Source organism: Falco peregrinus, chromosome 4 (assembly GCF_023634155.1).
Source record: "Falco peregrinus isolate bFalPer1 chromosome 4, bFalPer1.pri, whole genome shotgun sequence".
Taxonomy (NCBI): Eukaryota; Metazoa; Chordata; class Aves; order Falconiformes; family Falconidae; genus Falco; species Falco peregrinus.
This window is the reverse complement of record NC_073724.1, coordinates 39,328,620-39,448,578: the sequence shown is the minus strand read 5'-3', so window position 1 is coordinate 39,448,578 and position 119,959 is coordinate 39,328,620. Positions and strand designations below refer to the sequence as shown.

Sequence of the window (119,959 nt, the reverse complement as noted above, 5' to 3'; positions counted from 1 at the left end):
CCCCGACTGCACCACAAAGCTGAGGCAAGAGTGAGGGGCTCCCTCTGAGGGCTACCCCCGCAGGGGTACAGGCTCCTGGGCTTTTAATCCCCCGGGAACCCAACCCTGTTTCTGTTCCCTCAGTCTCTTCCCCCAGCATATTGGTTAGCTGTGCCACGGTCAGCTCAGCTGGCAGGGGCAGAGGAGATGCAGCACAGCTGCAGCAGTAAGGTTGTGGGGGGCAGCATGGAAGGGGAGGGAGAGCTTACATCAGAGAAGCTCAGGGTAGAGGGGCTGCCTAGGCTTTGTCAGCATGCAGTTCCTCTGTTTCTTTCTGCTCAGGTCCAGCTTGGCTACAGACCCGTTTTCTCACATCTCCCTCCCCCTTGGAGCTTGTCAGTCCTGAAAACCCACAGAGCACATTACAGACAAGCCCGCCCCCACCTATACTTCAGTACCTTCACCACCCCTCCTCCTGCTGCCCTCCTTACTATCCCATACATATCCCCTTTCTCCCTCCTTTGCCACCTTTTTTTTTTCTCAGTGCCCGTAATATATCAACTTATATGGCTATCTCCAGTGATTCTGTAAAAAAAGAGCAGTGAAAGAGCTGACTGAAGAGTCAGAAGACAGGAGAAAAGGGTTAGCCTGGGCTCTAGGAACAACAGAATATAGAATGAATACAGGACATGATCTGGAAAAGGAGACAGAGAAGAGGAGTCAAGTAAAGAGGTCAGTCAGAAAGTGAGGTGATACGTGAATATTTAGGGCTTTGCAAGACACTACAGGAGGAACAGAGATGAAAATACATGAGCTACCCATGCCATCTGTCAATGTTTGCACAGAAATCCCACCAAACCAAAAATATTGTTAAAAATCCGTTAAGAGTTGCTCATGGCACATCCCACCAACAAAAACATTAGAAAGCCATGAAGTTCCTAGCCAAGCCTTCACTCAGGTTTTGAAGCCCTTAACCACAGTTTCACCTTCGGCATGTCACCCCACCGACTTCTAGAACGCACAGGCTTCCTCCTTCCCTTCCCACTCAAAACCTTTAACCTGAAGCCCACATGCAAGACTCGCCTGTCAAGAAAACAAAATGCAGCACCATACTTCCTCAGTGCACCACCTAACTCACACACTATCACAGGGAGCAGGTCAGAACTTCTCAAAATCATGAACCCTCCTACAATCAATTCCCGTTTACAAGCAACAAAAGATTTGCATCAACCACAATCCTCTCACATAGCACCCTTCCACCAGCTGCTAAGACCACATACCCTGAACCCCAGCTGCTTCACAGGACACCGCCGATCCACACAATTGCTCCTTTTGCAAACCACGCCACACAGTTTGAGCTTAATGGTTAGGCACCTTGTGTGGGGAGAGAGGGAGGAGGTGTGTGGGTTGTGGGTGGTGGATGTGGCTGACGTAATGTGGAGAAGGTGAAATGACGCTTGCAGATTGCGAGAGCTGGCTGAGGACTTCACTGGCAACTTCATTATTTCTATGCCTCTGGTAGTGCCTGGTATAGGTGAGACACTTTTTTTTTCTCTCTTTTCAGTAAATTTTGAGAGAAGACAAGAGTGGCAGTAAGGAGTAACCACAAAACATAACAAAACAATACTTTGTTGTCATTCTTTCCAGATTGTTTTGTTGACACCTTAAGGTCACAACTGTTGACTTCACTAAGTTTTCCCCCTCCCACTTCTCTCCCCATGTTGGTGTGAATACATAAGACTGCCTTTTTGCCATTACGCTGTGCACTGGCTAGGACATGGCCCTAGTACCTCACAAAGCTCGGGGCTGCTGCAGGGTGGGGTAGGAGGAGCAGGTGGCCTGGGAGAGTGCAGCTGTTGGTTAAACAACAGAAATAAACTGTACTTAGCAAAGGTGACAAAACAAATGATTCTAAAATGGGTAAACTCATAGTGCAAAAGCAGTAGAAAATATCTTAAAGTGCACCTCTGCTGCCAGTTTCCACCGTCCTCCAACACTACTACATGTCTTAGCATTTTTATCCATTTTTGGCCAACCAGAATTAAGCTAGGATATTTTTTTGTAATAGCTGCCGATTCCAAGTGCACCTGCTTTTGCATATGGGGTGTAGCTGAATGCCCAGAAGTTAAGGCCTTCATACTCAGTGGCTATTTTTGAAAGCATCTCCCATGGGATACCTACCCAGCACACTGGACTCTGCCTTCAGAGTACTTACAACATGGGGAGGGAGCATAAGCACCATTTTTGTCCTGATGACAGTATCTGTAATGAGCATTGCTATCCCAGTAGTATCACAGTTCAAAATGTCCATGACCTCTGCTGACCAGATGCCAGTTGGTGCGATACAGGTATGACCAATACCTGTCTGACACTTGCCTGGAGGTGCCCCATCGCCTCGCCTTGCTCTGCAATGCCCAGCCTCGCTGTAACTCCACCTCTCCTCCACCTTCCCTGAACTCCCACCACCACTATCGCACTCTTTTCCTCGCAGCTGCAGGATGCTGTCCACATCTGAGTAGCAGGGAGCTGCAGGAGCTCTGCACCCTCCGAACAACTCTTCCTTCCCCCAGTGGCATGCCAAAGTGCAAGGGATCTCCAAAAGACTCGGTGTCTGTGGCTCCCAGGAAGCAAATGAGTGAAAGAAGAAGAGGAGGTTGATGGAGTAAGTAGTCCTGTACCTTGGGGAAAGGCAGGGTAGGAAGAGAAGCCAGGGTCCATCTTGCATTATACCTTGGGATTAAAGTAGCCCAGTTACAGGGTTCAGGCCCCCTGGTTAGATCACATCAGCCAGGAGAGAATGCAATGGGTAAGTACCTCTTCCACCATAGCATTCTGTCACTGAAGAGATCATGATCCTCTTTGCACTACTATAAAAGAATCAGATAAGAACATGCCACTATTTAGTAGGGTACAGTCTTAAATCATTGGCAGCAACTAGAGAGGTAAAGAGCAGAGCTCATCTAAACAGAGGGAGCAAAAGTCCCTGCTTGAAATCTGGCAGCCCTGCTCTTCGCAGGCAGGCTGGCCAGGTGCTCTCCTCAGGCAGCCAGACCAAGGCTTCCAGCCAGATGCCACCTTCAAGAGAAGCTCTTCCCAGCAAATCCCAAGGCTCTGAGAGAATCTCCTTGCTCCTCAAATACCTGGCTTTTTCTGATGTTTCCCCAAAAGATAACGGTTGTGATTATAATGGCTACCCAGTTCAGCTTAGTTCATTCCACAGAAACCATAAGGTTAAAAGAACTTCAAGGTAATCCTGGACATGAACTTAGTAGTGCACAGGTCAGTTATTACCCTGCATAAGAGCTGATTTGATAGCCCCAGGAGCCAGCATAAATCTTTCCAGTGACCACTGATTACTGCAGATTGTGGGAGACTTCGGGCCATACCTAGAAATCCCACATCTGTTACACATTACTTACAAGGTGCCAGGTATTGTCGGGGCACTGTTGGTGTTTCCGGGGCTGGGTCCCTGTGCACGGCACAGGAAGGGTCCAGCGTTTGGGGGTCAGTGTTTGACCAGGCCTCCCACCTGCGTCGGTGGCCAGCCATGACGGCGATAGAGAAGTAGACTACACGACGGCATATGAACCAGGTGCCTGGCGTGATTGCTGGTGCAGGGACCACCGACAGATGAAGTGAAATAAAGTAAAAATGAAATAAAGTAAAAATGAAAGAAGGTAAAAGAAAATAATAACATAAACCCACATAACACAAAATAAAATAATAAAATTAAATCGCTTGCGTGCTGGGTTTCCCATCCAGCTGGAAAACATTTCTCCAACAGGAGGAGCTCTTTGCTTTGGTGAGACGGTGTCAAAGGCGTGGCCACAGCCCTACTCCAAACCCCCTCCTCCCTCCCCTCCCGCCCCCGTTTTATACGACAGCGGCAGCTTAATTGATTTGATAACAAAATAAACAGCAGCCGAGGGCTGCCCGCGGGAGACAGCAGCGCAAGGTGATGGATGCCCGGTGGTGCCGCCCGTCGCCACTTTCCCCCGTCACCACCCTCCGGCCCCCGGCGGGGGGAGCGGGGTGCGAAATGCCCCCGCGCGCACCCCGGTACCCTGCTTCCCCGCGCCTGGCACACCGCGGGCGCGCAACTTGCTCCTCGCTCCGCACGGCTTCGCAGCCCTCCCGGTAACGGAGCCAGCAGCAAGGTTTTCCCTGCCCTTCCCCCTGAGGAGGAGCAGGAGGATGCCGTGCGAAGGAGATGGCAGAAAGCAAAAGCGGGATCAAGTCAAGTCCCGGGGTTCCTGAACGGAGCGAAGGGTCAGAGCCTGGGCTTCCCCCCCCCCGGCGCTACGTGCGGGTGATGTTTTAGGGTGCTTGGGTCCCCTCGCTGAGCGGAAATTTCGGGGGGGGAGGGGGGTAACGGGCAGCGCTGCCCGCACATCTTATTAGTCTGGGGGGGAGGGTGGTCCTACCTGAGTTTGCAAGGTAATTCTTGCTTTCAGGGCGGTCGCTGCCGTCGCCTTAAACGTTCTAGAGGATCCCAAACTCACCACGGGGAGAAGCTCCTGCCTGCGGGTCGCCCGCTAAGTCCCGATCCCTCTAAATAGGGGCGCCGGGGGGAAGCTCGCATCAAGCCTTTGATCTCCCACCCATGCAGTGACACCCCCACCCCCCGCAGCCACCCCAAGCGATAGCAGCTAACTTTGTAGCACAAACGAAACTGCTCCCCATCAAGGCTCTTTACTGTATTTCTGGGGACTAACGCGCCGAGTGCGCCTGGGAAGGATCCCGCTTAACGGCTGCCACGGCGGGAATCCGCCGCGGGGACTGAGCCTGCCCGCGGAGCGCATTGTGAGGGGGGAGAAGTGGTTCCCGGGCAGCCGCAGCAGCAGCAACAGGAAAAGCTGCCGGAAAAACTGTGCTAAGCGGCGCTCGGCGACACCCGTCCCCTCCCGCGGGGACCGGCCGCGACGCTGTCCTCCTACGGGCACTGCGGGCTGCGCTCGCCGTCCCGGGACGGTCCCCACACTGGCCCTCGGGAGTCCGTCCCCGCCGCGGGAGGGTCACACCGCGTATCCCCACACACACCCTCCGGCAACACCTCTGGGAGCCTGGTGACCTTGGCCAGGAGCTGGCAGGATTCCCCGCGGCTGCCCACGCGTGTCCCCACCGTCGCGGGGGGGCGGCCGAGCGCGGAGTCGGAGGCCGGAGCGGCGGGCGAGGCACTGGCTTGCTCCCGCCTGCAGGGATTAGCGCAACCACGAGCAGCAGCAGCGTGGAGTTTCCAGCGCCTTGTCCGCAGTTTCAGCTTGTTTTTCTTCCTAATTATTTTTTAAAGACTCGATGACTTCTCTGTGTGGGTTGGGGTTTTTTTGTTTGGTTGGTTGTTTTTTTTTTTTCTTTTTGGTGGTTGGTTGGGGTTTTTTTCTGTATTTTCTGCTCAGCGCTGCAATGGGGATTTTGAGCCGTAGAACCCGAAACCAGGAACCGTGGCTAATTTAGGGGTGTATTTCTTCAGTGCATTAATTTCAAGACATTAAAACTTCAAAGATGGAGTGGAGGGGCTATGAATCGGAGAGAGGTGGGAGCACGCTGCTGGGGCGCTGCATGAAGTTTAATATACCCTGAGACACACACGGCGCGGTCAGTGTGTGGGGCTGGGGGGGGGGGGGGGGGGGGCGAGAGGGGCAGGCAGAAAGGAACGGGGAGATTGCCGTATGAGATGATGAGGTTTATCATTTGAGCGCTGATGAATTCAGGGAACGTGAGAGCTGCAATTGACATTCCTAAAAACAATTAAATCGGTGGGGAGTACTGCTGGAAAATCGATACGGCCCAATGTAATACGGTTTGACTACAAACAGATTCCTCCTGTAGTAATAAACCACGAAGTGGGCGTGAAGTACCGCGGTTCTCTGGCTGAAAAGAGGTCTTTTCCCTTCGGCGCCCCAAAGCACATCCCCCCCCTCGCCCTCAGCAACGCTCCCCGGCTCCCGCGGCGCGTCCCGGTGAGCCGGGGCGGCGGGACCAAACAGTCTGGTGACATTCTCCGGCAGCAAACGCTCGTAACCTCGAGGGGAGGTCGGGGGAGGTATTTCAATAGCTGCCCGAATAAGTAGCCAGCGCCTTTGGTCCAGGACGAAAATGAACCGGGACTTAGGCTTTAAATATCCCGGCTTGATTTAAGAGCAAGATGGACTCGGCTGAGTGCGCTCGCGGGGGGGGCCCAGCGGGGGGGCCGAGGAAAGGAAGGGGAAAGGGAAACGTGAAGGGAAGGGGAAGGACGCCCGCGGCCCCCGCGCCCCGCTCGGGCTGTGCCGCAGCCGCAGCTCGCCGCTGAGCGCGGCGGGGACGTTTCCTGCGCCCGGAGGCGGCGGCCCGGTCGAGGGGGGCGTGTAGGGGAACCCCCATGGCCGCGGCCCCGCACCGCGCGGCGGTTTCCAATAGGGGGCGAGGGAAGCCCGGCTGCCGCTGGGCTCCGCGGGATCGGGGTCGGCAAGGGGGGCCCAGGGGAGCTCTCCTCCCCCCCCTCCTCCCCCCGCCCCCCCCCTCCCCCGCGCCGCCGGTGGCTCCCGCTGGGGCGAGGATCGCTCTTCCCTGGCGGCTGCCGGGGGGAAAAGGGGAAACCGGCGCCAGGCAAACCCCGGGGGCGCTTGCGGAGCTGGCTTTTATTTCGGCCTTGGCTGGTGAGCGCAGCGCTGCGCCCGGGGCCGCCGAGCCCCGCTGTGCCCGCGGCTTGGCACGGGCAGGCAGCGCTGGCTGCCAGCTCCGCGCCGCCCTCCGAGAGCTGCGATCGTGCGGTTTGCAAAGCTGCGGCTGCACGCCGGGGGCCCTCGCCTGCGGCCGGGAGCCGGGCGGCGGCCACCCCCTCGCCAGGGACGCCTGGCAGGACCCGGGGGCCGCCGCCGTGTGCCGGGCGGGGGCAGAAAGCGTCCGCTGCCCGCGGAGAACCCGCTTTGCGCTGGCTGCGAGGGAAACAGGATCCCGCTGCCGTGCGGTGCACGGGAGCCTGTTCCTGGCAGCCGCCGGCTTCCCGGTGCCTTCACGGAAGAGGATACAAGTTGAATATTGTTTGCACGGCCGGGACAAAATATCCAGGGCTGGCGGAGGGGGGGGGAGGGGGGGAGGAATTGTGTTCGTCCGCCCGTGATGAATAATCCGGGCCCGCCTCCCGGCTGCGGCGGCCAAACCGCTCTCAGATCTGCCAAGAGATCAACCGATACCTCTGCCCGCGCCTCGGGCGCTGTTGGCCTTTCCCTGGCTGGCTCTGGCAGCACGCACATCGCAGCCGCCGAGCGCACGGCGCTGCCTCGGCCGGGGCCACCCGCCCGGGGGCCGAAGCACAGCCGCAGTATTAGCCTGGAAGGGGACGGGACGAAGCGGGGGGAGACGGGGCTGGGGGGTGGGGGGAGGGGGGGTGAAATAAAGCGTGGCAGCGAAGGAGGAGCGGGGCGGAGGTGTCCCGGGGGAGGGGGGGTCCCCCCACGGGGATGCCCCGCGGCAGGTGGAGCCTCCGCCGCTGCCCGCGCCCCGCGGTGCCCCCTGCCCCGGTCTGCGCGGTTCGGGACCGGCTGACCCTTCCTCCCCCCCCCCGCCCTCCCGTCTGGTGGGAACAAACACAAGCTGTTCCGGACCGGGGCCGCGCAGCTGGCCCGGCGGTGGTGGCGGAGCGCTGCCAAAGGGGCCGAAGGGATGGTCCTCGGGTTTCCCGCAAGCGCATACACGCGGCCGAGCACGGCTCTGGGGCCGCCCGTCGCCCCGGGCGTGAGCGGCGGAGGCTCCGTGTGGGTGTGTGGGTGGCGACGTGCCCGGGGAGCAGCCGGGGACGGCGTGCGGCTCAGTGTGTGGAAGCCTGCGGCGGCGAGCGCCTGCGAGACGATGTGCGTGGGGGACCGGGAGGGTGCTGCGAGGGAGGCGGCGCGCGTGTGCCTGCGTGGGAAACCCGGAGCGTGAGCGTGTGTGGCCGTGTGACAGAGCCCGGGTGTGAGAGAGTCTGGCTGTATGCGAACTCCTCGGTGTGTGTCCCGGGTGAGAGAGGCAGCGAATGTGTGAGAGCTGGCGTGCTTCCCCGAGAGAGGCAGCGAGGGTGCGTGGGAATCAATGTTCGTGTGACACGGAACGTGTGCGTGACACGGCGCCATCGAAAAGAGGCTGTGTGTGTGCCACACGGAGCGTATGCGTGACACGGTGTGCGAGAGGCGGCGTGCCCGTGTGACTCACCGTGCGTGCGTGTAAGTGCACGCGTGGGCGAGAGCTGCGAGCGGCGCGGGGGGCGGGCGCGCCGCGGGACCGAGGACGCCGGGCAGCAGCTCTGCTCCGCTGCCGTGCCGGCGCCCTGCCCGGGCGGCCCCCGCTCCCGGGACCGCCCCCGGAGGTCCCTTCCCGCCGGCGGCCCCGTACCTTCCCCGGACAGAACCCCCGGAGCATCCGCCTCCGCGCACTGCAGCGCGGCCTCTGCCCGCCGGAGGAGGGAGCTCCCCGGGCAAGAGCTGTGGCTGAGCGGGCAGCGGGCCATGGAGGAGGGACCCCACGCCCTTCCCCTCCCGCGCAGCGCCCAGGGCCGCTCTGCCCGTCCCCACCTTGTTTATGTGAGGCAGGAACTGGGATTTTCCATCTGCCTGCGCCGCTGGTCGTGACCTCCGTGCAGGGCTCGCAGGCAGCAGCCCTCCCGAGCGGGGTCGAGCTGCGGGGGCAGGGGGAGCTGCTGCCACCCCCCCGGCAGCGGAGGCCGCTCCTCGCGCAGGCTGCGGGTGTGAAAAGGGGGCGATTGCAACGGCGGGGGGAAGGGATGGAGCTGGCGGTGGGAGGCCCTGGAGACCTGCCCTTCCCGGGGAACCCTGCCAGTGCTGTCCTGCCTCTGCACGTCCAACTACTGCGGCACAAGTTTGCTCTTTCCCTGCCCCGACCCGATCCCTCCTGCCGAGGACAGCATAGGCTCTTAAAGGGGTTTCGGTTTAAAGGGGTTTTGGGGAGGGGGGAACCCCAGTTTCCTTGCTCCTCAGAGAATAGCCAACCCCGGCTGTTGGAGCGCTGCCGAGAGAGAGGCCCTCAGCTCAGCGCGAGGGACTGCTTCTGTTCTGCCCGATCCTAGAAACACGGGTAACTCCATGGGAAAGATGCTGCACCGGCACCGGTTCCCGCTTGCAGCTGTGTGACACTCGCCCAAGGACGTTGGCGGGGGGTGGGAGGGTAGGGACGACGACACGACACACGGACACCAGTCCTGTTTGCCCTGGCAAGGATAGGGGGGCTGCCTGGGCGTGGGGTATGCGAGAGGGACACGGAATGCGGGCCGGGCCGTGGTGCAGCCGCACTCCCCGGGAGCCACGTCCTCGCCGCCACGCCGTGCGGGAGCGCCGAGGAGCCGCGCAGCCCCGGCGGCGGGGGCTCAGATGTGCCCGTCCTCGGCCGCTCCCGAACACGGGCGAGCCGGCGCTGCCCCACCGTATAAGCTCACCCTTGGGGGGCGGGGGGTCCCCTCGGGAAGCGGCCGGATCGGGCGGGGGTTGCCGGCGGGCTTCGCCTGGAGGTGGCACAGAAACGGCGCTGCGAGAGAGCAATGGCTCTCCTCCTCCTGCGCTATAAAGCAGAGGCTGGCTCCGTCTGAGCAGCCAGCAGTGATAAGAGCTGATTTACAGGTAGGGGTGAAACGTGCTCTGAAAACCTCGTGACACTTTCCTCCGGTGGATTCAAATAATATATAAAGACCGTGAGGTGGCGATCTCCCGGGTAGCTCCTAGGATGCGTGGCGTTGTTGTTAACACATGTTTCAATTTTGGATTGAGACTGTCAATTACCCGCTGAGCTGCGAGTCTTAGCCTCAGGCGGGCTGGGGAGTGGGGACGGGTGTATTTATTAACCTCTCAAGCCTGGCGGAGCTGCGCGTTCAGCCTCCCGCTCGGGCTTTCTCGCACCTTCCCCCCGTCCCAGCCGGTGCCACCCGGACTGCTGCGGCGGCTCCCGCTGCCAGTGGCACTCGTACTTTGCCTCCTCCGGCCCCTGCGGAGGGGGCTTGCAGTCCTCACGCCAGCAAAGCAGCGCGGCGAGCCCCGCAGCTGTGGGGGTCTGGCGGCTCGCCCCGGCGAGCTGTTGGCCAAACAGCCCCGGACGGAGTGGAGAAATGCACGGGCAGCGCTTCCCCGCTTCCCAAACGCACTTTCTCGGTCGGAAAAACAGGCCAGCTCTGCTTGGCATAGACGATTGGGTTTAGGTTTGGTTTGGGGTTTTTTTTCTCCCCAAGCAAAGAAACTCCCGTCTCCCCCGGAGCAGAAGCAAACAGCCCCGAAACCCGCTCCAGCGGCCGAAGCGGAAGGGCTGACAATTAACATTTCATCTGGCAGCAGAGATCTGCAGGCAGATCGCTCGGGGAGTGCATCGCCCCCCTCCCGCAGCGTGCCCTCGCCGCACCGCACGGTGCCTGCAAAGGACTCGCCGCCGCTTCCAGAGGAGGTTTCTTTCTGGAGGAGGCCGCCCGCTGCCCCCGGCCCTGCCTCGCACCGCCTCGGGGACGCGTCGCCAGAGCAGCCCGGGGAGGCCCCAGCACCGCGTTTTGCCCTATTTGCGCCTCCACCGCTTCCCCTCCAGTCACCTGAAAATAACCCACCCTGACGCGTGCATCGCGGCGCCTCCGCCGCTTGCCTTTCCTTGCCTTTTCCCCCTCCCTCGCCCCCCCCCCCAGATCCCAAACTTCGCTGGCCGGGGCCGCGCCGAGCCGAGCCCGGCGCCCCCCGCACGGCCCCGCACGCCTCTCCGTGCCGGGAGCCGTGAGTGCGCCTCTCCACACCGAGCCTCCGTGACGAGAAAGGCATCGTAGGCAGCCTATAAATAATTTCCATTATGTTCAGCTGACAGCGCGAGGCGATTAATTTTAATAGCTGTATATTTGCCTGTTTCTCCTAATGCTCTGTAATGAGATGAGAAGCCATCCAACCCCAGATGGCTCCAGCCGCCTCGTTATTTATTTATTTTGTGTGTGCGTGCGTGCGTGTGTGTGTGTGTGTGTGTGTGTGTGCAAGAGGGGAGAAGGGGAGGGGGGGCGGCGGCTTCTGTGGGGCCGACAGCTCCCCCCCCCGCCCCCTCAGCCGCCCGCGTCCCTGCCGCCCCCCAGTGCCGCCCCCGGTGCTGCCCGCGGGCCGTGGGAGCCATCATGACACTGCACATTGAGCCGCCGGGGACCGGCCACCCGTGCGCACCGCCACGGCCGCGGGGCCGGGGCAGGCAGGGCCAGGGGCCACCACCGGCTCGGTATTTCGGGGATATTTATTCTCTCCGGTCGCGCAGAGCGTGACTGCGGGAGCACCGGGGGCCGGTCGGCGCGGGAGTAAATGCAGCGGATCGATGTCGTTCGGGGTGAGGGGAGGGCGAAGGGGACCACGGATCAAAGCCCATCCTATTAACCTAAATTTCGGCTCTGCGTGGCCTGCGGTCCGGGGGCCGGCGGGAGGGGAGCGCTTTGTGGGAGCCGGGAAAGCAAAACACGCCGCCCGCCGCCGGCACCAGCCAGCGACGTGGTGGTGTGTGTGGCAGTGTGACAAAGCCTCGCCGCGCTGAGCAAGCTGTCCCTCAGCCCAGGCGGCGGGCGGGGGAAGGGGAGGATGAGGGGAGATTTCGAAATGTAGGAACGGCGGAGCGAGTCCCAGATTTGGGGACTGCAAAGGGTGGAGGTGTCATTCCCTGGTAGGATGAGGCTGCTTAGCCAGGTGGAACAGCACCGACGCGAGCACCTGTGTCTTTTTCTAAAAGGCGTGTACCGATAATTACGAGAGTTAATTGCATTGCTTTGAAGGTCATTTGAAGTTACGGAGCTGTGTTTTCTTTTCAGGCTAGCAGACAATGCCTGTGCACTGTTTTAAATGTAAATCAGAGGGTATCCGCATAAACCTGTATTGTAGGATCGAGGCGTAATGGATTCACTCCGGCTGTGCCTGAGCTCGCCACAATACAGCTGAGCAGCCGAGCTGGGAGCGCGCCGGGGTTTCTCTGCGGAAACGCAGTTGCCGAAGAACATGAAAAGCATTAAATCGTGACGGGAAGGGGGCGGCGGCGGCGGGGGGGATGCGTTTACGCTCGGGGGGGAAGCTGGGGACCGGAGGATGCGTTGCGGGCGGCGCAGCCACCCGTCGCTAGCAGCCGCGAAGTTTCTCATCCCGAGGAGGCACGGGGCTGTCGTGTCACGCACCGTGGCACCGGCGGGGACGGCCCCGGCATCGTTCCTCCCGCGGGCGGGGGGGAGACGGGGGGACGGGACAGTGTCCCTTGTGTCCCGCAGTCCCCCCACCTCGGGCACGATCGTTGCCAAAGGCTGCCTGCTCCCGGGAGGGGGGGCCGGGATAGAGGGGGCGGTACCCCGCTTGGCTCAGGGACCTTGTCCCCATCGCGCCCGCCCCCGCCCGCCGAGGGGCGAGGCCCGGCCCGGCCCGGCCCGATTCTGAGGAATGTGGCACAAGGGGCACTGGCCCGCAGCCTGTCCCCGCTGCCTCCGAGCCTTCATGAATCGCACCGCCCGGGGCCCGGGCGTCCCGCCGAGCTGACCTGCCGTACGATTAGCCCGACGCCCCGGGGCACGGCTCTTCCCGGCGGCGCTGCCAGCCAGCTCGGCCCCCGCTGCCCCCGCTCCGGCACCTGCAGGCGGCTCTGCCGGAGGCGAGGACGTGCAGCACCGAGCCCGCAGAGAGCCTTTCTTCCCTCCCCCTTCCCCTGCTAATAACAGGGCATCGCTCAGAAGACGGTCGCGCCGCACGGAACAAACGCTCATTGATTTCCACCGCCGGGCTGCGGAGGGACGCGGGGCGCCCGAGGAGGGGGGTTAGGAACCGTGCCGAGTCGCGCTCCCGGCCCCACACTGGGGGGGGGGGGGGGGAAGGGGGGGCATGAACCGGGGAGGTACCCGACGGCATCCCAGACGGGAGGGTGTGCTTCCCCGGGCGCACGGCGCACGTCCCCGGGGCCGCCCGCGGGGAGAACGCACCTCTCCCTCTCAGAGATGTGTCGGTGACTCGAGGCCGCCTCCGGGCGGGCAGCCGGTTGTAGGGGCAGCGGGGCGAGCGGCGGCCGCGGGAGAAACGGGCGGGGGGGCTCCCGCGGTCTGTCCCTTCCCGCGACGCCGGGGCCACCCTCGTGCAGATCGCGCCGTGTCACCTCCCTGATGGCAACCACCACCCGCCCCTCCAGAAAAGTCGTCAGCCCGGTACCGCCGCTTCCCCCGTTGTCCACGGCAACCGGCGTATCTGATTGAACCTCGTTGTAGGCAGTGACACCCGCGTAATGGATCATCCTGTCAGTGCTTTTTTATCACAGGCATTTATTTTGGTCACGGCTGGTGATAACTTTGCTGTTTATCCCTTGTGTCGTTACGGGCCCGGCCGCGATCTCCCTTCCGCCCCTCCTCCCCGGCGGGCGAGCCGGGGGTGGGGGCGCTCCAGGACGGCGGGGACTGCGGCTCCCCTCTCCCGCCCGGGCGCCGCTGCTAGGGGCCCCTCCGACCCCCCCCCCCCGTCCCGGGCTCCCGCGGCGGCTGGGGACGGATCGATCTGTTTGGCTTGGTGAAGCGCCCTCCCCCGCTCGCCCCGGCCTCCCCGGGGCCGGGTTATCTTGGGTCATGCGGAGCTGGCGCGGAGCGCCGGGTGCGGTAAGAGGCTCCGGTGGAGCCCTGGTGCAGGAGGGAGCCGGGGGAGGAAAGTGCCGTCCGCAGTTCTCCATCAATCCAGACACTTCAAAAGTAAATAAAGCAGGGCAGGGCAGGGCCTCCAGGGAGGGGAGAGAAGAGGCCTCTGACAGGCGATTGTCCAGGGCGGAGCCAGGGCTATTTCCAGCCCGGGAATAACAACACTTGGGCTGCGGTGACTCCGACCCGCGTGTCCAGGAAAGACCGGATCGGGGTGTTTGTTTTGCTTTTAATTATTATTTTGACGGCGGGCTGGCGCGGCTCGGGCTAACAATGATCCCAAGCCGTGCGAGAGGGGCAGCGGGGGGGGGAGGAGGGGGGAGACCAGCGAGGGGGCGGGCGCCGGCCCAGGTTTGCTGCCCCCGCTGAAGGTCGGGGCTGGAGTCGCCGGGCCGGGAGGAGCCCGCCGGGGCTGCAGGCGGCGGGCCGGGCCGGGGACGGCCCCGCGGGGAGGCAGGCGGCGCAGCGGGCAGGGAGGGCTGGTGGGGAGCCGGGCCGGAGCCCCCGGCACGCTGCCGGGCGGGGGTGGGAGGCAGCCGTGCTTATCTGGGTCACTGAGGTTAGAGGGAGCAGCTGATAGGAACAGAGGAGCTGAGCTCCCGCTGCTGCAGGGATACGGCCGCGAAACGGGCCAGGCAGGCACCGAGCTGGTGGAAGGGCAGGAGGGAGGGAGGGAGGGAGGGAAAGAGGGAGGAGGAGGCGGCGGCTCGTTCCGGCTCCCGAGCCGAGCCCAGGTGCGCTGTGGTTTCCCTGCGCTCAGCGCTGTGCTCGGCATCCCCCCTCCCCTCGCTCCCCATCCCCCGTCCCCCCCCTCGTCGCCCTCCAACGTTTAACCCTTTCCCACCTCCGCGGGGCTGGAGGCTGAGGCGTGCGCTGGCCCGGCCGCGTCCCCTGCGGTTCCCCACTCCCTCCGTGGCAGAGAGTGATCGCGGTAGGGAAAAAGGGGGGGGGGGAGGGGGGGGGGCTGGTCTTGTGGTGCCGAGTACCGCCCTCGGGCAGCTCCCGGGACCCGGCTTTGTACACACACGCGCGCACACACACCCAGCTGCGCCGAGCCGAGTCGGGCCAGCCCCCGCCTGCCGCCGCCGCTGCTGCTAGCGCGGCCGATCTCGGTTACAGCCAGCCACCCAGCGGGGTTTGCTGCTGCAGCCGCCGCCTTCCTCCCCCTCCCCGGTCCCCGCCGCCCTTTTCCTTCCTGCTCGGGCTGGGCTGCCCCGGAGCTCCCCCGGCTCGGCGGCGGCGGCCAGTCCCCGCTCCCGGGCCCCTACCGGCGGGGAGGCGGATGCGGAGCGGCCGGGAAGGCGAAGGGCTCTCCGAGCGCCCCTATCGCGCGCCCAGCCCTTTAATCAATTTCACCCTATTAATTATTAATTTTACGCCAGTCAAGCTTGCCCAGGAGGAGCGGGGGGGGAGGGGAGGCTGATGTCAGTCGGAGGCGCGGCGGGGCCGTGTGCCAGGCTCCCCGCTCAGCCCCGGCCCAGCAACTTTCGGCTCCGCTGGCTCGGGCAGCTCCGCTCTCCGAGAGCCGGGGGAGGCGGCGATTCCCATTCCGGTGGATGATGCGCCCCCCCCCCCCCCGCACACACATCCACACAGCTCTCCCTCTCTCTTTTCCGCTCCCTCCCCTTCTCTCCTCGCCCGCCCCCCGTGTAGACACATCCATACAAGGGCCCATTGCATCGTAGCGATGATGGATCGTGCCTAGCGGGGGTGATTTGGTGTTGATCGCATATTATCACGGGCAGGTTGGACTGGTTGCTGATGGACGGCTTTCTAGCAAGCCGCTCCTTCCGACGCTCGGGGAAGCAGCTCGATCGAAAAAGCAGCTTGCTTTTAACTCCTTCTCTCACCAGCACGCGTAGGGCAAGGCTTAGCATCTGTCACAACAGCTCTCCGGATAGCACTTTTCCCTCCTCCCACTCCATTTTCGCCTCGGCAGCCCCGCCGCCGCCTGGCTCTCTCCAGCACCGGGCAGGGCTGGCGGGGCTGGCGGCGAGGGCCACCCCAGCCCTTCCAAGGGCGAGCTGCCGGCCAGGTGGCGTGGTGCATCTGCGGAGGGAGATGCCCGTGGGGGTCCCACGCCCGCCCGAGGAGAGCCCCCAGCCCACCGGCCCGGCTCGCTCCCTGCCCGGGGGGGCTGCTCCCTTCTCCCTCGCCTCCTCCTCGCCTTTTTTATGTAAGTGCACGCAGATACAAAGGCGGTTTCGTAACGCCTCCCGTCTGTAAGAACCGGGGACCTTGGCTAACCTTTCGAGAAACTGATTGCAAGTGCCGGTTAACAGCCCGTGCTGACCGCTCGGGGCACCGGGGGAGGGCCATCATGGCATTGACAGGCGGTGAGGTAGCCATGGATCCACGGCGAAAGGCCTGCTCGCAGCCTGCCTCTCCAGAAACGCTTCGTGCGAGCGCTTATTCTCTGGCGAGAGAGGAGGGCGGTGGAGGGGAGGCTTAACCCTTTCGCTCCGCGCCGCCAGCCGCCTCCCAGCCGCTCTCTTCGAGTTGCGCCGGCCAGCGCGGGGCTGGGACAGCTCCCGCCGGGGCCAGGAGCCAGGGCGGATGGTGGCCCGGGACAAGCTGGCCCTTCCCCACGTGATGGTGCACGACGGAGAGCACCGATATGTATTTTTATTTTTCTTTTTGTGATTATTTTTTTACACAGGGCTCGAAAGAGATGGTGCAGGGAGCTGCCTCCTTATCTCGCTCTTCGCTGCCGGTTTAACTCCTTCCTGCATCCCCAGCACAGGTTCCTCGGGCCGGGGATTGTTTTCTGTTTGGAAACCGGAGAAGGGGGGAGGCTATCGGCAGGGAAGCAATAGCTCGCTCTCTCTGGAGAGCTGCTCTCCAACAGGCAGCGCCTTGAAATCTATTTAAAGAGAGAGGGAAAGGCGGGGGGGGGGGGGAGAACAAAGGGGGAGGGGGAGGAGGGGGCCGAACCAGAGCCAGCGAGAGAGGGAGAAAGCGATGGATCAGCCGGTTTGCAGCGTACATCAAGCTATCACATCTGTATATGCTCCGATCGATGAAAAGGATGGATAATATTTGTCAGCTGCAGACCTTTTTCTTCTCACTTCCCAGGAAAGGGGGGTGGGGGAGAGGAAGAGAGGTAATAGGGAGCTTCAAGGCCAGAGGCACTTCCTGATATAGCCAAATAGAAAAGAAAGGGTGGTGATTATTGTTATTAATTATTTTTATTATTCTACAGCAGCCAAAAGGACCATCAGGGAACGTGCGGCCCTCTCTGTGCTTGCTTCTTCACGCTCCCACTCCTTCCCCCCCTCCCCTTTTTTCTTTCTTTTTTCTTCCTTTTTTTTTGTTGAAACTCGGCCGCTTCCTTGCACGGCTCCGAAGATTTAACCCTTTGCCCGCGGAGGCTTATGGTGGGTCAGCACAAAAGCAGATCGGGAAAGCCTTGGACTGGTGAGAAGAAAAAAAAAAAAAGAAAAAAACCAACACGCGCCCAGCGAGAAGTCAGTAAAACGCACCGTAACACACACACAGCGACGTGGTTTGGCTTTAGGGAAGACATGGGGCGGGGGGGGGGGGGGGGGGGGGGCGAGAAGCGAGAGAGAGACGTAGCCTTTCTCTCCACCGCCCCCCGGCTCTGCCAGCCCCCTCGCCTGGTGCCTGCAGTTGCACTCTGAGTAAATAGTTCCCACACATGGTCCACATTTTGCACAGCAGCAGCGTGTTTCCTCTCGGGTCTCTCGTTGCTGCTCTCCGAGCAAAGAAAAAAAGAGAGGTTTAGAGGAAGTTAAAAATCAGGCGAGCTGAGAAAAGACTGTTACACACATCCTGAACGAAAGCGAAAGCCCAGCATTTCGGCCCTCTGAGCGCCAAGCTCTCACCTCCTTAGTAATGTCACTTACATACATGTTGTACATATCACAGTAATTACTTACACCCGGCGAGACGGACTCTCGGGCGCTCACAACAGCCGGGCTGGCTGCGGAGCCCCCCGGGGGAGGCCGGCCGGCTGCCCGCACCCCGCTCGCTCGCTGCCGGCGCGGTGGGCCGGGCTGCAGCCGCCCGGGGGAGTTCCCGGCGGGAGCCAGGCTCCTTTCCCGCCGTCCCCGGGGAAATCTTCATCCCCGGGGAAATCCTCGTCCCCGGAGATGGGGGTGCCTGGCAGACCAGCCGTGTTTGCAGAAACGGCGATGTCCTAACCCGCACGACGCTTGCTTTCCCAGGGTGTCCCCGGAGGGGCGGTGGGACGGGTGAGAGGGGGTGCTGGTGTGCCGGGCGGGCCCCCCGGCAGGTCGCGTCCGTCCCCTGCGCTCGGCTCACACACACGCACAGACACAGACACACACAGAGCCCGCCCCGGCTCGGCGAACCGTTGCCCGCCCGGCGCCTGGGGAGAGGGAAGCCAGGGTGCCGGAGCGGTGTGCGCCGCTGGGAAACCATTATCCGGCGCCCTCCTTTTCTTTTCCATCCAGGCCCCGGCTCCGTCCCCGCCCGCCCCTGAGCCGGGATCAGCCAGATGATCCTCTGACCGTCGGCTGAGCGGCAGCCGCTTCGTGGGTAGCATTAGGGCTCGGCCACTCCGCGCTCCCGTGACCCCGCCGCGTCTGTCTCCCTCCGTCACGGCCCCTCCGGAGCCCGGTGCCCCATCAGCTCTCGCTGTGTGATATTTAAAAGAAGGGTTGCTTTCTCCCCAATAGAAGCCCACTCGTTTCCTTGTTGCCAGGAACAAAGCGTACATTCAGAGGGGTGGCTGTTGACGGCTCCCTCTGTATAGCACTGGAAAGCGGGTGGCCTTTGGTTACTGGCAAGGAAAATTCTAATCAGGGTGCTTGTAAGCGGGGCTTTATAGAAGCTTAGTTACAAAAGGCTTACACCAGAGTAATGCAATAACTATAATAACAGCCAGGGAGCCCTAAAGAGGGTGGAATGTGCTTGTGTCTGGATGATTTTCCCCGCTAGCACAGAGAGGGACTGTTTACCACGAGTGCCATTAAGTATCGCTGGAAACTCACCAACCGCAGACTTATTTCAATATACTTTATTGTTGTATCTGCTCTAAAAGCAGCTTGCTTCGGACGACTTTTAGATCGCCCTAGAGGAGAAGGGGAGACAGGACGCCCTCGGGTGTCGGAGGAGGCTGGGCGCAACGGGGCAGTGCCAAGGGTGAGGGAGCTACGAGCCGGGGCCCGGCCGGGCCGGGCTGACCGGAGCGCGTCCCGGCGGGCAGCGCCATCGCTGAATAAAGCGGCGAGGCGAAACGGCCCCCCGCGCCCAGCGGCACAAACCCGTCTGTCTCCCGTCCTCGAGGGTGGGCAGCGACGTCGCCTCCGCCGCCCTCCTGGGCTGACGCCGCCGATAAGGGCGAGGGGGCCCCGGGGCGGACACCAGGGGAAGGGGATAGCGAGCGTCGCCCTCCCGCCGCTCCGGCCGGCGGTCCGGGGCGCCACGGGCAGGGGTGACCCCGCTGTTCCGGCTCAGCCCGGCTCCGGCTCGGCGCGGCTAATGGGATCAGCCCCTGCCCTCCGCCACCGCTGCCGCGTGTTGATTTTTCCAGCCCGCCGCCGCCGCCTCTCCGCCCAGCCCCGCTGCCCGCCGTCCTCCGGCCAGACCCAGCTACCGCTTGGCCGGCGGCGAGGGGCCGTGGCTCCGTAGGGCAGGAAATGGTTTGGCCGGGGAGCCAGAGCGGTCACCCCGCCCCACCGCGATCTCGGGGCACGGCGGCGGCCAGCGCGGGAGCGGGCTGCGGCGGGAGGCACCCCGGGAGACCGCGCCGGCCCCGGGCGCGACGCGTGAGGCGGGCACAGATCCACCGCCACCCCCATCGCCCCCTCCCCCCGCACCCCCGAGCAGACTTTGCAGCGCTTTATTTTAACGGAACAACGGAGCGCGGCGAGCAAACTGCTGCTCCGCGCAGGGCAAGAAAAATGGGTTTTTAATAGGCAAGGTCGGCGTGCTTGGCAGCCGGCCACCGCGGCCGGGGAAATAAACAAACAGAGGAGCTGCGACTTCAGGTCGGAGCAGAAGTTGCGCTCCCGGCGTGATGAGCCCGCGGCACGGTCCGCAGGGCGAGCATGCAGCCGCGCGGAGCAGCGCCGGCCCCCCCCGCCCAGTCCCCCACCTCGCCACGCTCGGCGGCTCCGGGGCCGGCGCGCCGGCTTCCCCGCGGCCCTGGTACTGGAGCGGGCCGGGGGCGAGCTGCCGGGCGCGGTGCCGCCGGGCTGGCAGCGGGCGGGGGCAGCTGGCCGCCCTTGTTTACCGCGCTCTGGCGCTGGTGCACACCTAACCGCTGCCGTGCGGCGCGGCCGGCCCCGGGGACGCAAGGAGGGAGAGATGGAGGGAGGGGGAGTGGAGCCGCCCGTTCGCGAAGCGGCAGGACGGCGTCTGCCGGAGGCTTCCCAGCAGTGCCCGCCGGGCTCCTGCTCCGCCGCCGGGTCGGCAGAGCTCGGCGGTGCCGGCACCGCTGGCCGCACCGCGGGGGCGCCGCGCTCCCGCTCTCGCCGCGCGTTCCGGGCTCGGTGCCGAGCACTCCCGGCTGCTGCGCACCAGCCTCCCTGCTGCCTCCCGCCGCCGCCTCGCTCGATCCCGGCTCTGCAGGCGGCCGCGCAGCGCGGACCCCGCACTCTCCCCAACGGCACCGGCCGCCTTGCCTCTTCCCGCCGCTCGCGGAGGGGCCGGGGGCTAGGTGAGGGGTGGGCGTCCTCGTTCCTCCGGTCGCTAGACCCCCACAAGTCTCTTTCCAAGCCTCTTCGCAGCGCTGCACAGCCCCTGCTCGGTTGGGGGCCGCCTTAACGCCCCGTGTGGGCCTGCACTGTCCGCAGGCCCCCATCTGAGTAGGGGCTGTGCAGTCTCTCTGCTCGGGGAGGGTTTGGGGGGCACCGCCACCTCTTCAGCACCCGGCGACAAACCGGGGCTGTGAAGCCACGCTGCCCCCGGGGGGTAGGGGGCGAAGGGACTGGCCCGGCGGTGCCCTCGGGAGAGGAGGGCGAAGGGAGCCGGTGCAGGAGAGCAGAGAGCGAAGTCCAAGCCTGGGGAAGTCGGACCGGAGCTCGGGGAGAGGCCGGTAACCCCCGCCCCGGCGGTCACAACCCTTTCCCGGCACGGCGGGGGCAGGGGAGCACTTTTCGGCGCTGCCCTCGGCTCCCACCGCAGCACGGCCCGGACTGGGTCCCCGGTACGCCGGGAGGAGGCTCGGGAGACGAGCCACGCACCCCAAGTTCCCACGGAGCCGCGGCCTGGTCTCCCAGCGCTGCTCCACCGTCACGGTCATCCCCCACGCACAGGCGGCAGAGGGCAGAGCCCGCCCCCCCCCCCCCCCCCCCGCTCCCCCAGCGCAGGGCTCGCAGCTGGGCGCGGAGACAACGGGGGCTGCCACCGGGACGGGCGCCGGGCAGGGCGGCGGCTGTCAGCGGCGCTCCCGCTCCTCGCCGCCCGGGCAGCTGCCAGCGCTCTGGCAGATCGCTCTGCAGACGGCTCCCCAGGCCTCCTGCAAGGGCTGAGAGGGGTCACAGGAGTAGCTGAACAGTGCGGGAGGCCGGGCCGACGGAGGGCAGCTCAGCCGAGCCGGGGAGAGCGGGGACCGGCCAGGGTGGAGGAAAGGGAGAGGTGCAAAGAGCCGGGGCGGGGTGGGGTGGGGGGAGGGGGCGACGACGACCGGCAAAACCATCAGCCTGCAAAATGCTGAGTTGGCAGCATGCCGAGAAGCTGGGGAGCCCTGCAGTCCCGAGAGCCAGGGAAGGGGCGATGAAGAAGCAGCCTGAATGGGGCAAAGACTGTCTCTTACAGACCTGGCGTAACCTATCGCTTAAAATAATCTGGTTTCACCTTCTAGTGCCGGGGTGTACCTGCAAGGTAGTCTCTGCCTTTCTGTCTCCCGTCCCATTATTCCAGTACAGTCTAATCCTTGTGTTGTGACCTACAGCAGCGCTCTGATTTATTTTTAATGCGTTCCGATTCCTGTTCCGTTGTCAAGAGATACATTGAGATTCATTTTCCATCCCCTGCTTTTCAGACCTCTGTTCTGCTGGAGGGACCCGCCAATAGAGTTTAATTCGATTTGATATGATCTAATGAACACCTTTATCTTTTGTTTTTAGCAGGAGGATAGAAAATACAACCGCATTCAGCTTTTGCTAAATCAGACACGTTTCCCACCGAAATTCTATCTGGTGACACACACTCACTGTAACATTTCATTAACAACCCCCTTGATATATTGATTTTTAATATTTGTATTAAATGTTGTGTAAAATTGAACTCAGGCGTTAGAAGAGATTGTGCAAGTCACGAGACATGACTCCTACTTAATTGTTATTTTTTTCGGTCCTGGAACAACAGTTGGAAAGAGGCCAGCAGAAGAAGAAAAAAAATTAAAAATAAATTGTCCACGGCAGGCCGGGGGTGGTGGTGGTGGTGGGTAAAGGGCAGCTCCCGGGAAAGCGCGGGGGAGATAGGGAGAAAGCGCAGCCCCTGGAGAGCGCGGGCAACAGGGCCCGGCCGCCCCCCCGCCGTGCCCCCAGCCCCCGCCTGCGCGCCCCCGCCTGCCCCGGCGCCCCGGGCCGCGGCGGCCAGCCGGTTCCCCGCTCCTTCCCGTGCTCTCCCTGCTCACTCGCTACGCGTCGCCTCCCTCCCTGCCGCTCCATATGGTTTCTCCCCTCCTCCTCCTCTTCTTCTCCCCCCTCCATGTTGTCTCCGTGACTCTCCCCGCTCCATGTTATGCCTCCGGCCCCCGGGGGACCGTTTCCTTGCCGCGGCGTGGAGGGGCCCTGCAGCGCGGCCTTGCAGCGCGGCCCGGCCGGGCCGGGATGCCTGAGGGGCTCGGCAGGGCCAGCACACAGCGCGGAGGGGCGGGGGGGGGGGGGGTACCGCAGGGGAAGGTTGGGGGTCAGGAGAGGGTCGTGGGAGGGGTGCCAGCCAAAACTCCGGGCCAGAGAGTTTCGCGGGTGTGCGGGAGAAGCGCTTAAAGAAGTTTATCTCTCTCACGCTCCCCCCCCCCTCTTGCTTGCTTTCCCTCCACCCCCCTTCTGCCACCCCCCACCCCCCGGAATACGAGGCATTCAGAGATCAACATAATTCACCTGCATCAGAAAAAACCTCGCGAGCTATAAACTAGCGGCTGATCCTCCGCTTAGACTAGTGTTTAGCCGTTCATGCATCATGAGTGTCAAATAAATGCCTGATTGAGGCCCTCAGCGGAGGAATTAGCTTTCCTTGTGCTGGAAATGCATAATAGAGAAAGTGCTGAGGCATCCTCCCCGGAGTGAGCTCGGGCTCCGCTCCCTGCGCTCCCCGTTTCGGGAGCTTTCCCTGCCGCGCCCCGGCTCCGGCCCCCCCGCCCATCGCCCGCCCTTATCAGCGAGCCCAGCTGGCCAGGGGTGAGGGGAGCTTTCCGGGGGGTCTCGGACCGAGGTGGCCGGGCTGGGGGCAGAGGGAGCAGCCGAGCATCCCCCCCGGCGCTGCGGGGGCTCGGCGGGCCGAGGCGGGGGGAGCAGCGCGGGGGGGGGGGCTCCCCTCAACGGTTTGCTTGTCGCTTGGCCGCCCTTCCGCGCCGGAGGCCTCATCCTGCCGACGGGTACGACCCAGCCCCGAAGTTTGGTGGGGAAGCGGGTGGGTGGGGGGGGAGGGGAGCCGGGCCGGTGCGGCGCTTGGCTCCGCCGCCCCGGCCGCCCTCCGCGGCTCAGCGCCGGGCTCGCTGCCCGGACGGGGCCCGAGTACCCCCGGGCGGGGGATGCCGCCGGCGCTGGGCGGGCTCCCGAGGCACACAGGGTTAACCGCTCCGCGGCCGGGAGGAGCGGTTAAAGTGCACGGGCTGCAGATGCTTTTCAGGCCTCGGTGTCTACCGTTTTAAATTAAAAAAATACACCCGGCCCGATCATGCACCAGTGACCTGCAATTTCCCCTTCTCTTCAAACTGAAATATGGCCAAACTATCTTCAAGTTAACTTAGGGGCTGGGGACCGAGGCGGGGGAGGTGGAGGGGGGGGCAAAGAGGAAATCGCTCGGGGTTGAGATCTCTGTGTCAAGTTTCATCCCCTCCTGACATTTCTGGCTCCGCGCCAAAGTCCTGAAAATGGAAAACTAGGGAAGGGCGGGGGGTGGGGGGGAAGCAGGCCAGAGCTCTCTGCAGAGCGGCAGTAGCGAGAGGCTCTGGCCAAGAGGGATGCATGAGCGAGCCCGTCTGAGCGGAGCGCGGCGGCATCTTCCGCCATCCATTCCGCCGCCCAAGCGCGTGGAAAGCTGCCGGCCGCTGCCATTGTTACCGGCGGGCGATGCGGGGACCGGAGCAGCCGCTCCGGCGAGAGATAAATAGCCCCTGACAGCGCCTCTTCGCACCCACAGCTCAGCAGATTGCACTCGGCGGACGGCCGCAGGTCTGTGTCGCTCCCTTTCGCGGGAGTCCCTTTAAATCACCGCCCCCCCCTCACCTCTCAAGGGGGGATGCTGCCCACCTTCCCCCCCTTTCCTCCCTCGCCCCGCATGCCCTCCTCTGCCCGCTCCCCCTCCCGCAGCCGGCCACGGCCCCTCTGCCACGGCTCGGCACGGCGCGGAGCCACCGGCACGGCGCGGAGCCCCGCCGGGGGGGCGGGGGGGAGAGAGAGAAAAGTCTCTGCTGAAACACTTTCGGCAGGCAGCGCCTTTGCCAGGAGGGGTCTCAGCGCCAGGTCTTTTGTCTTGGGGCCTTCCTCTGCGTCCCCCGGGGTGGCTGGCGGCTCTCCCGGGGAGAGCCTCCGGGGAAAGCGTCGGGGCGTCCCGGGCTGCCGCCGTGGGCAACAGCGCCCTGGACCCCTGCTGCCCGCGCCCCGTCGGCACTCCGTGCACGCTCGCCCGCCTCCCCGTTCCCCTCTCCCGCCGCGGGAGCCGAGGGATTCGGGTCGAGCCCTGCCCTCCGGAGCCCCGTCGTGCCCGCGCCGCCCCTTCCCACGGGGAGCGTGACGGTGGCCCGAGGGGGTGTGTGTCCCTCGCCAGCCGTGGTGCTCCCCTCCACCTGCCAGCCCAGAAAGGAGGCCCGGGGCCAACGCTGGTAGCCAAAGCGCTACTTTCTAGCTGCCCGCCCCCCCCCCCCCCCCGCGCGCCCGGCAGCACCGGGGCGAAGCGGCCGGGCATGTGCGCTCGGGAGCCTCCGGGCACTTCTCCGGGCTGCCTTCCCCCGAGACACCGGGGAGCGCCACGTACCCTGCGGGCGCTTGCGAGCGGCTCGGCGTGGGGCGAGCCCGCACTTTTTATGTTTTCCAGCGTCCCTCTTCACAACCCCCGCCCTAGCCGAGGCCGAGCCGGGGTGGGGGGTTGTGCGAGACGAGGTTATCGCCAGCCCGAGTCATTATTTCCAGGCCGGCTGCCGCGGGAGTCTCTCCCAGGTGGAGCTGGTGCGGCCGGCCGATACGCGGGGAGACAAAGGCGGGAGCCCGGGCCGTCCGGAGCCCCGCGGCGCGGACAAGTGCGGGTGCTGCCAGGTTGGGGTCGAGCCCCCCGCCGCCGGCGGGGCTTGGCCGGGGCCGCGGGGTACTGCCGCCGCCCCGGGGAGCGCGGGCTGGGGTTTCCGAACGCGTCTTTCTAGTTACATTGAATGCACTTTCAGGCGATTGTTTTCCCTTTCCACTTGTTTGTCTCCTGCTAGTCTCGTAAACTGCCTCATGATTTATTACCTAGGCTAAGTGCTTAATTTGTGAATATGAAACAGATTAAAAGGAGATCGGCGTATTTTAGCAGGCAGGCCAGAGCAAAGCCCGGCAGCTGTTTCGAGTTTGTAGGCATCTCCAACCTCGTGTTAAGCAGGCTAGCCTGCTAGTGATCAAGGGGGTATCCCCGGGCTCTCTCTGAGGCCCACCGCTGCCGGCTCCCCGTGCGCACGGCTGGCGTGGAGACCGGCTGCGGGTTGGGGGGGAGGGGGGGGGGGGCACGGGACACAACGATGCCGTCCGTCAAAGCGACACCCGCGGCTCTGGGATTCAGGACCTGCTGCGTCCCCACCAAAGGCAGGCTGGCTCTGCCGGGAGGGCCCAGCAGGCACGCAGAGGGTTAACGACGACTCTGCCCTCTCCTTCAAAGGACTCACTCGAGATAGAGTAAATACGGTCGGGGCGGGTGTGTGTGTGTGGGTGCCGCTCAGGCCACATGATGCAAAAGTAAGACAAGCACACTCCGGAGAACAAAGGCTTCCTACCCCCTTCCTCCCCCTCCCCCCAAAATCTGTCTTAATTCTGCAAGTAAACTTGAGCAGCTATAAAACAAAGGGGAACGATGGAAGTTATAGCCAAGGGATAATCAAAATAAATACCTTTGATGCAGTCCAAGCACGCACTGTGTATTTTCTGGAGCCCCCCTACCCTCAGCTAGGCGGGACATCGCAGGCTCCAGCCACGACAGGGTTGATGTGCACCGCCGGGTTTGTGGCTCGGGTCGATTTATGCCACGTCCTGCAGCCCAGGGCACACCCGCTGCCCGAGGCCAGCACCACCGGGCAGGCAGGCTGGCCGGGGCCGCGCCGTCGGGGCTGGGGCCGGGACCAGCGCTGGGAGCAGCAGCAGCGGGGCAGGGCTGCCCCGGGTGTCCCATGGGGCCAGCTGGCCGGGAGGACTGCGGGGCCGGCAGACGTCCCGGTAAGACATGCCCTGGTCCCCGAGGAGGCTGTGAAACACAGCGTGGGGTTGGGAGCGGTGTCTGGCTCCGCAATGAGCTGTGCCCCGGCCCCGCGGGAGCCCTACAGGAGCCAGCCAGGGTGGTTTGGCCCCCCGACCCGGTGGTGGCCCCAGCTCCGGGTCATGCAAGAGACACCTCCCTGCCCACCACGACCCCCTGCTCCCGACTGCCCCGCGTTTGCAGAGCAGGCCAGCTACTTTAATGCTTGTCACCAGCAGCCTGGGGCAATTCCCAGTCCCAGTACCCCACAGAGCCTGCTTCCCTAGCTCCTGCCTTGGCCCTTGGGGGAGATTGTAATGCGTGGGGGATGGCAGAGGAAGCCAAGGGGGAAAGCAGCAAGCCAGCAGCCTGTGCAGCCAAGCACACAGCGAGGCCTGCTGAGTACAAAGCATTGCTGCTAAGCCCAAAAGCCAGAGAGAGGCAAAAATCTATAACCTGCCCTGTACCTCTGAGCGCCACTTAAGAACCAGGAGCAAGAGCACTGTGTCGCTCCCGCTGGAGCACAGCGGACAGGGCTGGCTAGGAGGTAAATGACTCATGTGCCCTTGTTGTACCTCAAGCAGTTGCTCTGGCACTGCAGATGCGGCTGCTATTGGAGCTGTGGAGGAAGTGGGAGATGTGGAAAGGCTCTGGCCAGCACATGGGGCCAAGCTGTGGGGTGGCATATGTGTAGGCAGGTTGAGCCCTGGTCTGTTGTGGGGTGGGAGAGCAAAAGACCCCGTGCACACAGCATTTAGAAGGACCCCTGTGTATGCTTGTGTGAAGATGTCAGAGTAACCCTTGACTGGGGAAAGCAGAGTATAAGCTGTGGCTGGGAAGCAGTCCTGTCGGTACATGTGAGTGAGGGCTTGGGGACCACCCCCTCCCGTGGCAAGGAAGCACCTGAAGGAAGAGTGCAAGAACAAGACAACAGCGGATGTGTGTGTGTCTGCACAACTCTTTCAGGTTGGCTTGAGATGAGGTCCTTCTTCCGTATTTGGGGCAAGGTTTGTGGCTGGAACCCATTTCCCAGGGGCCTGATGGGGTTTGGGTGTAGTTGGCAGGTCCCCTGCTTTGTGACAGGAGAGATACTGTGTAGGTATTAATACGCCACTGCTGCTTGTAGCCCTGGGTCTTGTTCACTGACTGAAGGTAGGACTGAAAGTTTTGAGCAACCTGAAGAGTGGTAGGCAAAAATGGCCCTAGGGTCTCCGCATGTCTTTTTAGGTTCTGCACAGAGCTGTTCTCTGGCTAGGTACTTCCAGCATTTTAGCAGGGAGAGAAAAACCCAGGCTTGTGTCACGATGGTAGGATACAGTGCTTTTCTCTTCAAGCAGTGTACGTAACAGGAAGTCAGGGAAAAAAAGACAGTGGCAATGGAAAAGGAAAGAAAACATTTCCAACTTGTTGCCTTGGCCTTTGCAGTCATCCCTACCTTGGGGAGGGCTATGGCCACAGTGTTAAGCCTTGGTTACGCTGCTGAAGTTCACCATGCTAAAAGTCACCTGGTCCCTCAAGCGCTCTTGTAAAGCACTCCAGGTCCCCATAGAAAATGGTTTGCGTGTGCTTAAAACTATGTGAATTGGATTTGCTTCCAACAGTGCATAATGCCAGTTTCAGCCTGATCCTGTCTGGCTTTCATTGAATTAACGCCTGGATGGATCAAAGTCCCAATGTCTCAGACCAAAATGGTTCAGATAGTCCTCCTGCTGCTGTCCTTTGCTGCCCTGAAGGCATTTTGAAATCTTGGAAGTGCTGTTATGTGGTGATGGCTAGGCCTCAGAAACAAAGCAGTGGAGAACACTACTAAAGTAGAACTGGCAAACCCCAATGGCTTGGGACAGTCGGCAGGGACACCGAAAGGTATGAAAGCTGCTTCAGTTTGGAGCACAGGTGCACCCCAGGCTCCTTTCTCACCCCAGCCCTCTCCTGCCAGTACTAGCTGGCTGCAGGCACCCCATCCCTGCTAGCCTGCAGGCCTTCTTGCAGCTGGGCTTCCACCTTTGTCATTTGCCCAGTAATGGTTTGTCAGGTCGCAAAGTCTCTCTTTTTCACCACTTCCTAACATCTTATTGCCTCCAGAATGCTCCCGAGAAGGGGAAAAATTATTTCAGAAGTCCTGTCACCAGGAACTCTTCAAGACCTCTACATGACCACGTAAACCATGTCTTCATATTCTTACAACCTCTGTTTATGCTGCCTGTCTGGGCACTGTTTAGATTTGTAAGCTCTTTGGGGTATGACTCTGTCTTGCATCATCTAATTACTGTGGCTATCATCTAAACACAAAGCAGCAGGGCTAAGTTTTGGGCAAGGGTAAGGCTCAGGATGTGTAGAGATAAATAGGGTAATCGACACACGCTGAATTTCAGTGATATTTTATCTTTCCAGGTTCACAAGTATTGTGTTACCTGACAGCAGCTTTAGTGTGCTGGGCACTCTCTAGGCACAGAAGGCAGATTGTTCCTGCCTGCCCAAAAAACGAAAGCAAAACTGCGAAAGCTACAATAGCAGCTGACCAGGAGAGCAATGCTGGTGGTACAGGGAGGCAGGGGAGCTCCTGGCTTCAGCCAGGGGCTCCTTTGCCACAGCTCTCTGAGGCCACCACTCCCAAAGCTGATACCCTGCAGTTAGAAGAGAACAGTGTGTGTTTGTATGCGTGTGTTCATGTGAATGTAATTTTGTTTCTACATAATGTGGATTACCTTTCTTTTGGCAGCAAATCCGTTCAGGGGTTTAGAGAAAACGAGAAATCCTGCAGCCGTTCCCTCCCTGGGAAAGGGCATGTCTTCTGTTGCTTTCTCTGCTCCTTTTTCGGAGCAGTCCCCAAACACACTTTTTCCTAGCTCAGTGTCTGATCTCACCTTGAGAGCCTGCCCGCTTTTGGGGTGGATCGCTCTCACATGGGCAACAGCAGGAAAATGCAAGGAATAAGGCACAGCAGGTGAGGAGCTGCTTGGATGAATGGGAGGAGAAGGGAACCGAGGTGTAAGGTGTGGAAGCAGCCCACCCTAGTGCAACAGCATTGCCCTGAGTGGCACTAATAGGGGGGCTACGGCCCCAGAGCCCTTCAGGAACCCCTCCTTCCAGGGAGATTGGGTGTGCTGCAGGTGCAGGACACCAAACAGGCCCCTTTCTTCTGAACCCTGGTAGGACTGCTTGGCTTTGCAAAGTGTGAAGGCAACCTTGTCGGGAAAGAGAGCTCCATTGATTTAAATGCAAAATTACCCTCCTGCAGTTCTAATTTCCCAGGCGAGGGCCATGCAGGCTCTGAAAACATGAAAGTTGTTGATGTATTGGTTCAATTAATTTTTAAAATAAGTTTTAATGCTATTTGTTTCAAATTTGATAGGAAAGTACTGTAGATTTTTCCAAGCAAAGACGGAGGTGAGCGCAGATGGGGTGTGTGTTTCACATAGCCTTGAAAAGAGGGCTTAAAAGAGCTATTCGTTTAAGTACCAGGCCTCCACGCAGGGATGAGTGAGACCCGTGGTGAAAGAAAAAGACCTGAACATCTGTATTTGCTAAGTGGCACTGGCAGCAGTCAGCCAGCTTGCCGAGAAGAGCAGAGATGTGGGTGTGAGGCCCAGCGGAGACTGCTGGGTCCCTGGTGCTTTCTAAAAGGAAATAATAGCTTGTGGGGGAACCCTTTCTGGTGGCCTTGGCTCCCATGACCCCATTCTGATGTATGATATTTAAACAAGAAAATGTCAATATTGGTTTTCCACATACGGCCTCGTTCTGCTCTCCATGAAAACTAATGACAAACCCCTTGGAGGGTTGGAGGAGAGCAGACCCCAAAACAGTTGCTCAGACCCTAGTACTGTTGGCTGCAGCAGCCTGGAAGGAAGAAAGAGCAGGTTGTCACAAGTGGTTGGGCAATGTGTACTTGCAGGGTAAATTCAAAAGAAAAGCAATCCCATCCTGTGGTACGCAGTGCCTCAAAGCTGTAGGTCTGATGGTTTGAATTATTATTGCTTTTTAAAATTATAAATTGCATTTGGTACAGCGAGTGAGGATAATGTGCTGCTTACTAGAATTAAGTGCAACTCAAGGGTGTTTTGTTACAACAAAGGTGACCTCTCTGTGCTCGCTTTTTCATGGTCAGGGCTAACAGAGAATTTGATTTGAACCTGATGTCTATCTAGCAGTGGTTTTGGAAAGGAATTATGCCAATTGTATGAGAAGATATCCATAACTGGGCCATCAGATACATCTTCTGATACATATGTCTTCTGAGGTAGGAAAGTGTAAGTCATAGGAAGAGAGGGCAAGCGTGTCTGACTCATAGTAAAATGAGGGCACATGGAAAGTATAAACGGAGGACTGCTACTAGTAGGACATAAGGGTTGTGCCATGTGTCATGGGAAAAATAATTTTATTGTGGATAATTAAAGTTTAAAGGGGCAGTTGTGGTGCAGCTGCACGGCACAGAACATGAGGTGGGGCAGGTACACAAAAGCAACTTAACCTTTAATCTTGTGCTGCCCTTGTCCTGGTGTTGGTTCAGGTAGGCTGAGCCTCTCCTGAGTGTTGCAGTAGCAGCTTCAAGGTCCTCTAACATAACACGAACTTCATCATAGTTCACCCCAGGGTAAAAAGCATAGCTACGCAGGCTTTACGCTGTATTGGCACCATGTCCCTGGAGGCAGTAGCAGAGTAAGTAGTGTACAAGTCCCTTTAATCAGCTCTGTGCAGATGGGGAATCACTTCTATATGACAACCAGCTTTCCTGGGCAGGTCGTAGCTGCCTTCCCACTAGAAGGTGCCTGTGGTGCAGGTGCACTATGCTTACTTGGTCTCCAGCATGTACCACGACCTCTGCTAGGGCAGAGGTGTCAGTGGGAACAGCCTGGGGAATTCAGTGAGCTAGGAGATGCCACAGGCCAGTCTGATTGCCTTTGACCAGAAAAGCACTTTTGGTCTGATGCACGACTGTGACATCATGATCAATGTGATTCTCCAACTGGGACTGTGGAAAAAGAGCTATCATTTGGGAGGAAAATAAATAAACAAAAGAGTGTGGCTCAGGTATGAGTCCTGCTAGGAGCACAAGGATAGTGTATGAAGCTGAGGTCCTGCCATTTCTAAGACCGTGTCTGTACTGTATGATTTTCTGCTTTTGAGAATACAAATGATACGGAAGGAGATCTTCGGGGCTGTGTTTCACTCCTGTTATATGAAGTCCACCACAATGCAGTCCTAGTGACAGCTGAGGCTTTTGGGAGCCAGTCTGACTCAAATAATCCAGGGCATCTCAGCTACAGCTCAGGCCACCTCTGGAGTCCAGGTTTGCGGCACCTGGTGGAATGGCACTCACTGCATGCAGTGTTTCCTGATGTAATTTGAGGAGATCAGAGACTGAGAAGGTACTGGAGCAGTGGAGTTAATGCTGTGGCACATGGATCTTGGTCCTCTGAGATCCTGCTGTTCCATGATGCTGTTGCACAGCAAGGCTATCTGAGAAGCTGAGGTAGACTGAAAAATGGATGGATATCACCAGGATGGGCAGAGGAAGGGCAGCTCCTGTTTCTTTATTGGAGGACATGTTTCATCTGGTATCTGGTGGGACAGCTCTACCATGCTTAATGTCTGTCTTTTGGAGCAGATGTTCATGTGAAGGTGGATGGGAAATGGGCTCGAGTGTGAAAGCGGACTGCTGTGGTTGAAGAAGCCCTCATGGAAGTTGTCTGTGAACCATCTGGGGAGGAGTGTCTCAAAACTGAGCCCACCACAGACACTGAAAGGATTGAACTACCCCGACTCTTGCTGGAATTTACCTGGGGCTTCCACATTGCAAGAGAGGAAGAGGGAAAAGAGGGAATGGTGTAGTGGAGCTCTGTCTATGTGCTTCTCTATTAGTGCACAGCCAGGGCTACTGCCATTGTGAGAATATGCAGCAGTTTCTTCTTACAGACAAAAGGAAAAATATATGAAGCCCTACTGAAGAGTAGGGCTGATGGAGCACTGCAAAAGCCTCAGCTAGAAAAACTAAGCTAGCTCTGCAGTTTGGTCAAGTGATGCTCAGTGTTGTGAATTTGATGAACAACACTAGTCTGCATGAAGACAGGCGACTTTTTAAATGGGGTTTTAATAAAGTCAGTATTGCTAAGGCTATCTATAAAGGTAATCTGCATGGGGTTTTAAACAAGTAAACTTAATGATGCCATTAATGCTTCTGACATGAATGAGACCATTGCTGGAATACCGTGTCTGGCTCTGTTGTGGTGTTTGCATGTTAAAAGTGCATTGGCAAATTAATACTGGATCAGAAAAGAGCTACAAGAGTGATTCAAGGTCTGGGAATCGCATCTTATTGCAAAAGACTAAAAGAAATCCCATCTATTAATTTATCCAAGAGGAGGCTATGACTTGGTTTGATCATAGTCTTTAAGTGCCCTAAGTGTCTCTATGGGGAGATTTCTGATAGTAGAGATCTCTTTAATGTGGCAGACAAAGGCATAATGAGATCCTATGTTGGAAAATGAAGCTCTATGAATTCTGAGCAGAAATAGGTGCATTAAAAAAAAAAAGGGGGGGGGACATAATCGCAGGAACAACTGAGGCAAGCAGTGGGTTTTCTGTTACTTAAAAGTCTTCAGAGCAAGACTGAATACCAGGTTAAAAGCTCAGCCAGAGTTTGTGAGTCTGATACAAGAACGTGTGGCTGAAATTCACTGGCTCATGGTATGTAGCAGGTCAAACCAGCTGATCGTAACGTTCTGTTCTCGGTTTAAAAAAATCTATAAATTAGGTATTTCACATCCCCTGAGCCCCGATATTACTGGAGGTCTTGAAGGAATGCATTATAAGCTGTCATCATTTAATTGTAAGCAAGCAGGGGGATTGCCTTTTTTTTTTCCATTAATAAAACTTCTTTTTCAAGAGCTCGTTAGGCACTGGAGTTAACCAGCTGTTAAGAAACACGACAACATTTTAAAAACAGTTAAAATAATTCTCCTTCTCCTGTTTGCTCAGCTTTGTTTTGCAGTGGCACAATTTCATCAATGCTGCTTCTCTAGAAAACATTGCAAATTCCAGCAAAATAAAAAAATCCAACCTAAGCACTTGGGGTAGCTCCCTTGCTCTGTGCCCTCTTTCACATGCATCCCTTCATCTCACAGATATGTTGCAGGCTTTCTCTCTGGACCGTGCACAAGCAGAGCAGAGTCCATCCGTTTTGTAGTGCAGGCCCCTCACATAGGTGGGAATCCATTGTCTGTGACAGGAGCGCTTGGCCTACGGAGCTCTTGCCTTGTCTGAGTGAATGGTGGGGAAGGGAAAAAAAAGGTATTCCAGAAATTATGCAAGCTATTAACCTCCTTGAGGTTTCATAAAATGGCCTCCAGCAAATGGTCAGAATGTTTTTCTTACTCGGAGAGTAGCTTTCAAGACAGAGCAAACTTTCTTAGTATCTCTTCGAAGGGGGGAGGGGAGGGCGAGGGGAAGAAGATAAAAAATCCCAGCCATGGCTCTCGGGAGTCTTGAAAATCATATCCACGGTTGCGTGGACATACTAAACCTATGATACATGCAGTGCCTCGTCACTCTCGGTTTTATCAAAACTGAAACAAGAGGTAGTAAGGAGCGCAGCAAAAGATGGAGTTCACAGTCGCTCGGGGACTGCGCTCCCGTCGGCGGGAGCACCCCCCCCAGCCGCCGCCGCTGCTGCCCCCCGCAGCGTCTGATGTGCAGGCGGTGATCAGCGAGCCGGGGAAGCGGGGCTCGGCGGGGCGGCCGGGGCGCCGCGGCCTCCCGGGGCGCGGGCGGGGAGGTCGGCGGGGAGCCGAGCAGCCGGGGAGAAGGTGAACCCGGAGCCGAGCGGGGCACAAACCCATCAGTCGCACATAACTGGGGAAGACGCTTGGCCTCGCCATGACAACCGGCGGCCCGGGCTGCTCCCACGTCCCGCCGCCTCCCCCGGGAACCCCTTTCCGTCCCCTTTCCCGGTGTTTGGGGAATGCGGGGCTGCAGAGACGAGCCCGGTGCGGGTAACAAAAGGGGATGAAAGGAGCTCTGTAGTTCACTTTACACGTCCGAGAGGCATTTTCATGCTCCGTAATGAGAAAGGATCATTCCGAGGAAGTTCAGATCAAAGGGAAGAGCATCCCGGACATTTGCATAATTTCCGGATTTCGGAGCACGGGCAGCCGAGCGCCGACAGCCCAACCTGGGCACCGCACCGGGGGCTGCTCCTCGCCTCGCCCGGGGGCGCCGGGGAGGCCCGGAGAGAGGGCAGGCTGCAGACCGTGCTCCCGCAGGGAGACGGCGAGGCCTGCCCCGGGAGCGGCCATACGGAGGCCGCGGGGCCCCAAGCGGGACGCTGGGGCACGGTTCCGGTGCCCGACGTCAGGGAGCCCTCGGGGGCCCCGAAGGGCGAGAACCCCCCGGTGCGCGGCCAAGCGGTACCCGGGTCCCCGGGGGCCGCCCCCCGTTGCTGCCGTTGTGACGGTGGTGCCGCTGGGGATCGGCTCCCTGCTCCCACCCGGCGACATCTGCGCCGCGGAGCCAGCACGTCGCCTCCACGGGCGGATGGCGGATGGCTGCCGGCCCGGTGGCTCGCACCGCCACCAGCGAGCTGGGATAAAGGGATTAAACCGCACGCTCGCTCCGGCGGCCGGGGGGGCACTGGGCTGGCTCCAGCCTCCTCCCCCCCCCCCCCCCCGGCGCCTGCACCCCGGCCCCGCGGCGCTGGCCCCGTCCGGCCCTAGCAGCGGGGAGGCACCGGCGCGCCCGCGGTGGCTCATTGTTCCCATAACCAGCCGGGGCTGCCGCAGGCGGCCGCGGTGCTCGGGGCGACGGCGCTCGCTGCTGCTGCTGCTACCGGGGAGGGGATGCCCGGGGACACCCTTTTCAGCCATTTTAAAGCGGCAAAGCTGGCGTCCCGCTGCGGCTGCCCCGGCCGCCCTCCTCGAGCCGAGCCCACTCCGTGCCCGGCCGTCGCTCTTGGAGATGCGGCGCTCCACCCCACTCCGAAGCCCGCACCTCCCGCACACGCCCCTCCCCTGCGGTCCCTGGGCGACCCCCCCCCACCCGGCCGCTTAGCGGGGACACCGCGCTGCCCCCGCGCCATGTCCCGGGGATGCGGCCAGCCCCGGCTCCTGCTCCCGCTGGGGTGCAGCCAGCCCCCCTGCCCCAGTCCCGAGTCACGGTCCAGCCCGTCCCCGGCCAAGCCGCAGACCGGGATGCAGCTGGACCGTGCCCCAGCCCCGGCTTGGGATGCAGGCAGCCCTGGGCCGGGGTGCAGCCTCCTCGGGAGCCCCGCAGCTTCTCGCCGCACTGGCCGGGCCCGGGCGGGTTGGCCGGGCGCCAGGGAGGTGAGGTTAGCCTCGGAGCTGGCTGGCGGATGGCATGTTATTGTGAAAAGAGAGCGGGGAAGGCAAATAGGAGCATGGCACGGTATAGGCTCGCCACGTGACCGAAATGTGTTTATCTCGCCCCGGAGAAGCCGGGCTGCCTGCGGAGGCCAACCTTGCTCTCATGGCACAGGCGCGACTCCCGTGGCTGTGGACGGGGCTGGGCCCTGCGAGAGAGCAGAGACCACTTCTGTTTGCTTTTGCTGTCGCTTCGGCTTTTATCATTTGCCTTGTCATTCATCATCAACCTCTCTAGGTCTCCCTCCCCCTTGTCGCCCCGTCGTGTCCCCCCCCCGTCCCCCCCGCCGCCTCCCCCAGGGTCAGTCAGGAAAAGATTGGGAATCCATCTGAGGAGCGAGACAGGGAAAGAAGGGTCGGATGGAGATGCGGCTGGGGCGCGCGGGGGCTGGGCGGATAAAAGCAGCTGCGTGCAGAACAAAGGTGCTGGAGGGTGGCTTTTGGTGGTGGAGCAGAACCTCGTAAATGAGAGATTTCCGTTCACAAGACTCCGCTTGCACAGTTTCTGTCCTGCCCTTGAACTGACAAGCGAATATCTGCATCGCAACCAGAAAGTAAATCACACCGAGCCTGGCTCGGGGAGGGAGCGCACAACGCTCCAGTCGGTTGCTAAGTGCGAAAAAGTGGAAGATTTCAGCTTCCCAGCGCAGCCCCGCTTCTCCGATACAATATTTACTTTGGGAGCCCGGCGAAATACGCTCAGTATTTATTACGCAGAGTGCCGGAGCAAGCTCGCATTTGCGTGATTAGGAGCAAGCGGAGGAGCGGCCGTGGCGCGGCATATCAAAGCGAGCCCGCCTTGGCAGGGCTCCCAGGCAGGGCTTTACTGGCACCCGCGGGATTCCGCGGGGCAGGGCGAGCGCGGCCCGGGCGGCGGCGGCGGCGGCTGCCGCTCCCCGCCGCCGGGGCACGGGGGGGGCCCGCAGCCCTTCGCGGGAGGCCAAAAGCGAACGTCGTTCCTGCCGTGGGCCACGCGTTAACGAGGCGCAGCGGCTGGGCTGGGCCGGGCTCTGCCCGCGGGCTCTGCGCTCCGCGGCATCAGCTGCGGCCAGCCGGCCGGTAATCTCATTAGTGTCGTCGCGTTTGGGGAGAAAAGCGCCCGCCGTCCCCGCCCGGCCTCGGGAGAGTAGACAAAGGTCTGCGAGGCAAGGCCCCGCGGCCGTGCCACGGCGGGCCGGCCCTGTTAATGTTCAATCGGGAGCGGGGGAGCAGTGCCGATCTCCTGGCTCCGCGCTGGGGGGGGCGCCGACCCCTGCTCGCCGCTGCCGGCCAGGCTGTGCCGGGGCCGGTCCAGCGCAACGCGCCTCTCCGTCTTGCCCCATCGGGATATTTTCTGCTTGGAAGTTATGCTAAAATAACATTTGTGTGCACGTTAATGATTTATTTATGTGGCTAATAATGCTCACATTCTCGCTGATATTTGTCTAGGCGAAAGACCAGCTGCGAAATGCCCCGCAGCTGTAGCCAGTGCTAGAACAGAGTGCCTTGGAACCAGAAATCAATGCTCCTGAAATGAACAAGTGGACAACTTATTAGGCTCAGTCACTCCACACGCCGTCCCCTGATAACGAATAGATGAAGTAGGCACTGGAGAAAGGAAGCGTCTGGGAAGGCCACACATGCCCACTCCTTCGCGGAGAGGCCGGGTAATTCCGCGGGGCAAAGCTGGCCGCACGGACATCCCCGGGCAGGGCAGGGGCTGCGACACGGCACTGGCAGGCTGCTTGGGGTTAGATGGTGATAAATACGGCGAGCGCCCGGGAGAACGGCTCCAGGAGTCATTGATGAAGGTGTCCGGTTTCCTTGCTGCTCCAGAAAGCAGAACCGACAGGTTCAGCGAGATCACGTAATCGTGGCGTCTCTGCCTAGAAACAGTCGCGCTAATTTTGCATTTTTACCATCCACGGGGAGGAAAAATACCTGTCCTCCCGCAATGCAAATCCTTACACAAATAGATCTGCGGGCGCACAGGGAGCCGCTGCCAGCCTGACCTCCAAACCAGGAGTCGCTGGGCCCGGATTCAGAGCGACCGGCCAGCAGCAGCACACCCCGGCAGCACACGAGATTGTGCAAACTCCCCAGCAGCCCCTCGCAACTCGCTGCTGGCTGAGGAAGGTCCGAGCAGGAGCCTGCGGTTAATCTCCGAGGCCTTCATGCATCCCTGGCGAGCAGCGCCACAGCGCTAAGTGCAATTAACATAACAGACACTAAAATAGGAGAGAGCGGCGCTGAATTTAATTTGCAGGCTTTAAAAAAAAAAGGAAAAAAAAAACCCCACAACTTAGCACTTGGAACGATCTGGTGATGAACGTGGAGAACGAGGTGGAAGGCGGTGGAACAGCCCTCCTGCCTCGGGGAGGGGCCGCGGTCAGTCCCGGGGACCCGCTCCGGGAGCCGGGACCACCTTGGTGCGCGCAGCACCGTAAAACATTTCTAGACAGGTAAACTCCTCCGACGGGGCTGCCCCCGCCGCGCAGCCCCAGCGCAGCTCCCCCCCCGCCCAGCGGGAGCTCCCACAGCGCGGGGGCAGCCGCAGCGTGACCAGGTCGCCGGGGCGGGCAGGCACCTCCCGGAGCCTCCTTCCTGCCCCCCGACACGCACGCTCCGCGATCCGGCTGCTTCCCTGCCCCCGCTGCCTGGGGGGAGAGAGAGGAAATGGGAGGGGGGGGGAAGAAGCGGCGGGGTAACCCCCTCCCCGCGCTTCCTCACATATTCCCCCCCGCCCCCCGCAAACTGCCTCCCAGTAGGGCAGAAGTTCACAAAAGAGCGAGACAGAGAGGGGAAGATCGAGGTTTCCGAGAAAAGAGAGGCGAAAAGAGCGAGATAGAGATTAAAAAAAATTCTAAAAACGTCGCAACCGAGGGAGACCCACCGATCGGCTGGGAAGCCTGTGGTATCCGGCCGGGGGAGAGGGGGGGAAGGAAGGGAGAAAAGAGGGTTTTAAAGAAACTGGAAGGCAAAAGCTGTTGGGGAGGAAGTGTAAACCGAGAGGAAGGCTGGGGGAGGGGAGAGAGCGCCATCTTTTCATGTCACAGTCACAGAGACAGCGCTGGGCTCGGCCACAGCGTCTTGGTTTCTTTTTAACAGCGGAAAACGTGCGATTAGCAGGCAGACGGGCGGAGACTACCAACCCTGCGCGCACGCACAGCCCGCAGCTCTGTCTCCTTGCCGTGTAATCCCAGCGCTCAGCGCTGCTGCACCCCCTCATTAAAAAACCGGAGATTTCCTCCTCCTCCTCCGCTCTCCGAGGAAAACAACGCCCGCCACCGCCTGAACCCGGGCAGCGCCGCCCGCACCGCACCGCTCGCCCGGAGGCCGCCCGGGGGCCCCGCGCTCCCCACCGCCCGGCCCTGCCTGAGGGCTGCGCGGTCCCCGCCGCTCGGCCCCTGCCCCCCCGCGAGAGGCTTATGCTCATTCCCACCCCAGGGGGCCGCCCCCGGGGGGTGCACGGCGGGGGGCTGCCTACAGCTCCCCCCCTACCCTGTTTCCCGTCCTCGAGGGCTGCTGCTACCCCTCTGCCAGGGCGGCTGCTCGCCGCTTCCCCCTCCCGTGCCCTTCCTTTATCCATCCTGAGAGCGAGGGTGGGGTGCGCCGAGCCGGGGCTCCCCGCGCTGGGGCCAGTAGCGAGGAGCAGCGCTGGGATCCCCCGGGACCCAGCAATCCCGCGGCGGAGCCGGGCACTGCCGCCCACGGCCCCATGAACGGCGCTTTATTCCGCAGCGCTCAAACCCCTCATTGTGTTTGGTAGAATCACCTGCCTCCTCTGGAGCCGGGCGATTAATTTAATGCGATACAGAGCGCGCTCCGTTCCGGCCCCTCCTCGGCGGGGAGATCTCCGCCGGGCGCTCCCCCCGCAGTCGCGGGGCGGAGGAGGGGCACGGCACGGTACGGTACGGCACGGCACAGCGAGGCGGGCTGGCATCCTCCGAGCACCGGCTCTCCCGGCGGCGCCCGGGGAAACCTTCCCCGCGCGGTAGCGGCGGCGGCAGCTCCGATCGGAGTCGCACAAGCAGCCGCCGCGCAGACCTGCTCGGTGCCCGGGGGGGGCTGCGAGGCGGGCGGGGGCCGAGCCGTGCCTGGCGAAGGGATTTGCTGGGTCGTTGGCTGCGCCTGGGGAAAGGCGGGAGGGCGGGGGGGGGGTTGGCTGTGCCTAGCGATGGGGGATTTGAGAGGGAAGGGGAGGGGGTGGCTGGGCTCGGTGGAAAGCGGGGGGGGGGGGGGGGGGCTGGCTGCCGCGACTGCTGGGGACGGTGGCTGTTATTATTGTTATTACTGTTATTGTTATTTTTAGGGGACGGCGGTGGTGGGAGCGGGGGGGGGGGGCGGGCCCTGCTCTGCGGGGGGCGATGTGGAAGGGGGGCTGCCGGCTGTGCCCGCGGAGGGGGCATGAGGTGAGGGCGGTGGGAGAAGCGTCTCCTCTGTTTCTAATAAAGGAAACGACTTTTATTGAACGATAAATGCAGGGGAACGAAAGTCGTGTGGGTGCGCCTGGTGGGGGCGATTGATTTGGCGGAGAGAAAGGGGGGGAGGCAGCTGCCCGTGCCGGCGCGGGGTGTTTGGGGCGGGGGGCGCGCAGCGGCGAGGGGCCGGCTGGCCTCGGCTGCCTCCTGCCCGGGGGGGATGTCGGGGAGGGGGCGTTGGCCGCCCCGCTGGAAGGGGGCGAGGGCTGCCCCTGTTCGTGAGGGGGCTGGAGAGGGGGAGAGCGGGATGCTCGCGGTGGGGGGTCCGGAGGGAGGGGGGGGCGTAGGCCGTGGGGTGGTGTCGCCTGCCCCCTCGGGCAGGGGGGGCTGAGGGGGAGGTGTCGGCTGCGCCTTGCCAGTTGGGATTTGATAGGGGCGGTAGGAGACACGTCTCCTGTTTCTAATAAAGGAATCGGCTTTTATTGAAGGATAAATGCAGAGAACCAAAGTCGTGTGGGCTGCAGCCGCCGAGCTTCGTTAGCTGCCGATGTGACTGTGAAGATAAAACGCTCCACAATAACTCGAGCGCGAAGAGCGCCGGGGATGGGGATGTGTGCTCCCCGCCGGCCCCGGCCCTGCGCCCCCACCGCGCCCTACGGCCCTGGCCCCGCGGCGGAAGGTGCCCGGGGAGCTTCAGACCGGGCTAACGGCTCGGCCTTGGGACTTGGCCAAGTTTCTCTGACTTAGGGGAACTCTGGGGATGAGTAATCTCTCCAGGCTAGGGTTTGGGAAGGTGGTGGGTTTTTTTTTCGCTAGCTCGCTCTCTTCTTTTTTCCCCTTGTCATCAGCTGCTGACCCACTCACTTCGAGAGCGCGGCACCGACGGGTTTCTGAGAAGGGCGGTGGGAGGAGACGGGGGATGCGGTGAGCCCGGTGAGGCCCCCCCACCGCCTCAGCTCCCCACCGAGCCACCCCGGCTATGTTGTGGCCCCGACCACTTCGGGGGTGCGGGGCGTCCCTGCTCTCCCGGCTCCCGTGCAGGGCCCTGGATGTGGCTTTGCCGGGGGATGAGGGGATGCCCACCCGCCCACACCACACACACTCCACTGCCTGGCGTGGAGGCCGGTGCGGAGGTTTCCCAGGGCAGTGAGGGCACGGCATAGCCGCGCCTTGCCCTCGGGGAGCTGTTGGGAAGCGTTTCCTACTCGGCACCTCGGCTTATCTCAGGTGGCGACGGCTCGAGGACGGGAGGGGGGAACTCCGGGCCCGGGGGGAAGCCCCCGGGGACGGAGAGGCAGCGCGTAGGCCCGGCCGTGGCCGCGGCGGCGGCAGGCGTGGGCGCACTGAGCCCCGCTGCCCGGCGGCCGGGGAGGAGCAGTGCCCGCATCCTGCCCGCGGGGCGGGCGCGGTGGGGCCCTGCCCGGTGCCGCGGAGGGCAGGCCCGCCGCCGTGTAGCGTCGGGCGCCGTGCCCGCCCGCGGCCTCCGAGTGTGCCTGCCGGGCGGTGGAGCGTGGGGGCGGCCGCTGGGTAGGGAAGCGGCTGGAGGGGCTGCGGGGGGGAAGCATAAGCGAGTCGACGCCGAGCGCGGCCGCCGCCAACAGATCCTGCAGCTTGGCTGGGGGCAGGCAGGCGGGGGAGCATCGCCGTCCCGATGCCGTCGGGGGTGCTGCAGCGAAACGACCTGGAAAAGGCAGCCCGGCTGTCGTTCTGCCTCACCCGCCGCCGCGTGTGCTGGCCGGCGTGGGGCTTCCCCCCAGCGCAGCTCCTTGCCGGCTTTACGGGCAGCGAGGGGCCAGTAAGGCGGGCCGCATCCCCCGCCTGCGACGGGGGAGGCGGGCGGGCAGGGCCGGGGAGCGCCGCGGAGCGGGGCGCGCTGCTAATCTCCGAGCCTGGCAGGTTTCAGTCCTCAGATTACCTGCGTGTTTGGCAATTTCCGAGAGGCGCGCTGGGAGGCGGCTGCTGCCCTGGTTTGGGTACCGCGATGGCAGGGGGGGACGGCGGGGGGGGACAGGGACGCGACGTTGGGAGATGAAGTGGGAACGGGGTTTTAAATGGCATTTCTGTACGGAAAATACTTTTATTTTCCCTTGGTTTTTTGAAGCTGCTTTCGAAATGAACATTTTCTGCGATAAGAGGTGACCGATCAGAATCGCTGGGGGGAGGCTGTAAGCAGACGTTTTGCCCCAGCTTACTGTTATCTTATCTTTCACACTTGCAGGGCGAAAAAGTGGCTTATCTTTATACCCACCCCCCTCTCGCCTTAATTGCTAAAAACACTGTGAAGTGTTAAGTACAGGACTAAAGAATGTCTCCGCGTGTCTGCCATGCGAGTGATGGGGGGGGGGGGGGGGATCCGAATTGAAAAATTAGGGACTTTTCTCTGGAAAAGTACACACGTGTACACACCGAGAGCCTCTCCCTGCCCCCGCTCCACTGCCGCTTTGATGTTGCAGGCTCCAATTTCATATGTATGCACCCCGGCGAGCCACCCGCTGCTGCGGGCTTCCAGCCGGGGCGCAAATCCCGCTCGGCACGGCGGCGAGCCCGGGGGCCGCGGGCTCGGAGGCTGGCGGAGGCCTCCGCTGTCACCTCTGGGGCGAGTGAATAACCCCAGTGTTTATGAACCCGGGTGCAGAATTGGTATTCAGCGCCGAGCCACGGCATCGTCTCCTCGCATTCTCTCCCCACCCCCTCCGAAACAAAACACAACACAAAAACAAAACCAGAAGGAGGACGGAGGTGATTCATCGACTGTATCCAATTATTAACATACAAGCTGTAGTCTGCACAAACACACCTTCAAACCATGGCGGTTCCCCCGGCCGCCGTATTATATTTAAACCCAGGAGCGTGCTGACTGCCGTGCCTCCGCCGAGCCGCCGCTCGCTGCCGCTCCTTCCCAGGCCGCCGAGGGACGGAGACGGGGCGCAGCCGGCGCCCCCCGGGGCTGAGGGACCCCACCGGGAAAAGGGGGCGCAGCCCCCGGCTCCCGCGCATCGCCTTCAGAGTCGAAGGCTCAACCTCTCCCACACTGCTCTCCGGCCGGGCCAGGGGTTTTGTCTGGCTTCAGCCCTTGTCCTCGGTCTGCGCCTCCCCGCCGAGCCCCCCCCCCGCGCCGCCCGCTGCCCCCCGCCGCGCTGGGGGGAGGCGAGGAGAGCGACAACCTCGCCGGCGCTATTTTTACTCCTCTTCAGACTTGTGCGGCGCACGCCCCCTCCCCTGCAGGGCCTTGCCTAGCGGCTGCATCTCCCCGCTGGCAGGAGCGGCCGGGGCTGCCGGCGGCCCTGCTTTCACCTCCTCCTGGCCGGCCGGCCCGCCCGCCCCGCCGCCGGCAGCGCCCGGCCCCCGCGCCCGGGGCAGGGGCCCGCAGCAGCGCTCTGCCCGAGGGGACGGGGCGGGGGCGGGGTGGGGGGGGGTGGGGGGGGACGGGACACAGGCGCGCCGCAAGCAGACAAAATGGCCGAGGTATGCAAGTGGGAGAGGTGGAGGGGGCAGCTCGCAGCTAGCTTGCCCTTATCCTGCAGCGGGCTGCCGCCCCCCTTTCTTACCCCGGGCAGGGGCCGTGCCTCCAGCCCGTCCCCCCGCGGCCGCCCCTGTGGGCTCGGCGCTGCGCCTTCCCCACCGAGCTCTGCACGGGCCGGCAAGCGCTTCCCCCGCCGCGGCGGCAGCCGGCCCCGGGCGGCGGGCGGCAGGCCGAGCTTCCCGGCTGGAGGCTGGCCGAGGCGTGCGTGTGTTTGTTTGCCTGCTTGTCCCTCCCGGGCTGTCCGGTCCGAGCGGCAAACGGGGCCCGGAGGATCACGGGCATCTCCGCTCTTCAGTGGATCGGGGAAGAGGCGCGGAGCAAAGCAAACACAACCGGAGAGATTTGTCATTCGGCTTTGTAAGAAAGATAGCGGCGCTTAGTCCATGAACCGAGCGCGTCTCGGGCTCTTCTGGGGAGAGGGAGAGAAAATAATGGATCTCCTGTCAACAGAGTAGCCATGAACTACGAAGTAAAATTATAGTACTTCTGCTATGCAAAACCCCCTTGATTGCACGGGGAGTTTGCATGTCGGTGTAACAATATGCTGGCACCGTGTCAGGTCTGAAAGCGGTGCAGACCCTGTATAACGCCAATTGAGGCTTGTCTTGTTTTGTTATTCAGATTTCTACACTTCCATTAAATTCCACTGCCTTACAATAAGCAATGATAAAGGTCTGATTTAAGACACACTCAAGCAGGGCAATTCAGAGCTTAGGACAGTGATCTGTTATTTATAGGCTTTTCCTAGCACTCATCACCAGGCTGTCTGAGCACCTCGCTCGCATTAATTCATTTTACCTTCGCAGCGCCTGTCTCCCCTCTCTCTCATTTCCCGTGCTCGGGAGACCCGCGTGCTCCGGTTGCCGTTTGGCGGGCAGGGGAGCGGCCGTGGAGGGTGCCGGGGCCCGGCCTCGCTACTCCTGCCGTTTAACCCCCAACTTTCTGAGGTGCGCGGGCCGGGGGCAGTGTGTGTGTGTGTGTTCCAATTAGAGGCGGCGCTGGAGGTAAATGAGAGCCGGCGTAAAGCCATCCCACTTGGAAGCCTCCTGCGAGAAGCCCATTCTGCCATTAACAATGGATTTGTCTTTACGAGGAGGTTAAGTACTTAGCATTATCGGAGCAGCCGTTTTTGCGAGCGCATCCTCGCCCGGCTCCGTGGCGGCAGCAGCAGCAGCGACAGCAGCGCGGAGCCCCAAGCATCTGTGCGCGGAGCCCCCCCTCCGCTCCCGGGGAGAAAGCAGTGTGCAGCGGCCTGACCCGGGGGTCAGTTCCCTCCGGAGCGGGGGTGGTGGTGGTGGTGGTGTAATCCGCAAGGCAAGAGCATGCTCTGAATTTTCCGAGGTTAGCTCGGCGGTGCCTGGCTCACCCGCGGCAGGGGAAGGCGGCGCGGCGCGCAGCCGGGCCGAGCCAGGCCGCGGGAGGAGCGAACTGAAGCCCCAATGTCTTCGCCAGGAGCCGCCAGCCTCCTGCTGCAAAGCTCGGGGACCCGGGGAACAAAAAAGGCACAGAGGCAAACAAGCGCGGGTCTGTTCCTCCCCTCCACGGAGGAAACTGCGTGCACGAAGAAAGAAAGTTTAACTACGCTTAAAAATAAAAGTGGAGCGAGTTTACCCCGAGATAACTTGAAGTCATTAGTTAAAAAAAAAATAAAAACGCATCCCCAACCACCCAGCCACACGCTGTAGGCGCACACATGTGATCCGGAGTTCGCAGCCCGGGAAAAGGGAAGTGTGCGACTTCTGTGATACAAGTGCGGGCCGATGGCATCGCGGTTCCAGACCTGTGGGGACAGACAAAGCCCGGATCAACGCAGCCAGGAAGCCGCGGCTACGGCCACCTCGCCGGGAGACACGCTAGTTCTGCTTTCCTACCGAAAGAAGCAATTTTAATGAGGTTCTCCCTAGGAAAGGGAAAAAAAACCCCAACAAACCAGCAGAGGCCTTTCCTCCAGCTGTGTGCCTGTAACTCACGTGTGTTCAGTCTAATAACTTTTAATGTCTAGCCCTAAAACATCTTTATAAAAAATAGCTTTACAGCATAATAGGCCAGGTGTCCTTCTGCTTGTTATCGGAGATTAAAAAAACCTGTGCGAGCCTTTTCAGATGCGTGGCCCGCCGCGCCGGGATCAAACCCGGACGCTGCCCGGGGCTGTACGCCCCGTCGGCACCGCAGCCTGGCCGCCGCGCTCGGCGGCTCCCTGGGCTCCCCTGCGAGGAAGCCGAGCGGTGCGGCTGGAGTTTCGGGTTTCAGGCGGTGGATATTTCACTTCTGCTTTGAGACGGGCGAGTTTTTTAAGAGAGACGTGGCGAAAACCTAAAGCCTCGTGATGGCAGTTTAATGAAATGCTAACCCTCTGGCCACGACCCGGGTGTGCGCGTGTGTGGGGTGTACACCGTGTCCCCCTCCCCGAGCATCTGGTGACCCCCACGTTTTTTCCAGACGAGGCTTAGATTCTCGATTATAAACTTATGGATTGGGGGGGTGGGATGTCTTTGTTAGGGACAACTTTCGGGATCTCCTGGTCTTCTATCAAGCAGTAGCGGCGGAGAGCAGGCAGGCAGCCCCGGCAGTCCTGCTTTGGCGCTGAACACTCATCGCCCTCCTTGCTGCTTGCGCGCTCTCGGCAGGGAAAGCTTTTGCAGCTCGCAGCGTCTCAGCAGCCTTTTACGCGCAGGGTCCTGAACGTGGCGATTAAAAATCCCCCCCGGGGCGAATTGTCCGTGTTAATCGCCCGGTGTTTGGCTGGCAGTCGCTCCCACACGGCGCGGCGGCGAGAAGGGCTGGATGCGGCGCCGGCGGCGCTGAGGTGGCAAAACTCCCGCTTCCCCGGGAAGGCGCCGGGCGGTGCGGGGGAGCTGCGGAGCCAAGGGCCCGCCTGGCCCTGAGGCCGGGGCCGCCCCGGGAGCCTCCGCGCCGCGGCATCCGCGGGACCAAACCCGGGAATATCGGCGGGGATGGGCGTTATGAACCTGAAATTTACGAGTGGAGCTCGCCGAGCCAAAAGTTGCCTTGCCAAAGTAAATAGATGCAGCGGATAACTATCAACCCGGAGATTAAAGGGCTCCACAACCCGGGCAGAAATCTTAAAGCAGCCGTAGAAATGCCAGAGAGGGAAACGGCGCTTCGGCTGCCATCCCACCCCGGGTTGCCACACCGCTCACACGTAGCAGAAAGCGCGTTAAGGGCTGCCAAAGCCGGATCAGGCGAAAACGCGCTTTAATAAGGTCCCCCCCCGGCCCCCCCGCAATGCAGACGTTGACAAACGAGTGGCTTTTTTTCCATCCCGATTCAGAGCTCGGAGAAGCGGACCGGGGGAAAACGCGTATATCGGCGCGGCTGTGCCGCGGATCACGCGAAGTTGGGGGCGGCGGGTGGGCCTAGAGAGGGGGCCCCGGGGCCGGGGAACCCCTCTGCGGGTGGGAGGCTGCGGGAGAAAGGGTCCGTGCGCGCCATGACCCCTGCAGGGGGTAAGGACGGCTGCAAGCCCTCGGCGGGTCCTGGGCCGGCGGGGATGCCCTTGCGTGACGGGGGGATCCCGGAGCCGGCAGGTCGGGGTGGGGGCGCGGGCTGTACTGCGGGGGGCGTGATCCCGGGCGCCGCGGTGCGGCGGGGCGCGCGGGGGAGAGCGCTGCGAGAGGCCCGGGGGCGTCCGGCGGCGGGGCCGAGGCGAGCGGGGCGGCAGGGGGTGGCAGCGCGGCGCAACCCGCCGCGGAGCCTCGCAGCGGTGTCTGGCAGCGCCGCCGCCGCCGGGGTTTTGACAGCTTGGTGGAGCGGAGTGAGCGGAGCTTTATGGTAATTGCGGATCTCCACTGGCCTTCTGGGTAGCGAGCGAGGGGAGTATCAGCGGGGCGGGGGGGCGGCTTTCCTCACCCCGCCGGCCGGGGAGCGCGGAGTACCCCCGGGGCACCGCAGCTCGGCAGCGACCTGTGCCAGCCGCGGGGAGCGGGCGAGGCGAGGGGCTGGCGAGGGGCGCAAATCAATTAGTCAGGGCAAGGGGGGAGAACGGGTGCGCGGCCGGGCGAGCCCTGCCTGGCTGGTCAGGGAAACGCAGCCAGGGGAGGGGGAAACTTGCAGAGGGAAAAAGCGGTGGCGGCGCTGCTGCTGCTGCTGCCGTTGCCGCTGCTGCTGGCGGCGGCTCCCTCGGTGCAGCGCCTGCCCGGGGGGAGGGGAAGGGAGGGGAGGCGGCGGCTGGAGGAGGAGGAGGAGGAGGAGGAGGAGGGAGAGAGGGAGGGGGGATGCGAGGGGAGCGCAGCGTGCAGCAGACGGAGCCCGGTCTCCCAGCGGCAAGGTGAGGAAGAGCGGCTTTCCCGGCGGACTAAAGAGGGGAGGGGGGGGGGAGAGGAAGAAAAAGAGAGAGGGAGAGAGAGGAGGAGAAGAGGAGGAGGAGAATTAAATCCCCAGCCACACACACACAAAGCCGCGGCGGCCAGGGCACGGGAGACGGCGGCGCGGGCGAGATGTGGGGAGCGCCGCGCTCGCCAGCGCAGGAACTTCGCCCGGAGCAAGCCAGCAACATGGCGCTGCCAAACCAGAGCCGGCAGCCGGAATGAGCATCGCGGGCTGCCGCTCCCGCTGCTGAGCGCAGCCGAGCCGAGAAGCAAAGCCCTTCCCGCGGGCACCTGCCCCGTCGGCGCAGGCGGCGGCCGCGCTCCCGCCCCCCGCAGCTCCCTGCGTTCCCGCACCCCTTCCCTGGCCCGCCCGCGCCGGGGCAAGCCGCGACACACGCACCCACGGAGAGGGGGAGGGGGCTCGGGAAACTTTTCTTGCCTCTCCCCCCCCCACCCCCGACGGGGCTGCCCTTCCTGGGAGAGCAGCAGGGCGAGGCGACGCTGTAAGACCCGCGGCGCGGACCGCGCACGCCGCAGCCCCGCGGCGCGGCAGGAAGGTCAGTGCACCGCTCCGCGAACAGCTCCCGTGAGGAAGCGCCGCCGCCGGGTCCCGCGGTGACGGGGCGGCCGCGAGGCTCCCCTCGCCCCGCCGCGGGGACGGCGCCGCGGCGGCCGAAAGTTACGGCGCGGGGCAGCGGGGCTCGGGCGGGAGTGGTAGGCAGGCGGCGGCGTGGGGGAGAGGGATCTCCCGGTGCGTCTCCGGGGCTGCGGCGGCGGAGGGGAAGTTTGGAAGGCAGTTGGTTGTAAAGATGCCTGTTTGGGGCGGCGTGGTGGGGGTAGTGGGGGGGCGGGCGGCGGTGGGGGGGGCGGGCGGCGGCGGGGGGTTGGCGGCTGCTGGTAGCGCTGTCGGCTCTCCGGTGCGCCTGTGTGTGGGGTGGTGGCGGTGTTCCCGTCGTCTCCTACTTTGCGATCGGGAAGGCACCGGGGCAGCGGCGGTGCGGGGCTCCCGGGGGCCGGGGCGAGCGAGGAAAAACGCTGGCGACCCGCGGAGCGGGGACGGCTCCCGCGCCGGGCGGGACGGGCCCCGCGCTCCCCGTCCAGAGCAGCGGGCGGTGCGGGGGCGGCGGACAGGTGAGCGGCGGGGAGAGCCCGCTGCAGGCTGCCTTCCCCTGGCCGGGAGAGCCCGGGTGCCGCTCCCCCCCTTCCCTCCGCCCCAGCGGGGCGGGCGCCGCCGCGCACGTGGGGCAGGGCGGCCCGGGGCTTTCCCGTGCGCGGAGCTGTGCTGGCGTGAGGTCCGGCGTGACACGGAAGTTTAGTCAGCCCTAAAATGTAGTTTGGAGTTGAGAGACCGACCCGGAGGGAGGCTTGGGACTTGCCATCAAAGGGCCGGCCGGAGGGGGACGGCCAGGCAGGGAGGCAGCGGAGGCTGCTTTGTGAAGCCGGGGCCAAGTGGGGCGGCTCTGCGCAGCATATGAGGCATGCATTTGATGTTCGCGGAGCGAGTCCGGGGGCGAGGGCTGCGGAGCGTTCACGTTCCTCTTTTCTTTCTCGATGTGTGCGTGTGCGTGTGTGTTTTTTTCCCTCCCTCTCTCTCGTTTCCGCGATGTCTGTCGGATCCTGGGTTTGGTGATCGCGGAGGGGGCGAGGAGGAGGCGAAGAGCACCTCCCCTGAGGGGAAAAAAAAAAAAAAAAAGCCCAGACCGTAGTGAGCCGTGTAAAACTGACAAAGTGTGGGTACTGGCTTTAATGGTATCGCTTCGGAGCTCCTCGCAGCATTAATTCCCACTAATGAATCTTTTCCAGAAACTCCGTTCATTGCTTTCATCTACTCTTTGGAGCCTGCAGCTTTTGTATCCGTGTTTGTATTAAAAAAAAAGGGGTGGGGGGGGGGGGGGGGGGAGGGGGAAGCCCAGCCCGCACAACGTAGCCAAGCTCGGATTTTCCAAAGGTTTCTATTAACTTTTTTTCCCCCGCCCCCTCCCCGTGGCCCTACCGCGGGGGGCGGCCGGGGAGAGCCGTGCCCCGCCAGGGTCGCTCGGGAACAAAGCTGGGGGCGAGAGGGGGCGGGCGGTGCGAGGTCTCTGCCCCCGTGGCTGCGTCCGCAACCCCCCGCCGGTGGCTCCGCCGCACCCGGGTCGCCGCCGCCCGCGCTGCCCCCTCCCAGCCCGCGCTGCCCCCGCAGCTTTGTGCGCGCCGCTGCCCGCCGCGCCGCTCCTCGGGGCCACCGCTCTCGCCTACTCTCGTCCCCGAGGCTGGTGCTTGCCTATCTGACTGGAGCCCGGTGCCGTCGCGCTTGCGACACATCGATTCATTTCCTTTCGGTTCTGCTGTCGGAGCCTCTGGGTGGGTTTTTTTTTCCTTCCTTTTTTTTTTTTTTTTCCTTCCCGAGAGGTAGCCAGCGCAGCGCTCACCCTAATTGCTTTTAGGAGGATTAGGAGCAAATTCCACCCCCCCCGCCCCCCCGCCTGGCCGCCTCCCCCTCCCCGGGTTGCCTTCGCGCGCCGGGGTTGCAGTTTATCCCTGGTGCAGTTCTTTGAATTGCTGTCACAAATAGGTGACTCAGAGTTAATTAGGAAGTATGCACCGGATCAATGGGCTGCACAGCTCATTAGTTATTCCCCAGCCTTTTGCAGCGTTGGACCTCCGGCTCCTCACCCCGTATACCTCTTTAATACGCAACCTGGAGGGCTGGCAGGGACCAGGGAGCACTTCGGGTGAGGGGGGCTGGGTGCGAAGAGGGCGTGATGAATACGGACATTGAAGTTTCCAGGTTGGGAGGTTGCGTGTGGATGACCGGCCGGGGTCGCCCCTTGCTCCCCCCGCCCCCCCAGCCCCTCCCGCCGTGGCTATCTAACCTGCCTCCGCGCACGGGCGTGGTGAGCCCTCGCCCGCCCCGAGGTCGGAGGGACGAGTCCGGAATGTTACCAAAAGCAAACAGGCACAAAAAAAAAAAAAAAAAAAGTGTGTGTGTGTGTTTATTGGAGCGTATGCTGAGAGAGCAGACAAAATCTCATTTGTCAGGCATGAAGGTGGGCTGTGTGGAAGGCTATAAATATACCAGGGAGGATGGTACCGCGGTCACTTTTCTGTTCTTCGCCATTTCTAAGGTGAGTGGCGGAGGCTGAGGGACCGGGCAGGGGCTTCTCCTGGTATTGTTTGTCCGTCTGTGATAGATCGGTCTAGACAGCCGCTCAGGCTCCCTGCGAGCTCAGGAACCGGAGCCTGAAAGGGAGAGTGAGGGAGTCGGAGAGGAAAAGGTCACCGCGATATTTTTTCTTCTTTTTTTTTTCCTTTTTTTTTTTTTTTCTATGGTGGCGATGGTTGTTAACCCTTAAAGCCGAGAGGGGATCGAGGCCGGCTGCTCCGGCCTGGAAAGATGCGGGAGCAGCAGCGGCCGCAGGGATGCTGCCGGAGCAGGGGGGGGGCCGGTGCAGCGCGCCTCGGGCCCCCGGCGCTGCCCCGTCCATCTAACAGCTTCGTAAGAGCTGTTTCCCACAACAGGAAAAGAGTTCACCAGGCGAGCGCCAGATTATTTCGTTCCCAGGAGTTTCCTCTCTCTGGAAGCTCCGAGGAGGGCCTGGAGCCGGGGGTCGGGCGGCCACGGGGCCGGGGGAGCCACCGCAGACCCTCGGGCTCGGCGGGGCCCCGGGGGTGGCCCGGCCGGGCGAGCCCCGGCGGCAGGGCGTCCCCGGCGGCTCTCCGCCTCCCCCGGCCCCGCCGTGCCCCCCCCCCCCCGCCGCGGATTGCAGTGGAAGCCCCACCGCGAAGGTTCCCGGCCTTGGGGGGTGTGTGTGTGTGTGTGTGTGTGTGTGTGCAAGTTCCCCGCGGCCGCCTTCAGGCCCCGTCGGCGGCTCCCCGCGCCCTTGGCCGCGGTGCGCTCCCGGCGGGGGCCGCTCCTGTCCCTGCGCGCAGCAGCCGGGCGGACCTGCCTCGGGGCGTCGGGGAGCCCACGGGGGCGCGCACAGCTCCTGGAGCGCGGGGGCTGGCGGCGAGCGGGGTCTGCGCTGGGGCTGGGGCGGGCCGGAGGTGATTTGCAGCCCCTGCGTGCGTGTGAGCTTCCTTTTGTACTGAGACGGCCTCGGTGGATGAGATGTGATCGTGGCGTGCAAGCCTGGGCGGTACAGATTAAAAGCAGTTAAGGCTTTAGAGCGATAGATAAAAGCTGGTTTTGTTGGATTCGCCTGCAGCGCAGACCATTCCCATTCCTCTTTGTCTGAGCCCTGGTTCCGGGCGCTACAGCCTTATTGGAAATGCTCCCGAGCAGTCCGCGTAGCCAGGGCAGCAGGCAGCTCAGCGCTTATTTACACGTCACATCTAAATACATCTCTAATTAGATAGAAGCAACGCCGGAAATGGCAGATTTGTTGCATATCTAATAGAGACCAGTGCAAACAGACTCAGCAGGGTTTCCCTCTCTCCCCCCGCGCCCCCCCCCCCCCCCCCCAGCAAGACCAAGCTGGTAATCTGAGACCAAACAGAAATGACTTCTCCCATTTGAGTGCATTATGAACCACATTGGCCAATGTCTCTATTCTGATATTTAAAGTGATGCTTAGGATGTGTGAACCAAATGCCCAAATATGGACTGGGTCTTGAAACAATACTGGTGCCTTGGCTTTATTCCTGTGCTGGTGGACAATCTGGGCACTGTGTCACACACTTCACCAGAATGTGCCAGGATCTGCAGCATCTTGGGCAGTTCTAAGTCATTGTCCCTTTCCCCTCCTCTTCCCACATCCCATGATAATTCACTTTTTTAAAGGTTGATAAGGAAGCCTGGGTCCCCTTAACAGGGATGCCAGAGGTGAGGTGGCTAAGCTCCAGGGGCTCCTGTACAGTCCACACAAGCAAACTTTGGGGATCTGTGCAGCTGCGAGACTGCGCAAAGTTGTTGACATGCTTTCAGGTCTCTGTGGATAAAATGGACCCAGGCCACCACAGCCCAAAATAATGAGTGCTATGCATACCAAAGTAGTCTTAGCAATCTGCGGCTGTCGTTTAAAAGGTCTCTCAACTTTTGACCGGTGAGTGGCCCCTGCAAAGGTGGGCAAAAGGCCTGCTCCAGCTCAGGTCATAGCTCTAGCAGCCACATTGCCCTCAGAGTAAATGTGGCTCGGAGTAAATTGGTGCTCAGTACAGAGGAGAAGCAGGCTCTGATTTCTGGACATCTTGACAAAGCTGTGGGCTCTTGCTGGGACTCTGCAGCGTAGTTGGGTTGCACAGGTGATACGCGATATGCTATCTTTCCCCTGAACACCGCAATAGATCATGTTTTAGTGCAGGCTTAGAAAGAGCAGCATGAAGCTGAGTTTAATACTTCCTCCTTAGGCTGGTGTTGTTTTAGAAATAATTGATGGCCAGAGTGGGCCTGCTGCCTTCTGTCTTGGTTTTGCAATGATTCGAGTGGCGGAGCTGAGCGGGCTGGCTGGGGGAGCTGGGCTAACCCCTTGTAGCTACGCCAGCCGCTCCGGCTGGCTGCGTGTGCGTGCAGGAGGCAGCGGAGGCCGGGGCTGCAGGCAGGGGGAGTTCCCCTGGCCGTGAGCAGCTCCCGTTAATCCTCCTGTCCTTTCAGGGAACGGGCTTACAGCGGTCCCTGCTCCACAGCAGCCTTTCCCTCCAACCTGACCCCCTCAGGTCCCGAGGCTGTGGTGGGCAGGGGCGTCTCTCCTGGGGGAGTGTATCTTTTGTGGGAGTTTGTCCGGAGCAGGCAGCCAGCGATCCTTTGAATGGCCGAGCAGATGAGGTGGGGATGGAAAGGAGGAGGCCAAGAACGCGCTGCAAATGTGGGTTTAGGAAACTGCTGCTGCTTTCCAGCAGCAAATTCATTTTTCCTTGTTTGCTGGACAGCAGTTCTTGGCCGAGTGGAGATTTTTTTTCCCCTCCTCTTTCCCACTGCTGGAAAAGTTAGCGAGTGAGGACATGCTTCAGTACCTGCCTGCCTGTTTTCCGAAACTGTTGTCTAAATTATTTGGGACTCTCCCTCTGCAGGGAAGCACTCCTTGCGCCCCAAACCTACCTTGTGAGCTGACAGATTTGGTGCCGTGTGATTAGACATGCAAGGAAGTCCACTTGGAGAAGATCCTGACAGCTTGAAATATAATTTGTGATCTGAAAGACAGTTTCCAGTATAATCTCATTATGCACCACAGACTCCCGGTGTTATTTTGTAGAAGGCGGACAATGATCAATTTACATTGACCTAGGGCTGGGCGAGCTTTTAGATGGTAATTGCCATATTGATTTGCATGCAAAAAAAGGACCTGCTAAAATTAAAGACCGGAAGCTAAATTAAACTAAATTTATTGTCTTGGTGCAAACTAAAAGACTTGTTAAAGTCTAAGGTAGACTTGGAAAGCTATGAAATCTAGAGAAAAATGATTCTTATCCTGATGGCTCTGGAAAATGAATCTACATGACGGAGACCGGGGCTGCAAAGACCCCATTGTGAGCAGAGGCACACAAGCCGGGGCTGTTCCGTGTAAGCCCCGACTCTCTAAACAATCGGAGAATAAAATATCTCCTCTGTCCAATGGAAATCTCGGCCTGAATGTTGGGATTGTCGTGCTAAGGAAAACAAAGCTTTATTTGGATAAGACAATTAAAGTGGAAAGCGCAGAATCCACCAGCCACTCTGGGAATGGCTTGTATAAAGAGCTGAGTGTGTTCAATAGAGCACTGGGGAAAGGGGGAGGCTTGGGGCTGCGCTTTGCGGCTGAGCCTACACCGGGAAAGCCTGGCATTGTGCTTCCTCCGCCTCCTCCTCGGCCAGGAGGAGCGAGAGCACTTCCAGCCAAAAGCGCTCTCCTTTCCGCAGCTCCCGCTGACCTCGAAGCAATCTCCCACGGCTGGGAGCTGCACCGGCGCACCTCTGCGGCAGGGTTGTTCCCCATGCACCTCCAGATGGCCCATAGTGGATTGCAGTCTGCCAGCACTGCCAGCTAGCCTGTTCTTTCTCAGAGCATGCTTTGCTTCTTGTTTTCAGCTGGAGTAGCTCTTGCTTTTATCCCAGGTGTTCATTTAATGCTCAGGAATACGTCACCTAGGGGCCTTGTACGTCTTTCAGTATTTGCGTATTACAAAACATTTGGGCCTGTATCCTCAGTTATAAAAGTCCAATCTTCTCCGCCATGGGAGTATTGGAGTAGTGCCTGGTACAGTTGATAGTAGAGAAAAGTATGCCTGTACTTGCACAGGCAGCAGGTCCCATGCCTGGGGCAGCCTGATGGCTGTCCTTGTGCTTGCAAGGAACAGGGGCTGTGGGGCTGCCTGTCCTGCCCCCACTGCTGTGTTTCCCCCCATGCTCCCCGGGAGTGGGGGTGGCTTTGTGGCCTGGGATCTCCTGGAGGTGGTGGGAGAGCTTTGCCAGGCTCATTTAGCCATGGCTTGAGTATGGCATTTGTGCATGGCTGCAGGTAGAGACAGCAAAGTGAAATCAAAGCTGGAGGGGCGTATTCTCATCTCTCCTTGAAATTCACAGGGAACTTGCTAATGGCAGAAGAAGGGATGGGCTGAGCTCTTCTTTCTAGGTGTAAATTCCCTCCCTAGGCCAAACTTTCTCCATGCAAAAGCTCTTGGCTATGGAGAGATCCTACAGGGATCCCTGATCCCTGGGCAATCCCTTCTGCTCCCACGCCTCGGCATGCTGGGTTGTGCTCTAAGCCTCTCTGGCTTGCCCATAGCAGTAGGAGGCTGAGCTGGTTGTTGGGGGAAACCCTTCCCTACAGGCTGCAGTCCTCCTGGCTCACCTTGCTCTGGCCTGGTTGTGCTCCCCGTGCAGTGTTTTCCTTTCCTCCCGTTTCAGTAGTCAAGCACAAAGTGTATTAGCAAAGCCCCGTGCAGAATTAAGCAGCCCGGTGTGAAGTTATGCTGAGCTCCGCCTGGAGGACTCGCCTGCCTTCCCCCCCCCGCAGACCTCCCATGCTGTGCCATGCTTTGCCCTGCCAGGGCAGCCCAGGGCCAGCGGGCAGGGGTGGATGCTTCCTGGGGTCTGCACACCACAGTAGGCGAGGAAAGAAATAGCTCTGGCTAAAGTTGTGAGCAGCAGGGGAAGCCGGAACAATACTTGCAGGCAGGAAGTGATCTCCCAGGGTAAACGTTTTAATGGAAGTGTAACCTGGCATTGCACAAAAACCCAACCTAGGGCGGCTGCTGCCAGCTGGGGAGGATGCAGGGCTCAGGGAGATGCGTGGGAGGCTGTGCCGTGCAGTGCTGCGCCAGGGGCGCCCACAGCGGAGCCATGCGTGCAGAGCTGGGGGCGGCTGCAGCGCAGCCTGCCCTGAGCAGGTGGCTGAAGGTTGTCTTATTTTAGCTACAGAAATATCTCTCTAGATCCATTACTGCAAGATCTCGTTTGCAATAAACTGTATTGGCTCTTGTCTTTATACAAATTGCTGGTATGAAAGAAACCCCAGCCTATATATGCATGGAGGCAAGCATGAGCTAGTGAGATCAGGTTTCCTACTGAGCTCCCGGAGGAGAAGTCAGCATTTGATTGAAGCTACACTTGGTTCTTGGTTCCCAGGGGACAGCAGCCCTGAAACACGAGAGCCCTCCCTCCTTTTTTCCCCCCTTCTCTCTCTTCTTCCTCCTAAAAGCCTTTGTGCTGAAAGAGCCTCAGTAGGCACGAATCGCTGGTCTCTCACAAGAGTGTGTTGCAGCCTTTGCTGACATTGTTGTGTTAACGGTGGTTTTTACCAGGCCAGCAGATTTCTAGCTACGTATAAGGCAATGAATAGTCGATGATACTGACCTGTGAGTACATACTGGAATCATTTGTCGGCGAATCCGACTTGGAAGTCGATTGGAGCCGTATCATGGTGTGAAGCACCTTACCTGCCTGGGGAGCACTGCCCGTTGGCAGGAGGCAGGCCAAGATGTGCTTCCAATAAAATCAACTGTTTCCCCTTGCTGGTGCCGACTCCCAGACTGCATCTAAGCACCTAGAAAGTGCGCTTCCAGCTCCCGTGGCCTCCTCAAGGGTTCGTTTGTACACAGATCTTGGAGGAAGTTGCTGTGTTGCGCCTTTCCCTTGGAGGTGCATGATTTGGGTGGTGCTAGGCATTATTTGGGTAATGCTGGGCAAGGAAAGGTTTCCTCGAGTTGATTTATTTTTCCCTTGCTTCTGTTCAGTAAATTCCACATCTCTTAAGTTTGCCGCTGAAACAAAAATAATTAAGGGCAGGGAAGGGGGTTCGGGGATTTACACCCAAATTCCAGCTGTGCCCAACAAAAGGCCGGCTGAGGGTGTGCAGTACACTCCTTTGCTGCCAGCTGGTTGTACAGCGAGTGAAGTCGGACTCGTGTTTTAGGTTATTGGGGTTTTTCTTCCTTTTTCTTTCCTTACGGGGGGAAAGGGCTGAAGGCTGGAAACGCGTCCCTGCCGGCCGGCTGCTCGCGGGCTGCCAGCGGCGGGGTCAGCGGCCGGGGCAAGGCCAGCCGCGGCGAGGGGCCCCTCGGCAGGAGGTTCGCTGCGATAAGAGGTCGGGCGCCGGTGCCGCCGGCCCGGCGGGGCGCGGGGCAGGGGGGCGGGGGGCCCGGGCTGCTCGGGGCCGCGCCGCGGGGGCGAGCTCGCCGTGTGCTGCGGAGCGCTGCGGCGCTGCGAGCGCGGCCCCCCCGCTGCTGCGGGGCTCCCCCCTCGCCCTTGCCAAAAGCCAAACCGAGAGCGGAGCTCAACTTCTGATAAGGCTTTTCGTCGAGCGGGAGTGCTGGCTGGAAGCCCCTCTCCGCTGTGGGGCGTAGAGCCCGGGACCCCGCCAGCATCGGGCTGGCGGAGCAACACCCCCGGCCCGGCCCGGCGGAGCCCCCCAGAGCAGCGCGGCTCGGCCTGACCAACCGCCGGGAGCATGCACGTTTCTGGGCGGGGGGGCGGGGGAGGTGGGTAGAGGGTGTTCCTTGTTTCGAGTAAACCAGCTGCAGTAGTTGATGGTAGAGCAATGAAGGCAGACACAATGCTGCTGTTGTTGGTTTGATCTCTAACTGGGGATTGTTAGTCTGGATTTAACTCTGTTCGGGGGGTGGGGTGGGGGGGTGGCGAAGGCTGTTTACAGCCAGTGCAAATAATGTGACAGCTGTTGGAGCGCGAAGAGCCTGCGCCTTGCCGGCACTCGCACACAAAAGCTCTCGCTGCGGCCGGAGCAGCCCCGGGGCCGCCCCGCCGCTCCCGGAGGCACCGCCCGCCGCTGCGGGGCTCGACGGGCACCCCGGGCGGCAGCAGGGCGCCGAGCCTTGCTCCCCTGCCGCCGGCGTCGCTAAAGCAAACGCCGCTGGGCGGGGAGAAGCCGCTCCCCCACTTCTCCACCCCCTTCCCCCCCCCCCCTTCCCCCCCCAGCCTCTTGATTTACAGCGCAGGGAGGCTACGGGGAGAGCGGGCGGCTCCGCGCCCGACCCCGGCAGGCTTCGGCGTTGGGAAATTTCGGCGCTGGGAAATTCTCCCGGCGGCGGCCCCGGCGACTTGAGGGAGCGGCGGGCGAGGAGTCCCGGCAGCCCTGCGGGAGGAGAGGGCAGCCCCGGTCCGAGCCGCTGCGGACCTCGGGCAGGGCACGGTGCGGCGGCTGGCAGCGCGGGTTTGCCTCCCGAGCACGTGTTGGCAGCGGAGAAGTTGCTGCCTCTGGAGCGGGCAGCCCCTGATAGATAACCTGGACGTGCAGGGACCCCTTGAATAGGTCCTTGGTGAAAATCTCCTCCTGCATAAATAGCCCGAGTAGCTATTCTCTCCTCAAAGCTTCTGCATCTAAGCTCCTTGGTTTGCCTTTTAAGCATAGAATATAAAATGCTGCCTGTTCTTGAAGTTTGCTCTGGTACCCAAAGTGATCTCCCAGCCTTTTCAGAAGAGCCTCTGGAAAGTCGAGGGAACTTGGAGAACTGGGTTCCGGCCTATATTTGTACCTGACATAGTTTTGCTACCTACAAGAATCACTTTTATATAGTAAGTGACCTCCACATACTATTGTCTTTTTGACGAGGCGGCTCTGGGGTGGAAAGCAGGTAGGAGGGAGAGATGCTTATTTCCTCCCCCACACCCTTGTCATTTTGGTCGATGGGTTGGCTTTATCTGTTTCTCTCCAGTCTATTCTTTTTCTCTTTTGGCCTTGACGGTCCCCTTGGTCCTTTATGGATTACGCTGTGCTATTAGTGGCAAAAGTGCACCAGTAGTCATTCAACAATTTTAGCATCAATTCCTATAAACTGGTGTTTTATATGACGTGCCATTTTCCTGCAAGAATACTGCTTGCGAAACTAGTTTCGCCTTGGAGCAAAGGCGGAAAGATAAACAAGCCCGCATAGCCAAAACACTGGCAATCTCAGCCTCCTTCCAAATCTTTTAAAGTCACGGAGTAATATTTTCAGGATTATGCTGCTGCCTCTGAGGAGGGAATGTCGCTGGCGTTAAAAAAATAAAAAAAAGCGCTAATGCAAATTAGAGAAAAATAATTTTCTTTCAGCGATATGCAATGTATTAGTCACTTGTTATCATGCTTAGAGGCAGACCTCATTTGCGCGTCTGCCAACTCGTTCACATCTGCTCAGAGCTGTTCAGGGCATTTTAACCTTGGCGGTGTCGTGTCGTAGTCCCACGGATCAAGAACGAGTAATTAAAGCTCTAAGCAGCAGCAAAAAATTCATAGCCGCCCATCTGCATCGCAGTTGATTCGCTGCTTTGTTTCCGTGCGGAGCGCCGGGATGGGAAGGCAGGGCCGGCGGGGGCCTCCGCGCTGCCCTCTCCGGCGGGGCATCGCCGCCACCGGCAACTTTATTTCCTTTTTCTTTCTCTTTCCTTTCCCTTCTTTTTCTTTTTTCCTTTTTAAATTCTTGACGGAAGAAAACCGACCGTTGTTGTTGCGTTTCCTTTCCCCCCGCAGTGTTTTCCGCACGCCGAGACGGGCGGTGCGCAGCGCAGGCTGTGTCCGCCCTGGACGTGCGTTTCTTCTAAAGGTCTGGGGAAGGTGATGCGAGGCTGGGGTACTGGCTTGTGGAGATGTTTGTCGAGGTGCTTGTAATAATGCTTTCGTAACCGAGGGCTCGCCAGCGCTTTCCAGAAGTGCTCGGGAAAGCGTTTCCCGTCAAGGAGAAACGTTAGTGCTTTAAGCCCAACATAAACTTTAGGGCGAGGCTAATTTTTATGCATTGTTTAGCAGAAACCGAGCTGTTTATTTGTTTGTTGTTGGGAGGAGGAGGGGGGGAAAAAACCAAACCCGGGGAGAAATCAGCCCCAACTTCCCAGGCACTTTTTCTTGCATGAGGCCGCCGACGGTCCCCGTGCACCGGGGGCCGGCCCCTGCGCGGCCGTGCAGACAAAGCCCTGCGGGGAGCGGGAGGCTTTCAGGCCGGCCGCGCTAGGTAAAACGAGAGATGGAGGCACCTAAGTTTAATATTTCGCTGTTGTGCGCCGGCCATTTGCTGCATGAGGCACGGAGACGCCGTCCCCGCACGGGGCGGGGGGGGGGGAGCGGGTGCGGGGAGCGGCTCCCCATCTATCAGCCCCTCGAAGCTGTTGCTCCGTAAATGAGGGAACCACAGGCCCTGTCAGCCGCAATTACGCAAAATGAAGTCGTCCGTGATCAATATCTCCCAACGTCCCCGACGGATGTGTGGGGGGGGCCGCCCCCGCCCGGCGTGCCGCGGCGGCTCCGCGCCGGGGAGCGGTGCGCCGGGGTGGCCGGAGGGAAACCAAGGGCGTACGTCCCATTAATCACCCCACCCCCCGGGGGTGCGGCGGGCGCAGGGGGAAGGAAACGGGGGCCGTGCTCCGGTATTTCTGCAAGGATAACGCTGCGGAAGTGAGCGCAGGCTTTCGCCCAACTCTCGCAGGAGCGCAGGGACTTATGTATTCAATGTGTGTGTGGGGTGTCTCCCCCCTAGTCCCCTAAGTCTCCCGAGCTATCAGAGGGGGAGGGAGCACGGCAGGGCTCGGCGGAGCCCGGTGAATGGCGAGCCCGTGGCGCTGTGCTCGCCCAGCCTCCCGCGGCCGAACAATGGGGGACGGGCGGGGGGAAGGGGCTGGCTTGGTGGTATTTTTCTGTTTTTTTTTTTTTTTTCCCTTTCTCCACCCCCCCCCCCCCCCCCGCTTTCTTTCTATCCCCCTCCTGAAAAGCAAAAGCCATACGGAATAAAGGCAACAATGAAGTGCTCCCGGGATGCCGAGTGCGAGGCGGGTTAATGGGGTGGGGGCGCGCAGGCCTGCGCTCTCCCTTCTCCGCGCCGGGAATGCGGCCTTAAATTACCTGAAATGCACATTTCTGCCCGGCCCGCGGTGCGTGGGTGTGCGTGCGTGCGTGTGTGTGTGTGTCCCTCTCCCGCTGCTGCCGCTGCTCCTCCTTCGCAGCCCGGGCTCGGCTGCTGCCTGTTGTCTCTGGCAGCAGCAGCGGAAACCTCGCTCCTGTGCGTGTGTGTGCGAGTGTGTGTGTGGGTGAGTGTGTGTGTGTCTCTAAAATGGCGCGGATGGCCTAGGGAGGGAGATGCCGCGGCGGGTGGGCGAGGGAGGGAGGCCGGGCTCTCGCCGGGGGGCCCAGTCTACGCGGGGGCCCGGGGGTTTCAGCGGCAGAGCCGGTTTGCGGCTCCTTGCTCTACCGCCTCCTGCAGCCGCGTTCACGACACGGCGGAGCGGCGGCAGGCTGGACCGCCGGGCTGCCCGGTGCGGCGTGCAGGGGAGGAAACCCCCGCCCCCGGCCAAGAGAGCAGCCTGCTCGCCGCGGCGTGCGCGGGGGGGACACGGAGGCATCGGCCGGGCGGGGGGGCGGGCGGCGGTGCGGGGCGGCCGGTGCTGCGGACGGGGTCGGTGTTTCCCGCGAATCTCCGGGAAATCCTTCATGCGGCGATACCTCAAGTTGGGTACCAGTCGCCTCGCCTCCCCACGGCGTGTGTGTGTGTGTGTGTGTGTGAGCCTTTGCAGCCTCTGTCGCACCCCTTCGATGCGTTTTAAGGGGGATGGGGGGTGGGTGGAGGGTGGAATGGGAGCGAGAGCCCCCGCCCTGCAGATGCTCCGAAACCTTCAGGTGTGGGCATCGCTGGTTGCCGGGGCAGCCTGCCCCCCCCCCCCCCCCCCGGCCGCCCTGAGGAGGCTGTGTCGGGGCCCCCGGGACTTCCCACGGGGCTCCGCGGCAGGCAGTGCCGTGTGGGCTCCGGGGAAGGCGGCCAGGGTTATTTGAAGGATCGCCAGCCATTTTAACTTTCCCTTATTGGCCTCCTCCCCCGCCCCCTTCCCCAGTTCCTAGGCTTATCATTAATTGAAAACTTTTTTTTTTTTTTATCCCTTTTTGGCTGCCGCCGGCGCTGAGAGCGATGCAATGATTCGCCTCGCAGCATATGGGAAAGGGGCAAAGCTCCGCTGCCGCTACGGCGCAGCGACTGTTTGTGCAGGGTCCAAGGCGTGACAGGCGGCACGGGGGGGGGGGCGGGAGCGGGGGCCGGGGGCCGGGGTCGCTTCCACCTCGGGCCGCCTGTGCCGGGGGGCCGCCCCAGCCGGAGCCCCGCTGCGGGCGGAGGGGGGTTCTCCGCCCGGCTCCGGGCGCAGCGCGGCGGCCAGCCCGGGGCGGCGGTGCCCGGCGGCCGGGAGGATGGATGCCCCGCCGGCGCTGGTGCTGGCTTGGCGGTCCTGGCTGCCCTCGGTCAGCTTTGCCGCGCCGTGTTTACACGGCACAAAGTCCCGGTCGCCGTTTGGCACGTGACGGGGGTGGGAGCCGCGGAATGGGGGGGACGACGGGGGACGGGACGACGACGACGGGGGTGGCTGCGGCAGGAGCCTTAAAATAGGCGCCGACCCCCTTGCGCTGCCTGCGCGCTGCCTAAACCGAAACGCACTACTGCCGTGCATGACTCAATATGTATTTTAAATCGGTTTAGCGATCTCGCTGGCGCATTGTGCTTAGCTTTATGGTTAAATGAAATGCCACACGTCCCGGGTAAAGGTCAAACTTCTTCTCTAATCCGCGGATCCGTGCGGCGGCTACTTAGTCTGCAGCTTCCTCCTCTGGTTTACAAAACGTGTCACTAGCGGTGATGCCGTGTGGAGATTGCAAAAAATAACTCATGGTGTTGTGTTTTTTGGTTTTTTTGTTTTGCTTTTAAAAAGCGCAGCCAACCCTGTTCTTCAAACACTTGTCTAATATTAGATCGCTGGCTGCTGCCAGAGCTTTATATGGTGCATTGTAAATGGTGCAGCAGTAGTGTCTTTAAGGTCTCCTTTCTATCCGTGGCACAGGTCGTTGTTTTTTATAAGTCGTAAATATGTAAGTCGGAGGTATATGATAAACGAGGTACCCAAACACATTCATAAGCAGCTGCCCGTATTTAAGCTTATAAATACCGTATGAGCGCTGCCCTTTAAATCAAGCGCTAGATGAACGCTTTGAGGGCTAATCGAAGTAGATCGCTACGAGTCCTCGATTGCTTCTCACTCCTCTCGCAGGGATTTTCACAAATCTAGAAATGATCCTTTCAGTGGCCTGGAACCGGGCGGCGACGGGGGGTGGGTAGGTGGGTGGGTGATGGAGGTGGCAGGGGGGGCATCAGAGGCGGGTAATTTATTGCATCGTTTTTTTGCCGAAAGGCCGGGTTGTTGCCGAAGCGCCTGCCTCCGCTTCGGTGCCACCGGCGCTCGCAGATTTTTATTTTTTTTTTTTTTTTTTTTTTTTTTTTTTTACCCCGCGCAGCCCTCCCCGCCGGCTGCCGTTGCGCGCTGCTGCTGCTGGCGCTGTGGCTTGTGTGCAGTGGAAACTGGCGGGCTGCCAGGCGGAGCTCGGAGGTGGAAAAGAGTAAAGGCGCCAAAAGGGAACTCGTGCGCCGCTGCAATTCTCCTCCCGCCCCGCTTCCTGGCTCGCTGCAGCCGCCGGCCCCGCCGGGCTTCCTCCACACCCCCCCCCCCCCCCCGCCCCCCTCCCACAGAGACTTTCACCTCGCACACCCGCCGCCGGGCACCCTGGGGCCGGGGGGTTGGGGGTGCGAGAGAAGGGTGCCCCCGGCCCGGCCAGCGCTGCCTTCCCCTCCTCTTTCCCCCGGAGGCACGGAGAAACGGCGTCTTCTCCTCCCCCCCCCCCCCCCCGGGCATCGGGTTTTTCTCGTTTCCACGCCAGGAGCGTGTTAACAAAACTTTGCTGCTGCTGGCGTCAATGGCTGCCAAAAGTCTGTTGACGTTGCGAGGGAGACCCAAACGTTTCCCTTTTTAATCAGCTGCCCGAGCGGCGCGGTGTGTGTCTCTGCCTGCCTCTGCGGCGCGGCGCGGGCAGAGCGGGGCGGTGGGTGTTCCCGGCACGGCGCGGCGCGGCGCGGCGCGGCGCGGCACGGCACGGCGGGAGGCAGGTTAGTGCTTGCAGGCGCTTTTCACAACTGGTTTCACACGGCGGCATCGCTGCGGAGCCGCGTGTGCGTTGCACGTCTCCCCCTCCGTGCATCACCGTCTATATTTAGCCGCAAATGGCTTTATCGGCCAGACACCTCCCGGAGGAAATGCCGTGCGCTCTCCGGCGGCCGAGCCCCGCTCCGCGTAGAGCAGCGGGGGCGGCGGGGGGGCTGCGGCGCCCTGGGGCGCGCTGACAACGGTTGGGGGGGCTCGTGGTGGCTCGGCGGGTGACGGGCGGGGAGGAGGAGCAAGAAGGAGGGAGACGTGTCCTCGTTTTCCTCCGTGAGCTCAGCCCGTCGTCGGGGTTGCACAACGGGGCCGGCTGCGTCCGCCCCCGCGGAAGCTGGGTATAAATAGGAGCGGTGCCCTCTCACACCCTGGGTTCCCCCCGGCAGTGCCGAGGGCTTGCGGAGCTGCCGGCGTTTGGCCGAGCCGCAGGAGTCCCCTGCGAGCCGCCGGCTCCGACGGGTGGTCGCTTGCCGGGAGAGGGGAGGAGGAGGACGAGGACGGAAGGGGCATGCGAAGAGTTAAAAAGTCTGCTGCTGCAATGAAATTATGGCTGGCAGTGGCGCCGCTGCTCGTTCAGCAGACCTCCACTTTCAAACAGTTCACAAGAAGTTCATCAGGGCGGTGATTACAGCTGCACACACGCGCGCACCCGGGGCAGTAGGTGCCGAGGGGCAGCTTTGGGGAAGGGGCTGGCAGCCGTGGGGGCGTGGGCTCTGACCCACCCGGACGGCCGCTGGGACGTCCTACCGTGTCCTGTGCCCTGGCGGGCTTTGCCCTGCCTCTGGTAGTGGCGGCGGTGGCGGGACGTGGGGCCTTCGGATTACCCGGTGTAGCTGTGGCTGCCGCAGGGGAAGCTCTTGGGGGCCCCCCGTGCAACTTCAGCGTTTCGCTATCTGCCCATGTCAGGGGATTGACGGCTCTAATTCAGGCGCTGCGCCTTATCTTAATGATACACTTCCACCGGGAAGCCGGGCGGGCGCAGGCCGCCCCTTGGAGGAGCAGCGTGGGTCGGCCACGTGCACCCCCGAGGGAAGGGGCATGGGGAGCGGGGCCGTGTGCCGCCAGGGCCTGTCTCCTCCAAGCCGGTGCCCGTCCCTCCGTGATGAGGCAGCGCACAGGGTGGCTACTAACCTTACGTAAAACCCTAAATCACTCTCTCCATGCTGCTGCTGCCTCTATTGAAAACATTACGAGCGGCGCATCTGGAAACCAGTAAATCTGTCCAGAAACCGTCTTTCCAGTGAAATAACTCCTTTTGAATGATAGCGCGGTATCTAATCTCGGCGGATTTTTGTTTTCTTGCAGCGATTTTTGCGGACTTCATTAGGGAAAGCTAACTGTTCTGGAGGGAGGAGGGTCAACATGCCGTTTCATTAATATACATTTGTTCCAGACGTGGAGTTTTGCACAAAAGGCCTCTCTGAGGGGTGAAAAAAGTGTTGGGGAACAAGGCTTTCCTGCCATTTCAGTTCTTAAACCTCTCTGAACGTGTGTGAAGTATTGTGTTAAAGGCCCAGTCTGGGCTTCTTCCCCATTAAATGCCAAAGTGATCATTTGCATATTTTGTATCCTGACAAAGGAAATGAGTTTGCTGGGGAAGCATGGATGCTTTGGGAGACGTTAGGCATTAAACTCCCAGTGGTCAGTCGCCCGTTACTGGCTGGTGTGTGTAAAAGGAGTATCATGCCTCCCGCTTAAAGGCTTCTATTTTTGTGAGAGAGGAAGAGCTGAGGGATATCCTGTGCATTAAAGGCTCCCCCTACTTATTAACCCAGCATTTAGCAGCAGGATGCAGGCTGAAGCTCAGTCAAAAGAAACGACTCAACCTCCGAAGAGCAATTAAAATCTTGCACTGGAATAAATCATGCGCCGCGATAATCCTGTTAATAAAACGCAGCTTGTCCTGACACTTCGTTCATGCAGCAAACTAGAATTTAACGTGAGCGGAGGTGGCGTTAGGCAAGGTAGAGGGGAGGAAAAGCCTTTTCCTCTCCGCTGCTGGACGCGAAAATGCGGTTACCTTTCACCTGCCTCTCCGGCTGCACACGGCGCCGATCCTCTTGGACTGCTAATACTTCTCCAGCGAGCCCGCTAATGATTTCTTTCCCTGGAGTGAGCAGGCATCATTGAATTACTGAAAGCACTCGCAGCAGCAGCAGCAGCAGCAGCTCCGATGCAGAAGCCACCAGGGCTTCGAGCTTAATCAAATCAAGGGGTGGGGAGCTCGCCAACCCACTTACTATATTTAACCCCTTTCTCTAAGTTAGTCATGTGCAGATGCTAAAGGGGAGGTTTTTATTTAGATCCCTTCTGTAGCAGCGTCTCTTCAGTTTAAAGTCCTCGAGTGAAAGCTTTATCAGCAGCATAGCTAGTACACACGGTATGTGGCTGTTCTTGAGATGCACTCCTGCTCCTGTGTGTTCCTAATGCAGGGTTTTTGTGAGTGCCTGTGGGTAGTTTTCAGTGTTCCCCCAAGCCATGGGGTCTCTCCTTGGTTCAGCCTAGGTGAGATGAAGGTTTGGGGACTTGGCTGGCTGAGTCATTTCTTGCAGAAATGATACGCAGTGAAGAAACTTTTATTTGTTGATAGCCTGGAATGATTCTTAATTTTCTGGATGCGCGCTGGGGAAAAGATTCATCTCCTCTGACCTATAAATGCCCTCAATTTGCTCCTTTATTGCAGGGTATCTCCCTTAGCGGTTAACGTAGGCAGCTCACTCCCCGCACCAATCCTGCATTCATTATTAATTACCCGGAGGGAGGCTGGCTGCGCCGCCGTGGTGTTTGCACTTCCTCCTAGACAAATCTGCTCAACTTTTTTTTTTTCCTTTTTCTTTTTTAATAGAATATAAAACTGTGAAGAAAAGTGACGATTTTTAAGAAGACGTCATGCTTTCTGCAACTCCCCTGTATGGCAACGTTCATAGCTGGATGAGCAATGAAAGGGTCCGCATGTGTGGAATTAATGAAGACAGGTAAATATTTAAGCTTCTGGCAAGTTAAACCACACTGTGATTCTGCAGCGTGAGGTCTTGAAGTTTGCTCGCTTCCCTAGTACGGGAGCAGATAGCTGCCGCCTTGCATCGAGATCAGCCCAGCTTGGAGGGAGGGCTGGGCAGGGGGATGGGGGAGAGCAAGAAACGAGATGTGCCTGAGAGTGGTGGAGCAGCCGCTGATTTACTATTTAACAGGCAACCTGGGTCAGTGAAGTGGGGATGCCCTTTAAAGAGATTACTCCCCAAAGCAGCCTTTAAATGCGCTTTTACAATTAATTTATTATTTCCTATTTGTGAAGGGGAATTAAACCAAATAGTGCACTTGTTCTTGTGGTGACTCTCTGAGGCAGAGAGGCTCCTGCCTGCAACTTGGTGTTCCCTTTCATCGGACCAACAGCTTGTCCTGTGAAATAGGAACAGTGGCCTTTCTGTCTCCTACAAGTTAATTTCTTTTCCTTCCCACGTTTTTTTCCTGCTGAATATCATTCATTTGATGATTAAAATTACAGTCCTTAATAATTCTCGATGGGGTGGCGCAGGCACTGGCTGGTGTTCTCTTCCCTTAAACCGCAGCTTTTTTAAAAAGCAAGACGACACTGAACAGAAGCTGCAGGTACGCCTGCAGTCCTCTGGGCCAATTTTGTGTGGTTTTAGTGTTTTTCTGTCTTCTCTTTGAGCCTGTGTTCTCCCTGTTGTGTGAAAAGCCTCTGAGAAGCTGCGGAAAGTTTTTGGTCTTTGCAGGGAACGTTATTTGCAAACATAAGCTGAAGGAAAATGGCCAAATGTCTCACTTCACTTTTGCACTCTCCCTCCCCACTTTCCTCTCAGTTATTTAGGGATAATAATTTTACGTGCTACTTGCAGGAAAGGTGAATATGTTAAAAAAAATACATTAAAATCACATTTCTGCTTTAAAGTGATTATGTGCCTTTAAACACTTTGATTGAAAGGAGTTCTTTTGGGTAATGCTGAAACTTTCCTTCTGCTGCATGTCAGTGAGTTTTATCCCTGGGATTTGAAATTTGGCACTAAGGTATATTCTTTATCGGTGCTTTTTGTGATAACAAGTCCCAGTGCTGCAACACTGGTACAGCACAGATGTACAGCTCCCTCTTTAGCATGGAACAGCTGACGTTTGTATGATATTAGCGTGTGTGTTTTAAGTTTATCCTCAGCAGCGTTTATGGATTGTACATGAGCAGGGTATGGTTAAAATGGGATATTCTCTCCTTGGAAAAAGAAAACGGCAAGGGGTAAAAGAGAAGACCTTGACAAAAATCACTTGTGTGGGAAGAGGCTGCTCTAAGATTTGCTTGGTGTGTTTTTGGTGTCAAAACCTTTTATGCTTATTTTCAAATGGTCCTTGCTTTCTAAAGTAGTTGCTATATATGGGTACGCAGAAGGGTAAATATGCTATCATATGGGACTTCTCTAGGGGAATCAAAATATTGAGGAGGTACAATCTTGTACTGATCTGAGATATGCAGGATGTTTTCAAATAGTAAGCTTCTGTTTTTTCATAGGAAAATTCCCGTTAATGATGGTGATGCACCGAAAAGCAGACTGGAGTTGAGGGAAGAAAATCACCTGAATCACAGTGTGGTAAGAAGTTAATAGCTTCATGCTGTAGCTGAAACCGTGCCTGTCCTCTCCACCCTGACTCCTACCCCTGGGTCTTATTACATGATCCATTTGGAGAAATGATTAAAACACTTTTTGTTGCAGCTGTAGCTGGGCTTGGGCACATGCGAGTAGTTGCTGTGAAACAGTGAAATGGGGCTTTGTTTTATTTATCTTGTTAATCTTGTATAATCTTGTTGCTGACTTTGTGGTGTGTGTTTTTTATGATGTCATATTCTTTCTTTTGCTCTGTTATGAATGATGTCACACAGCATAACAGCATGTGTAGCAAAAAAAGTTCATGTGAGCGTTAAGTACATCAATGTTTCAGCAAAGTTGGTGGTTTTCTCCTTCTTTGAGCATATGCGGGGAGCAGCAAGCGGGGAAGAAGTTCGTCGGCAGACCTTTCTTCGTGCTGCGTCCTCGGACGCTTTGCCCCATGAATCATTTAACAATGGCGAGCCCTGGAGCAGAGCTGCAGCGGAGGGCGAGGTCTTAGAGGAAGAGGAGGAGAGGCTTTCCATCCTTCTCTTCCCGCTCTCCATGCCACAGCCCACATCTTCTTTGTCTGGCAGTGCTGGGGCTGAGGAGCCGGTTGCCGCATGGGAGTGGTGCCACCAAGCATCGTCTCTGGGCCACTTCTGCTTAGGCTGCGTGTCCTCAGGCCTTTGTTTCTAGCTGATGAGTTTTGGATGCAGAGACATTTGTATTGTGGTTTCCAGTGATACATATTGCTCTGTAGGTTCCTGTTCTCCCATTTTCCAGTGCAGTCAGCCTCTGTATGTTTCCACAATGAACAGTGTGTTTGCATTGGTACCATTTCTCTTCCAAAATGCCGATGTATTTGTAGCTTGTGCAGTAGTCATGTTAGTGAAATGTGAAAGTAACATACTTCTTGTTCTGTAAAGGTGGATGCAACAACAGCACATCGCATTGACAGTCTCGCAGCTCTGAGTATGGACAGGTCTGGACTCATGCGAGAAGGACTCAGAGTCCCCAGTAGTATTGTCTATTCCAGCTTGTGTGGACTCGGCTCGGAAAAATCACGGGATGCTACAAGTTCGATAGCAGGGCTTGGATTTACTCCTGAAAGAAATCCAGAGATACAGTTTAAGTCTAATCCCCCTGAAGCAGTAGAAAATGCAGCTGTCTCTGGAAAAGCCCCGAATGGCTTCAGTGCTATATACAAAACACCACCTGGAATACAAAAAAACTCTGTCCCAACAGGGGAGACACTGGGTTTGGACCGAGCTGCGGGTGACAGGCAGAGTCCTCTCGGTGTCAATGGTGCTAGTTACCTAAGGCTCCCCTGGGTAAACCCCTATATGGAGGGTGCGACACCCACCATATACCCTTTCCTTGATTCACCAAATAAGTATTCATTGAACATGTACAAGGCATTGCTACCTCAGCAGTCCACCTACAGCTTACCACAGCACCTGGCTTACTCGCCCGTATGTACAAATGGTGAACGTTTTTTGTACCTGCCTCCCTCCCACTATGTTGCCCCTCACATCCCTTCATCGCTGGCGTCGCCCATGAGGCTCTCGACTGCTTCTGCTTCACCAGCAATCCCGCCTTTGGTGCACTGTCCGGATAAGAGCTTGTCGTGGAAAATGGGTGTCAGCCCTGGCAACCCCGTCGACGCGCACGCCTACCCCCACATCCAGAGCAGCAAGCAGCCCCGGGTCCCTTCTGCCAAGCCGGCCCCCACCAACATGCCGGCGGACCCCACGCTTCTACTGCCACACTCACCCCGGCCATCCCCCCGCCTCCCCCTGCCTGCGCAGGTCGGGGATGCCTACACTGATTTCCACAAACACTTTCCCAGGATCACCACCTCGCCCTCCTCTGCCGTTACTCTCCCAAAGCCCTATGTGAACGTCGGCGGTGAATTTCCACCCTCCCGCCTCTCCAACGGGAAACTTCCCAAGGGCAGTGACGCTGGGGAGGCACCTCTGCCGGCTGCCCCCCATGCGCGGAAAGCTGGCCATGACCGGAAAGACGGCAGGTCCCCCCCGCTCCTGGAAAAGCAGACCCCAACCAAAGATGTCACCGACAAACCGCTGGACTTGTCAGCAAAAGTTGTTGATGCAGAAACTGCCAGCAAGTCGGACCACGGTAAGAAAATGACGCCAACGGTGCTGGTGCACGGCAGAGCAGGAGCGGGGACGCACTTGCCCAGCAGCGACATCGTTCAGAAAGAAACCATTTCTCCTGGGAACAGCTGCCCCATCTACAGGCCTGAAATTATCAGCACGGCACCATCCTCCTGGATTGTTCCTGGTCCCAGCCCCAGTGAGGAGAGCGGGAAGAGTGTCCAGCTGAAAAACAAGGCACTGGACTGGGTGATCCCGCAGCAGCGGAGCTCCTCCTGCCCCAGGATGGGCGGCACGGAGGCGGTTGTTGGCAGTGTTTCAGGGACGGTGTCAGCAGGGGGGCGGCCGGCATCGGCGTCGCCAGCTCCCAATGCCAATGTGGATTGCACCAAGATGGCCAGGAGCTCTGCGGAGAGCACCGCCTCGGTTATACAGCACGTTGGGCAGCCCGTTGCCACCCCTGCAAAACACAGCAGTAAGGTGGCCAAATCATGTGGCCAGGAAGCCAACTTCAAGGCGAACGAGACCGCCCTGGCCTCCAGCCCCATCTTCCTGCCGCCCAATGAGGCGTTTCGCTCCCCACCTCTGCCCTATCCCAGGAGTTACCTCCCGTACCCGGTGCCAGAGGGGATAGCTATCAGCCCTCTCTCCATCCACGGGAAAGGACATGTGTATCCGCACCCCGTCTTGCTGCCCAACGGCAGCCTCTACCCTGGCCACCTCGCTCCCAAACCTGGCCTCCCCTACAGCCTGCCAGCGGGGCGGGGGGAGTTCATGACCTACCAGGACGCGCTGGGGATGGGGATGGTGCACCCCATGCTGCTGCAGCATTCGGCTTTGGAGATCAATAAGGAGGAGAAGGCGGAAAGGAGGTCACGGTCTCATGAGAGGGTCCGCTATGAGGACCCAGCTCTGCGGGGCCGGTTGCCAGAGCTCCTGGAGAGCAGTGGGAAGATGCCTTTCGAAGTACCCAGTGACAAGAGCATGAAGTTGCACCAGAACTCTGGCCACGGTAAAAACGCAGCCAAAAGCGACAAACACCTCTTCCCAGATCTTCTGCGAGACGAGCAAGATGCTAAAAGCGAAGCAAACTTAACGAAAGCCAGCTTTGCTGCGGAAAGTAGTAATCAGGCTAATGACCCTACAAAGCACAAGGTAGAGCAGGCGTCGCAGCACAGAGATTTTATTGTAATGAGAGAGGAGTTTGGAAGAAATAATGATCTTCACGAAACCTATAATTTCAAGCAAGCCCAGAGTTCATCGGTGTTCGGCTTAAGGAAAGAGGATTTATCTGTGAGCCAGCCTAAAGAGAGAGTGACAGTCCAGCCTTCTCCTGCTTTCTTGGAAAGCACTCATGAGGGTGATGCTCCGGCTCTGGCTTTTGGCAAGGTGCAGGAGGACACGAAGCCATTCTGCATGGGGACTGCGCCACCAAGCATTGATGCCAGCCAGACCTATACCAAAGATGGAGCCGACGACACAGAATCTGCTGATGGTAAAATATTGAAACCCAAGCCATCTAAGTTGGCCAAGAGGATTGCAAACTCTGCTGGTTACGTAGGTGATCGATTCAAGTGTGTGACGACTGAACTGTATGCAGACTCCAGCCAGCTCAGCCGGGAGCAGCGGGCATTGCAGGTGAGTCCGCGCGGTCCAACGACTGCCGCGCTTTTTGTCGTTATTTCTCTGTTGCAAGTCGCAGTCAAGTTTTAAAAAGTTGAGAGAAGCAACGCAGGTGGGGAGATCAGAAATTTTTTTGCTTGGGCGTACTCTCCAGAAACGGTTTTAAATAGCAAAGTAAGTTCATTAACGAGTGAGGCGATGTAAAGAATAGTATGTATGGCTTTTACGTATGTACACGGTAGTATAAGCTTTGAAGGGCTTTTACTAAGATTGATAAAAATGTTAATGTACATATGAAATGTTTGTGCAGTTACAGAGGGGAGTCGGACAGGCATGCATGTTACCTTGGTGCTAGCAATGGCTGTAATTTCTCAGCTGGCCTGTAGTGCCAGCTAGCAAAGTGTACCCAGAAGTTGTGATTAGTATGCCAAACATGCCGTTTGATGGAGAGGAGTTGCAGCCATGTATTAGCGGGTCTCAGGCAACGTTTACGCCAAGCGAACGCGTAGGAAAGAGTAGGAGCGGTATTGAGATTGATGCTGAGGGATGACAGACAGATACTGTATAGGAATATCCGTAAGGTATTTTACTTTTAATGAAGGGATGAGTTAAGCCAAATTGTTTTGCATTGTTAAGAAAAGAATTGGTTTATGCTTATAAAAATGGATGAAATTATCTAAATGATCCATTGAGTGCCCATTTTAATTACATAGATGGAAGGATTACAAGAGGACAGTATTTTATGTCTACCTGCTGCTTACTGTGAGGTCAGTTCTTCAAATTTTTATTACTAGACTCTTACATAAACCTTTGAGTTAAATTTCATTTCCAAATACACAAAGGGAAGTTTGTGGGCCGATGGTCGTCTTTATTCATTGTACGGTTTTGTGTTTTGTTTTTTTCTTTTTGTTTTTGTTTTTGTCTCTTTTTACCTCCAAAATGGAATGTTTTTGTTTTATATACAGTATACATTTATATATATCTTATATATATATATACACACACATTTATATATGCAAGAATTGTGTCGCTGTTTGCATATAGATGCTAGAACACTGTTTTACAAGTCAGGTGTGTTAAACTCCTACCCTAGCTATCTATCTGAAACCTTGGTTTTGAGCCGATTTTTCTTTGGAAATGCTTTCATATAAGGTAAGGTAAATGAAGTAGCTTTTATCGCAAGACTTTTTTTTTCATATCAATTCTCTTTCTAGCGTGCAATGATGCGCTTCTCAGAGTTGGAGATGAAAGAGAGAGAAGGCCAAACAGCTACCAAAGACTCAGAGGTCTGCAGATTCAGCCAGGCAGACTGGGAAAACTTGAAAGGAAACAGTGAAAAGAAGCCAAAGTCTGTCGCTCTGGAAGAGGCCATTGCTGACCAAAATGACAATGACAGATGTAAGCAAATTTAGATGGCTTTCTGAAGTGCGTGTGTGTCTCTGTGCCACGGTAGCTTGCAGCAAAGCTGCACGGGCACCATAATCTTCATGTTCTCACAGTGTTGCTGGTTAAAGTCACTGGCCTCAGCCTCTGCATGTATGGAGCTGCCACGACTGGTGGTCTTTGTGCTTGTTTTGGGGTCTGCAAGTTACTGGTTACTGTTGTACCTGCTTTGCAGGAGGTAGTTAACTGTCACTGAAGTTACTGCAATAAAGGGATCATGCTTTTAATTGATGGGGTACCACATCAACCAGTGAAAGCAAAAGTCCAGGGTTATATTTTAAATGCAGAAAGGAGGTGGGGGAAGAGAGAGAGGCAAGGAGTTCAGCTTCCTGAAGTTGCTGTAGCGCTGGCAGGTGCCAACATTGCAGCTTTCAGGCAAAGCAAGGGTGGAGGACAGAAGGGTGATGGGGAGTGGAAAAGGACATGATCTGCCAGTCTGGCTTATCTGTAAAAGCTGGCTGCAAACTCCAAACGATGAGAAGCTAGTTTGCCTGCATGACTTCTTGCTGCAGTGTTTGGGGGGTGGGGGGTGAGGCTTGCTGGCACCGGTCCTCACAGGCAGGCAGGGAGCTGTGAAATTCCCCATGGGGCTGGCTGCTCCCGCTAGGCTGTGTCAAAAAGGTGTCAGAGGACTATGGGAAATGTATGCGAGCCACATTGTCCTAAAAACAAGATAAATAAATAAATGGTATTAGGGTGTTTTTAATGTATGTGAGAAAAGTCACTTTTTGTTTTGAAACTCTTGGTAAGCATGTAGCTTCCATCCATTTCCCAGTATTTTTTTTCTTGTATAATTAAGGACTGGATCAGCTCCTCCTTCTGCTGCTTTCTTTTGAACAACTTAAAAAAATGGTGCTGAAAGTGTTGCAAAACAAGAAGAAACACACTGTAGAGTGCATTCATGCGTGTGTGCACGTGCGCATGCACTGTGTAACTGGGTGGTTAAGTGTGCTCTTCTGTAGGTGGAAATTCATGAGGAGGGCTAGTAAAAAATTTTGTTCGGGCAATGTAATAACTTTGAATTATTGTTTTGGTCTTTGGTTAATGCTTTTGGGCAGAAAGCATGCTGGTCAATTGTACTTGCTTGGTTACTCACCTAAATCAAGTTACTGTGGTATTGCTGTCACTGAAATAACAGCCTCAACAGAAATCGGCCTGGCAAAACAGCAAGGGGAAGTTTTAATTGTGAAAGTGGAGGAGGTAGGGAGAGGCAGGCTGAGTCCTTGGAAGCTGAGTGGGCTTTCCCTTCTCCAGGTTGTACTGAAGCAGCTCTGGGGAGGAAGGCACTGCCTTTGCGGTCCCCATGCTGAAGCCGAGAGCTTGGCAGGCTGCCACCCTGGCGCTCCCCTTGCAGCCCCCCTTGCTCTTCAGAGGGCTCAGGGTGCCCTGGTGATGCCCTCTGCTAATCCTGCCCTAAAGAGCAACGGAAAGCATAAAGAGCAGCGGAAAGCGTAGAGCAGCGTAAAGAGCATCAGGTTGTTCTGGCTGCGGGGCAAGACAAGTCCGTGGGGCGGGTGGGGGAGTGGGGGGAGGGGGGGTGGTGGTCTGCAGGGTCAGGCATGGGCACAGGGGAGGGAGCGTGTCCTGGTGTCCTGGTTTAACTGAAGCCAGGACAGAGGGAGAAGAGGCATGGGGCATGCTGCTCGGGGTGGGGGGCTGCGGGGAGGGAGGAAAAGTAAGCGTTAGAGCACCCTTGTTTGCTGAAACACCCCCCCTCCCATCCTTGCCAGAGGCTGATGATAACGATGCGTCCTTACAGTCATTGTTTAGTGAGGTCTCTGGCACTTGCATCTGCTGGTTAAAATGTGTTTGAGACTATTAAATAACTGTTGGAAGCAGGGGAAGTATGTTCAGTCTTATGTTAGTTTGTTCCTCTCCTCTACTAATTAGCGCTGACTTAACAGGCTACTTCAGAGTTTGGCTGAGTGTCTAAACTCCTAAAAGCACAGATCTGTTCTGTGGAGGGAGCTCCTCTTCTGTATGCTTGCCTCTACAGCAGCAAATACTTACTGGTACAGATTCAGGTCTCGGTAAAAGGTTTTTATCATGGTGGTTCACCTCCTGCCCCTTGGGATAGCAGCTGATAAATCAGGAAGAAGAGTTTCACACTTCCTGAATGCCTCTGCTGTCATGGCTTGGGCTCTGGTGGGGCTTGAGCTGCCAGAGGTCTTGGTGTATCTTTTGCCAAGTGACTAGCAAAGGGGCAGTGTGCTGTGCCTGCTCTTCCCCTTTGTTTATCACCAGCAAGATCCAGGGCTACTTATCTCTTGCCTTCCCTTTCCCTCCAATTTCTAACCACAGTGCTGGCTTTAAAGCTCTCGAATGGGAACTAGCTGATGGTTTGCAACCTCTTCTGTTTTCCTTTCTGCCTCCTGGAAAAGATTTTGCTGCTGAAAAGATGTTTTACCTTGTTTTATGTAGAGTTTGTCCAGTGCTGGCTAAAAGCAAATGGCACACCTTTCCATGTGTGAGCAGGGAATTTAGGAGTAAAACTGGCAAGCTGTTAGATGTGACGCTGGCTGGGAGGACTTCACCTGCCCGGTGTCAGCAGGGAAGATGAAAACCACAACCAAAACTGTGATTGTGGCATGGAGCCGGCTGGCAGGGCTCCTCTGCTGGTGCCTGGGCGTGCCTGGTGTGGAGCACAGGAGCTGATGGGGGCTCTAGCAGCTGCTTGCCCCCCGGCTCCTCTAAATCTACCGGTGTGACTACAGCAACAAAAGGCTAAATAGCACAGGCGGGTGATGCTTACAGAGGCATCTGATAGGATGTAAACTCCCTTTTTTTAGCTTGCCCTGGGACTTGATCATTTTCCTAGCTGTGTAGCATGTGTATGGGCTTTTTTGGAAGCAAACAACGGAGGCATGATACCCGATTCCTTAAACTTCTCCTCTGACTTGGCAGTGCCGTACCGGGTGTCTTCTTAAGCTTCGTCGTGCCTTCTGGAGAAGGGTAAAATGTGGGGTTTTGTTTTTGCTTTTGTTTTTTTATAAAGATCTGATTTAAGAGAGGTAGCCGTGTTAGCTAATTAATGAGCAATTAAAGCCAAGGAGTGAAGTAGAAGTGCTTTAATTCTCTCCCATCTTGTTTGGGTTTTGCCGGGCATTCTGAGAGCAGCCGCGAAGCTGCTTTGTTGCCAAGGTGACTTGTAAATGTTGCTGAGGCGATGCTGCTCCGGTGCATTTCCATAGCACAAACATCATAAATTATGGGATGCATATGTCATGAGTCATAGGATTGTTCAGAGATCAAGTGATTTAAGCTATTGGCACGGACATGCACATCAATATGGGCATGTGATGATCGCATGTCCGTTCCATAACAAAGCTTTTGTAGTGGTACTGAAAATCATATCCGAGTGTGAAAGATTGAATATATTCTACAAGCTGTGAATTTCTTGATGAGGGAATGTGATTTTACCTGTTTATGTAATTTTCTAGGAGGAAGACACTGTCCATTTAAGCCTTAGCTGGGAAAAATAAAAGCTGATATGTTAAAAGCCTGATCTAAAAGCATGAAGTAATGGGGAAAAAGTTAAAGTAGTTTCCATGTGTGAAAGTAAAGTGTGTAATGTGCCAAAGCCTTTGGAGCAGATACTCAGCATCAGAGTGAGGTGCTGGCATCCCTTTGCATTGTAATCCCCTGCTTTTCTTTTCTCACTGGGCTGTGTGTATACCTGAACAAATGAAAGATGGAAACAGTAAACATGTCCTTTGCCCTGGTCAGTTATTACCTTCTTGCCACGGGACGTAGGGCAAAAAAAAAGGGGGAAACCCCAAAAGTCTGTGCAGGGAGAATGGTGTTTGTTTGTGCAGTGTGGTAGGCTTAGGCAGAACTTGGCATTTCCACACAAATGTGGAAAGCTCCCAAGCAGAGGTAGTTGGAGAGAAAAATTAAATGAGCTGTGTTTCCTCTGCCCGATATGGGATACTCAGGATCGGGTGTTGAAGGTGACTTACGGCATTTCTTACTGTTGTGATCTCCATGCCGAATACTGGGTTTTAGCATTTGGGTTGTCATTCCTGTCCTCTGATGAATAAAGGGTACCTTGCGTAAGTGAGTGCAATGAGAGGTTGCTTCAGGGAAGAGGAAAGGCTGTTTTTTAGCTGCCATGTTATTTGAACAAAAGAATCGCAGCTTAAACACTGAGATATGTTTCCTTGTTTGCCTCACGTGGGAGGGCCTGGTCTCGAGCAGCTGAAAGCAACAGGAAAATGGAAAAATGAAGGAAAGTTTTTTTGGGTAGCGTGTTTGTGCGTGCAACTATTTCTTGTGAGATTGTAACCTGTGCACTAAGAAGATACTGCTTCAGGCAGAAACACTATGTGAAGAAGCATCTTCTTAATTTTTCCTTGTTTCTAGTTTGGTAGGACAGTGAGAAGTACTTGGAGAGCTGTTGATGCTGGTTCTCACCACTGGTGTGAGACTGGCAGATGCTGGAGGCTTGAGGAAGAGGCACGTTTAAGAGTTTAATCTCCTTACTCATAGAGGTGTGTTGCTATGAGAACTCAGCATTTATCGTGTGTTCCTGGCTACCTCATCACTGTTTGAATAATGATGATACGAAAACTCCCAAGTATTTTGTTGCTGTTTTCTTCCTTGGGCAGAGGAAAGGGTGTTGTAGATACACGGCAGGAGGGAACAAAAGCAAATAAAGTCTCCTTGTCCTTGTTGGGCCTGCACGATATGCTTACGTTGCTGTGCTTCATGTTGCCATTTATATCTTAATTTGGGGAGACACTGCGTCTGATCCAGGTTGCTTGCAAAACAGTTTGAGGACAGAGTGGAATCCGGTGGTAAAATATTAAGTAGAGCCTGTGCTCTGTGAGGCAGTTGCCACTGTGCCAAGGGGAAAAACCTCTGAGCGTGTGATGTGTCTGTGCAAGCTGCGTGGAGCCTGACAGCCTGTGGGGTATGCTGTGTCCCGAACAGCAACTGACCTTTGTTCTTTTGTGGTGAAAATCTGGCTGTAGAAGAGACGGAGAGTATTGGCAGTGGAGCAGATAGGCAAGGACGCGTCCCGTGCAGCTCCTGGCTTCGTCGTGTCTGTCCTCCTGTGTCGATGCAGGATGATTACACAACCTGGATTAACGTGTGGAGATGTCGCTCCTCTAATGGTTTTAACTGCATCTAGCAGGATGGATTTCAGAGACGTCTGTGCAACGGGGCAGTTCTTGAGAAGGGATTTCTGGCTCGGCGGCCGAGGAGACCTAGCTCTGGTCGGCAGAGGGGTCCCACTTGGATGTGACTGGAGAGTGGAGGCAAAGGTGTCGCAGAGCCACTGGCAGCAAGGGCTTTTTGGACAAACTTCAGTAGGTGTGTGCTGTTCTCCTTGGCATGTGGAGCCCCGGAGAAATGCCAACAGTGACAAGCTGTTAGCAAGGTTACAGCACATGTATCTCCCTTCCTGTTTATTTTTTAACACGGATGGTCTGAGCGAGCGGTACTCGGCATCCCTGTGCCTAGTGCTTGCAGATAGAGAAGGAATTAATCTGTGGTGGGTTGCTTTCAGTGGTGGCAGGCTGGAATTAGCTTGCTGTGTTTTGCAAGCCCCAAAGATTAAGCCCATCAGTGCCTCCCCCCCACCCCCTGCTTCTTCCTCTGACCCTGCAAAAGCTTCTCTGGGAATTGGTCAGGATGTGCCTGCCTTTTCTCAGGTCAGACAGTGTTGGGAGCAGGAAAGCTGTCCTGATCTAGCAACTCTCGGCGTGAACCACAGTGTGTAGCTGCTGGTACTGCTGGAGGCACGAAGGCTATTAACAGCGGGAGCGTGGCAGGGTGCCCTTACCTGATCTGTTCAGGGAAACAGACCATATATGTGTAATGTTTCCTTATGAAAGGGGAAAAAATAGCAGATTGCATTAAAAACGTAAAATGAAATCTGATAGAAGCTATTTCTAAAGTGATACTTACAACGTGGCTGGTCTAGCTTCTTTTCTGCTGTGTGAAACAGGACTGTTGGTGCTGTTGGTGTGGTTATAGGGTACAGCTGTTAGGCAGCATCTTCATACCAGATGTGCAAGCATGGGGTGTTGCCAGATTCATTCTGATTCAGGGGGACACTGGCGATTCAGAGGCATAGTAAGCTGAGATACCTGGTTTTTGGAACATGTCAGCATTGCTGGCTGGAAGAAGCGTGACAAACTGCATTTGAAAGTCTTGAAGGAAACAGGTGTTGGCCAGACAGTCTTGTGGAGAGGGAGCACCGCCAAATAGCAGAATGGCCGGAGTGTCCCACTTGCCTGGAAAAAGTCAACTTTTGTTTTGATTTTTCTTGGCCAGATATCTTCTGCTGTTTTATAAAACAGCCCTGCAGGCAGCTTCCCAAGCAGCGTAAAAATGATGCTGGGGTGTCTTCTGGTGCCTGCAAACATCTCCAGAACTCTAGGTGCTACTTGGAGCCATTTCCAAGTTGCGATGAAGAAAAATCTCAGCCTAAGAAAAACCTTTCCAGAGAGTTTTTTTTCTTCCCCCTCAGCTTTCCATTGCTGACAACAGATATTTCAAGGATGGTTGTGAAACCAGAAGGTGTTGGCAGAGCTGTAGGAAGGTACTCTCAAGATAAGGTGGGATAGAGTTGGGCGTACATCTACATCCAGGGGCTGCCAGTGCCTGGATGCTGCTGTGTTTGGTCTTGCAGGGGAGAGAGGGCGGCAGGGGAGCAACGTCTGCCCTGACGAGGGGGAAGAGCAGAAACTGAGGGCCAGGCTGTACCGGGGAGGAGGCTGAGTAAGGACAGGGAGGATCAAGGGGAGGGAAGGGAAACGAGCTGTCAGGGGTTCAGGTAGGAAACCAGCAGAGGTATTTGAAGGAAAGAAAGTGGGAGGAGGAAGAGCAAGGGGGAGGAAGAGGAAAATGGACAGTGAGCTGCGCGGAAGTAGGACAGAGCATACAGACAGTTCGCTGAACAGTGGCAGATGTGCAGAAAGAGTATCGGTCAGCCAGGAGAGCTAAAACATGTGGAAAAAGCAACTTGCTTGTCAGAAGTATAAATAGGAAGCTGATTAACCTGTGTTGCCATTTGTACTGCATGGCTGCCTAACTGTGCCTCGGCTAGTCTGGTTAAGCCCAAGAAAAAATACCTATTCAGGATGATGATGAAGTGCAATTTTAAGTCAGGCATCCATTTAAAATTGCTGAAGCTGTCTCTTGAGTTCAGGGGAGCACTGTTGGAGAGGGGAAGCTGAAGTTAGGGTGAGTATGGCAACGTGGGTGTTTTTGTGGCTGATTTGTTCGGAGTAGTTTCTAGTGAGCTTTTCAAAGCTCACCTGCTCGCTGCTGCTGGAAATACTCCCTGAAAAAAGTGAGGCCTTTTTTAAAAGCAGGTGACGAAGATCATGTGACATACAGTGACTGGCTGGTTACTTGCAGTGAGGAAGCCTTTTTATAACCTTGGATTCAAGTAGTGCTTTTTGCAAAATATCACAGCTATTCTTAGTGGTATTCCCGTGTATGTGTGTGCGTGCTCTGTATCCCATTTATATCTCCAGAAGAAGGGATGAATGCTTTTAAGTCAGACTGTGCAATTCGATGGGGGAAGTTAGGGAAGGATTAGGAATTAGCGAAAAGCTAATACTTTATTATCATCAGAAGGTATTTTTGAAAACAAATTCATTGCAAAGTGGAGCTTGGGTTATTGCCATGGTTTTAGGGGGTGAGGTTGCTTTCTCAAAAGGGTCTGTGCTTTTGATATCTAAAGATATTTCTTTATTTTAAAAAGTGCATTGTGATGTTCCTATGGATACAAGTATTGTGAATATTTTACTTACTAAATTGATGTAAAACCAACATAAAGCTTCACGCTTTTGGGGGTTTTCTACTTAACTGTTGAGAAAACTGTTGCCCTAGGCTGACCAGATGAAAATTGTTGCAAAGTACAGTGTTGTATTTATTTGCATGCCTCATGAGCCATAAGTCATGATGGAGATGACATTGAAGAGATCAGAGAGCATAACTTTCTCACAATTAATTGTTTTGTATTTATTAGGTCTTGTGGTGTTTGTTTTTTTTTAATTTTTAGGTAACTTTACTAGTACGGAAAACAACCAAGGTCACTTTCTTGAAACTCCCGAGGAAAAAGATCTCTCAAATGAGAAATGTTACTTAGAGAGACATTCTATATATGAAAAGGCGGAAGATCAGCCAACAGAAGATATTGGCCAACATCCATGTCCACGTCTGGACAGGAAGCGTAAACACTCTGGTGAGAGAGTGCAAAATGATGGCAGCCAAAATGAAAGCTTTGTGGATGAACTGCAGGATGAACTTATATCAAAAGCAAAAAAGAAGAAGAACTCCAAAGGTAAGTCAGCATTTTGCTTTGGTCTGTCTCAAGGAATGTCTTGTGAAAGGAACGTCCCTTTGGCTTAATGTGTTTCCATTTTTGAACTTGATAGTTACTAATGTGAGCACTGTCATTTCACTTAAAATTATATATATGTATATATATGCATGTATATATATGTGTGTGTATATATATGTATATATAAAAAACTTGGTATATAAGGGTAAAGCACTAGTCGTTGGACGCTTGTAGCCACAGCAGTGCAAGTTACTGTAGTGCATGTAACCCTTAATAAGCAAACCTTTAAAATGCATAGTGTGGTGGTAAAGCTGAGACTATATGCCCCGAAAGTGAAATGTAGCTTTTGTTTTAAGTTGAGGGGGCTTTTTGATTAATTTTTAGTTATTTTTCCATTAGATGACTGGCCTGAGAGGGAAATGACAAACAATTCCTCTAACCACTTAGAAGAGCCCAATTGTAATGAGGTGACCAACCTGAAGGTGTGCATTGAATTAACAGGGCTCCATCCCAAAAAGCAGCGTCACCTGCAGCATCTTAGGGAACTATGGGAGCAGCAGGTGTCACCAGAGAGATCCCCGTCCGGCAAGTTGGGCCGGCAAAGCAGGAAAGATTTAGCTGAGGCTGTTCAGCCAGAGGCCACTGCAAAGGTCAAAGACTTCACAGAAGAAAGGCACACCAAGAAAAGGTCAGAGGCCAAAAGCAATAGAAGTTGGTCTGAAGAGTCCCTCAAAACAAGTGACAATGAACAAGGTATGCAGAGACTACTAGGGAAACCAGCCGGCTTTAGCATTTACAGTGACGCATGCTGCCACCAATGTTAAGGAATTGTCGAGAGTTTGTTTTTATTTTTTTTTAAGAATTATATATATATATATATTTCTGTAGATGTCCATTTGTATAAGGACTAACACCTCCTCTTTAAGAACTGCCCTGTAGCTGATATTTGGCAGACAAGAAAATGTGTTTGTGTATGTGTGTGTAACTATGTGTTTGTGTGTGTGTGCGTGTGTGTGTTTTGGCTTTAAATACTCTTTCATAGATAACGTGAAGATGAAGTTTATGTCTCTAGAGGAGAGCTGGGGGGACGTACAGCACAGTCATGCTTCTGGGTGTGAGGGGAAACAAACAGGCTGCTAGTTGGTGTAAGTGTGTTTAACCACACATGGGACTGGAGGGGCTGTGACCCTCTGAAACAGTGTCAGCACAGCACAGCTAGCAGCTCTCGATCATGGGAACCCAACTCCTTCAGCACCCTCAGCACTGCTGGGTTTCCCTGCCTTTCCCAGTGCATATGCTTAAGAGCAAAGCTCATCCTCTTCTTGAAGAGGATGCCTTGCTGGTTTGTCACAGGCATGTCCTTTAAACCCCTGTTGCCCCCACTCCCCAGCCCCTTGGCAGAGATCCTCCCAGTGGCTCTCTCCTAAGCTGTTGCTTCCTCAAAGCACATAAACTTTCCTTGGCTTGTTTCTGGCTGTTTTTTCCCCCCTTGCTCTGCTTCCTCCTTTTCCCCATCCTATTCCCCCTTTTCTGCCTGTTCTCTATCCTGGAAGAGATCCCATGGAGGCAATCTGTCAAATTTTCCTTTGGGATGGCCCAGTTGCTCTCCTGTCCCCACTGTCCTCAGCTCCTGAGCACAGTCTGCTCTGCTGCTTTTCCCCTTTCCTGCGACGTTTGCTGCCATAGCTTGGTTGGAGAACTGGTGGGGAATGGCAGCACACAGCCCATGTGGCCAGTCCCCCTCACCTTGCACATTGCCTGTACCTTGTCATGAATCCACATCTCCTGGGCACAGCAGTGAACCCTTGTCTCCTCTTTCGGCTTCTCAGGTGTAAAAGGTTTCAAATTTTCTTCCTTCCTCTCCTCCTCTTACCTCTCCAAATCCTTTGCCTACTTTTGAGGAAAGGCTGTTTCTGGGAGGGGAAGCTGCAAGTTGGACGTTTGGGCTCCTTTCTCCTTGGCAGACCTGGGAGCTTCATCGAACTGGTAGACATTCACCCTCCAGCTGGCCTAACCTGCCGCTTAGCTGAGATCTCCTCAAAAGAAAGGAGCATGAGGAGGGAAGATCCTCTTGTCCAAAGCCATGGAAAGGACTGAGTCCAGGTTGTCCTGCATCAGTGAGAGAGTTTTCCTGGATAGCATCTCCGAAGCAGTCACAGGCAAAAGTATCGACTTCTCTCCTAAAACTCCTCACCCATCTTTCCCCGTGGTAGGATTATCTGGGGGCTGAAAACCCCAACTTTTGATGCTTATTGCTGGGGAAGGTTCTCCCAAAGGATTCATGGAGCAGGGGATCAAAACTTGGTTTAAAAGGAGCTCTGACTCTTACTCCCTTGCTTTATGCGCTGCTTTGGCAAGCGTGATACTGGCTCAAATACCTCTGCCCACAACCTGCTCCCCTTTGTACTTTTCAGAAAGAGATACCTTGTCGAGATTAAATGAGGGTCACTAACAAGAAACTGCATTGTGTAAGGATGCTCTAGCTTTACCCTGCGATGCCTCCCGTGGCAGTGACAGGCTTCTCTAACGCGTGACCTCAGGAGAGAAAAAGAGTTGGCGCCAGATTTATGCGCTGTTCCCAAAGGCATTCAGATTCAGTTGTCCCATGGCTATGAAAAACCTCTTGCTTTTGGAAGCCTCAGTAAATCCATAAACTTGACTAAATTATGCTTCACAATTCATTACGCAGAAGCACTGGAGATCATTCATATCACTTTGCTGACACTTCTCCAGCCCTGTTAAAGTGTAAACTTTTGAATTTCCTTTTTCTTAGTTCACTAGGATGAGGACATTTTCCCCTGTTGTGCAACAGAGCATCTTCTGCATGAAAGTTGCATGGGGATGGAGACTTTTGGCTTGTCTTTCTTGCCCAGGACTAGTTCACAAACTTTTCTTAAACAATCAGATACTGTGAATATGAGAACATACCCTGTTGCTTGCAGCTTTTTTTTTTTGCTCTGGGGCTGGGAACAGCTGTTCCTGGTGCCCAGGCACTGATTGTGAACGTGGCAGTCTGCTGCTGGGAAGCTGGTTGTTTCCCAAGAAGCAGGCTATAGCAGGGCATCGAGGTCTGCCCCTGTGCCTGTGAAGCCTTAGTCTAACTACAGGGTGATTTGCCATCTGTTTCTGCACATTTCCAGGAAGATAGAGGATACTGACTTCTGGGCTTGTTGCTCCAGTTGTGTTCAACCTGGGATTTTAGTGTGGGAGGAATCATGCATTGCAAGCTGCCACCGGGCTGTCACCCCTCTGTCACTCAGTCAGTGTCTGCTGTCTGGGTGGCCAAGCAGTGGCTGCTGGAAGTGTTCCCCTGGTGACTTTCAGCTGTCGCCTCCTTGTAGTCTCACTTGCAGGTCAGAACCACAAGAGCCAGGATGTTGCCTGCCCAAAATAATTTCAGGGTAGAGAATGGAATGAGAGCAGCCTTGAGGAGAAGGACTTGGAGGTAGGTGTTCCTTGATGAGAAGCTCAGCATGATCTAGCAATGTGTATTTGCAACCCAAAAAGGCAACCGTATCCTAGTCTGCATCAAAAGAGCGTGGCCAGCAGGTCGAGGGAGGGGATTCTTCCCTTCTACTCTGCTCTCATGAGCCCCCACCTGGAGTACTGTGTTCAGCTCTGAGGCCCCCAACATCAGAAGGACATGGACTTGTTAGAATGAGTTCAGAGGAGGGCCAGGAAGGTGATCAGAGGACTGGAGCAACTCTCCTATGAAGACAGGCTGAAAGAGTTGGGGTTGTTCAGCCTGGAGAAGAGAGGGCTCCGGGGACACCTCACAGCAGCCTCCCAGTGCCTGAAGGGGCTACAGGAAAGCTGGGGAGGGACTTTGTACAAGGGCATGTAGTGACAGGACAAGGGGAGGTGGCTTTAAACTGGAAGAGGGTAGATTTAGATTAGGTATAGGGAAAATATTCTTCACTGTGAGGGTGGTGAGACACTGGCACAGGCTGCCCAGAGCAGCTGTGGGTGCCCCATCCCTGGCAGCGCTCAAGGCCAGGCTGGATGGGGCTGTCAGCAACCTGGTCTGGTGGAAGGTGTCCCTGCCTGTGGCAGGGGGTTGGAACCAGATGGTCTGGAAAGTTCCTTCCAACTCAGAGCATTCTATGAGCCTGCCTGCTAGGTGATGTTGCCTGTGCTAGCTCTCTGGGGTGCAGCAGGTTTGTGAGTATAGGGATGCCTGCAACCTCAGGGCATTGTGCCACGTGCCTGGACCTGTGGCCAAGGCGGGAGACACAGCCTCTGCTGGGGTCCCAGCTGAGCAATAACCTCCTGGTGCTGCCAACTGTGTGGTAGCCAGCTGTTCTGACAGTCCCCCAGGGAGCTGCAGCCACTCACCCGGCACGAGGAGAAAACCCAGGCAGCGTGGAAACAAAAGCCCCAAGGAGAGGAGTTTGGAGGATCTTGCCCACTGGGAAAGCCGCTGCCTGTCCCTCGGAGCTGCTGCGGGTTGCAGGCAGCACGGCAGCCGCTGGCTTGGCAAGCAGGAGGAGGCAGCTGCTGGGGTGGGAGCTGAACAAGCAAGCATTCAGGTGACGCGGCAGCAGCTGCTTTTCCGCGTGGACCTTTCTGCAGCCTGCTCCTGTGGGAAGGCAGGGAGGTCCTGCTCTGAGTCAGACTCGCCACAACCCACATCAGTCGGAGGCTGGGTTTTGGGTTTTTTGGGGGGGTTGGGGTTTTTTTGGTTTATTTTTTTTCCGCATGGATATTTGGGGATATTCCTGCTCACTCTTGTTTATCTTCTCCCTTCACATATGTAGTGCTCAGAAAGATGGGGTGGGATTCCAGGATTATTCACTTGCCTTTTTTCTGCCTGTGTTGTCTTGCATTTCCCGGGCCGACACGTGGCTTTTTCTGGATAGTGCTGGTCCCTTGCAATGTCACTGATCTTGAAGCTCCTGGGCATAGTGTTGCTACTCTCCATCTCTTAGCTGCAGCACACGTTTAGCCTAGTGCTTGCTGTCACCACTTTGGAGGATCAAAGCGGAGCACAGAGTTTATGTGGAGCTTGCAGGCTGGGAGTATGCTTTTTTTGTGGTGATTAAACTTCTGCTTTTAATGCCTTGGCATCCCTGTGTGGCAGAGCCTGCAGTTCTTTGGGACAGGCTTATCTTCCAGTGTTTTTTTCCTCCACGCTTTTGACATTTCTGTCCTTCTCCAGACCTGTGAGGCTTTTTTCTTTCTATTTGGTTTTTCCTACATGCAGCAGTTTCTTACTTCCCTTTGCACTCACCAGACTACGTTGCTGCTGCTTTTCATCTTTGCTGTTTTTTTTTAGTAAGTGACTAAGTAGATAATGATGATACTCCTGTATTGGAATTGGGCTTTTCATGTGCTACTCCAATTAGGTTAGTTGTGAACAGGAGAATTAAACACTCCTTACTTCATGCTGTCTGCAGAGTTGGAAAGACAGCCTTGCATCTGTAGGCTCAGCCTACGACTAGGCGCCTTCCTTCAGGATTGCAAAGGCTAAAAAACTTACTGGATTTTTGTTGAACAATCTGCAACATCGTGTGTCCCGTAAATTCCCTGACATCTGCTTGGCAAGCCATGGTATGCATCTTTTTTCTAGAAAGTGACTTGAAAGAACTGAGGGATTTCTGTTTTCATCTTTAATCTAGAAAGGCTTCTGCGAGTTGCTTTCACAGATCTATTTAAAGGAAGACAAAAGTGTGAAGCTGCCCACCAAGAGAAATCTAGATTTTATTTTCTTTTTTACTGACTGGCTCTGGATTGAGTCTCTCTAAATAAAGGTCTCTCTTCTCTGAGGAGCTGCCATATTTGCTCCTACCATCTCTTCTGTCCTGAAAGTAGGATCGCTTCAGAGACTTCTTGGAGCAAAGGAGCCTCTTTCAAGTGCTCAGGGTTTTTTCTACACCTTCCCTTCAGTGGCATGGTATTGTTTGGCTGAAGTGTCCCTTCCTTTCCAGCAACCTTTAATTTTTCTGCAGAGGAGTTGGTTCTGAGGTCACCTCAATTCTCTTCCCAAGGGAAATTCAGACTATAAAAAGGCAACTTTCCTGTCCCTGTTTTGTTGTAAACCTGCTTGCACTCTGGGGAAAAAAAAAAAAAAAAAAAAAAAAAGTCATCATGCTTTTTGCATGTGGCCCACATTGTGGGATCCAGCTTGTTAGAGCTAATCCCCAGAGGAAACCTGGCGCTGCCGGTGTCCTGCCACAGGTGGCAGAGGCCTGGTCTTAGTTCCCCGATGTCCCAGGGCTTCCTGGTCTCACAGAAGGATTCACTTCTGGACGGAGTTCTTAGGAAAACACAGCCGATGGCTTTTCCTGCGGAATCCCTGCCCTTCTCGTAAGAGACTTTGCACAGGCTTCTGTGGGGACAGCTCCTTGCGTAGCCTTCCTTCTCTTGGTTTGTTTTCTAAGTAAAAATGCTACCCAAGGAGATGTTCCCCATCTTACTGCCACCTTAGGGCTAAGTTCAACGTTCCCCCCCACCTGCTGTCCCACCAAGACCTTATCCATGCTCCCACCTCTCTTGCTTTCCCCTCCTCTCCCACCATCCTTCTATCTGCCCTGCAACCACACCTCGCCAAAGGCGGACAAGCCCGGCCGGGCCCAGGCTGCCGGAGGAGTTGGTTCCCCTTCAGATAAAGCAGTTCCAGGTAAGGAGGCGAGTTGTTTTCCCTCTGGCGAGGCGGTGCAGCAGCGGCTTTCCGCTCTGCCTGTGGTGGCTGGGCTGCAGCAGCACCAAGCTGGCACGGCACAGCATGGCACCGTAGGGCTTTCGCTGTGCCCCAGCAGCCGGTGCAGGGCATTTCACATAGTGATTTTTATCAGGGCATTATAGCTGTTGATGTAACGTTAACTGGCAAGATGGTATTTACAATTTGAGTGTGGAACGCTTAAAATATTAATGATTTGGAAATGTAATTGGTAGATCTCTTAAGCAGTTGAGGAGCTTGTGTTAAGTGCTAGCAATGTGTTTTCCTTTTAACACACCATGCAATGTGTAATGCCTTTCCTTCCTATTTAGGCTTGCCCGTATTCCCAGTGTCTCCGCACATGAAGAGCCTTTCATCCACCAATGCAAACAGCAAAAGGCAGGCTCAGCCAAGCTGTACTCCAGCCTCGAGGTTGGCTGCCAAACAGCAGAAAATTAAAGAAAGCCGGAAGACAGATGGGCTGTACACAGACGAAGAGGAGGATTTCCAACATGCATCTCTGCTGCAGAAATACAGCGAGTGTGAGAAGCCATCAGGGAAACGTCAGTGTAAAACAAAACACTTGGCACTGCAGGAGAGGAGAAGGAGGTCATCTCTGACAGGGGATGACACCACAGATATGGAAAATGCTGAAGATAAGGTATCTTTATTTAGACTTAATTGTCCACCAGCCTCTCAGAAGGCAGAGCCAGCCTGCTTAAAACTAATGCGCTGTCATGCATGCAGGGTAGCGGGGAATGCATTTAGATTCGCCTGTGGATGCTTTGCACATTTTGTATTTGCTTTTCTTAACCCAAGTTAAAGGCACTATTGTAGAGGGTGAGGCATCTTGCATTTAAAAGCTGTAGCAGGTCTTTCTTAAAAAATGAAGTATGAGTAGGAAAGCGTAATTCTCTGCTGGCAAAATATAATCCCATCGCTGTATTGTGAAAATGAGGATAAAAAACCCCCACATAATGGTTTTGACAGGTCACGGTAACGAGGAAAGTCAGAAAGCGACCAGAGCCTACTTCAGACTGCGACTCCTCACCAGCCAAATCATATGAGCAGAAGCTGTACGATCGCCTGCAGCAGACTCCCTCATTACTACCCGTCTCACAGCCCTCACAGCTGCCGATTGCAAGCCCCCCTCAGGAGACCACCCCGAGCCGGCCCATGCCGCCTGAAGCGCGGAGGCTTATTGTCAATAAGAACGCGGGGGAAACGCTGCTGCAGCGGGCAGCACGCCTTGGGTACGAGGTAAGGGTCCCTCGGCGCCCTGCAGGATGATGATTTTTTTAAAAAAAACTCAAAAGTTAAAACCCTCTTTACAGTTTCATAGATGGAAATTTTGCAAAGCAGCAGCTTTGAATTTGGTCATTGACATTTGCCCCCACGCCCCCCTTGGTGCATTCCCTTCTCCAGCATGTGGGGCCTGGGACAGGTTGCTGTGGGAATGGGTCCCCATCGCTGCTGGGTCAGCTGGTGGGGACACAGGGTAAGCAGCATCCTGTGTGAACGGGCAAAGGGTAAAGTTTTATTGGTAACCCTTGCCTCAGTTTAAATATAAACCATCTGCAAACAGAATTAATGTTGTTTGTTTGTGTTTTTTTTTAGTAGTCTTTACGGTGATCTTTACTGAGCTGTATGATTTTTGCTTTTGTTATTTGTGAAGAAGTGTAGTTTAGAGGAAGGGTTTTTCCTTTTGCTCTTTTTTTCTCCACGGAGTGTCTGGTACATGACGTGGGATGTAGTGCTTGGATTGTCCTCTTGCATGATCATATGCTTCTTGGTTCTTTGCATGCTTTGTGCTCAGAGTCTAGAGCTGCTTGGCGTAGCTGGAACAATGTTGTCTAATGAAACAGCCCTCCTGTTGCTACAAAAATCAGAAACCAGTGAATCCCCTAGCTCTGCTGTTTTGAAGCACGCTTTTATTGGGGAAATAGGGGCACGTAGGTATGAGTGTCATTGTTGCTCAACTTCACATCTTGCAAGAAGGCATTTCATTGCAGAGAGCAATTTCTGGCTTCGGCATGGCTGCAGCATTTGCCTTGGCAGTGGGAGGGCTGCTTGGACCTCAGAGTTGGGCTTGAGCCCTGTGCTGGAAGGTGGCATCAGCCCGGGCCCAGGTGGGGCCTGCCCAGCCTCAGGGATTTGTTGAAACCTCGAAAAGGCCTTTGTAGAGCTGGAGAGCTTTGTGTGAAGAGGGGCCTTCTCCAGCTCTGGAAGACAGTATTTGTTGGAAGGGTTGTGTTTACCCTAGACAAAGGCTTCTTCTAACCCAGGGCACTTCAGCTGTAGCTAGGAAAAGGAGAAGTGGTTGTTGCAACGTTGCTATGGTAATCTCCGTAATGTAAATGATTTAATTTCCTATGGACCTAACATTTCCTATGGATCCAAAATCAAAATGTGGTCTAGCGTGTGCTCCAGGCTATTGGTGTGTATTTTCTTCCTGCGTGGTGTGTGTCAGGGTGAGTACGCTTGGGCATTTTGCTTTCTGTGCCTGGTGTGCTCCATTGAACACAGCTCAACGTGAGCAGCTCTGAAACTTGGTGATGGGCTGAGGTCTTGCTCGAGCAGGGGCCGAGTGCTCTGTTTGCTGATGGTGGGAGCTCTCTACAGCATTGGCCCTGAGTGGGCTGGTTGCAGAAAGCTGGGGGTGCCAGGGCTTACTGAGGTGGGGTTCCTGTGACCCTGAGGTAACCTTGTGTGCTCACCATGCCTTCCCACCATCAGCTGATTGGGGATTTTGATTTTCTGACTTGAATTCACCCGGAAGTACAAGTGAACACCACGTTTTTCATAGGCTTAAATATTCCAGTTGGTTTGACTTGATTGTTTGGCTGGCATTGATAGCACAACAGTGGGTCCTGTTGTTGGCGGAGCATGGGGCAGAGAGGAGAGCCCAGTCCATGTGCCTGAGCTGCTGCTAGGATCCAGCATTGCCTGTGTCTTTCAAGGCCCAGAGCAGTGGGTGGTTGTGCCACCCTGTCATGGCTTTATTTGGCCTGTGTTGAGCTGTGATAGTTTGGTCAGTCATGGAAGCTGTGTAGCTGTGGTGTTTCTCTTGCTAGTGACTAGACTACCGCAGTTAGCAGAAAGCTGAATTTCCGCTGCTGCCAGAAAGATTATAATGGTCAAAAAGTTACAGGTTCCTCTATTAGAAATAAATAAATAAATATGTATCGATGGGTCAAAGTAATTTGCTGATCTGTGACCTGTGGTAGCTGCACACATCTGTTTTCTGCCATCTTCGTTAGTGGGGCAGCAGCCTTTGGTGGTTGCGGTGCCATGGCCAGGGGTCGTTGCTGAAGTGGGAGTGTTGGATGCTCACGGGCACATGAAGGCTTCTCATAGCTGCTGTGGTGGCAGTGGGTAGCCCAGTGGCCCCCTGCCAGCTTGGTGGCAGAGGAGGCAGACGAGTTTGCATCACCAGGGCCACAGCTTATAGAGGGATGCTGAGTGCTGATGCAGGACTTGGGAGCTGGAAGTGGCTGGCACCACGGGCACCACTGAGCCCTGACAGTGGCAGGAATGCTGTATGGGACAGAGCAGCCCTGACAGCTCTGCCCTGAGACTGGATGATCTTGTGCCTGCCCTTGGCAGCCTGCCTGCCTGCCTGCCTTTGCGCAGGGCCCTGTGGCCATGCAGAGATCCCACCGCAAACCCAGAGGCAGTGCTGGCACCTTAAGCATGCAAAGGTGCTGACGAGCTGTATATATCGCTCCTGGACCCACAGGGCATCCAAGTGCTGCTAGCTCAGGTACCTCTGCCCTACTCAGTTGCATGGTGCAGTTGTGCTCCGGATAGTTGCAGGAGCAGGATGCAAGCTGTTAGAATTTTGCATGTGAAAACTGATGTGAGAGTGAAATGTCGAAGGACAAATGTGTCTGGTCAGATAAATTGTAGGGCTGCAGCTAACAAGGCTACTTAACGGCAGTGTGGCAAACGGTCTTTGGCTCTGGAAATCCATAGGGTCTGAGCAAAACCCTGCTGAAGCTGGTGGGAAGCTTTGCCTTTCCTTCGCTAGGCTTCTGCGCCAAGCCTTGCTTCATCAGGGTATTAACAACCCATCCCAGTGTATGGGCGCTCTCAAATCCATTTGGTTTTCCCCATTTGAAACAAATGACTTGAGATAATAGTAGTCTTAAAACTGTAATTTACTTTTTGTGAAGGGGGAATTATAGGGAGCGTAGAGTCTTCTGGGGAAAAAAATTACAAAAGGCTTGCGTAATGAATTTGATGGGAGAGGAAACACTGGCTGTCTTTGTGCCGTTTGTTGCTTTTTGGTGTGTGACTGGACTTGGAAAGTTCTCTGGTGAATTTGGGATTAAATCTTGCCTAGGAAGGCAGTGAAATTAGAGGAATATGTGGTGTGTGATAGGGGTTGGGGAAAGATGGTGTTTGTTTCCAGGCGTTTTAAACGCTCAGGAAGACAGGGCTTACCTAGGCAGGGGAAGAATGTCTGGCCCTGGGGATGCTTCACACGAGGGTCTGGCGCTGGGTCCCCAGTGGCTCTGCTGCAGGAGCAGGAGCTGAGCGTCATCCTGCCCTTGCATAGCTCCCCTAGGGAGCTCCTGCACCCTGCCTGGGAATGAGCATCACCTCGAGCATCATTTCTGGGACTTGGCATGGCTGTGGTGAAGCGTTATGGCTCAGCTTTATAATGCCTTGCCCAAGGGCCATGTTTCGAGGTTAAGTGGAGGGCAATCGTGCTTCTTAGTGGCAGCGTGTGCGCCCAGGGTATGGGGGATGCGCAGGGGGATGGTGACCCCTTCCCTTGGAAAAGGGGCAGGAGCTGCTGCAGGGCATGGGTGGGAGACAGTAAAGGGAAGGGCATCTCTTTGTTAGGTGAGGATGGAGCATGCATATTTGCATGCACCTTTTAACGCTACTGTTTGCAATTTGTCTAACAAACTGCAGGCAGCAGAAGCGGTGGTGGCACATATCTTGCCTGGTGATGTGCTAGCTTGACTCTTTGGATTAACTGCGAGTGATTTTCACTGCTGGTTTAAATAGAGCACCTGTACAGACATTAAATTGCCCTGTGGCACTTTCACAGCCTTTCTCTAATGTTAGTGAGAGATGCTTATGAAACCAAAAGTGTGTTTGTGGCACCACATGTTCCTGTATTCGGCAGCGATGGCTTAATTTTTTTTGAAAATTGAATAAATCATGTTAAAAAAAGTTAATGAGGCATTTAATTAATTAACAATGTAGAGTTTTATGGTCTTTATGGTTACATTTTGTGGTTAATGACATTCTTCTTATAGCCTCTTAACACAGAATTGCCCGACAAAATTGTCCTTTTCGTCCAGTAGTAGGTATTCTGCCCTACGACGAGCCTTTCCTTTTTACAAAAATAGATGAAAGGGCTTTTATTTTGAGTTGCAGAATCTATTCTAAATGGTAACTGCATGCTAAAAGTGGAACTGAATATGGCAGCTGCTTCTGCTACCTATATCCATCTGCTAATTTGCCTGGCGGGGTGGTCTGGTTTTGAAGGAAAATTCATACCTCCAGGGTATAATTTTGCACAGCCCTTTCTTATGGGATTGAGGAAGTGCAGGGTAAAAAGCATCCATTCTGGACTGATTTTTGGGCTTCGGGCTGGTAAGCAGGAACATGAAGAGCCCCCTGTTTGCTGGGAGGCGGGTGCGTGGGGATCCCAGGTTAAACCGATGGGTGCATCAGGTGTAGGTGGTCCGGTGGCAGGTGAGGGGGATGCTCTGGTGCCTGGGACGGGGCAGCTCATTAGCTCCCCACTTCAGCTTGTTTAGTGAGGGCCTGCTAAAAGAGCAGCTTCATGCTGTATCCTAGATACCAGCTCTCAGGTCAGGTATACCCAGAGAACAGATTATTGCGGGCTTTCCGGTAGATTTCAAAACGGGAAGAATAAATGCATCACACCCAGCAGTTGCTTTATTCTCTTGTATTGGCAAGGCAAACACTTGCCTTCTCCATGCCTTATCTGGCTTGGCGAAGATGTCACTCAGCCTTCAGGAGGAGCAAATGCAAAATTAATGGCTTGCTGCTAATCTGGGAACGCAGGGGCTATTTTATATGTACAGTGTCACTTAGAAATGGGTAGGTTTTTTTCTTCTGCATCTGACACAAATCAAGGAAGACTCGCACCATCCTAAATTTTTGGTTGAGTGATGGAGCAGTCATTGTTTCAAGGCTGCACAACAGCGTAGAGCTGAGTCTGGCCTAGGCTCTCGACCGTGGTATATTTGACTGCAAGATGAATTGTGTTAAATTCACATGGCTTCCCACGGCGCCGGGCTCGTTATTGGAACCTGGCGCCTGGCTTTAGTTCTGCATGCAGAAAACCAGGGTGGGTGAAAATGGGATTTCCCTGATCTTGATAGAGCCGGGCTTTTTTATGTTTGTGAATAGCAAACCGTTCTTTGTGTGTCTTAAATGTGTTTTGTTTCGGGTCATGCACTTTTTCTTTTTAAAATCAAACTGACGTCGGCTGTGCTGCTGTTGTGCTTGCAGAATTTTCTGCTAAAAAATGCAGATGTACTAGTAAAACCTTCCTGCTAGCTTTATGCATGGAAGTTTTGAGAAGTGGAAAGCTGCAAGTTTTGTCTGAAAAATCTGTGCCTTCCCTCTCTGTGACGATTGCTGACACTGGGGGCTGCGGGAAGGTCCCTGCAGGGTGCACAGCTCTTGGTGCCACTTTGTCCAAGCTAATCTGCTCATGGAAAGCCATGGTCTCTGCTCTGTGTCCTGAATAAATACGGCTTTCAATGGCTCCCGTTTTCCTTTTGACTGACTCAAAGAGGGTAACTTAGGCATATCACAGGGATTTTGTGTTTTCCCCTTTTTGCCTTCCACACCCACCCACCCAGGCTCCCCAGCTCCTTTAAGAAGAGAAATCTGTGCATCACTGCAGCAAGAAATAACTCGATGTATCTGTTTTTCCTCCTGTTTCCAGGAAGTGGTTCTGTATTGTTTGGAAAACAAGGTGTGTGATGTGAATCATCGCGACAACGCGGGTTACTGTGCCCTGCATGAGGCCTGTGCCAGAGGCTGGCTGAGCATCGTGAGGCATCTCCTCGAGTATGGGGCTGACGTCAACTGCAGTGCTCAGGATGGAACCAGGTTAGTAGCACCCCTGGCCCAGCACTGGGTGGCCACAGCCACCAGGCAGTGGTTTCTTAGGCCATGACGGTGAGAGGAAGTGCCCCTTCCTTCTCTCTTTATGTCTTTCCTTTATCCTCCCCTTATCCCCCGTCCTGCATGAAACCCCCAAAGCAGGTCAGATGCTGCCAGGGTCCTCTTGCGTGGTGTCCTCCTTATTGCTGGTCCTTGGGCAGAAGCGTGCCGGACTCGGTGACTTCCTGTGCTCTCCAGTTAATATAGCGGTGGGGGCACACTTTTGTTGTGTTTCGAGTTTCGTGTAATTTTTTTTTTGTTGTTCTGGGAATTTTAATAAGTTGTGCTTTATTTTTCTTCAAGAGTTTGTGAAACTGCCAGCGACAGGGCAGGAAGGAGCATTACCTGAGGTGCAACCCTGCTTGTGTGTTCTCCGAGTCCTTCGAGTTGTGCCACAACAGTGGGCTTTGCCTTGTTAGCAGGGTTGCTTTTAAGAGCACTTCAGGCTCTTGCAGTGATTGGGTGTGCAAGTCCTATATATGCTCTATAAAAGTGTTGTTTTGTGGAACTGTTAAAACTATCTGCTCTTTTGATATTTTGGGTTGATTTTTTTTTTATCCCGAATTAGCTTTTTTTAGTTTTCTTCATAGAATAGTAGGGGTGCTGAGTTCTTGTGCTTGCAGAATAGATAGTAAGCTTTTCTTTCTTGCTTTGTGGAGCTAGAAATGCTGCATGTACATCTCCTGAAGTACCTCGTTGACCACCTCTGTGGGGCTGACCTTGGGGTCACTTGTCCTTAGCATATGCAGAATGTTATCCAGTCTATGCATTTTGGGGACAGGTCACTTTGTATTCTGTGAAGCTCCTGCAGCTTGTTATCTTAAATGGTTTATCTCATTCACAATCACCATCCAAATAGGCAGGTGAAATTAGCATGACTAAGAGTCTACCTCTTTTGTTTTTAAGCTCTTTATTTATTAACTTGGGAAGGGAGGAGTCAGGAAAACAAAAGTCCCAAGAGGGCCGGCTAGGGTGGTCCATTCGAAGTTCATGGTGGTAATGGTCAGTCGTTACCGGCCCATCATGGCCCAAAGGAAACGTTTCTGGAGAAACATTGAAGCTCTGGCTGGATTGCCAGATTCCTTCTGTCTCCCACTTCTTTGTAAGAAGTCTCAACTCTCTAGACTGACAAACAGCCCCACATTTTGTGCTGTCTTCAGCTTTCATACGTGACCTATGCAGCAGTGGCAAGTTGCCATAAAAAGAACCCTACATTATTTTTATCTCACTTGCTGGAATAAGCTATACAGAAAATTAACCCCAGGAAGTTTCAGACCGGTCCTAATCACCCACCAGTTCAGAGTCCACCTTTGATTTCGATTCACAGATGGAGCCGATCTTCAAGAAAGAAACTTGGCTTGTGTGCCCTGAAAAGTTGTTTTGGGGGGGAAAATGCATTTTAGAAATGAACATAGTAATGATCTGATCATAGACGGTAATGTCAGAACTCAGCCTGTGGTTCCCTTTCCTTTTTGATGGCAGACTTATTTTTTGTTTGAAAAGCTGCCCAACAGACAGTGTGAATCCAAAACGCATCTAATGCAGATGAAAGATGGTCTAGCTGCCCTGAGTTGGGGAGGACGGAAAGCAGAAGTTTCTGTAAGGAACTTCTGATGAGTGTTATCCACTGCCTTTTGGTAGGGCCAGACTTCCCTGTCTCTGTAAAGCAAATCATGACATTCATAAGACAAATCCCATTTTTCTCTTAATAAGTAAGATACTGAAATCTTAAATCCAAAAAATCAAAGCCTTTTTCCCCTCCCCTTCTTCTTTAACTACTCTGAATGTGCCTTATTGTCCCCTCCATCCACCATCTCACAAGCCCACTAGCCAAAGGTATTTCTGGTAGCGCTGGAAGCTCTCAAGTCTTGAGACAGTAACAGTGGATGTTCAGTTTGATTCAGCCAGTTAGTGTAAATCCACATAGAGGAGTGATGTAATTGCACGAGCTGTAATGTAATTGCATACGCTGCCTTTGTTAATGTGACAGCCTGGGGTGTCACTTGGATGCCAGCTGCCTCTGTGGTCAGCTTTTTGGAGGGCACTCTGAAAAGTTGTGACAAGTGAGGATATGGCTTCAGTCTGAACAAAATGTCCATGTGAATGTGAATGATGTAGGAGAGTTTTGCAAAGTGTGCATCTCTTCTTTCAGTCCTACCTGGAGTGCTGTGGGTGCTCTGATCAAAGTGGTGGTTTTGCATGTGTGTGTTCAAGTTTTGAAAGTGAAGCAAAGACCCGACCCTCTTGCTCTGGTGTTGCCTTTTATGTACCTATGCAGCCAGTCTGTTGTGAGTTCAGTAGATCAGGTAGGCTGTCAGCCTCTGGTTCCTGATACTATCAGAAACCTTGGTGAACCCAAAACCAAACAAAGCACTAGACTGTAGTGGCTGGGCAAGGAGGTGACGGCATCGGGGTGGGGGTGGGGTGGGGGTGTGTAGGTATGGTGCAATCCTTCCCTTCACCCTCAGCTCAGCGCTGGGGCTCTGCCTGCATGCCTACTGCTGCCTGCAGTGCACAGTGTCCCTCTCTGCCCTGTTAAGGGCACATCTGGTCAGGTTAAGTACAGCCGTCTTCTGTGGTTTTCCCCTTAAACTCAGTGTTGATGGTGGCTCTCCAAGTGCAGTGCCTGCAGACCCTGAATACACAAGCACTCTGCTGCTGAATTAGTGGCTAATCAAAGATTATTGTAGAACAGGGCGAGATCTTTAAGACCTGTCTCAGAGGTGCCACAGCCACTAAGGGCTCTTAATCGTCTTACCTATAAATAATAATAGACTGTGCTTAAGAGGTGAGGCTTTCCTTCCCTGACAGGACCCCAGTAAGTGCAGTAGCTCAACAAGGGGGTTCGATGACCAGTGCCTGACATTAGCAAGGATGGTCGTCCAGTGTATTTGGCTTTATCTCCTTGTTCTCCTCTTGCCTCCACAGCATGCCCTAGCTGAACCGGCACCACTTCAAAAACAAAGCTGCATGCCAAAAATACAGGCATCTCCTGCCTGTTAGTGAGGCCTCTCCTTTGCTTCAGAGTTAGCTTGCTAGATTCATTCTCTGTAGCCAGTTTTGCTTTATCCTTCTTGCTGGCGGCTGATGAGCTCAGCCTTTTTTATTTTTTCCCTGGGAGGACCATGCCAAGATGGCTCTCTTCCTGTGTCCTTTCAGCTGGTCTTGGCAGAGCAATACCCTCCAGCAGCTAATTGCGTTAAAGAAGAGGCAGCCGGCATAGCTGCCCTCCTGTAACTTGTGCCTTGCCTCTTCCATGGGGCAGCATTGCATGATAGAGTAGATGGGGGTAAAAATAAGATGCCAAGATACGGTATTGCTCAGCGAGTTATGAGACCTCTTACTGCAATGAGGAAAATTCTGGTGGTGCCTGAAAGGCTGAGAGCAAACCCTGACTGGCTTAAATAGTTTATAATTTTGGTGGTGGAATGATAAACCCCCAGTGAAATGTTTTCCTAACTCTAGTAGTGGTAAAAATAGTAGGAAGAATTTGACAGTACACAAGAGAGGGTTGGGATGTGTGTCTCCTGTAGGATATTGCAGCTTTCGAATGTCCCCAGATCATTCTGGGGCCTTTTGAAGTATTTGTTTTAGAAATGAGCTGTTCTACCATTAACTATATCATTAGGGATAGAGAGCGTTTATTTCCACCATGCTGAGGGCAGAAAAGATTATATGGGCAAAGCAGCTCAGGAGAGGACTCCCAGGGATCTTCTTTTTTTTCACATCTGAAAGAGTTGCCGACTCCAATAGTCACTTTTGCATCCTACAAAGAGGATGGTTAAACTCTTCCAAGACTGAAAAATACTCCCTCCTCTGCCAGCCCTGGTGGGAGAAGCAAACAAGTAGCTGTGCCTTTGCGTGGTCCTGCTCTTGAGCTTGCCAAGGAGCTGTGCTAGCCTGTAAAAGAGTCTGTCAGTGCTCTGTTACTGCCTTTTTCCCCCTGCCTTATCTATGGGAATCTCCTTTTTTTTCCCCCTGCTCCTTGCCAGTGTTTTCTTCCCTTTCGTCTCTTCCTTCTGTTTATTGTTCTTCCTCCTTCCATGCGGCTTTACTGCGCCTTTCCTCCCCCTTGCCTCTATAAAGTCCTGCCTCATGCCCAGGGTGGCCTCCCTGTGCTCTGGCAGGTGACAAAGCTGGGTCTGCCTGCCCTGCTGCCTGCCCTGCTACCACTGCCTCTGTTTGCACCACTGAACCAGGCTGGGTGACACGTAGAAAGGGAGAGGGAATCCCATCCCGGGGTTACAGCCCAGGCGCTGCCGTTTTTCCTTCCCACAGAATGCCCAGGCGCCCTTTAATAAACTCATCCGGGTGTTGTTAAATCGATTGAAACACTGCGTGGTGATTTAGATGCTGTTTTTAATAAGTTAAGGGATCATCTTGAATTCATTACTGCTTCAAAAGCCACTTAGGTAAGTCAGTTCAAGAAAAAAAAAACACACAAAAAATCCCACAAACCAGTAAACTAACAACACTCTCCACCCCCACCCCCAAACCAGAAAATCCTAATTCTGGATTTAAAATAAAATGGAACACAGTTCAAAATTAAAGACTCAAGTAAAGTAAAGGAGTGGGGGGGAAAAAGCGTCCCCAGCATTTGGCGGCAGCCATAGCTCTCATCTGTTCATGCTGCCTGTTGCCAGACTTTCAGCCAGGGATGCTTCATGCCCAGTGGGGGACTGGAGGGTTTGCAGCAAGGCTGATCTTTCCTGTTGTAGATGCTCAAAATGTCGTGACCCCACAGCTCAGCCCTCAGATGCTTGCTGGCAGCCAGAAACACCCAATACTTCTTCAGCCTTGGTGTCAGCACCCCTGTTGTTCGTTACCTTTTGTGATCACTTGGGATGTTTAGCCCTGGCCAGATCCTGGATGTGCCGGGTGCTGCATAGGCACGTGATGCTGCAGCAGTCCTTGTGTGGAAGCACCGAGTCAGTAGGTGGAGGTGGGAGGGTGAGGCTTGCAGGGAACCTCAGGGATGCTGGCTTGTCCAGCACTCTGTTTCAAGGGCATCACATAGTTTTGGTGTTATGTTAAGAGCACTCCCTGTGAAATTGAGAAGGGATATCCTGACCCTGTGTAACTGATCCTCATAGACCTCTCTGGTCTTAAAATTTGAAAGTGGCTTTCCAAAGAGCAGCATTTTGGGCTTTGACATGCACGTGCATGTACACATGTTGCATGCTCTGGTGCCAGGGGTCTGAGGGGTGGCACGAGCTGGGTTGAGGACTGCGCTCAGCAGCTTGGGGGTCACCTGCTTGTTCACTGTGTTGGTTGCCTGGGGGTGCGCAGGAGGCTGGCAGTGTGGGGTAAGCCCTCTTTCCATAGCCATCAAGCTGCAAACTCCCAAGTGCACCTTTCTTGTGTCAATATAGGATGCATATGTTAAAAACAAAACCGCGTGCAGCTTTCCAGCAAGATGGGGGCAAGCAAGAGTGCCTCACGTGTGACAGATGTTAATCACCTTAAGTCACAGCCTACTGGAAAGTACTTTGAGTAAACACAGTTGGAATATTCTTTCTGAGATGGATTAGAGCCCCCCTGCTACCAGCAGTGCTGTGTGATAGATAGGAATATGGTCGTGTGCCTTCCTCTTCTGACTGGTTTGACCTGCTTCCTCCTGCAGAGGAAGGAGCTCTGCCCTGAGCTCACGTGGATGGCAGTCTGTACCAGAGCAGTGGTGACATGGCGGGGCCGTTGCTGCGTGCAGCAGAAGCGGTGGGATTTGGCCTCTTTGCAGGAGGGAGTTTAAGCCCTGGTTGTTACCCAAGTGTTGCTTGGCAGATTGGTAGATGGAGCCGAGGGTTTTGCTTGTCTGTGCTTCCAGATGACATTCTTGTAATGTCATTCTGAAAGGTTTCTAGGAAGGCAGTATGCGGTCCTAGTTACAGTCCTCGCTTACTTCTTTTGCCTTTTAATACATCTGCTTGAGAGCTTGGAAGCCTTGTTGTGGGGCAGTGGTGGTGGCAGTCTGAAGGGGTATAGAGTCAAGCTGCATGATCACGGGCCATGCATTTGACTCCACTTTCAGTTCCCTGCTCATCACTGTCTAAGGAAAAGATGGGATTTTAACACGTCTTCATTAGTCTGAAGGGTAATATGTTCTACTTCCAGACAACTCCCTGTTACGTATAATCAATTTTAAAGGCAAAAGTTAATGCGATTTATAATTAGCGATAAGGAATTCTAAACCTGGAATTGCAGGCATGTGTATTAATGAATAATCCTTCTGTAGGCTCACAAAATCTATGTCTGAGCTTGTATAGATTGCTCATGCCGTGTAAAATGCGTTAATTTCTGGGTGGACTGGACTTAAAATAACACATTTTTCAGTTCTCTGAGTAGAAGGGTTGGATTGTGCTGCAAATATGTTCACAAGTACTGTTTAAAGAGGGTATAGCGCAGAAGTGTAATTCCTAGCAAATTTTCATAACTTATTTCTGTGTACATAATTTCAGAGCTTTGGGTAACTGATCTCCGTGCTTGCCCAGAGGCAAGCTAGATGAGGCCTTATGCCACAGCGCGCTGTTGAATTGGCAGAGATTTGGAACAGTGGAGTGACTTGCAGCAAAATTACGTTTGTGAGGCTTCATGCAAACTCCTGCTTTCTGTTACAGCGCTGTAATTATTTTACTGGCCCTCGAAATATGTATGGCAATGAATAGATGTAACAGCAATATCTGCCCTGAGCAGTCTGACTCTGAAAAGACAAAGAGGGGAGGGGATGATGTGCAAGTAAAACTGACAATAAGGTGATTGGCAGCTGTATTAATAGTGTTATTTGCTATAAATAACTTTGATCTGAAGTCAGAAGTTTCTTGTCAGACACATTTGCATAATACTATTGAGTCAAAACGTAACACTATGATCTTTTTTATTTCCCCCTAGACCAATCCATGATGCAGTTGAAAATGATCACTTGGAAATTGTCCGCTTGTTACTGTCTTATGGTGCTGATCCAACACTTGCAACCTACTCTGGGAGGACCATTGTGAAAATGACCCACAGTGAGCTCATGGAGACCTTCCTCACAGGTATGTGGCCACATTATGTGGGGCTTTGCTGGTCGTGGCAAGTGGAGGGACATTCCCTGGTCCCATAGTCCTTGTTGCCTGGTGGGGACGGCTCCATGCCAAGGAGTAGTGTTAGGGTAGGCTGCAGTAATTCCCTCTCTGCCTGTGAAAACGCAGTGGCTGCAGGTGGGAAGCATGCAGCCCCCATGCATGGAGGCTCCTTCTAATTGAAACTCTTAATAAGTCATAAGGATTACGGCACTATCAGATTTGATAGATAGGTAGACGGTCAGCAGGCTGTTTCAGTGCCTTCAGTTTTCTGCTTGAAATGAAAATAAACTTGCCAAATTGAATAGCTGTTTGTTAAACATAATCTTTTTTTTTTTTTTTTTTGGTTTCCTGTGGTCTTGCTTTTTGTCCTTTCAGTACTTATATTTTTGCAAGTTCTGCCTCATGTCTGAAATGCTCTTAAAGGCTCTTGTGCTTAAACATGTCCATGTTCTAACGTGGTTTTACTTTTTTTTCCTGTTAGTTTTGGATAAAGATACTTGCATTCCCTAATAACTTAGCTCTGAAAATGTTTGCAGTGCTCACAGTGGATGAGTTTAAGTACTCATCTACTTACCTGTTCAAATGGTGCAGTGTAGAAAGTGCATAGGTGTATCATGACTTTTAGTAAAGTCCAGTATCTTGGACTTCGTAGCATCTTGAATTCCAGTATCTTTTCATCAACTCAGCTAGCAAATCTCCCAAATTATGTCTGTAGAAAAGAACTATATCTTCCGAGTGTATCTGTGTGGGAAAACTCCCAAACTGGTGTCCAGAATAACTAACTGTGCAGGCTAAAAAGTGTGGTACATCCTGTCTTTCACAATAATAAACTACCACTCTCGGTTTCTGAAACTTCAGGTTGGGTCTGTCGCTATTAGACCTTGGGGTGGTTATTTGATGTGATGGGTCATTATTTGTTGAGATGGGAGAAAGGATGCAGGAGAAAAGTAAATTCCAGGAATATTTGTGAGAATGTTATGTATATGCTGTTGTTTATAGCATGTGCATCACGAACATGGTATGGGGATTTTTGATGGAAGGTATGGAAGATGCATAGTCAGACTGTATGACACACGGTCTGCTACACTTGCCAGCTTTTTGTTCTCATCAGTATGTTTTTGTTGTTGTTTTTTCCTCTCCAGAGTATTTAACTGACCTGCAAGGTCGAAGTGTTGATGACCCTGGTTTGTACTGGGATTTCTATGGCAGCTCTGTGTGTGGTGAGCAAATGTTATCCTTTATTTCTTTGTATGCGGAGACTTTCAAAACATGCAGTACGTGAGGGTGGGGGCTGTTTTGTTTTTATGGCGGAGGAAGCTAGGAAGGAAGCAAACTGATTTTATTTACAGATCACGTTATTGGAAGAAAAAGCAAGACCTGCAACAGTCTCTTCAATGCTGACTTGGCACCTTTATTCAATTTTATTTAGATCCAAAAGATGAATCTGGATTTGACATCTTGGCAAATCCTCCCGGCCCAGGTGATGAAGATGAAGATGGGTTTAGCGATGTGTTTGAATTTGAATTTTCGGATGAGCCTCCCTTGCCGTGTTACAACATTCAAGTGTGTCTCTCTCAGGGGTAAGAACAAATACAGGTTTTGGCGTAAAAAAAGCGGAGATGGTCTACTTGGGATGGTAGATGTTTGTGTTTGTGGGGGAAAGTTTGTGTTTATGTAATGTGAATGACAGCGCAACTCCGTTACCTGCCAGACTTTTTTAGAATAAGCGAATAGGAGGTGAGAGGGGGAGAGGCTGACTTGTCAGGGCTGCGGTTTGAGTGCCATACTCCCGAGCAGGATGAGTGACGTTTGAACACAGATTCCTTCCCTTGTCCCATGCAGGCACCTTGGTATAACATCCCAAACTACAAGTGCTTGCAGCACTTAAATTTGTTTGTAAGGTGTTTTCAATTTTAGTTAATAGGCTTTTCTGTTTTGCTAAGTGGGTGCGCTTTTGTGGATGACGCAATGACATTGTTACTGGTGTTCTGGTCTTTGTAGCAAAACTGGTTTAAAGCTCTGAATAGGATCAAACAAATGAGCATCTTACAGAAGATGCTATGATACTTAATAATAAGCAGAGACCTGGAAAATTTTATTATCTGTTGTATTCAAGTTATAAATTAGCTTTGTAAATAGCTACCATTTGTCATTTGCACCAATTTTGATGACAGATGTGGGAAAAATAGTTTTAAATATTAATCTTTTAGGAGTGCAGGTTTTAATGTGTTTTTATTATTTGAGTGATGGATGTAATGAGTTCTCTGAAGTGGACAAGTATGAAGAATGAATTTTAAAAGATGTATTCTTAATCTGAGAAAAACAACCCTCTGTTGGCATATTTAAGATCGGCATCTCTGGAAGTCAGAGGTGCTGAAATTTCTGGTTATAACTATAAGCCATCTTCTACCTTGCTAAATGAGAGTCAGGCTCAGCCAGGCAAACCTTTAACTGTATGAGCAGCCGTCTCAGGATGGCTGCAGACACACACGTGTGCTCGTGAACCCTGGGTTTATAGGCTCCAGTACCTCCCCCTCCTTCCCCAAAGCTGCAGGCAGTGGTACTGTGAGTAAATATGTACACGCCTGCACATCTGTTGTATTCCACCCTGTGGGTGATGGCCTTGATTTCAGGGGCGTTGTTTGTGTGGGTACAGTCGGGGAGGGTCTGTCACAGCAATACGGTGAAGAGTCAAGAAGCCCATGAGTGAATGTCAGTTATTGGAGCCTCTTTCTCCTTTGCTTCCACAGACCACGGAACTGGCTTTTGCTCTCAGACGTGGTGAAGAGGCTAAAAATGTCATCTCGCATCTTCCGCTGCAACTTCCCCAATTTGGAAGTTGTCACCATCACAGAGGCAGAGTTTTACAAACAGACTTCCCTCAGCCAGTTGTTCTCTTGCGCTATGGACCTTGAAGCTTTTAACCCGGAGAGCAAAGAGCTGTTGGACTTGGTAGAGTTTACAAGCGAACTCAAGACTTTGCTCGGCTCCTCGCTTCACTGGTTGCATCCGCATGAGGACCCTCCCTTCGACATCCTCTGGTGAACCATCAGGCCATTTAATGTACAGTGCTCTATACAGTTACTTCTTTATGTATATGTGTTCAAATGAAAATGTTTCTGTAAAGAAAGGACACTATTAAATATGAAAATATCTTTCCTTTATATAAGAGATCTGAATTCCAGTTGGATGGATTTTGGAAGAATTTTTTTTTAACTTCAATCAGTTTTTACAAAATTGTTATATAATGTTTCTTTAAATGCACACAGGCTTTGGGATAAGTTTGTTATTACTTGGAACACATTTTTTTTTTAAAGAACACACACACATTGACTTTGTTTCATACAAAGCACTGATTACACAGAACATACTTTTTTCTAGGTGATGTGATCAAAGTCGTGTGGCTTGTTTGGGAGATAGAATTCGGTAAGGCACTTGGTGATATTATTTTTGTTTTTTTGTTTACAGAATTACCTGCTTTGGCCAGGTAAGCACTATTGAATATAATTCAATAGTTTGTAATATAAATTAAACCATATCCATACGCATCAACTAATTGTAAGAACTTTTATATCCTAATTTAAAAGCTGTGAAATTTAGTTTTCACACATCAAACCGGATTGTTTATATATGTTTAAACATTTTATGCTCTTTATTTAAAGAAGACTTTGAACTATTTTTTCTGTACCTTGTAAAATATTGAAAAACTAACATATGTTGAAGTTGCTTGAAACTGTACATAAACTAAATTTTCTGAATTGTGTGTTTATGTTTGAGATCTGTGTTTTAACTTTGTAAGTAAATCTCCTGCCTTTGTATTTATATTTTACAAAAATTTTCTTAAAGGCAATAAAACTGTTGAGAAATGAAGAGGCTGAAGTGACTCCCATTAATTCTGTGCTTGGATGCGAAATGAGCTCCAACTCATTAATGTTTATGAAATGAGGCTCCATGAGCGGTTCTCTGAGCGGAGCAGAGCTGGCACAGGTGCCAGCGAGCAGCTGATGAAATCTGAGGTAGAATCTGCGTTGGCTTTCTAAATTCAAGGTTACAAGAAAACATTGGGCGGGCGCCTTTTGTGGGATAGAGGTTTGAAAGTGGTATTCACAATACTTTCTGCATTGCCTTTTACTTAAAGAATTGTGAATAGGTTCAATTATTTTTCCTCCTTTGTCATTGCTGTAAGTTGAATTGACTGAATTCTCTTTTCAGTGGTATGTGCAGAGCAGAGGAAAATCGTACCAGGGTAAATGCTTCAGTTTTAATGTGGAGCGTTAAAGCTGTGAGCACACTTTGCGGGGGCGTATCTAAAGGGACAGTGACCAGAATGTCACTTTTACACAACTCAGGAACTTGTGCCTAAGAGGCTGGTTTCCCTGGGCTTGGGCAGGCCCTCTCTTAAGGGTCTGGGTCTGCCCTTCCCCTTGTGGAAAGATGTTCTTGCTGTGAACCCAAACTCTTTTTTTAAGTTCTGCTTTGGGGTTGTTTTTAACGGGAGTATGTCCTGTGATAGCCAAATGCTTCAAGCTGAGATGTTTAAATTGTGCTGCTCTTCTGATGAGGGCCAGGACACCCACCAAAAGGGTCTTCAGCATCTGGTCCATCTGAGAAAAGCATTTGGGAAAAAGTTTTTCCATCTGGAGCAGTGAGGCTCAGAGGTCTTGATTTTAATGGACAGCGTACTGCAGGTTCAATCTTTGCTCTTGGGGGAGCTTAAGAAAGGGTGTGAATTATCCTCATCCTGAAGGTAAGGAAGAATGATGCCTCATTCCTGAAGGTGCCTGAGAGGGAAAGACACAGAGCTGATGCCTCTTGTGGCACATTGCCTTCGAGTCTTTTGTGAAATGTTTGTACTGTGTGGCTTACCACGGGACTGCTTCTTGGGGGTAAGGTGGTTTTGTAGCTGAGCCAAGAGGCAAGAGAGGGATCTGACAGCTGTCTGCTGCTGGCAGCTGAAGTCCCCTTTCTGCACGGGACAATTTTTAGTCCTAACGCAACCACTGACCTCTTTCTCCAGACATTGGATAAGGGTGATGATGGTCTCTCCTGTATGGCTTAACGCACACCCTGGATTTCCTTTTAAGCCATCCTTCAGGTTTGCAAGGAACCGAAACACAGACATCCCTGCTCTCCAGTGGCAGCTGATTTTACCCCCTGGTTTTCCCAGAAAACAGATGTGGGGCAGAAAAACCAAGACAAGGAAGAACGTTAAAAACAATTGTTACGGGCACCTTTATCTGATCAATTGCCTAACACTTGGATGGTTTGAGCTGAGCATAAATCACCTGCATACCGCTTCCAGGGGTGCATGGCAGACACCTCACTTCTTGCCGTGCCCCGAAGGCAAATAGAAGATTGACGCAGCTTCCTCTTTTGGCCAGCTCCTCCTCCAATGACATTGAGCACGTGCTCCCCAAACATCTCCGCTTAGTCAGTTTTCCACTATCTCCACTGAGTAGTACAGTTGGGCCTTCTCCATGCTGGCACTCGCATCTGTGCTCAAATACAGTAACGGCCTCATGCTGTTGTAACGCAAGTGTGTGCCTGCCCTGAGGCCTGTCTGCGCTCTAAAAATAGGGTCATGGCGGGGAACACCTGATCGCAGTGCTGCCCCTTGACATAACACAACCATTTTATCTTCTAGGATGTACTTTTCTTAAAAGACTTCAATGTGCGAGGGTGCTTGAGAGAGCATGGAGGGTTCCACAGAGTAGGGCAGCATCCTGTGCTGCTGGGCGCATGAGGCTGGCTTGGCCGACCCTGTTCTGGATGGGTTGGGGGAGTCTGTCATGGGAGAGGCTGGCTGCATATGTAGTTTAGCAGTAGGCAAGTCTGGGGGAATGTTACCTTGGGGAGAGGAGAGATGGTGGTGTGCTGGCAGGGAGTGAACTTGGTGACAGCGAGTATAGGCAGGGGAGTCGAAATGCTGGCTGCCTTGCCAGCACCGGGGCTGGCTGGGTGGTGCATGGCTCAGAGCCAGGGACTGAGCTAGCTCCAGCCAGCATGGCAGGGCAGGGCTGGGGCTGATGTTCAGCATTTCAGCTTCTGGATTCACGCTGCTCTCCTTTAAAGCGCTTTCCTGTGCATCCTCCTTGGGCCAAAGATACTTGCTTCACACCACTGGCATTGCTCCAGCTTAATAAAAAAAAAAGGAAACAGAAACGCTGCCTTTGGGGACAGTAAAACCCTGCCAATCCTGTGTCCTGCCTTCTGCAAGGTGGAAGTGCAGCGCTGATGCTGTTGGGGCCCAAGCCAAAGTGTTTTCTTGAATTTCCCCTGCTTATCACTTGGATTTTTCTGGCTGGGAGGTTGTGCTGCCCTGTGGAGGTGTTAAAGAACCACTGCTGCAATAGGAAACAACCCATTTCCAGCTAGAGCAGCCAGGTGAGCCTCACTGAAGGGAGTTTCCTTCGTCAAACTTTTACTTGGTGCTGGCTGGGAAGTCCCAGGAAACAGGAGGCTCTAGGCTGGCTGCCTGGCAGGGAGGGGGGGGTCACAGCATCAGCAGTGCCGGGAAGTTTCTCCTGAGGTAAGCGGTGCTGCTGAGGATGCAAAATACTGAACTCCTCCCTTGCCTTATGCAGTGGACTGGGTTCTGCATAGTAGGGTTGGCCCTGGGAGTTTCTGTTGTGTTATTTCTCCCTCTGGACACTTCTCATTTCTTCTGCTTTGCTGTCTCCCCCCTTTTGCTCTGGTGGTCTAGATGGAGACTTGCTCCAAAGACATTGAACCAGTGAGTGGCAAGCAAGGGCCAGAGGTGTTTGGCCCTTGTTTGTGCTCTGTGGGGAGCAGTCTGCTAAAAGGAGAGAGCCCAGATGCCCACTGGAAGCCTGACCCAGCTTCTAGCTTGCAGGATCACAGAAGCAGAATGGAAATTGTCTTCAAAACTGCTCCCAGGGGCCAAGCTCACCCCATGAATCAAAGAGCTTGAAGCTGACTCCTCCCTTCATTTCTGTGTTAAATAACAAAACTATAGATGAGACCCATGGTTTGTGCATTAATATGAACAAGGTGTCAAGGGGTGGTAAATGCAGGCAGCTGCCATTCCCAGGCTCGGTGGGGCTGCTAGTAAATGTTCAGCATCATTTCTCCAGTTTGTATAGGAAAAAGGCACAGATTGCTACTTTCAGTTTGTACAGATGCAAGCTAACTGAAAAAACAGTATCATAGTTTAAAATTGTTTGCAGAGCATCATATTTTCATTTCAGTATGGTCCAGTGTTGGTAGGAGAGGGCTTGGCATCACTGCCCAAGACAGAAGAGTTGATTGCCACAGTTGTGAAGATATATATTAGGTCTTTTCTAAATGTGCTTATTCACTATTGCATTTCTGCTAGAAGCGGGGGCAGAAGAACAAAGGGACTGGAATCCAGCAAGTTTTGCTTTGTGAGCTTGTAGTGTTGTCAGGGGAAAAAATCCCCAAGCAGATCTGAAGAAAATTAAGTTCTCTTTAAGTACCATGTCTAGATGTCCACGCTGTCTTCCCACCTACATCAGTCTTGCTAGTTCTGCATTTTACTGGTTAGTGTGCTTTGCATGGGTTCACCATGATTGCAGAGTGAAGAGATTGTATTTTGCTGCAAGTTAAGTGTGATGGATCATTAGGACCAGCGCTGCCTTCCACCCTTGGGGGTGAAGGCGGTATGTTGTTTGTTTCTGATTTGCCAGCCCTGAAGCAAACCTTGTCCACACCATGTGCAGATTTTGCTCCAGCAGACCAACACAACTGTAGACGATTGCACTCTTGAGCCAGGTATGAACCACAAATCTGCCACTAAATAGATTTTCCTTTTGTTGTCACATTAATTTGCAACTCATTAATAGTGACAGCAGTGAGGTACTGCACTGATACAGATTTGCATATTCATGACCAACTTATTATTAAACAAATAAGATTTCCCTAGCTTAGGAAGCACCCAGAGTAATGCCACATTGTGCATTATATCAGCCTGAATGTTTTATTTTCTCTTTAATATGTTAATAGATGTAAGGGGTGCTCTTTTTTTTAAGTAAATGTGCATCTATAAAATAACATGTAATTAAAAAAATCAGAATCATTTAAATAGTAATCCATTAACAAACCTGCCAATAATTGAGCAGGATTACCTGTTTAATGTAGAAATCAATTAATCAATTCTAACTGCTGGTTTTGTCACCTGATGACCAATGCAGGCAGTACCAGCAAAGCACAACTAAGTCACTACCAGTGAGGTGAGCAATGGGCAGACAGCTGATCTGATCCTGTGTTTGTTACAGTCAAATTGTTTGCGTTTCATAGTTGCTTTTGTTTCTTCCCCCTAGAGGAGTGGTGGGAGAGAAAGTGAGGACTGTGCCTGGTGCCGTACCCGCTGCCAGTTGCCACACTCATCTTACTCACACCTCTCTGGCAAGGCTGAGGGAAATGTGGCCATCGAGGGTCCGCAGGGTCCCCAGCGACTCCCTTTTATCTCTGCTGGCTGGAGCTCCCTGCAGGTACCGCCCTGACACCAGCTATGGCTCAGCCCCAGGAGGAGGAGAGCAGCGCTCTGGCCCCCAGCATGGGCAGTTGGGTGGTTGGAAGTGGTGGGCAAGGCGGACCCTTGTGCCAAAGAAACCAGGACAAAGAGCCCTTGGAGCTCAACAGCCACTCAAAGTCTGCAGGCAGGAGGAATGGGAGATGTGGAGTGTGGGGCTGTCCACAAAGCAGCACAATATTTTCTATCAGGCTATTTGAGGCTAGACAGCGTGCATAGCAAACCTCTCTTCAGGTCCCTGCTCCATCTGTATTTTTCATTCCTTTCTGGCTCTTCTAACAATTTGTAGGGTATTGGGCATAATTACATGTGTGGGAACCAGCTGGCTGTTGCAAAGTTCCCCTCAGTCCTCAAGTTATTTTTTTTCCTGGCTTGACTTTGCAGAGGTCTTTGACGGTGCTGCCTAACCATGAGGCCAAATGCGGTTCTTACCCCATGCTTCTGTTTCCTTATGAGTCACAAGCCACCCCCTTTGAACTGCTGGCCCATGCTCCCAGCCTCCCCAGGCTCAGGAGCTCCTGTCGCTGGCTAATTGCAAAGGGTGTGTAGCCCTGAAGAGACACAGCTAAAACGAAGGATGGTGAAACACAGCCATAAGTCACCCCAAAGACTATATCCCCTCAGGTACAGAGTCGGGTGAGGCTATTTCAAAAACCTGCATACAGCAACCTCCCAGTGCCCTTCTCCAACAGGGGATAATTTAATTTTCTGATGTGGGATCTGTCCTTATCTTCATCTCCTCTCTCAGGTCCTTCCCTGGCACAATAAGGGGTGCCAACAGGGTTGTAGCCTGATTTCCACTGCTCTGTGGCTTCAGCCTTTTCCATGCACTAAGGATGTAGAGGGTTAGGCAACACATGTGGCAGGCGCTTGTGATGTCAGACAGTGTTTAGTATTTGTAGCTGTTGAAATTTCAAGGAAAAGGCTCCCTAATGAAAACCCTTTTCCAATATGTCATAAAACTCCTGTTTAAGTAAAGCCTACGCGAAGGCAAGTCCTGACAGGCCTCCTGAAATGAAAAGGGCAGATTATTTAACAGCTGATCAACACTAATAACCCTTGGCAAATACAGTATGCAAATTTAGCACTGGAGCCAACATGCGCCGAAGGGACTCTTCTCTAACAGCCTGGCCTGGCTGCTCTCAAACCACTGCTGTTAATCACGGAGCCCAGCACTGGGAGTGGGGAGACCTGGGCTGCAACTGCCACGTGTTATGTCAGTGGTCTGCGGGTGCTTGTTTAGGAGAAGTTCTTCCACCACCACAGGAATCTAATGGGCGTTTGGTGTCTGACCGCTCCGTGGGGCCAGGCTCGGGCTCCCTTGCTGAAATGCTGAAACTGGTGGCATAAAGCACCAAGGGAGCTGAAACAAATAGTTTGAAGCTGGATATAATATATCCCCTCTCTGTGACACCTTAAGGGAAATATCAACTTTAAGTATCTTTGCGATGCTCCAGCCTACATAAAACTTCTCCTTTCTGAACTGGGCCAACCCAACCCGTGGGCAGAGTTAGGCATGGGATGGGAGCTGGGTGCAGAGTGGAGCTCATCCTTCTGCCCCCTGGGTGGCTTTGTCACTGCCCAGCTGCCCTAACCGAATCAGCTTCCCCAGCCCAGGGACCTACCTGTGCTACCCACTGGCTGCTGCGAGCACCGAGGGGATTTGGGGCGCCTTGATGCAGGACCAGCTCAGCAGGGCAGCAATGGCAGTGGCTACGTGATGAGCTGGGCCTGCCTCAGGGACCGCTGCTGCTGGGTGGGGGGCGTCCCTCTGGGGACGTCCCTTGCTCCTGCCATGGGCTGCTTGCACTCACTAAACCAGCAGAAGACAGACCCAGAAGACCTTCGGGGTGGCGGGGGTACAGGGTGGGAGAGCACCCCAGCCCCCTGCAAGGCAAGGAGGCGGTGCTGCCTTGCTGTGGCAGCAGGGCAAGGGGTCAGAGATGGGCAAGGAAGCATTGCCCTTTTGGTGGCAGTGTGGCATTACCTTGGCTCTGTTGGGTGAGTGAGTGCCTCCGGAGCCTGGATGCTCAGCCCATCCACCAGCTCCCCACACAGCCGTTAACAGTCTAGTGACCAAAAGTGCCTGGTCCCCAAGGGGTTACCTCTCCTGAAATGGCTGCCTTGCCCGAAGAGCCAGTGTGCCTTTGCTAGTTTTCAAAGGCTCAGGAGTGAGCTTGATTAGCAAAGTCAACAAAGAGATGCAAATATACTGCAGCAAAAAAGATGCCTTGTGAGTCTGGGAGCCAAAACCCTGGGTAGCGGCAAACAACCGCTCTGGCTGTTGGGAAACATTATCGCAGGGAGGGTGTGTTATTCTGGAGGAGCCAGTGGCTCAGACCAGGTTGGTTCTGTGCACATGGTTCTGTGGACACAAAGCAGCGTCTCTGTCTTCAAGGTTATTTAATAGTAAACAAGTGCTGTCAGGAGGAAAGCAACCCATTGCTGTCCAAGCACTCGGGCTTGGGCTATCTTTTGAGCACAGCAGGAGCTGTGGCCGGGGCAGCACAGGCTGGAGAAATCCAGAAAGCCCCTTCCCAGGCTTATTTCTACAGCTACAGATCATCTTGAAAACACAGCCTTGTGCTCAGCTCATGTTTGCCTTGCCAGGGCTTCAAACACCCGGCTAAGTTTCTAACAACATTACAGTCTTTCCTGCTCAGTGTTAACCTTAACTTCACCTGCAGTAACTCTCACTGCTTGGCGGGGACCTGGGCATTGCTTTGGAGGCAGAGCAAGGTAAGCCAGCTCCATCCCTCACACAGTCAGTGCTGGAGGAGGAGGAGGAGGAGGAGGAGAGCGGGTCTGCTCGGCAGCTGGTGCCAAATCACAGCAAAACAGCCCCAAGGACGGTCCTTTTGCTGCTGTGGGGGCTCCCAAGTGTGGAGAAATGTGGTATCCCGGGCAGGCTGTTTGTGAAGGCGTAAGGCATTTTTTTTAAATTCACAATGGAGACTTAATGCAGGGCTCGATCTTTTTGTAAAGTTAATTTATTTGACAGGTTTATTTCTTTATCAGGTGTTTGTCTAACCCTGTGACACAGAGAGAGCTGATTTCCTGGTACAAATGTTAAAATGTAAACACCCAGAGATGTGTATTGTCACAGCCAGTGTCCAAAATATCCTCATCCCAGTTTCATGTTAAGTGTTCGGGTATGACAGCAGGGGACCTCAGAGATGCTGGATAATCTATGCAATGATCACACTGGGCTACCATGATGTACAAGAGCCAGGAAAAGAGATGGCCCCAGTAAGAGGACAGGAGACAGGCTTCTGCCCGGTCCTGGCTGAGTGGCTGGTGGATTCAGGGGTTAAAACCAAACCTTTGCAAGCAGCACCTCCATACAACAGGACAGGGAGATTAGAAACACCTTAAGTGCCTGAAGGTTTTGCAGCACTGCTGACTGATCAAATAAAAATACGTGAATCGTAAATCAATGTAATTTAAAGCAGATTTATTTAGAAATCGGGCACTAAGGGACTTATTCAAATCACTCTAGCTTGCCATTAGCCCCCCCTCAACAGTGAGTACTCTCTTGGGTTAGGTGAGATGGGGATGCAGATGTGCTACCTCCCATTTAAATCAGACCTGGGCAGGGAGTTGGGGGCTTGGACGGGGCAACTGGGGAGATACCCAGTGTAGAGGGACTCAGCTACCCACTCACCCCAGGTTGCTACCTGGTGCTGGCCACTCACAGATGACAGCCAGACGGCAGAAGCAGGCATGCAGTGTGGCTGCAGCATGACATAATGTCTCAATGTAGCCCAGTGTGTCAGGGACCACGGGTCAGTCCCAGCAGCGACAGACATGCTGGGGAGACCCTTCGGTTGCTCACTCAGATGCTGCCCTAACAGGGGGCGTTTGCTGTGCTCTTGCCATCATCTGCTGTCTTCCCTCCTCAGCATGCAGCAGCCCTGAGCATCTGATGCAGGAGATCCTGCAGTTTTGTGCTGTGTGTGCGTGCGTGTGTGTGTGTGTGTGTGCGCGCGCATGTGCAGGGGTGTGCTGGCTGCTTATTCCTAGCCCCAGCTGTGTAGGAGATCCTGTTACCTGACCCAGAGCAGGAGCCAGGAGGGGGAAGGTTGGCTCCCTCTTCCCATCAGGCCTGCAGTCACCCTGTAAACACATTAGTTTTTCTAAAAAGGCACCGGAGAGCTTGAACAGCAATACCACCGTGGCATTTATTAATTTTTTAGCATAGCTCACCCTCCCTCCCTCACCCACTGTGATTTGCATACCTGTTAATCCTCTCCCTCCTGCAATAATTCTGTGAAGGACAGGGAAATTATATCTGAGCAATAACTCCTTGACTCTGAAGCTGTGGAAGACCCTGCATGCCATCAGGCTCAGAGCAGAGCCTTCCAGCATGTGCAAGCAGGAGGTTCAACCTCCTAAGAGCTGCATGACACCGACAAGACTCAAGGAAAGCCAGCCATCTATGCAAAACTCAACCCTGCCAGTCCCAGATGGCTCTGTCCCCAGGAAGGCCCTCGCCCTTGGCAAAAGTTTGCCTTGAGAAAATTGCTGTTCCCTACTGGCAGTGTTTCCTCTGCAGCAAAGCTGCTTTCCGGGGGAGAGGGGAGGAAAGCCCTATGCTCTAGAAGTTTCATTGCCTCCCCTCAGCCCGGCCTGGGGAGCTGGGAATGCCACCCCTCTTCCTGCACATGCTGGGACTGAGCATCCCACGGCAGGGCTGTGCTGCGGGGATAGCTCTGACCCCGTGGGCTTCACATGGCTTCTGATGAGTTCTGTGCCAGTTTCAGCCAGCAAGAAGCTGCAGACAGATGTGTGACCCTAGCAGTTTAATTCATCACTTTTCTTACTGCTGTCTTTATCCTCTTCCCCCCCAACTTCTTATTTCACTTGTGTTTGTGGATAAATGACATTTCTTCCAGTAAAAATCCTAAAGATGAGCCAGTCAGGTCCAGGTCCAGGGAAAGAAAGCAAATCTCTCTAGAAATCCCTGGAAAAGCGGAGCCAGTTTTCCCGTCATCCCACCTCCTCTGTGACCAGGAGGGGATAGGGAAAGTGGGCAGGGGAGGAAGGATGGCAGGGTGATGAGTAGGTGGTGGAGAGCTCTAGGGAGCTTGCTGCCCTTACTTGGAGTCAGTGGTGTGGGTGGACAACAGAGGAAGCACAGGGGAAGAGCAGGAAACTAAGTTTCAGGAGGAAAGTTTTATCACATGGTGGTAAGTCCCCAGACAGCAAGCGTCACTCAGTGGGAGAGTGACTAAAAATCCCAATGAGCTGCAGCTCTTTTAAAACTGTGCTATGCTCCAGCTCTGCCAGAAAAATAGATAATTTTTAAGATCTGAAAGCTGCGTCTTTGAGGGCTCTGGCATCAGCATGCATCCTTGTGTGCCATGTGTGCCCCTCCTTGCTCTCTGCCCTGGGACAGCTGTATAGACTCGGTGTGCAGTGGTGAGGAAGGTGAGAGAAGAGAGGTGACACTCTTCATCATATCTGCCCTGTCACCCTGAAATACAGCCCCTGTTGCTTTTTGCCAAACACAGGCAGAGGCTGCTGGACGGGCCATCAGGACACCAAATCTGGCATATGAGCCAGAGTAAAGAAAGACTACACCACTGTCCCATACACCCTTGACAGGGAGTGTCCCAGGCTGCCTAGGGACAAGCGGCAAGATCAGCAGCTCATGCTGGGAGGGTGGGCAAGGCACACCTGGAGCAGGCAGGCTAGCGCAGGCAGGCTGTGTGCTCATGCTCACGCTGCGTGGAGCCTTGAAGCGCACTGGGGCCGTTGTTTGCCAACACGTCAGTGGCTATCAGCAGGGCTTACTTCATCAGGCACTGACAGCGAGGTCTAGGAGGTTCCTCTTTCTGGACTATATTAAGGCGTGCACAACGGCTTGAGGGTGGGGGTGAGAGGACAGCAAGAAGTTGTGAAAGAGCAGCACGCCAGAGCCCACGAGTAACTACGGCCTTTTGGCAGTGTTTCAGAAAATGGGGTGGTCCAGTTAGGGAGTTCAGGAAATTGTCTGAGTTAGATTAAACATTTTCCAAGACCTTCTGGGTGCTTGAGAGCTGACTTGAAAGTTGGCAAAGTTAAATAAAACAAAAGTTAACGCATTCTCCTCGATCTATTTTGTTACAGGGCTAGTATAAAGTCAGCCTATTTTCATCAGTTTCAACCTCCTTCTTCCATCTGAAGGCAAGAGTATCCTCACAGTAAAATCTCGGGACACTTGCACAGCCATGTAGGGGGCCACATGTGATACATAAGTGCTTTATCACACATTTAGAAAGCCATAAAACACGGAATTTCTCTCTGATTGAAGCCTGGGTGTAGGAGTCTCTGTGGGTCTGCAGCTTGCTGGAGTCTTCCTTCAGCCCCAAACCCAGGGAGTGCCCAGCAGCAGGCAGCCTGCCCTGGGCATGCTGCTTGTTCTCCAGGAGACAGGGCTGCCTCAGCTCGGGCAAGGGAAGCATCAGATCTCACATTAGTCTTGCACAACAGCAGCAATGGAAACCACAGTGGAGTTTCTGGAGAGGACAGACCATGCTAAAATGCACAGTGCCTGAGCAAAGCAAGAGCTCCTCTGCCCTCATGCCCACCATGGGCAGACCTCAAGCTGTGTGTCTGCCCTTTCCTTCATAGAGCAAGTGGTGTACAAGCTGCCTGGAGCAAAGAATTTCCACCGCTCATGTAGGCTGTGTGTGGCCAGGAGCTGCAGAGCAAACCCACACCCTGTACCTCTGTCCCTGGTGGGAAAAGAGCCCTTGATATAAAAAAAGACCCAACCCACCAGCCTGGGAATTTACCTGCTCTTGTCTCTTGGGAAAAGTTTCTATCGGTGGAATCAGAGGCAGTATCAGGCACAGAGCAGATGTTAGCAGTTTCCTCACTCCATGGAAATCAGGAAGTAGGGAACCCGTTTAGACAAACAGTTCCACATAAATCTTAGCCCGACGTTTCTTGCCTGTGCCCAGTTCCTTATGATCTCTGCAAAGGGTAAATTGAACTCTGCTTCATTGATGAAGCCCAGTGCTATTAGTTATAACTGTCTTTACACAGCAGAGCTGCTTTGGGTGAGAAAAGAAAAGCAGTATGGCCCCAGGAGAGAAACCAGAACATAAATGCAGGTATCAAAGCAGAAAAATGCAGAGCGTGGTATTAGCCCAGGGTACATTGGAGAAGAAAACAAACTCTTATCACAGCAAGAGCAGAGGAAGCCATCCCACTGAAGGGAGGAGACAAGGAGGACAGCTGACATCCTGCAGAGAGGGAATCTATGGTCTGGGGGAGGGAGAGCACAACCCCAAAGGCATGGCATTGGGAAAGGATGCGGCTCTTAAAGACACAGCTTCACTGAGCACCTCTGCCGACCGGCAGCTGGAGCCAGCCAGCCAAATGAGCAATTCCCGGGCAGCAAGGGAGGCTAAAGGCAGGTGTGTGAGCACGAGTATTTTTATATGGTGTGGTTTACAGGCTCCTTGCCATCCACAAAGTCCCAGGAGAAAGTGAGAGCCTAAACACCCACCTGGGATCCGGTCAGATGAAAATGAATTATTAAAAGAAGTGGAAATTTATTACCTTTAAAAAATGTATTAACAGGACGAGAACAACTTTCTGCAGGAGCAATGTTGGGAGGCAGGTTCAAGAAACAGTTTTGGCTTTGAAGGTGGTCAGCTCCAGGGACAAGCTGGTAGGTAGCCTGTCTCTGAACACACAGGTGTCAAAAACACACTACCTACCACACAGTGCCCAGTCTTTTTTGGCAGACACCTAACATCCAAAGGACAATGCAAAGGGACCAAACACAAACACTAAGAACACTTCCCCTTTTGGTGTAGAACCCTCATGAGAGTGATGGGAACTTTGGCTAATCCCTGTGAAAGCTAAGGAAGCCTGTTTGCTCTGCCTTTGGAAGAGCAACCGCCAATCCATCCCCAGGCACTGGATTTCCCAGATATCCCTTTTTTTTATAGTCAGGAGTTGAGACGCATGCTCTGACCTCTAGCAGAGGAGTGACACTGTGGGGACGAGGGAAGGAGGAATGATCCAAGCAAGGATTCCCAGCAGTGAGTCAGAGGGGGAAGAGACTGAGGTGGAACTGGTAAAAATAGTTCAGGGAACAGGGACAAGTTCTAAAAGAAAACAGTCTTTGTGCAAAGAGGGTAAAATCAGAAAGGAGCAGCACTACAGAGATAGATCTGAAACTGAAGACCAGGAAGAAAAGGCAGAAGGGGAACACAAAGAGAGGATCCTGCCAATCATTGTGCTTTATGTAACATTTCAACACCAGGGCTTATTGGAGGGATTGCTATTTCTAGCAGTCTGTGTGTTGTCTGCACTGGCATGTGGGGGTGAAGACACTTTCCCTCAT

The 119,959-nt window shown here is 55.0% G+C and overlaps 1 protein-coding gene and 1 long non-coding RNA gene across 9 annotated transcripts; both read left to right on the top strand.

Annotated features, from left to right (window-relative positions):
* Window positions 1-12,914: 12,914 nt before the first annotated feature.
* Window positions 12,915-16,949, top strand: LOC114011324 (uncharacterized). Its single transcript, XR_008747061.1, has 3 exons — window positions 12,915-14,525; window positions 16,254-16,337; window positions 16,797-16,949. It is a non-coding gene; the product is annotated as an uncharacterized LOC114011324 (long non-coding RNA).
* Window positions 16,950-23,689: 6,740 nt separating this feature from the next.
* On the top strand, window positions 23,690-106,975 carry BCOR (BCL6 corepressor). Of its 8 annotated transcripts, none has more exons than XM_055801903.1 (15): window positions 23,690-23,925; window positions 66,983-67,112; window positions 68,657-68,735; window positions 69,662-72,490; window positions 73,189-73,242; window positions 73,690-73,873; window positions 81,939-82,220; window positions 82,620-82,973; window positions 89,211-89,539; window positions 89,869-90,138; window positions 95,822-95,988; window positions 102,928-103,073; window positions 104,246-104,323; window positions 104,533-104,683; window positions 105,854-106,975. In XM_055801903.1, the coding sequence occupies exons 2-15, from the start codon at window positions 67,027-67,029 to the stop codon at window positions 106,146-106,148; spliced, it is 5,304 nt and encodes a 1,767-aa protein (XP_055657878.1). In that variant the 5' UTR covers window positions 23,690-23,925; window positions 66,983-67,026; the 3' UTR covers window positions 106,149-106,975. The 8 variants fall into 8 exon arrangements, with proteins under 8 accessions (XP_055657878.1, XP_055657881.1, XP_055657877.1 ...); XM_055801906.1 differs by lacking the exon at window positions 23,690-23,925 and adding an exon at window positions 47,677-47,755 and having other exon boundaries at window positions 82,722-82,973; XM_055801902.1 differs by lacking the exon at window positions 23,690-23,925 and adding an exon at window positions 47,677-47,755.
* Window positions 106,976-119,959: the final 12,984 nt, after the last annotated feature.

Bases quoted from the DNA above. Each gene is read 5' to 3' on its own strand.
- BCOR (XM_055801903.1), top strand. From the start codon at position 67,027: ATGCTTTCTGCAACTCCCCTGTATGGCAACGTTCATAGCTGGATGAGC. The intron at 68,736-69,661 runs GTAAGAAGTTAA...TGTTCTGTAAAG, and splicing joins ATCACCTGAATCACAGTGTG to GTGGATGCAACAACAGCACA. The intron at 104,684-105,853 runs GTAAGAACAAAT...TTGCTTCCACAG, and splicing joins CAAGTGTGTCTCTCTCAGGG to ACCACGGAACTGGCTTTTGC.